The sequence below is a fragment of the Toxorhynchites rutilus genome, chromosome 3 (genome assembly GCF_029784135.1).
Source record: "Toxorhynchites rutilus septentrionalis strain SRP chromosome 3, ASM2978413v1, whole genome shotgun sequence".
Lineage (NCBI taxonomy): Eukaryota > Metazoa > Arthropoda > Insecta > Diptera > Culicidae > Toxorhynchites > Toxorhynchites rutilus.
The window spans coordinates 52,059,724-52,203,902 of record NC_073746.1 but is presented as its reverse complement, the minus strand read 5'-3'; the positions used below and the strand labels follow the sequence as shown (position 1 = coordinate 52,203,902).

Genomic DNA, 144,179 nt, shown 5'->3' with positions numbered 1-144,179 from the left:
CCGATTGAAAAACAATCACCAGAAAGAGGACGCTGTCGGACCAAAACAACGAACGATGCACAAAAGATGGAGAACCTGCTCTCGCAGCTATCTCGTAGAGAGAGATCACGGAGTCTGCATACAGGTAAAGGGAAACGAAATCATACATAGATCGAATTTGTGTGTATTTAAGAAACGAATTGTTATAAACTCATGCCATTTGTTCGTAATCTTGCCACAATCAACTTGAACGCCATCAGCTCTCCTGTAAAAAGGTCGCTTCTCAAGGACTTTATTTGGAAATATGATTTGGACATAATATTTTTGCAAGAATTAGCTTCCGAAAATGTTTCCTTTTTGACCACTCATACTGCGATTGTCAACATAAGTGAAGACGGGAAGGGTACAGGGATAGTTCTGCGCAATAATTTAGTATTTTCTAACGTTATGTTAAACGTGAATGGACGAATCTCTTCCGTTACCATAGATTCGACCAATTATATTAATGTTTATGCCCATTCAGGAAGTGGGTTCAAGAAGGATAGAGAAATTTTATTCACTGAAGATATTCTAATCCACTTGGCTCACGGCAAAGAAAATGTCCTTGTTGGCGACTTTAATTGCGTGCTAACCGCGGATGATATGACTGGTTCAGGAAATAATTTTTCCGCTGGCTTGAAGAATTTAACCGATTCTCTTGAATTAAAAGACGTAGAAAAATTTATTCTGAAGAAACAAACTATTTTCACTTTTGTCAGAGGCGCATCAAAGTCTCGTATTGATCGATTTTATGCTTCGTTGGAATTCATAAAAAATGTTCAAAGTGTTAAAACAATTCCGCTACCGTTCTCCGATCACCACAGTGTGATTTTGAAGGTTTCTATTTGTCAAAATCAAAGTATAGTTTGTTCAGGTCGAGGATATTGGAAACTGAACCCACATTTTTTAAATGATGAAGATGTTATGCAGAGATTTGTGGAAATGATTAATCGGTTGAAAACACGGAACTCGTACAACAATCTGAACCTTTGGTGGAATAAGGATTTTAAATCTGGTGTTAAAAAATTCTTTAAAAACGAGTCGTTTGTGCGAAATTATGAAATAAATAGAGAGAAGAACTTTTACTACAGTTGCTTGAATGAACTGTTTATTGAACAAAAACAAAATAGATCGGTTGACGGCGAAATGAAAATAGTTAATTTAAAACTGATGGAAATAGAACAGAGGAAACTATTGTTTTATAGATATACTATAAACAGTCGCAATATACTGGAGGATGAAAAACTAAGCTTATTTCAAATCTCAGATAGAATAAAAAAATCAACAACTTCGAATGCTTCGACCCTAAAAATAAATGGTGTCCTAACATCGGACCCACGAATTTTGAAAAACGCGATATTTGAATATTATTCTGATATTTACAAAAAACAAATTGATTCAGATTCAAATGCTCAAAACGTTTTAAACTATGTAAATAAGTCTCTATCTGAAGAAGACTGCAACAATTTGGTTAAACCTATAGAGTTGTCAGAACTTAACATTGTTATTAAAAATGCAACGAAAAATTCTGCGCCAGGACCGGATGGACTGACATACGTTTTCTATAAAAAATGTTATGATGTACTTAAAGACGATCTTCTGGTTCTTTTTAACAAATACTTTTCTCAGGGTGAATATCCAGCTCAACCGTTTTCTGAAGGAATCATAACGTTGGTGCCTAAAAAAGGTGATACCCACGATCTGAACAATCGTCGTCCTATAAGTATGATTAATACGGACTGCAAATTGTTCACAAAAATTTTATGGACAAGATTGCAACCTTTATTGAGTAAGCTCATTGGTGCTGGCCAATCGGCATGTATTACAGAGAAATCGTGTATTAATAACCTACGTACCTTGAGAAATGTTGTATTGAAAGCTAAACAATCTAAACACTTCAAAGTAATGCTTCTGAGTATTGATCTAGAAAAAGCATTCGACCGTGTAGATCATGATTTTTTATGGAAGGTTCTTGAGAAATTCAAATTTCCTGAAATGTTTGTAAACTGTCTAAAAAGACTTTACAAAAACGCTACCTCAAAGGTTTTATTTAATGGATTTTTGACAAACTCTTTTAAAATAGAAAGTTCTGTCAGGCAAGGTTGTCCCCTAAGCATGGCTCTATTTTGTTTATACATAGAACCGTTGATACGTATGCTCCACGAAGCTGTTGATGGCTGTCTGATTAGTAACTACTTTGTCAAGGTAGTTGCGTACGCGGATGACATCAACGTTCTAATTAGAAATAATCACGAGTTCGACAAGGTTTTAGAACTAGTCAACTACTTTAGTATTTATGCTAAAATAAAGTTGAACATTGTTAAATCACAATTTTTGAGGTTTAGCAATTGTAGTTCAGGACCACATTTGATTAAGGAGGTTGACGGACTCAAAATTCTTGGAGTTAAGTTTCATAAGAATTTCAATTTGACAGTTGACAGTAATTACAACGATCTCATAGCTAAACTGAATTATTCAATTTCAATGAATTGCAGAAGGAATTTAAACCTCTTCCAAAAAACAGTCATTTTAAACACGTTAATACTGTCAAAACTCTGGTATACAGCACAAATTTATCCACCGAACAACAAGCATATCGCTCAAATCAGACAAATTTGTTTTAGATTCTTATGGAAAGGACAATTCTATAGTGTTGCCAAAAATCAACTCTATCTCCCAGTTTATAAAGGAGGGTTATCCTTAGAAGATGTCGAGTGCAAAGCAAAAAGCCTCTTCATAAAAAATGTACTGTATTCGAAAAAAAATCCAAATCTGAATATCGACGATTTTATACTGAATCAAATGCATAACAGCAATGTCACTAGAAACACAAGAGAATGGCTGAAGATTGCAGACAAATTAAAACAGCAACGAACATTAAACTCAACTAAGTTAATATATTGGGATCTGATCAATGAATTAAACATTGTGCCTAGAATTCAAAGCGATTTGCCAAATGTAGATTGGGAAACGATATTACGAAATATAAGTAAAAATTTTCTGTCAACATCCGCTAAAACATCATTGTTTGTTATCTTGAATGATTTGGTTCCAACTAAAAGTAAAATGTTCAGACATAGAATTGCTGGTATTTCCGATTCAAATTGTGAGGCGTGTGGCGCGTGCGATACAATGCAACATCGAATTGAGACGTGTGGCTTCGCAAGTAATGTCTGGAATTGGGTAGCAATGATTATTCGTACTCGAATGAAAATAAGAATAAATAGTCCTGATGAAATTTTATCCTTACATATTGGCGATAGAGATTGTAAAAGCAAAGCTGCATTGTGGCTTACAGTAGAAGCGATGGCGTTCAATCTAACGAATTTTGAGAACATTGGCATTGAAAGTCTAAAAAATTTTAAAAACTTTATTCGTGAAGAACAATGGAACCGGAGACAAGCATTTGATGTTCATTTTAGAACATATTTAAATATTTGTTAAAAAAACCATTCTGTTAGCAATAAAAAAAGGTTTTGGATGTGAGTGACTGTATAAATGGATGCATGTGTGGGTAAGTGTGAATGAGAGTGTACTTGGTTTTATGTTATTGTAAATAATCCTGAGGTTGCCGCAGGTAAACGGCATTTGCTAACCTTAGGTTTAAGTTAGGATAGTACTTTAGTTAATTAGTAAGATCTTTGATTCACGGATATTATTGTTAAACTGACAACTGTAAAAGATAATATCAATAAAGGAAAAAGAAGTTCATTGTAAAAAAAAAAAAAAAGATCAGATCTGCCGTCTGAAGCGGCGATCTCTCGCAAGCAAAACTGTGTTTCACCGATTGCACGAAACGATTTGAGAGCATAGCAGAGGATCTGATTTAAAGTTTGAAAGACATTGTATTTTATTCAGTGGCGGTGGATGAGAACGTACAATTCGATACAACGCACAATTTTGAAAGTGAAATGTACGTTATATCGAAGTTTACCTGTAATTGCCTCTAAAATTGGGTGAAATGAAACGAAACTTCCTTAATTATCTTCCATCTGACAAAAAGGTGCCACTTTTCGTGAGTTTTTTTTTATTCTTAGTGTTTTGAGGTTTTTTATTTGCTGCGCAGCGTGTTAATGATAACTCGTTTGTTCCGTTGGGAGGATGTAATTGTTGCGCTAGTTTCTGTGACTGTGACTAATGGTAGTTGCTTTAGAATCAGAAAGAGATGAAAACTGTTCTGGTGACTCCCATAGCCAAAAGGATAGCGTTAGTCAAGTCGTGATGGATCTATTGGGTTCGATGCCCGTCCCGCAGATTCTTCGCTAAGTTTTTTTCTGAATTATATTTTGTATATTATCGAGACGTAATATTGGACATATAAATATCAACCAAATTAAAATTAAAAATGACGCTAGTAATACTACATTATGACGGCGTGGATTCTCCAGCAACATTAATGCTATTAAATTTTTTTTTAGAATTTTAAGATTTTGTAGTAATCAATGTAAAAGCAAATATCATAATAGTTAATAATGTAAAAAATTACTGTCAGACAAAGCAGTTGATGATATGATAATGAGCAATCTGCGGATGCCATTAAATACAGTTTGAACCTTCAACAAGTTCGTCACGTTTAATTTGGAATCGTTTCATCCCAATTTAAAGTCATATCCGATGGATGTGATGTTAACTCGAAACGGATACAAAAAATGTTATTTTTCTGACCCACTATTTTATTCAAAAATGTAAGGAATGTAAGGAATGTAATATTTGAGAAACGATAGAACTGGTACCTTGCTAGTACTTTATGCTGGGACATCTCCATTCATGATGATCATTCACACAACTTGTCTCAAAATACAGTCTCAAGCCATGAATCGAACGAAATTTTTCTCAAATTCCTTGTTAGAATGAATAATAAATTACGAAAAGTCCCCGTAATCGCCATCAATTGGCTGATGGAGCTTTGTCACATTAAATACGATTCACAAGCCGATTTATCGTGAAGAAGCGGAGAGGACATTTTCTCGGTTAGCTTACGCTCTCAGAGTGGCTTTTTATTCATTAATAAATTCATCAGATGATTCTGTCATCTATACCTCCGCTGTGAGACCCATATTTTGTCTAAGAATATTGCACCTATAAAACAGTTGACGTTTTTTCGATGTAATAGAATTTCTCTGTTGTAGCATACTCTAATACCCACGGTTTAGTGTTGCGTATCGGCTTCTCAGCGAAAGCAAAACTGCGGTCATCCCCGCATGGCTTGAATTTTGCAGTCGATCCATTTGTTTCTCTTCTCTTTTTAGAGAACAGGGACGGAACATAAATAAACCTTGCTGGAGGAGAGTTCGTTCATGAATATTTATATGCGGGAAGTACTCTACACCCGTTTTATTAAACCGAAACGTTTTGTTGGTTAACACACCTGCGTTGGCGAGAATGTAGCACAAGGTACTCGTACATAGTGATTTTTTAGGAACAAGTGAACCATATTGGTGCTCTCGGGGCACATATGCCCATCAAACGTGGAACGACCGGTGGGTGTAGCATCTAATTTTGTGTGCCATCAAATTGTGTGGCTTCTACCGCGTCGTTGCGAGTTTACATCCCGTGATGCTAAAACTTCCTTACAGAGGGAGAATTATAGCATTACTCAACAATCCGGCTGACTAGTGATATAACATTTTCTTCCTGTTCATTACCAATTTCGTTGGAACTAGTGGGGAGTATTTATTGCTCGAACGGGAAAACTGCACTTTGGCAGTGGCAGTTCACTCGCATTTTATTCCACTTTCTCAGTCTGTGACTCCAATTACCATACGTTAGGAGTGGTGTCTACTTGCAAGCCTAATATAACGCACCGCTTTTTGTAACTTTACGATTTACCAGCGAGACATCAGTATGAATTCCAGAGAAAGCCATTGTGAATGTAGAACACAACCCAAATTTACTGCCGAAATTAATTTCAGTGCGGAGTGTTAGATGTCAGGGCTGGTAGCTTGGTTGCATTAAATATTAGGTGTCAGAGGGGGGCCGGGTAAAAGTATTGGCCATTTTTGCAACTCTGCATATTTTAAATTTAAAAAAAATGTTTAGACGACTTTTCCAAAAGGCCCCAAGTTTTTTTTCCAAAATTTCCACAAAAAAAATAACGACTATGAGACATTCGAAATGTGTGTTCAATAATGAAATGAAGGAAAATGTTTGATTTATCTTTATATATAAAAGAAGGATTTTCCCACGTACTTGCAAAATATCATCACAGGTGAACGCCTGATCAAATCAGCACGGTCAATATATTTTTTGAGTTTGTCTTCACCCAAATTAGAATGATAGAGTACTTTGGAAAATATTTGAGATGATTAGGAAAATTTGAAAAAATTGACTATGTATATCTTTATATATAAAACAATGATATTCAAAATAAAAAGGGAAAATTCGAAAACAAGAGGTACGCATATGTATGTTTCGCTGTAAAATTCATCATTTAGATCAATTTTACAGATCTGAACGATAACATACAAACTCTCTTGAAAAATGTTCCTTATTTTAACCAATCAAAACATTCTCTAGAAATAAATTATATGGCAGAACAACGTTTGCTTGGTCAGCTAGTATACATATACATTATTTTTTTCTGGTTCCTCACTTTGCTTCGACTTCCAGAAGAATCTGGAGAGTTAGAATTGAACACTCATTAAATCAACTCCCGATGTAAATTGAAAAATATCAAACCAATTAAAAAAAATCACAAATTTATTCATTGTTCTCAATTTTTTTTTAATTTTGAAAACATACAATAAATAACAAGTCATCAATACATCAAAAGATGGGCACATCTACAGTGATTTTTTTTTCTAATAACAACTTTCTTTTGGAAAGTGGAAGCAATCATAATATTATTAGTTTTGATATTGAACTATTGCGTGTTTTTGAGAATAAATATAATTTTAATTTTCCAAATAACTTATATTTTTTCCCAGGGTGTATTTTCTTGACAACTATATCATAAAATCGCCAAAAATTAGAGGAACAGAGTGCAAATTCAACGCATGAAGATAAACGTAATTTTGGAATATTCTACGAACATATTTTTATCTTGTTGGGTGTAGATGTAGTGGGCAAAAATATTGGGAATAAATAAAATAGATTGCGTTTTGATTTTTCAAAGATGTTGTGGTCTAACACAATTTACCGGGTATTCCATTTCAAAGGCTCGAAAGTATTAACACTCCTATACTCGCGCATTGGTCTGTCAGACCGAGAAATCAATAATTCGTACTTTTCTCAGAAAATATCAACACTACGACTTTGCGATTCTCTCTAGCTTCGTTATTCGTCGTTCGTCATCGTTTAGCGTATCGCATGTGTTGGTACAAAGGGGAGGTGTGCCGCTCTTTAAACACTTTCGGTCTGACACACCGATGCGAGTATAGGAGTAACTTTTTTGGACAAGTGCCTTTTTTCATATTCTAGAATATTTTTCAATGAAATGAATAAAATAATGTTAGTGGCGTGGAATATTTATTGAATATAATGCATAAGATCATTACAGGACTATTCTTATTTGATTTCAGTCCCTTTTGTAACTGGACTGAACGGATCCATATATTAACTATTCGTCGATATATTCATCGTTAGATTCATACGTTCAAAAGCAAAATATAAATGTTTGACTTCCGTATAGTTATTCGCTAAATATAATGGTCATACATATACACACTTGTGAAAGGATTTCACTTGTGGAAGAATTGTAAACAGTAAACTATAAACTGATCGGTACATTATGATAATTTTCAACAGTTACAGTTTCGGGAATATTTTTTTAAAAATGGACAACATCGACAAGAAAATAAGAAAAAGAAAAGGAAGTTCCTAGAAATTCTTTTATATCATCTTTTACGCCTCATCTAAAAAAAGGCATTAATTCTTAGTTTACTAAGAAAACAGAGAAAACATATTAGAAATATGCAAATTTTAGAGTCCAGAACCTCTATCATCTGGTAATTATCTAGAAGGTTGTTATAAATTCTTTTCTTCGATAAAAGACCCGAAAAACACGTAACAACTGCATAAAATGTGAAAAAATATGTTTGTTTCGAGCGTTCAGTTATGCTATGTTCTGATTCTTACTCCAATGAAACTACAATCGATTGATACGTTTTTATGTTATTTTATAGCTCTCTATACTTCCATGAATTGTATTCAGTTGCTTACTGTTAATTAATAACAGTGAAAAATTCGAAATTCGTTATTTGTTGTGGAGTATCATAAATTACTCTATTTTGAGGAGGCTGAATTAGATGACTATTAAAACATAACGAAGAAAACATTTTTTTTTTTGAGTTTTTTCATTCAAACATACCCTCTACTTCAAATAAATGGCAATAAAGCCTGAAAATACACAATGTCAACATTACAGAGAAGTTCAATTTTCGGTCTGTGACACCGTGCGCGAGTATACGTGTTATGATTTTGCACGCGAGTACAGGAGGGTTAAAGAAAATTAAATAACTCAAAAATAAAATTTACATCGTTTAGTAGAGCTAAAAAGTTCTATCGAATGAATAATTACCCTTTACCAAACAGCAAACAAATCGTTGTAAAATAAAATAAATATAAGAACACAATGAACTTATTCCCCATCAACAAAAATATACCCAAAACATTGTGGTCGAAGAATGAAATGTAGGAAATTGTATAAATGTTTATAAAACAATACCTAAAAATTAAAGAGAAATAAAACTGGAAAAAAATATTTTGAGAATTGAGATTCATTTTTCTCAAAAAGTTGTTTTTTTTTTTAATTCTAAAAAAACCCTAACCAACAAGTCATCCATACATCGGAAGTAGAAAAAGTAATAAAACTTCAAAATAGTTCAGCAAAAAAAAAGAAAAAAGAACAGGAAAACTCAAAATTTTCTGAAAGTTTTAAAAAACCTAAAAATTATTTCGCTTTTTACTGAATTGTCCCCTGTTTTGAATTTCTTTGAATTTGTTTAATTTTTTTTCTGAGATTGTCTGAACTTTTGTTTATTTTTTGTTTTTGGCAGACTTATCTCACTTCTTAACTAGGCGAACCTAGCCAGAATTTTCACCTGCCCCCGGGCTTCTGAATGCCAAAGGGGGACTAGGCTCTGCGGAATGCACGTATCTGCATGCTCGTGCTGTTTTAGTCCTGACCGAGGAATTGTCGGACAATCGCGCAGGTGCTAAGGATGACCGACTTTTGGATGCCGGCCTATTCCTTCTCGATGTTCAACACCTTTAGCGCTTCCAGAAGTGTCTTCGGGATAATTCCAGTTCCAGAGAGAACGACTGGAACAATTCTTGGGACCTCCCTTAGCCCCCACAGTTCCTTGAGCTCCACGGCCAATGGTCGGTACTTGCAGATTTTGCGACCGTGGGTCTCCTCCAGATTCTGGTTCAGTGGAATAGCGACATCGATGATGGTGACTTTGCGGTCGCTCTTGTCGTAAACCATTATATCTGGGCGGTTGTGGTGGATCGAGAGGTCGGTCAGAACAGTGCGATCCCAGTACAGCTTGAAACGGTCATTTTCCAGCACAGGTGCAGGCAGGTACCGGTAGTTTGGTACGTTGTCTTCCAGTAGAGCACATTGGAGCGCCAGTTGTCGATGAACAATACGGGCCACGTTGTTGTGGCGCTCGGTGTAGGCTGCGTTGGCCAAAACGGGACAGCCTCCCATAATGTGCTCTATGTTTTCACCTGGTTGATGGCACATCCGGCAAATGTCATCAACGTCTTGATGCCAGACGTACCGCCTGCAGTTTCTCGTCGGCATTATCCTGTCCTGGATGGCTATCATGTCGGCTTCTACTACTGAAGAGAGTTCACCACGCGTTAGCCACAGATTAGATGCGGCCTTGTCGACGTGTGGCCGGTCCAGTTGATGGGGGTGGGCACCATGCACTGCCTTCTGCTTCCAAGCTGCAATCTTCTCCTCCACTGTCTGCAGATTGCAGTTGAGTTGGTACTCCGCTTGCGCCAAGTGCAGAGCGCTGTATCCTCTGTCGGCGGCGCAGACAGCCCGGTATAGCGCGTTTTGGTTGGCGCGTTCTGCGAAGTACTCGCGCAGTTGTCGTACCTGGGCAACACACAGTGCAGAAATGTCGACGATTCCAAGTCCCCCTTCTTTGCGTGGTAGTGAAACTCTCTCCAGTGCCGATTGAGGATGGTGCATTCCGGCCTCTTTGAATGCTTTCCTCATCCTCCTCTCAAGGTCCTCTAGGTTAGTTTTGCTCCATTTGACTACACCAAAACTGAAGGTCAGCAGGGGAACCGCGAATGTGTTGATCGCGCGTACCTTGTTCCCCGCGTTGAGGAAAGTCCTCAGGACACAGTTCACTCGACTCAAGAACTTGTCTCGCAGCTCCGTCTTGATGTCGGAGTGGCGAATCCCGGTGAGCTGTCGGAATCCAAGATATTTATAGGATTCGCCACGAACCATGTCTCTTATAAACTCGCCGTCATAGACCTCGTAGCCTCCGGATTCGGTAAGTTGTCCTTTCAGCAGGTGGACACAGCGACACTTGTCGAGGCCGAACTCCATACAGATGTCCCTGCTTATGTCTTCGACAACCCGGATAGCTACACCTAGACGCTGACGTGAATCAGCGTAGACCTTGAGATCGTCCATGTAAAAGGTATGGGTCACTTCTTCGTGGGCGCCGTCGCCATACCTTATTTTATAGCCATGACCGTTTCTATTGAGCGTCCTACTGAGGGGGTTCAGTGCCAGACAAAACCAAAGCGGGCTGAAAGAGTCGCCTTGGAATATCCCCCTCTTTATCTGCAGCGTTCTAGACTGCAACACATTTTCCCCATCACTAAGGTGCAGAGACGTGCTCCACTGCCTCATCGCATGCTGCAGGAACCTAACGACGACGGGATCAATTTTGTAGAGCTCCAATACCCGGACGAGAAACGAGTGAGGTATGGAGTCATAAGCCTTCCTGTAATCGATATAGGCCATGCTTAGGTTCCGCTGATTATAAACCGCCTGGCCGACTATGGTTGCGTCGATGATGGCCTGGTCTTTGCAGCCATGCGTATTTTTTCTGCATCCTTTCTGCTCTTCTGCGATGATATGGTGTTGTTCGCAGTGGGCAGAAACTTTGGCGGTTATGATGCTGCTTAATATCTTGTACAGACTCGATAGGCACGTTATCGGCCTGTACTTTGATGGGTTCAATGTGTTGCTGTCTTTCGGGAGGAGGAATGTGACGCCACGGGTGGCGAATTCAGGGAGGTTGTGTGGGTCACGTAGCACCTTGTTGAAGCACTCAGCTATCTTTTGATGTGCGACGGTCAGCTTCTTGTGCCAGAAGTTCTGAACACCATCGGGGCCCGGTGCTGCCCAGTTCCTCAGGTACCGCGAGGCTTCGCGGACATCGTTCTGACATGATAGCTGGCATCTCTCCAATTTCACCACAACTCTCCTCCTCCCGTCTTAACCACATTTGCCCGTCGCGATGTTGTACTGGGGTCTCCCAAATACCAGCCCAGAAGTTCGTCACATCGCTAATATCTGGCAAACCTTCGCGGTAGTCGGGCTTCTCGTCGCTAATGTGGTCGTAGAACGCTTTTTCGTTATCTCTGAACATCCGATTTTGTTCCTGGCGCTTTGCAGAGTCAGAGTAACGTTTCAGCCGTTTAGTTAGGACGCTCAATTGCTGTACCAGTGTGTCGAGTTTTTCCGTCAGCTGGTGAGCTCCCAGCTGGCGAAGTTCAGTAGGCCGCACGATCACAGCAACTTGGCGACATAATTTCGCCGATCTGCTGCCTCTTTTGTACGCCATCAGTCTTCCAATTGCGGCGCGCTTGTTTAGGATCCGTTGCTCCAATCTCCTTCGCCATGGAGGCTCACGCCTTTCACGGAGATGTTGGAGCAGTCCGCCTCTTGGCCTAATACGGTATCCTAAACTTTTGGTGGTCGCCACAGCAGCACAGTAAACTTTCAGTTGCAGCTCCTCCATGTTCTCAGCATCGACCAAGTGCAGCGGAAGAACGTGCTCGTTCATGAGCTTTACTGCACTTGTCAGCCTGCGGGAATGCTGCAACTTCGGGATCCTGGGGCGCGACAAAGGGTCCGTGTCGCGGAACTGTGAGATCGCCTCGTCGTAATGGAAGACCAGATCGCGTAGTAGTTGTTGATCTGGCTGTGGATCTTCCGGCTCAGGGGGTTGTTGTACTGTGGCCTCCACTGGTGCTGATTCGCGTGCCCCACTCGCGAATGAATTGCTCAGCCGTACTGAACTTCGTCTCGACACATCGCTTGCTCTGCTTGTTCTGGAGCTTAGTTCTCTCTGCACCTGCTGCTTGATCTCGTCGACTTGCGTTTGGGAGAGCATATTGTTGCGTACAATCGCTCTACGCCTCGCGTTCATCGCGTTTTGGTCAAGCCTCCCGACGAACTCTGGATACGCTTCCTCGAACATTGCGAGTATTCGAGGGCGACCGCTCATGTCCGTCTCCAAAGCAGTGCAGATGTAATAGGCGCGGATCACGAATTCATTCATTTCATGTGTCCACATGATCCGTCGCCTAGTAGTACCCACAAGTGTGGACGACTGTCGTCTGACAGTCGCAACACGCCTCGTAGGCGCAGCGTTTCGTTGGTGATGTCGATGGCTGCTGTTTCCGTGTGGCGGTAGCTCTTCGGGTTGAACCCGGCTGGTGGCCCGCTCTTGCACATCGCCCTCCAGCCGCTGGCCGCTCGCTCTTACGCCCGTTCCAGGACCAGCTCCAGTTCGGGGACCCTCCTCGGGTGATCGCATTCGTAGTATTCGTCTTGACCTTAGCTCCATTGTCTGGGTGTATCTCCTTTGCCCGGGAGACAGCGGGTTGGCAAGGCCTCCATGACCCGGGAGGCCTTCCCCGGGAGAGATATAGCGCTCTGACTCGCTCGCACCCCCTCACTTAGCCACTTTCGACACCCGTTCTCGGAGCCAAGACCAGGTGTGTGTTTCCAGTTCACGCCCGATCTAAAAATGTCGTCATATGATCTTCGTGGAGGCGTGAGATAGGAACATTTGAGACCAACAGGTAGGCTCCTACCCTAGTGTTGATCCCCATTTGAGAACCATATTGAATTTGAATTTTTCTGTTTTTTTTTTAACTTTTTCTATATTTTCAAGTTTTTTTGAAATGTTTTGATTTTTTTTTCAGATTTTTTTCTGAATTTATCAGAAAAAAAAATTTCCACAGTATCTCTTTTTCTACTAAATAATAACTCATCATAATTTTGTAGTAGTTTCCGAGTCCATAATAATCAGACAGACAGACAGAAATCCATTTATATATAAAGATATATAGATAGGTCTCATCATTTTTGAAAAAATAAAACTTCTAGATTTTTTTTGAAGAATTCATGCATGAATAGTTGTTTGAATGGCATATGTTTTTACACTTACAAAGTTTCACTGCAATCTGAGATGATGCTGCTAACTTTAAGGACGAACTGGCATCTATATAAACATGACATCTATATAAATTAAACGAATTGGTGTCCGTTCCTTATGATTTAACTTGAGAACGAAGCAACGGATTTGAGAATCAGTATCAGGTTTGATGCGTCTTAGTCTGCGTCAGATTTATAACAGAAATCATGTACCGCGAATATAGATCGCGTACAGAAAAACAATTACTGGGGGAACGTGAGTGATCGAAATTCTTTTAATCAAAATATCCATTATGTGCGCGACGATGTTCCCCGAGTCAGCTAGCTCAGAATAAAATTGTTACAATTTTATAGAATAATTCAACCAAAATCTAAACACTTTAGAAAAATTAGAAACATATAGCTACATACAAAAAAAAAACAATTAAAAAAATAATAAAACCAGAAAAATTAGAAAATATTTTTTTTTTAAATATGAAATAAAACAAAATAATTACAAAATAAATAAATAATTTATTTTTTTAATTTTTCTAACATTTACCAAATTTCTACGCATTTTTATGAAATTCCCCCTTTGTTTTTTTTAAATTTCTTTGATTTTGTGTCATTTTTTTGTTTGACTGAAGTTTTCAGTTTTTTTTCCAATTTTTTCTGTTTGTTCAATTTTTTTCTGAATTGCTTTGAATTTTCTGATTTTTTTCAGAATTCATCCAAATTTTTTATAGTTTGTTTGTTTTTTTCTGTATTCTTTGAATTCCATTACATTAGTTTGTTTGTTCTATATTTTTTTCATTTTTAAAAAAAGTTTTCGATCTTCGAATTTTATTTGAATTTTTCATTTATTTCTCTCGATTTTGCTTTTTTCTGATTTTCTTTTCTGAATTTATTTGAAAAAAAATAGAAAACGTCAAAATAGTTCAGGGAAAAAAAGAAAAATACAAGACGAATCAAAATTTCCTGAAAGTTTGAAAAAATCCAACAATTATTTCGCTTTTTTTTTCAATTTTCTCCTTAATTTTAATTTTCTTTTTAATTTCTCTGATTTCATTTTTTTTATGAGATCGTCTGAACTTTTCTGACTTTTTCTTTTTGAATTTTTCTGGTTTTTTTCAAATTTTTTCTATTTATCTATGAAAAAATATTTTGATTCTGAATTGTTTTGAATTCTTTGATTGTTTTTTGAATTTATCAAAAAAAATTATAAACTATACACTTTTTTGATAAATTCAAAAATTTGTTGTTTTTTGTACTCTCTGAATTCCTTTTTTTATGTTTGTTTGTTTTGGTCTATTTTTTCATTTGTAAGATTTTTTTAAATCTTTCTGTATTTTATTCGTTTTTAACTGATTTTTACCCTTACATTTTTTTCTCCTTTTTTTTTTGAAAAAAATGTAAAACATCAAGATAGTTCAGAGAAAAAAACCGGAAATTCAAAATTACTGAAGATTTTAAAAATTTTGAAAATTCGAATTTTTTTTGAAAAAATCAAGAAAAATTAGAAAAAAAAATGAAAAAAATGGGAAAAATCAGAAATTTTCAGATGAACCAAAAAAAACCTAAAGAAATTTAGAAAAAAGTTCAAAAAAATTTAAACGAACTCATAAAAAAATCATAAAAAATAAAACAAAATCATAGGAATTCAGAAAAATTCAAAATAAACGAAAAAATCAGAAAATTCAAGAAAAAGGTAGTTAAAAATAAAATCTATTAAAAGAAACAGCATTGTTCAATAAAATAATAGATATGTTTAATACGATTAGTACGATGAAATATTAGGCTGTCAAAAAAGTCCTGCGGTATTTCCGCGAGGTGTCGTTGTAAGCGCGTAGTTCTAGTTGTATTCATTGTATCGAGTCATACCATAGCTTGTTGGGAAGGTATTTTTGCGCTATAATATAGTCCTTGACAGTGTTTTGTTTGGTTAAGTCGTTCGTGAGTTATAGTGTCGCAAATATGGAGCAAAATAAAGAGAAAATCCGACATATTTTACAGTACTACTATGACAAAGGCAAAAATGCATCTCAAGCTGCCAATAAAATTTGTGTAGTTTATGGACCCGATACAGTTTCCATTTCCACCGCACAACGATGGTTTCAACGTTTTCGTTCTGGTGTAGAGGTCGTCGAAGATGCGCCACGCTCCGGAAGGCCTGTCGTCGAAAATTGCGACAAAATCGCTGAATTAGCCGAGAAAGACCGGCATAGTAGCAGCCGTAACATCGGCCAAGAGCTGGGGATAAGTCATCAAACCGTTATTAACCATTTGAAGAAGCTTGGATTCACAAAGAAGCTCGATGTATGGGTGCCAAACACGTTGACGCAAAAAAACATCTTTGACCGTATCGACGCATGTGAATCGCTGCTGAATCGCAACAAAATCGACCCGTTTCTGAAGCGGATGATGACTGGCGATGAAAAGTGGGTCACTTACGACAACGTGAAGCGCAAACGGTCGTGGTCGAAGCCCGCTGAAGCGGCTCAGACGGTGGCCAAGCCCTCATTAACGGCCAGGAAGGTTCTGCTGTGTGTTTGGTGGGATTGTCAAGGAATAATCTATTATGAGCTGCTTCCCTATGGCCAAACGCTCAATTCGGACCTGTACTGCCAACAACTAGACCGCTTGAAGGTAGCACTCATGAAGAAGAGGCCATCTTTGATAAACAGAGGCCGCATTGTCTTCCATCAGGACAACGCCAGGCCACACACTTCTTTGGTGACGCGCCAGAGGCTCCGGGAGCTCGGATGGGAGGTTCTTTTGCATCCGCCGTATAGTCCGGACCTTGCACCAAGTGACTACCACCTGTTTTTGTCCATGGCGAACGAGCTAGGTAGTTAGAAGTTAGCCACAAAAGAGGCCTGTGAAAATTGGCTATCCGAGTTTTTTGCCAATAAGGAAGCGAGCTTCTATAACAGGGGTATTATGAAGTTGGCATCTCGTTGGGAACAAGTCATCGAACAAAACGGCGCATATTTGACTTAAAACAGATGATTGTAACTAATTTTATGAACAAATGAAAATTCAAAAAAAAAATACCGCAGGACTTTTTTGACAGCCTAATAAAATCTAAATGTATTGGATTATAATTATAATCTGTCGCTAAGTCTGATTTTTACGACGCGGAGCAAACAAAACAATATAAACAATGAAGTGTGTGTAATGTGTAATGAAGTGCGAATGAAGTATAAAAATGTCGAAAAGATTTTTGAGAACAAGAATTCCGTAGTTGCGAAGACTTAAAGGCAACCAAGAGTACTCGTTCTGCAGCAAAAGAGGAGTTCATTTTTCACAGATACGAGCAATTTTTTTACGTAAAAAGTTTGTTGAAGTGTTACTATATCAATAGGTTTTTTTTAATTTGGAAAAAAGAAAGATATTACATTAACTCATGAAAAACTTTGTAAAATACCCCCTCGTCATAATCGTGCTTGAAACGGCTCGTTCTAAACCACATGAGTTATGAGAAAATAAGCAGGGCCGTGGATGAAAATACTTTCACAATAAGAAAGCATATCTGAACAATCACATAAAGATGGCAGACATTTAAGATAGACATTATAGGGATTGCAGAATCCATCAGAATCAATGCCAAATTCAGTGACACCCTGCTGATTCGGCCGAACAATGCGTGCTACTAGCAGAGATAAGATCTTGTGGGACAATAGAGAAAAAGGGGTTCTGATCGGAAACATCCCATTTATTATAATGACTAGGCAGAAGCATATCCATTTTCACGTGGCGCGGCCCCGGAATGTTCTGAACTAATTTCCCGCTGGTAATGACTTCGTTCGACATCCGGCACCATCATCATTTTTTTTTTTCGTATCCTACTTCTGTTACGTGTGACTAAGAATGCCAGACATACATTTGACCAACCCACACCGATGATAGGCGAAAATGTCTACATTTGCGAATAAAGATCATTCTGGTTGGACGATATGGCATAGAAAAATAAACTGCTGAGATTTTCCGGAAGGGCAAATTGTCTGTTTACTCGTTTGGCGCTCATCGAGCCATGGTTTGTGTACGGAATGTTAAACAATCGTATCCTTTGCACACTATTTGTAAGATTGCAGATATCAAATAAGAATGTTATGACATCTTCTTATCGTTCACCAAACATGTAATACTGCGTGTTATTGAATATCGTTCTCCAAAATAATATTGACAAAAAGCTAGAACTCTAAGCCCGTCGGAACATTTGTGTTTGATCCCTCGATCCAACTAAAGAAGGTATCAAAGGAAGTGCTAGAATCTGTGTCATAGTTTCGTGCTAAAAGCGAATGCTTTTGCTCGTACTGCAACCGTACTAATGCAACACAATGACAGCCATATCTGCACCCTTTCTATCGGGGCAGCACGCTTATGTTCTGTTTGTGACTAACCTCGCAAAGAACACTTTCCGCTCGTTCTTTAATCCGCGGTGTTTATCTGTGCTGGTAAATATTCTCCATTTTCCGACACAAGAGCAAGACGGAAAACTTCTCAGCTGAGATCGCTTTAAACAGCAAAGTTCAAGTGAAACCCAAAGCGAATGGAAAAAAGGCAGTTCAATTCTCACTCCCGACATTCTTCCAAAAATGGAAGGAAAAGTGACGAACCAGCCGAAATGTGTTGAAAGTCACTATAATGAAGGAAAAAAAGGCACTCGCAGAAAAGCAGAAAAAAAACCCTCGAGAAAAAAAACGACACCCCATTATCCCCCGCATCGCTTAGGTGTTAGGTCGCAAATGGGTTTTGTCAACAAGAATTACAACGAGCTTCCGGCATTCGCAACTTTGTCGCGTCTTTGGATTTGCCAGATTACGAATTTCAAGACTGCGGTGCCGCCTGGTGTCGCGAGGCAATGAGACATGAATATTCGAAACGCGTGATTGCAAGTATCTTAATTCGTTAGAATCGAAATTGTGCAGCTTTCCTTAGGATGGAAAGGCGTGTTTGCCAGATTTGAGCCGCGAAGTGTGCACATTGACATATATAAATAAAATACAGTTGAATAGAATATTAAATTTTGAAAGATTACACAATGATGATAAATAGAGAAATGTTGTTTTGTTATTTCTGCTGTATCGAGTTGCTTAATCGGCTTAATCGGATTTCGGCTTAATTGAGATTGAAAGTTTAACTTCTACGTGGAGCCGAAAAAGAATCAAGATATACTTGAATTGAATTGATTACCTTTTGACGTAGGACTACGTATTTCTGTACTGGGGTGTAAGCTCAAATTTTGAAAACGAGAGCGTTTCGTTAGAAGCGAGATGTTTTAAGCGTTAATATCTCAGATGAACACAGTGGTGTGACAATTCGCGGGATAAAAAGTTAACAAACGAAAAATTAACTCTAAATTTCCCTCTTTCGAAGAGTTAAAATCATCTGAAACTGAACACTCACGTATAAACGAATTCCCTCGGAAGATATGTAAAACAACAACCCATTTCAAATCATTTGATTATCTCAAACAAGCCCGCTTCTGTTGCTATCAAACCAGTTCCAGGTTTTTCGAAAAACGATCCTAGAAGGAAAATAAATCCTCTGAAGGGTGGCGAATCAATTCATTATTAATTTTCCAGTTTTTATTTCATCAATTTTTGAATATTCTATCCATGATTCATACTCAAGCCAAACTATGCACTCCACTGTCTCGGGATTCAACACCTAACCGCAAACCGCACCTACGTGAGCCACGGGATCAATGGACAGAATTGAATTAATGTTAGCTGAGTAGAAACATCTCCCACTAACTCTAGCCTTCAGATAAACCAGAACAAAAAACTATAACATTGTGATCATTTTTTTCAAGGTAGCTACAAATGGAAAAACCGCAACAGATCTTTCTTGGTTCTATTTATATATCTCCAACATATAGGAAGGGGGTCTTCGTTACTAAGCAAACGATCATGAGGCCATAACTCAGTGCCCTCAATTGACCCTCTTTGTGTGTTATTATAGCTACGACTTCCACGCAACAATCATCATGTCACGGTAATCTCAGTCCCTTACTGCTCACATTTCGGTCTGCTGCATCGGTAATTGGTACTATTAACAACACAACAAGAAAACCTCATATCAACAGTCCCGCTGTGTCCAGTCCAACTGTGAACGTTCGAACAATAGGGATATTTTTACGCTGAAAAAGGCGACATGTGTATCGATAAGATAGGAATACTCTTTCGCCCAAATGGCTACTGTGAATAGATAAAAGTGTGTATCGTCAAGATTGAAATACTCTTGCGCCGTAAATATGGCTACTGTGTAATATACAACAATATTACGTAAGGATAAAAAAATGTACATGAATAAATTCGGCTCTGTTACAGCTGAATTGCTAAATGACCCTAATAAAATAAACAAATGGGATAGAAAAAACATATAGGAACAAAAGCATCGAAACAGAAATCATTAACAAAATCAAACATTTATCAGATCCACTTGTCATTATGGGTGACGCCTCATATACTTTAGGAGGATGCGCATATGATGGAAGAAACAATACGATCCTAAAATATGCCGAAATTGTGTTATCCTTCACAATCACCTCTGCACCCGATTCGACACCCACCTCGGATCAACATCTGCCATTGACTAAACGTTCTCCTCCTGTGATCGCCCCCAGATTGAGTTGGTTTGTTGACAAAAACCTCAGAGGAAGCTATCATTTATACTTTCATTTCTAGGTCACAGTAAAAGGTCAATAACAGATATCAAGAGGCGCCTTCATTTGATGAAGGCAATTAGCGGACGTTGTCGGTTAGGCTTACGAAAAACTATTTATAACATCGTTAGAAGTCTACTCTACTCGTCTACTCCAAATCACAACACGATATTAAACATTACAGCCGTGCTTCCTGGGAAACACTTGCAAATTAATTCAACAAAAAATTTTCTCCTTACCTAAGTTCCACTCTGCAGAACCTACAACGTATGGCTTAGTGTTAAACATGTCATTTCTAAGACTGAAATTTCAGGTTGGAGACAACATCAGGACTGCATTAGCAAAAGACAGCAGCGAGGAGGAAAAAAAAAGGATACAGGTTTATCTAACCTCTTATACATATCTTTTGTGAAAACACACCTTTTCAGCACTAATCGTACACCTCATATGGGCGTGAGTTTTTTCCCATCTTTTTTTCAGCACTTTCAGCACTCCTACTACCTCAACACACACAATCAGCAGTTTTTCTCGAGGCTCCCCCAACGGCCTTTCCCTAGGCCTTCTGAAAGAGTTTTACACCTACTGAGGTGATCTCCTCCAAGACTAAAGGTGTTAAACTCTCCGAGTTTAAAGTCTCTAGAATTCAACAAAACACAACAACAACAAAATCCACTTAGTTAGCTGTCGACAGGAACCGAAAGTATATAAACATTATAACCTTAATCTAGGACATTGATGAGACTAAAATAAAATCATGGGGCACGTTTGATTTTCGTTATCCATAGTTAATAGTTTATTCATATGCCCCACAATTTTATTTCAGTCTCATGAATGCCCTAGATTTATTTTTATTTTAGTCTCATCAATGCCCTAGATTAAAAAAAGGGTTGTGATAACTACTAACTGCTACTTGGCTAATTATTTTTTAGGTTTTAGCACATTATCTGTATTATTATTATGTTCCATCACAATGAAACCGTTTAACTTAAAAAGTTTTTTTTTTACTTTTTCCTTTTTTACTTTTTTTTATTTTTTAGTTTTTAGTATATTATCTGTATCATTTGTATATTTCTCTATAATAAAAACATTCCAATTTTTTTTAGAATGTCATGATGAGATTTTTTGCAATTCCAATCAACCATTTTGTACCGGCGACCTTTCTGAGATTGTTCATAATGAAGTTCGTTTTTCAAGTCAAGTTCACCCATTTGATACAAATATTCCAATAAACATTTCTTGAACTAATATTAAATCAGCCATTTTATAGCGGCGGTCGTTTAAAACCGTTAAAAAGGTAATTGGCTATTTTGATACTGCGGCCATCTCGGATTTGAATTTTACATAAATATCTGTGATCACATATTACTAACATAGATAATTAGAAAAAACGCCATATGAGCATTGATAAAAATATATATTTTGGAAAAATAAATAAATAAATAGCTGTGATCTACTGGTCAAGCCTATTCATCTGCTGTCTCAACAACATTTGAAGAACAGGTAATTTTGATCAGAAAAAAATGTTTGTTGGTGCGATAAAAATAATTTGCATCATTTTCATGATGTACTCTTTTTTCAATCGTCCGCAAAAAATCATTCAAATCATTCAAAAACCATTATTCTGCACCATATTTCTTTAAAAATTATATTTAATGTTACTTTGAAAATTATGACATCATAATCTTTTTTATTATAAATGTCTGTTCATTTAGATTACAACAAATAAATATTCCCTCGATTAATTGAATACTGAAAGACAATTATTCGAATGAATCGAAAATTTTAAAATGCCCCCACGAATAATCGATAATCGATTAAACGAATAATTGGGACATATCTAGGTGTGCGCCGCAAAGTTCCGCATTCTGATGCCAGATTCATGGAAGAGAGACGAAATGGTTGGAAAGAATTGCCTGACTAATTTCCAACAACAGAATTCCACGCTATCGATTAAAAATCCTAAACCGAGCCACTCTTTTGAAGACTTTTATGTAATTTTCACATTGAACAAAAAATTAGAATTGTAATTTTTTTTAATTTGTTTTTTTTTTACTTGACAATATGATATTTGTTAACGGTTGTTCGAGACGAGACTTGAATAACGCGGACACTCGCTTAAACTCGCGATTCCGCCGACAAGAGAAGTTTGGATAACGAATTGTTCAAAATAATTCACTAAACCGAGATGTATAAATTCACAAATTTTATTTCACCGATAGCAACGAGATAACGTCCAGATCGGTGGCCGGTTGGTACGAAAAAAAAAGATCGAGAACTTTTGGATGCTAGTTTTTATACTTTTTTTGTGAGCTTTTTTTACAAAAATTGTGGTTTGTGTACTGGATATTACTTATCCTCTACTACTGCAATTTATAGTGTTTGGCTGAGGTTTGTTCCTAAGCTACTATACTAAACACACCGGCCACCTTGAATTACATTTCAATATTTTTTTTTAATTCAGTAAAGCAATGTATATTCTAAATTCTTCTAAATAACACAGATATATTAATTCATGGTGATAGGGTCGCCTGTTGACCCAGGGGAAACCTTTCCGATGCGTTGTTTCGTGAGGTCTCCCTCAATCGGGAGTATACACAGCCTGGAGACTGACCGTTTGGTGATGGTGCCGGATGGCAGTCGGACTGACGCTACACGCACTATTCCATCTGCGCCCGGATGAACACTGACAACTCTGGCAATGGACCATTTGGAAACCGGAAGAGATTCTTCCTTCAAAAGAACGATGGCACCGATGACGAGGTTGTGTGTGGATTTGGTCCATTTATAGCGTTGCTGCAACGTTGAAAGGTACTCTCGATGCCATCTCTGCCAGAAGTGTTGCGTGTACCGCTGGAGTCGTTCCCAACGATCGAGACGATTCTCAGGAACTGACTCATACTCCGGTTCGGGAAGAGCTTCTAGTGGTCGACCGATGAGGAAATGTCCAGGCGTAAGAACCTGAAGGTCATTCGGATCATTCGAAAGTGGCGAGATGGGTCGAGAGTTGAGGCAGCCTTCAATCTGTGTGAGCACGGTACAGAAGGCTTCTTGAGTCAGAAACGCATTGCCGATGATTCGTCGCAGATGATGCTTCATTGACTTGACACAGGCCTCCCACAAGCCGCCGAAATTGGGAGATCGAGCTGGAATGAAATGGAACTGTATAAACTGATTTGATGCTTCGGCTGTGACTGCATGACGATGTTGCTCTGACATGAATTGCTTGCATAGCTCGCGAAGCTCTCTGTCGGCGCCTACAAAATTAGTTGCGTTATCGCAATAAATATTTTTCGGGCGGCCACGCCTTGCGATGAATCGGCGAAGACTGGCGATAAATGCCGCCGTAGTCAGTTCGCTAACCAGCTCTAGATGTGCTGCCTTTGTAGCCATGCAAACATAGACAGCAACGTACGATTTAATTGTGGCAGAACGAGGACCTGCACGTCGCAGATGAAAGGGTCCAGCAAAGTCTATGCCAACATTTTCGAAGGCATAGGATTTCGTTACTCGAACTGATGGTAACGATCCTATCAACTGGGAAATAATACTCGGTCGAGCCTTGACGCAAGTTACGCAGGACTGTACCACAGCACGCACAAGATTACGTCCTTTCAATGGCCAAAACCGCTGACGTAGTGTTGCCAAGAGCAATTGTGGACCACAATGCAGCTGCTGGCGGTGCATGGTTTCTGCTATTAGTTTTGTCAAAGGATGTTTTCCGGGTAGAACTAATGGGTTTTTTTCATCTGGAGCGATTTCCGCGTTTTTCAGCCGGCCACCAACACGAATTAATCCTGCGCTCAATATTGGGTTGAGATATCGTAATGGAGATGAATGTGGTAGTTGTTTTCCATTTTGGAGTGAAGATAACTCTGGAGCGAAGTGGTCTAGCTGGATTTCACGAACGACAGCATGGAGAGTTTCATTCAGCTCGTCTACTGTTATGAAACCGGAGCGATGAGGAGTGAACACTTCATTAGAATTTGATTTTGAATGAGTTCGAGCGAGACAATTATTCACAAAGCGTCGGCAAAGTGTGCTAATGCGGAGAAATGTTGTGAACGACGAATAACGAGAAATTATTTCGGTGTTTTGCGACTCGGCAATTGTAAGGACTGTTCCTCTGCGTTTTTCGAGAAATTCCTCATTTATGCGGCGAAAATCTCCTGGTGGATCAGGCCACGGCACATCGAGTTCCACTAAAAAGTTCGGACCGTTCCACCACAGTGAGCTATTCAGAAGATGATCAATCCCTGCTCCCCGAGAAATTAAATCCGCGGGATTCTGTTCGCTCGGAACGTGATTCCAAGTGCAGTTGCTGGTGATCTCCTGAATTTCTGCGACTCTGTTGGCCACAAACGTCTGCCACGTTGATGGACTTGATGCTAGCCAGTGGAGAACTATCATAGAGTCAGTCCACAAGAACACATTTTCATTAATACTAATGCTAGACATGACCGACTGGAGTAATCGGGCAAGAAGTAGAGAAGCACATAACTCCAGACGAGCTATCGATTTATTGCTTAGCGGTGCGATGCGTGATTTGGCTGCGAGAAGTCTGATAGTAACATATCCGTCAGAAGAAATTGAACGTAAATAAAGGCACGTTCCATATGCGTGCTCAGATGCGTCACAGAACCCGTGAATTTCGGTCTTAGAAAGGCGACACAGAGATCTCACATGCCGTGGTAGGCGAAAGCTTTGGAGTGAACTGAAAGCGCCTTGATATTCATTCCATTGATGGGTAAATTTTTCTGGCAACGAATAATCCCAGTCGTACTCCAGTTTCCAAAGGCATTGAATGAGAATTTTACCTTGTACAAGTCCAAGTGGATCGAACAGTTTCGAAAGTTGCGACAAAATTATTCGTTTCGTATACTGTTCATGACGAGAAAATTTCGGTAGTTTGTAGAGGAGGGAATCGGATGAAGGTTCCCAGAGCAATCCGAGAGTCTTAATTGGTGCTTCTGAGTCGAATTCAACCAGATCTTTGGTTTCACGTAACTCTGTCGGAATTGTGTTGAGAACTTCTTGTTGGTTGGAGGAAAATTTTCTGAGCTGCATTCCTGCGCTCTCAAAAATCAATATTAATTCTGAACACAGTTGTTTAAGCTCATTCAAATCATTTCTTCCAGTAAGTAAATCGTCCATGTACATATCCTTGCGGATAACCGGAGCTGCCAGAGGGTAGCGATTTTGTTCATCCTCGGCAAGCTGCTGCAGCACTCGAGTGGCGAGAAAGGGAGCCGAGTTAGTGCCGTATGTCACGGTTTGTAATTGATACGTCTTTAATGGTTCGGTGCATTTCCTTCGCCAGAAGATGCGTTGAAGAGGCTGATCCGCGGAATGTACGGTGATCTGGCGATACATTTTAGCAATGTCCCCAGTGACAACAAATGCGTGCATTCGAAAACGCATTATTATAGACAAAAGTGAGTCTTGTATCGTTGGGCCGGCGAGGAGAACTTCATTTAGTGATAATCCTGAACAGCTCTTGCAAGAGGCGTCAAATACTGTGCGAAGCTGAGTTGTTGAGCTGTCCGGGCGTAAAACTGCGTGGTGTGGTAAATAATATCGCGGAAGATCATTATCTTCTTCTAATAATTCTTCTCGTGTAACCTCACGCATATGGCCCAAGCGAATGTATTCTTCTATGAACTCTTCATATTGTATTCGAAAAGAATGATTGATGTCGAGTTTTCGTTCTAATGCTAGAAATCTTCGTTGAGCATTGAATTGATTGTCCCGCAAACGGGGTAACAACTCCTTTTTCTTTGGAAGACGAACTTCGTATCTGCCTTCTTTATTTCGATGGACATTTTCCACAAAGTGACGTTCACATTCCTTTTCAGTTGGGGACCAGCAAACATTCGATGCACATTGTTCTAAATCCCAAAAACGAGAAACTAACTGTTCGAGTCGTTGATTGTGAGTTAAGTAGCAGCTTTGAAACATCGGCGTGTTCGAAGAACGATCAGAGTATTCGCCAGAGACGATCCAGCCAAGCGTTGTGTTTTGAAGTACCGGAAAATGAGGACCCAAAGTAATGCAACCATAACGTAGAAGTTTAAAAAACGTCCCTGCACCAATGAGCGCGTCAATTGATCCTGGAGAGCAGAATGTCGGATCCGCCAGGGTTATCCAACTGGGAATTTCCCAATCTGTTGTTGATATGGGTTGGGCAGGTTGATCACAAGCGATAGTGGGTAAAATCAGGAATTTCAAATTCTCTGTGAAGCCAGAGACACGAGACGAGATTGTTGATTCAACAGCTTTTTTGACTGATGTCAGCAATTGGCCTACGCCGCCAAGGTTAATATTTTCTTTTGAAGCTGGAAGTTTCAACCGCTGGTAGAATGACTCCATCATCAGGTTGTACTGAGTGCAACTATCCAGAAGAACTCTCGCAACATGTTGTTTACCTCCAATGTCGTTAATGTAGATTAGCGCCGTGGAAAGCAATACCGTTTCGTTGGGAAGCTTCGCCGAGTGGGTCGTGAGCGTCACTGGTGGGTTCGTACTTGTCTGACGTGAAGTATACGAGGATGTGTTAAATAGTGATGCGGTCTGGTCTGCAGACACAGGAGACATATTCGAATTCAATGTATTTGTATTAGTCGACGATAGAGTATGCTGCTGAGCGGAATCAGGAGGATAGGTGGAGATACGCGAAGCTTGATGATGATTAGAATTATTTGATTGTTGTGAATGAGTACTCGATTCTAACGGTGGTAAGTGGAGGAGCGTGTGATGACGATTTTTACATTTACGACAACCATCGGAAGAACAATCCCGGCATCCATGGGAAGTTGTCTTCATGCAATTCAAACATAAATGATGTTGCTTAACGAATGCGAGACGCTGCTGAGGAGTGAGTTTGCGGAACTTGAAGCACTGGTACAAATAATGATCACTACCGCATTGCAAACATTTGCGTACATCCGAGGTAGTTTCAGCGACATGTAAGGTTGAACATTTCGGTTGAGGTTTGGTTTTAGATTCGCGGGAACGTCCCGCAGATGGAGTAATAGCTTGGAGAACACGAGCATGACTTTGAAGAAATGCGACCATATCTGTATATTTCGGCATTTGGACTTCCATTGAATCACCTTTGAGCATTGTGTCACGAGCAATATAATTTTCCCATTCACGAAGGGTGTTCTGTTCTAGCCGCATGCTAATTTGATAAACTAAAATCGTACTCCAACCTTCCGTTGGTTCTCCTAGCTTCTCGAGAATCGCTATATTTCTGTCAAATCTGTCAATGAGATTCAACAATGATTCAGCGTTTTCGAATTTCATTGGTGGAGTGTTGAACAGTTCGGCAAGATGACATTTCACCAACACACGTTTATCGTCATATCTGTTCACTAAACGCTTCCATGCCACATTGTAATTCTCATCACTAATGGGAATCATCGATATTAGACCCGCCACTTCACCCCGCAGGAGACCTTTTAAATACTGAAATTTTTCAGACGAACTCAAGGTTTTCGATAAATGTATTGCGATGTTATATCGATCATGGAAAGCGCGCCATTCGGTGGGATTTCCAGAAAAATAGGGAAGGTTTAATTCTGGATACTGTGTACTTTGTGTACTTTGAGGCAGTTGCGTTTTCGAGGCACTACTGGAGGCGTTTGAGACATTCGACGACATTTTGGTTAATTGAGCTTTCAGCTGATAATACTTCGCTTCAAATCGGGATAAAAGTTTATGTTTATTCTGCATTAACCCAATCTTGTAATAAGAAAAATAAATCAATTCGAGAAATAGTATTTATTAAACTGATTAAATTGATAAAATACTATTTTGCATTCAACTAATTCCAACAAATCCCATACTCTGCATAGATTTGAAGATTTAAACACATCACATTCTGCGGATTGTGCACAAACTGTAAACTCAGATACCACCGGAATACAACAATCGAAACACAAAAATAGCAAGCTGCATCTGAAACAAGAATAGACAACAGAGTTCCATGCACCGATAGTTTCGAATGCTGTTTCCGATAAATACCAAAATAATATACTTTTTGGTCTGTCATCCTGAGGAACTTATCTTTTCAGAGCGGGAAGTTGTTTCTGTGTTCGGTAATGTGCACCCCGAGCACTTCTTATCGCGCTTGACAGGAGCGCGGCGTAACACAACCGGCGCGGAGTTTTTGAAGCCAGTTAAACGCGATAAAGTCTACTCCTTCCGCTGCATCCGGCGATTCAGAACACTCTGCCACTGGCACCGTTGACTCGAAACGAAATGCGACATGACGCTTAGCTGGTTTCGGGTATTCCCCTGAAAAAATGAACAGCTCTTCCAGCCAAACTGTGATAATCACTGGAACGGATGGGTTCATATAGGGTAAGTGTACCAATTATGGAGAAAATATGTCACCAACTTGCAGAAATTGGCGAAACAATACTCTATTTTAGTTCGAAAGTATACAAAAGTATACTTTTTCTAGCAGTTTGAACTCTGTCTGTGGAAATTATCACTGATATTTCGATGATTAATTGACTAAATTATATCAAAAAACAAAAAAAAGTGTCACTTTCATGTACCCATTATGGTAAAAGTATTCCTGGAGTTTCGTAATAAGTGTACCTATTATGGTAATAGTCGGTGTTACATGGAAAAGCTGTTAATAGGATTCAAATAATATTTCAATAATAATTTATGAATAAAACTATGTATCTAAACCTTATTTCTAGTATGCAATACTATATCTACACTCGATAAAAATGAAATCAAGTACCAAAATCAACAAAGAAGAGATTTATGATGTTTTAAAATCATATTATAGCCTTCAAAAAGAAGATATATTTTCTACTCTAATGGAAAACTCACTCGTATTACCATAATAGGTACTATTGATAGGTACTTTTACCCTACTTAAATCTGTAGTCAATCTATATAGTAAAATCATTCCAGAGGTTGTCCGAATCATTATGAGAACACATGCCACATACAAAAATGTAGCTGGAAGTGATGATGCAGCGTATAACAATAATTAACTGAAAAATATCCGTACCCATGACTAGCAAAATATTAAAATCAGTTCGCTATCCACTTGATAGATGTCTGAAAACATATAAAACATAACTAGTAACTGAGCTAGGCCTGCCAATCGCACCTCCTGGTAGCTTGAAAATCTTCGTTGTATTGAATATTTTAATATAACCATTCTATAAAGTTATCGGTGAGGATATCTCAAAGGAGGGGGGAGGGGGCTCAAAACAAAAATAAAAATCCCGAAAAACTGAAAATGTAATTAAAACATTTTTACCGTTAATGTGTGTTTCTATCAGCCGACGAATACCGTCTCAATGAAATTAAATTTATTCAACAGGCAAATTATTTCCCCCTCCCGGATGCGTATTTTCACGGAAGCTAATTTATTCAAATTGGGCTCCAACACGGTGGACTTCCATCACGCGCGGCAACGTAAATCTATCCAATCGCAGACAATTACGACGACGGATCAAGGGAATTCAAACTGGCATACGGACAAGATTCTCTCGTTTCGTTGAATCCCAACAGGCGCGTGTGGGGACCCATGGCAGCAGGGGCTGTCTGTTTTGTTTTATTTTCTGGTATCTTCATAATTCATATTACAGCTTACATTTTGTTGTGGCACGAGAAAAGCTAACTTAAGAAAAAAACAAAACCATTCAAAACGGACGTTTCGTTCATGCCTCATCATCAGCGAATGAGAGCTATTTCTGGCTCATTTTAATTTCCCAGGAAATAAAGCATATCTTGAAATTAGCAGTCCATTCAACCTAGGGCGATATTCGATATTCGAGTGTGGGCTCAAATAGAATTATGCACAATGACAAAAGTTTCAGTATTTTACTGATCCCATGAAGAATGTGTTTCTCCCAAATATGGCATGGATGTGGAACTAGATTAAAAAACGAGAACTCACAAACATCTTAGCGTCCTGTGGAAGAAAACAAACTGACACATGCTAAGCTGTCTATTCGAGAGTATTTCAGCCCAGATATTCGCTGACTACAGACGAAGGCATTTGCTGAATCGTCCAACAATAATCGTCTCAGATTATTATATTCTCCAACAATGTTGTCGATGATGCATTCTCTGACAAGACTTTCATTTATGTAGATGATTATTGTTTTATTCATTTAGCCTAAATTTCAGCCAAGTAATAGATAACAAAACACAGCAGTATTAACTTTACATTATAAAGAACGTATTGTTTGTTCACTACCTAAGATTATTTGAACTTGTAAGTTCGAATTTCACTTCTTTATTTTTCAGTTCAGTCATATTTTCATCCATTAATATGTTTTTGTCGGGAAAAGACAGTACTCAAATCAATTCTTCATTTCATTAAAATTCAGTGAAACATAGGAACAATTATTTTCCCATCAACCCTCCGAACGTGTGGGATGAATTAATCTGCCAGACTTACAACACGAAAATTGGAGTATGATTGAATTCCAATTTTTAAACCCACTCTCGTGGGTCTTTTCTGAGCTTCTGCAGAGTGCTACCGAGACAGCATTACAAATCTGTTTGTGAACCATAAATCATCTTTCGTTCGCCCCCGGTCCTTGGTCAACAACATCCTGCCAGCGTCGTATGTCTTCAGAGTGTTAGCCGGAATGTGTTAGATAATGATTATGATTATATGCCAAAGGTGCCGAGCCGAACTTTGTAATGAATATACATAAGCCTTCGTCAGCACCGACAGTCGTCCGTCCGGGGAGAAGGATGCTGAAGTGATTTATCTGTCATCAGTCATGTTATTCAATCTCATTGTTCTCATTGTACTGTTGTGTGATGTTTGCATCAGAGTTGAATATATGTCAGGCCACTGCTCCAAATGGTAGACGATATTTTCTGAAATTTTTGAATTTTTTCTGAAAATGCTCGGGACTATCATATGGAGAAACGTGTGTGATAGGGCGAAAAATGTGGGGCAAGTATTCTCTTATGGAAGATAGCTTGAATTGCTTGCAATTTTTCCATTTTGATTTTGTAGGATTAATTCCATTATTCATTTTATTAAGTTTGTCGTGAAATGTGGAATTATAGTTCCAGAGAATGTGATTGCTGTTTGTTGAGACGGTATTTGCCCCATAGAATCTGTTAGAATTGAAATTCTCATGTTCATATGCAAACATTTCCACTTTTTTCATTCTGATATTATGTTCAACTTTACATAATGAATTTTTCTTCTGAATGAGTTGATAAAAACGAATTGTGAAACACAGAGAAAAAAAAATAGCATTTTAACTTATGGCTGGAATCTAAACTTTTTTCTATTTCTCTTTTATCTTTTTTTTCTACTTTCTTGATTTACAATACAAAGCTGCATCGTGGAGCGATGAAGGGTGATGTGAAAAATATTTATACAGCTATTCTAGTAAAATGTATGATCCTACCGAGATCCTGCTTTATGTGCGAATCAATCCGATGTGCTTCATCAACAGTGATTGATACAACAGTATTCAAGTAACTTTACGCCAGCATCTCGTATTTTTCCCTCGGTAATCTCCAAAAATTTCACAACAATAAATAACAAAGCTAGGAGCTTAAATTCAGCAAATCCCCACAACACCGATAACTTCGGAACCCATCCATACAACGTAAAGCCTATTCTCGGCAAAGATTTGTCAATTCACAAGCCCTGATAGTGTGGAGATAACCCCTTGGTGGGAGAAGGAAAAGTGGCTCTCTTCCATCTTTTTGACTTACGTAATAAAATGTATGTTTCCTAGCTTTTTTAGAGCAGCTCACCAGGAGGGAATGGGCCCAGGAGAAGTTTTTGTATGTATAATCGGCTATCGTTCGTATTTAGGGAAACATGTAGCAAGGTTTTTCCATACTCATCTTACACATCTTACGTCTTCCATAAATGACGTTTATAATTCAAACTAACTGAATGTTCAGAAGTTTGTGAGCTCGAGCGAATGTTCGAACATCTTATCGGAAGATAGGAACCACGCACAAAAACGTTCAATTCTGGCCTCGATATAAAAATTTTAATCTGAAGGTGTAATGTCTAGTTAGAAAAGTGGTTGGGTTAGCACATCTCAGCCAATCTCCACAAAAAGTTGAGGTGTCGAAGAGACATGAGGCTTAGCGTTACCCTGGTGAAACACGACACCTCTCATATTGGGTAATTCTGTACATTTTTCTCCCACCTGCTACAGAGCGCGATTTTCTTTATGTAAGAACCTTTGGGGCTGGCTAACGGTGGTTTTTTCCACGTACCCCAAAATTTGTTTCATTCAATGTTGCTGTAAATGATCCAGTCACAGACGGAGATGCAATCCATTACATGTTTCCGAAAAAATACGAGGGTCGTTCGAAAAATAAGTTTCAGTGCCTCAGAAATCGCGGGAAAAAAAGTTAGGACAAAAACCAAGGTGATTTTCGTAATCTACGTTTTGTTTTCTATTTTTCTACATAATCGCCGTAACGTTCGAGACATTTTTCATAACGTGGCTCGAGTTTTTCTATTCCGAGCGCGAAGTGCGTAGCGTTCAACTTTTTGAAGTACGATGTAACTGCATCACGAATTTCTTCAGTGTCCAACTTGTGTTTGTGTTTTTGAGAAATATGATCTACTAAACAACTCAACGCAATGTCAAATGAAGACTATCAATCATGAAAAAATAATCATTTTTGTTGTCCATGTTATCTGATCTCGAATCATTAATTACGATTTTAAACTTTCAAACTTCAACTGAAGAACGTAAAAAAAATATTCATAGAACCAACTAACAGCGTGGTTTTTTCCAGATAACAGAAACGCGGGACTGTAATCGAAGGCACTTTCACTAACTGACTTGGGCCCAAACAGACCTATAAAACGATACCCACGCTACTGGATTGTGTCGTTTAAAAATTAAAAAAAAAATACTCAGCTATTTCGATATATGAGTTTGGAAAAGTTGTAACACGTTTGATTGAGGAGCATTTTTAAGGAACAATAGATTTTTTTAAAATTTAATTCTTTATTTGAGAGGTTTTGAACCTCCTGGGCTGGTTTACCTGGAACAATAGAATATTGCTTGTTGAATAATTTCAATCATGCGTCTCTGTGTGTTCAAGTTTAGGGTGTACGAGACCCAGAACTGTATACTTTTCTCATTCATGTCTTAATTATGAAATCATACGAAACTGGTGAACAGAATAAAATTATAGAATTTCGAGTTCAGTCAATACTTGATGGTTAGTGACGGTTTATTCTAGTCTAGAAATTTGAAAAAAAAATCTAAAAAAAAATTTTTTTTCTTCACATTTCTGAGGTTTAGACATTCAAGAATATACTCTAACAATGGATTTTCGATAATCCCATCATTTACCGAGTTACAGCCATTTTAGTGATGCGGTATCTAATCTGGAACGGCCATAACGATTAACTTCAAACGCGTTTTTCTCGAAACTAGCTTTTTCAAACTGGCGTAAACCATAGTTTTACTGTACCGATTTTTATCGAATTCATATGAACACAATCTTTTTAAAATGTTACTATGTTACTATTTAAAATGTTACTATTTAAAAAAATCGGGAAACATGAAAAAAACGTTTTGAACAGCTTCCTTTTCTCAAAACAACTGTCATTTTATAAAAAAAAAGTCTTTTACTTGTACGGGGTCAATGCCATAGCGGCAGTGATTCAGAATGATTTAGTCATTCAGAATCTGTTCGATTTTTTGTTTCAGATAACCAGAAGGGCTGGAATCGTGTACGCCATGGCACAACTTTTTTTGAACCCCTTCACTTCATCAGCGTGTAACTTTTCTAATTATGATTTTTTTTTTCGTTCAATTTTTGTTTCATTGTTAAAATAGAAATAATGCAATGCTATCACATGGACCTCGGACAAGTAAAAGACTTTTTTTTTATAAAATAGCAGATAGTAAAAATACTCTTTGTTTTATTTTATCGGAGCTCGAGAAAACGGTGGAAATTCGTGCCCCTACACTAGACATCCCATTGCGCTAGATCAATAACTTGAAAGCATTCCTGATAATTTATATTAGATTTTTGCTTTTCGTCTCCAAATGATGGAACATAATGTATTTGAAATACGGCTCTTGGTATTTCAAGTACTTTTTGTCTAGATTTTAACATGTTTTCTCGTACTGGAGCGAATCGAAAAGAATAATTCAACTAATTCATATTATTTATTACTCGTTGTATCCTCGATGAGACCTGATGCACACGCTTACTCGGCTAGAATAATCAAAACAAATAACTCATTAGCTATACATTTTATGCTGCTTTCTTGATTGGTCTCAGGAGTCCCACATTCGGTTGGAAATGTGAAATAAACTGCAAATATGCTGATCGATCGCTGCTATTCAATGATAAATGACAATTTTTATTTCATATTCAAATATTTGACAGGTTTCTAGGGCAAAAAGTTACTGATGATAAAAATGTTTTCTCGTTTTATAAATAATAAGAATAAACTATAGTAATGTAAATCGAACGTTTCCGTCGCTTCAGTATAAATAACTAGTGATTATTACAGTATTCGTTTCAAGGATACATATAAAAATTTATCCGCAAGTCAAATACGGACGTCATCATCTAAGCTAACATGCTTTTTTCGGCTGCACAGTTTAAATATTGTATTCCAGCATGTACACATGTTGGAAAAATAGTCCTAAATCGCTCATTAAATAATAATGTATTCTGGTCTATAACCTAAAAAAACAGTTTTTTTCTTCATATTTCTGAAGTTTGGACATTCAAGTCCCCAGATAGGACTTATCGAAAATTAAAAATTATTTATTGTGCTATAGGCATTTCAGTGATGCGGTATCTATCACGGTCATAACAATTAACTTTAAACGCGTTTTTCTCGAAACTATTTTGGAATTTTTGGAAAAAAGTAATTTTTGGGATAAAAATAATTTTTGAACCATCAAACCATTAAAAACAAATACAGTCAACATTAACGGACACAAAATTTATATTTTCTGCAGCTGAAGTATTTTACCTGAAAATTTGACAAAAGTGATTAGCTTTAATTTGGTATGTCGACAATTAGAATCGATCTAGTAGTTCAAAAGTTATAAATTTTTTAAAGAAGTCAAGTGATTTTGCGAGCCACCCTAAAACGGAAATTATCACCCTATCGAAAAAATAAAAATATACGAGTCTAATTGTTTGCGATAAAGAACGAATTTACCACTTGTCAAGAAAATCTGAGAACCACTATACCGGTTTGACATGGAATGGCTGATATGTCATGAAACTAACTATCGAACAATTGAAAAATTTCCTAACGGAAATATACACTGCTGATTGGTCGAAATAGACGACGCATGCGGCGGCTCATATACTTACAGTTAATGGTAAGTTATTTCCTGATAGATTTAGGAGATATTTGCGTCAATCGATCTGAGCACTCTATAACAATTCATCAAAATGAATAAAATAATATATTATATGAAACTAAATATCAAACAATCGAAAAATCTCCAAACGGGAATACCTCTGATTGGTCGAAATTGAAGATACGGAGAAATTGGCATTACAAATACATCAAAGTAGAAGGAACTTTTCTTCCCACCGAAATGTGCTCCCTAACAGAGACATCAAAACCAAGGCGCCCGGAGGAAATGGGCATTGCAAATATATGCAAGTCGGGGGCATTTTATATTGCAATTAAAGTGAGTGATACGAATAATCCTAGCAAATAAAATTTAAGTTTGGAACTGTGAAAAATAAATGATTGTGAAACATTTGGCATAAGTGCAAGTATGAAATTGTATATGGTAGCAGTTGTGTGAAAAATGACATGAAATGTGAAACATATATTTCAATTTTCATAAATAGAAACTCGCTCGAGAACTGTGTGTTCTGCTCGAGAACGGATCGTCCGGTTTAAGCTGTCGGCTTTGTTGTGTTCATTTACATCCAAGGTAAGGTTTATATGGCGAGAAAAATTGGAATGGTGGAGGAATATTCGAAAAAGTGATTTCCCATACTCTACATATCGTATTAGGTGCTGTTAGTCCTATCAAAATTCGAATTGAGGAATATAACATCGTGTTACGTTGGGTTTGCAGCGAAAATGGAAATAGGTAGTACAAATTATAAAAGAAAATCACCTTTTCCATTTCAATGTTTTCAAGTTCATGTTTTCTCTAAAATAAAATAACATGTTTTTTTTCTGATGAGAGAAATTGATAATTGTTGTTCGATAATGATAGTTATCTTAGTGAGTTTTTTATTTTTTTATTTCATCCATACATTACACAGGAGTCATCTCGTATATGGCCACAGAGGGCGTATTTCATTCCCCTTCGGCATCTTCTATCGTAATACGCACCATCCAAAGACTAATGACCATCCTTCTGTCATCATCACTCGATTGTAAACACTGGTAGAGTAGCGAACAATACCCAACAACTAACAAAACGCCCTTTTCAGGGTCACCAAATCATTATCAAAAAATTTAACGATATAATTCTTCAAACAAATCCAAATTCAGCATGCAACAGATAGCCTAACGGAATCCTACATCAACTATGCGTTCGTATCTCGGACACAACCCTACTGTGACTTTCATATTAATTCCCTTACAGAGTTCACTCATATGTTTCCCAACGTCAGAATTCCAAAACTAGTTCAATTACCATCAAAAGCCTTTCCTCAGTGTTTGTTACCCTGTTGTAAACTTCTCCTTTTCAAAATAGGGTATAAAAAACTCTTAATGTTACACTGAAACAAATCACATTGCAACGTGAGTACCGAAGGCTACACGATCCCTTTCATCTCATTCTTCACACCGAAATGCGATAGTCGTAAAAACATTCTTGCTTGAATCTGTGCCAGCAATCATCAGGATCCCGCAGCCAATGTGCCCACGGGGATACCGTGTGGCCGCTGTGGTTTCATGACCAATGCGGTGGAAATGGAACCCTCAAAAGAGAAAATATTTATATTTTAATAATTTTATGCATTCGCATATTTTACCGGTTCAAGGTTTTTTTTCTTCTGTCTCTCGTTGTGAGCTACACTTTCATCGACAGTAAGCAAAAGAAACAATCCCTCGGTGATGATACTCTGCATTGCAAGCTCGCATAAAAAGGAGGGAATGGAAATAGAGTGGAAAAGTTTGAAGATGATGAAATTGCACAGCATCATTCGTTGGAACTACGAAGCGAGTGTTTAATTTTGCCAACTCAAGCCATGATAGTTTTTTTTTTAATTCATATGCTTCTAGGAGTCGGAAATCTGACCAATATAGAGAAATTGAGAACAAACAAGATACTTATTCTTAAACTGTTTAAATGACACAACGAACACGATTTTTTTGTGAGCAGCTCTCATATTTATATTTTTTTTTTTAATTTAATGTTATAGACAATTGAAAACGGTTATTTCCCATCTAAGCTTCCCGTTTTATTTGTACTTATTTTAACATCCTAACATATTTTTTAAAGTTTTAAAGTACATTACATTACAGGTCAGAAACAGAATGTTCACTTGTAACCTATTTAAAACCTATTTGGCCTAAGAATGTCGGTACCTCGTTCATATGGTAAATGGAAGGACAATCTCCAAAAAAGCTTTTATGCGAACATGTTAGTAATGTTTTTTCTCCTTCGAGAATTCCTATTTTAACAAACAGAATTATGAAGATATGTACATGGAAATCAATGCGTAAAATAGCTGTCACTGATGTTTTCACTGTCGTGCACACAAATCGTTGTTGGGCGATTAAAATATTTTCCTTGTACTTGAAATTGTTCGCCACACTTTGCAAAATGGAGCCTGTCATATATGAAATTATAATCGCGACCCATATCGTCTCATCTTTCTGAAGCGCAAACGCAAGTGCTGGAAAGATGAAAAATGACGCACATGATTGATGTTCACTCATTGTGTGCTGCCTGGAGAACGACAGCGGAATGTGCCATATGCCAAAATACAGACGTTACATATGCTGTGTGTCGTCGCCACGGTTTTTGGCAGGATTTTTCCGTGATACCAACGTTGTCGTGTCAATGTCAGGTGCAAAAATACGTAAGTGAAAGTTCTAATTGTGCTCCAAAGCGAACGCTTCACTTTGGGGGAAATGGGGAATGGAAAGGCTGAAAGCATTATGCTGTCGTTCAGATCTGGGGTGCGTGAATGACATTTATCAAATCAGTGTGTATAGTGCTTTTAAATTCAGGGTTAATGAGAATAATCAAATAAACGAAATCCCCAGCTATCGAAACTAACTTTATTTAAAAACAATGTCATAACAAATATTTCATTACATGAGTAATACTTATGCCTAGCTGTGATTTTTTTCTTCTCTTCATTCAAATACAAAGTCTAAATCAAACCGACGTCCCCCTGGTACACGCAAAAAATCCACTAAAAATAACCTTTAGAACGTGAAAAACATCGTTGCACTTCATCCAAAATATAAGTTTGCGCTAAAGGAATATTTTCGTTATTAACATCATGTTCACCGTGTCATTGACTTAAAACTTGGCAGAACCCAAGAATTTACCAACATTCAGAGCCTTTGAAAACAGTTTACTTCGTGAATGAGTTCCGATAAGTATGGAAGGCTGAACTCATGAGCACCCCAACATTATCGTCCTTTTAATTCCACTTTAATTGGAGCCGAGTGAATTCCAAGTCTACTAAAAAAGATTCAAACTTTCCAAACCATTTACCGGCTTACCATTGCTTTCCATAAAATAACCGTGCCTTCAAATAAGTTTAAGTGATAGTTGAAGCTTGTTCGTGCGATGAAGTCAAATATTTTATTCGTAAGAGTATCGCGAAATTCAAACCGACTGTTATGGGAAGTTTTTTTTTTCGCAAGCACCATTAAACACGATCGGGTCCAACGGCAATTACAATTGGCTACTTCATCACGTATACAATTAAATTAGAATTCGTAGAAAAACAGCTTCCTTCCTATCCCCTTCGTGCCGTAATTAAAACAACGCCATTTACTCCAAGCATCTTTAACGAAAAATTGAACGGCGGTGTCTGAGTGGAGAAAAGCGGAGTTCACAATTATATCCTCGAGTGCAATTACCCCCCATCTGACGGGATAAGATGATAATTCGAAGAACATAGCTGTCTCGAGCTTTGTCTATAACTGTCTATAACTTCAGTGTTTTTTCCACTGTAAAGTGGGCGATAACAGTTAACAAGGAGTAATTCTGATAAGGTGAAGTAGTTTATAATATTTTCAAGTTTGGCGAGTGAACTAATGATCTCTGGGATCGATATATATGATGGTTCTAGATTCGTTAAAGTACGGTGTGTTATACTGTTATTATTTTTTATAAGAGCTATATTTACAAAACAAGCAATTTCGTTGCACTCCGTTTACATCCTAGTTTCTATCCATTTTCGCCACTTGTTTAAGTTCATATAATGTTCATGTGAGACGAAACGTTGCTGTTGGAATTGTGAAAATCCAAGAAATGCAGATGTTGGTTCATTTCGAATGTCTATCGCATTGCATTAGAACCGAACTGAGTCTCACCATAGCAAGATAAAAATATGGGTGAAGAATATTTAAAAACTAAATCTGTGCGTAAATATGTGCATTAGATTTGTGTGTAAATATGTGCATTAGACTTCTCACGAAGCTACAGCCTTTCCAAAATCAGGATGTTTCTAGGCGTTTCTCTATTTGTTTCGAAGTGTTTTCACCAAGGTATTTTCAGGAAAAATGAAAATTATGTTTTCGTATGGAAAAAATATATTTTCGAAACAAATGAGATTATGTATTCGAATATCTATAAGAAACAATGTTTGAATGAAAATATTGATAAGGTTGCCCTTAGGGTTGAAAATAGTAGGGAACCGTTTCGTGTAAAGTTTCATCTTTACAAAATCATATTAACTCAACAATTAAATGATTATGCCAGTCGCAAAAGGCATCAGAACTATGAAAGACTGACGTTTAAATAAATTATAAACGGACGGAGTTGATTTGCAATATCTCCTCTCACCACAGTGTCCGTACGAACAAAAGCAGCATTTGCATTTCGAGCGAGCGATTTTTGCATACCTTATTCGCAGTGGCAGACAAAAATTATACCTTATGTCTACACTTGTTCCTCGGTATAGAAAGCACTGGTAGGTAGGCACAGAAATGCACAGAAAAAAACTATGGCAATATGGATATGTTTCCAGTTTTTGTTAATTTAAACCAGGGGTTTCCAAACAGTGCTCCACGGAGAACTTGATACTCCGTAAAGCAAGTGCTCCCAAACGAAAACCCACATTGGAAATAATTTTTATCGTCGTGTAACTGCGATGAGCAACCGAAATAAAGCTTCTTCTTCTTTTTGGCTTTAAGAGGGTTTAAACTATTCAGTTCATTCGCCTCTAATAATAGCTGTAATCAAATTAATAAGCTAATTGATAAAATAAAATAAAGCTGTAATCAAATTGAAGCCAATTAGCTTTGGTTTTCGGAAAAAAAATATTACCTTGCGAAAAAAAGGTTTTTTTTTCGTAATTGTTGATTGTAGTTGTTTTTCATAGTTTACATAGTCTCGGAACCAAGGGCGCTATATTTTTTATATTTTTCTCTTGAAAGCTGAGTTTTTTTTTACATAACATATCCAAAAATCAGAGAGGCGTTATTTTTTGTTCTTGATTTATGATTTTTCAAATTTTACCGATGGTTCGAAAATTCAATCTTTATCCCTTTCTCCACCATAAAAATTCATAACTACTGGACCGATTCAGATAATCGACACATCAAATGGAAAGGCAATGAACTGGTATTGTTTGAAATAATATTACACTTAGAACGTAATTTTTGATTGTATTTATTGTTAATAGTGTACATGGTTTCGGGACCAAGGGCGCTATATTTTTTATATCTTTTCTTGAAAGCTGAGGATTTTTTCACATAACATATGATTTTGAAAGATAACATGTTTTCCAAATGATTTCTGAAAGATAACATGTTTTCAGTTTCCGTTCATTGTTCTTATGTGACTAGACTACATCCATGCGACTAGAATCAAATTTTTACACAAGTGTGGAAAGAAGACCAACTCATTGGCTTGAAAATTATATGTTGATTATCCGAATCGCTTCAGTAGTTCAACAGTTATGAATTTTTCAATAAAGTCGTTTTTGGAAAAAAAAAAAATGGGAAACATGATTTTTCGAACCATCGGTTAATTGTGAAAAATCATAACTCAAGAACAAAGAATAACGCCTCTCTGATGTTTGTATATGGTATTTATAAAAAACCTCAGCTTTCAAGGAAAAATATGAAAAAATTAAAATATGAAAAGCGTCTATTAAAGTAGAAACTTGTAATAGCTATTGCCGCTCGACATAGAAAATTGCCAACCGAAAGGTCGATTTTTATACCCCTTTTATTTCTTTTTTTTTAAGAATTATAATTTCACAAACTCTTAAAAAAACAATTATCCATTCTGGTGAGTCCGACGCGGAAAACGTTACGTCACTCATCGTTAAAAAAAAAATAACGTAATAAAAATATATTTAAAAAAGTATGAATGAAGATGTTTTAATATATGTATAACAGTTGTTCGTATTCGATTAAATTTTTGAGTACGTTTTAAGAGGTGTTCATGAAGGTTTTAGGATGCAATAAATGTTTCTATGGTGATAAGACTCTCCACCCCCCTCTCTAAGGGGGGGCTACCATTCAAATGAAACACAAATTTCTGCATTACTCGAGCATTAATCAAGCCAATTAAACAAAATTTGGCATGAGGAGGTTTTTCGGTACAATAAATATTTTTACAATGGTAAGATACTCCTCCCACCTCTCTAAGGGGGGGCTGCCATACAAATGAAACACAAATTTCTGAATTACTCGATAATTAATCAAGCAAACGAAACTAAATTTGGCATGTGGAGGTTTTAGGATGCAATAAATGTTTCTATGGTTAGACACTCCTTCCACTCTCTAAGGGGGGCTGCCATACAAACGAAACACAAACTTCTGCATAACTCGAGAACTAATCAAGCACAATTTGATATGTGAGGGTTTTAGGGTATGAGAAATGTTTCTATGATGGTATGACACCTCTCCCTCCTCTATAATGGAGAGGGGGTCCCATAAAAATATTATATTACACATATTTGAACAAAAGATATTCCAACCAAACATGACAATTGAAAATTGTCGGAAAACTCTGAAGGAAAAAGGGAAAATTCGGAATATAAAATTCCCATATGTTCTACAATTACATAGTGACAAGTGCTGTTAGTCCATTTGATGTTTGTGCTAACGAAATTGATCTTTGTGCGAAACTGGTATTTTGATGTGATGAAACGCACTTCTATATCTTCTTCTATCTATACCAAAAAAAAAGGATCGCCGGAAGCGTTGATTTCGAGGAAGGAATTGTTCGATTTATCATATTTAGCCTTATTCTATCATATTTTCTGTATCAAACATTTATTCCATGTAATGGAGAAACATGTTATTTGCTAACGGTTAAAAATCTTGAACGAGAATTGTGTCTGAAAATAATCTGATATTATAATGATGAGTTTTGTTAGAAATACTAAGGATTTTATAGTAAAAGGTAAATTCATCGGGGTCGATTAGAAGATCAATCAATGAACAGTTCTGCGATTGGACCAATGGACTTGCTCATAGTAAGAAAATGTAAATGTTTGAAGATATTGATAACAAAAAACCAAATGTTGGGCGGGACGAAGTTTGCCGGGTCAGCTAGTAAAATATAAAGAAAAACATCTAGACTATATTGAGAAATATATCAGAAGACATAGTTAATTGTTTTCTGTAAGCTATAAAAAAATATTTTCACCATCTTCGTGAATTGCTGCTAAATACAATCGTGAAAACATTTCTAGTGAAACAATAAAAAAAATCATTTTATACAAAATCATATGTCAGCCAAACCCAATAAAAACATTTCTATTGTAGAGTTTAACAAAGTCAAAGTAAATTTCAGATTTAGAAATACGTGACTCGGATCCAGTGGATTTAATTATTTACAATATGTCCGCTATGTTCTGAAACAATGCAATATGCTCGTTTTCCAATCTAACCACTAGTAAGCTTAAATAAAAGAGGTAAGTACGTATGAATATTCCCATTCATTTGTTTCTCCAGCTTCATTGTCTAGAAATGTAATAACGATATTCTCTCTCTCATTCGGAACCCATTATAATTATTTCTATGCTTGAAAAACACCTTTCTCGGGTAGATTAACAGACGATTGTTCGTTACCTTCTGCCTTCTCGGTGGAAAAGGGAACTCCTCAGCACTAACGAGAACAGAAAACATGAACAGAATACTTTGCTTCATACTTCTGTGGCCAGACCCACGCGGGGTTCATAAATCTCTGTTCTACCTTTTGGATACAGATAGTGGACGAAACCATAGAAACCAACGATCTCAAATTGAATTGAATTTTTCCAATCATCACGATAGTTGACCGAGGAAATCTCTCCGGTGTGCTGAATTGTGCTTCCAGTCAGCCTCCTTACTCCCACCCATATTGCATCACGTATTGGAATCGAACTGGAGCACCCCCAAAGTGGTCGTTTTCTGTTGCCGGTGAATTGTAAAATTGAATATTTTTCACACTTGTGTAAACATCACTATCCGTAAATCTATAATAAAAAACACACTCCAACCTGGAACAAATGCTGTAAGCGGAATGTACCAGAAGAAGTTCTCCGTTTGAGTGTAGTAACCTGCGCAGCACGAATAAACGATCCCATATGGTGAATGTTCCTGTCTTGATTCTTATACGCACATTTGCCTTCCGCCACGTGGAAATAGAAGAAGACTGATACCGCAATGGCTCTGAGAATGGCCCATTAGACTACCATACCGTACTTGCTTCTGTATGAAATAAGAGGGAGAGCAAGGAACGTGGAAATGCGTTTCCTCCCAGGTATTCCGGAAATTAATTTCGAATTTTGCTGCAGTGTTAACAGCATAAAAATAAATTTCATCCAATGTCGATTCATCCTCACTATTCAAAACATTTACAAAGCATTACAGCTATATAATCGAACATAACTTACCCGCAATGCAGCCTAGTGCCACACAGAAACCCACAAGCTTATTAGTGCCCTCAGCGGGATGTTGTATAAACTTTACCGCTCGGATGTCATAACTACATAATCGCCTAGAGCTTACGAACAACCGTTGCATCAGAAACACTGCAGGCATACAAACACCGGCACTAATGAGTCACAATCTAATGTGGTGCTTTTGCTCCTACGAATCGCATTAAGGCTGTTATTAATAATCCCTTCGCGAATTTTTGAATTTACATCCTTCCCCTGCTGCCACTCAGCTTGTCTAAGCATCATCACGAACAACCCCACCGAATTCCCATCACGTACGGCTGGTTCCCCGCAGTAAATGCCAAACCGGGCGATTACTGATCGACCATTTGAAATATGTGTGCTCGCTTCGTGCAATCGGAAATGGCAGACAAAGTTGAAATCCGTGCCGTGGAATCGTGTCTAGCGGAAACCGTCAGTAAGTTTGCGTGTTGAATAAATGCGTCTAGATCTCAGACATTCATCATCGGGTTGCGGGATAGCTAGATGGGAAGCCCTTTGCGTACGAATTGTGAATTAACAAGTGTGAAGCGTTTGATAGATTCCAACCAAGAGCACTTCGGGAGAACTAGATAGACGATTAAATTAGATCAATCCATTGTAAGTTTATTTACTGATCCATCTGATCCGAATTGTCATCATTGGCGATTGAAGGTTTAGTTCCAATAATACAATTAACAACTGAAGCTGTAGGAAAATAATATAGAAAAAACGACAAATTTCAATCAGGGATTATAATACACACAAAATACAGGCTTTCTATAAAAAAAAAACTAGGGGTCAGTTATATCGGTGACTCAACCGCAAGGTTCACGTTGGCTTAGTAATAATTTGTTTAAAATTGCATCTAAATCCATTCTGAATTCATTGATATACAGTAGAATCCGTTTATTATGACTCCACTATTAACCTACCACCTATTATTACGTAATTACACAACGTACTTTGGTTTTCATATAAAATTCTTTGTAGAAAAAGTCGGATATAATGACTTTTTTACATGCATAAGTACATATTCACATAAAAAAGGTTTTTTTCTTCTTCAAAAAACGCTTTGTATGACGGACGCTTATTATCACCTCCCATCGATGTCATTACAAACGGATTCCACTGTATTTGTTTTTCCTTGGATTCGCTATTTTATGAATATACAACCATTCCATGCCAAGCCGATATAGTGGTTCTCAGATTTTCGTGAAAATTGGTAGTTTAGTTCTTCATCGCAAATTATCAGACACGCATTTTTATTTTTTTTTTTGTTAGGGTGACCATTTCTATTTTAGGGTGGCCCGAAAAATCCATTTTTCCCATTTTTGTCAAAAATGGCTTTTTATCAAAAATTCATAACTTTCGAAGCACTCGACCAATTCAAATGTTCAACATATTAAATTAAAGCCAATTAGCTGGTTCTTTTTGAAAAAATAGTGAAGTTGCAGAAAATTTGAATTATGTTTTCGATATGATTGATTGTATTTGTATTTTTATAGTATTCATGGTTTCGGGACCAAAGGCGCTATATTTTTTTTATATTTCCTACATAACATATCTCTAAACCAGGGAGGTGTATTTTTCGTTTTTGATTTTTCAAAGTTAGTCAGAAAAATCATTTTTTCCCATTTTTTCCACTATATAAAAATCATAACTTTTGATCTACTGGACCTATTCAGATGATCAATATATCAAATTAAAGCCTAGTCTTGTTTGAAAAAATACTACACTCTGAATAAAAAAAAATGGATTTTGTTTTCGTAATTATCTATATTAACAAAAATGTAAGGCAAAATCAGTTGGTAAGCGGAAACCCCGAAGATGGGATGGTCCGATTTTAGCCTTCTTTAGTTTGTTATATTCGTCTCTTTCCGTATATCAATCTAGTGGAGAGAAAAACCGGAAAAATTTCGGAAAACTCTGAAGGAAGGTCGGAAAATTCGGAAAATTGAATTCCCACATGTTCGAAAATTACATCATGATAAGCGTTGTTAGTCCATTCGATGTTTGCGCTATCGAAATTGATCTTTGTTCGTAAGTGGAAATGGATTTTCAGGCGAAATAACGCATTTCCATATCTTATATCTATTGGGTTGGAGAAAAAGAAATGTCGTATTTCTGATCGAAATTTGACGCTATATTTAACATACCTAAAATTATCCAATTTAAGTCAAATATGCGCCGTTTTGTTCGCAAACTTTTTGCCATTTAGAAGGCAACTTCATTATCGTCAACTCGTGTGGCACCCATACATCCAGCTTTTTTTGGAATCCAATCTTCTGCAAATGGATCCAAACGGTTTTATGGTCTATACCCAGTTCCTGGCCAATCGAGCGAGTGATCACATGCTGGTCTGCTTGGATGATTTCAACGATTTTATCGATTTCCACGACGATTGGTCTACCAGTACGGGGTGTATCTTCGACAGCCACTACACCAGAATGAAATCGATCAAACCAACGCTGTGCTGTGCGAATCGTTACAGTATCGGGTCCATAAACTACACGAATTTTTTCGGCCGCCTTCGTTGCAGTTTTACCTCGCAGATAGTGAAAACGTAAAATATGGCGAATTTTTTGCTTGGTGGACTCCATCTTTGACGCGCTATAACTTGAGACTGAAAAGGACAATAGATAGATTGTCGTCTTTAAATAGCCGCATAGTATGACCCGATGCAATAAGTACCACACAATATACGACATTTCTTTTTCCCCAACCCAATATATAAAAAAATATTTAAGGCAAAATCTGTTGGTTGGCGGAAAACCCGGAGAAGGGATGGTCCGATTTTAGCCTTCTTTATTTTGTTTTTTTCGTCTCTTCCCGTAAATCAATATAGTGGAGAGAAAAATTGGAAAATTCGAAAAATGTAATTCCCATATATTCTCCAATTAGCTAAGCGTTGTTAGTCCATTTGATGTTGGCGCTAACGAAATTGATTTTTGTTCGAAAGTGGAAAAGGATTTTCAGACGGAATAACGCGTTCCTATATCTTCTATCTATATGAACAAAAATGGAAGGCCAAATGTGTTGGTGTGCCCTAAGCCCGAGGAAGGAATGGTTCGATTTGAGCTGTCTTTACTTTGTATTATTCTCTGTATCAAACATGTATTCCATGCAACGGAGAAACATGTTATTTCCAAATGCTTGAAGAATCTTGAACGAGAATTGTGTCTGAAAATAATGTTATATTATAAGGACGAATTTTTGTAGAAGTACTAGACAATTTATAGTAAAAGGAAATTGTAAAGGATCAAAGGGTAATCAATCAATGAAGAATTCAGTGAATGGACTCACTAACGATCACTTAGTAAGAAGACGTGGATGTTTGAAAGTATTCAAATCAAAAAATCTATTTTGGACGGGACGAAGTTCGTCGGGTCAGCTAGTTGATTATATTTGTTTTTTATAGCTTCATCGTTTCGGGACCAATGGCGCCATATCTTTTTTATATTTTTTCTGCAGGCTGAGGTTTTTTCAAATAATACAGGGAAACTTCAATATAACGTTCCCTCAACATAACGCCACCCGACATAACGTACATTTTACCTCGATACACATACAAATTTTCGAAGTCCAAAGGAATAATTTTTTGAATATTGTTTTTCTGAAATAACAGTAAATTATTTGTATTTTGATACTAACATGATTTGTACTTTTAACCAATCCCGAAGCTCAACTGTTTTGTGATTCCGGATTCTAAATGAATCAAATTTTAATCAACAGTACAAAGGGAAACATCTTGAGAAAAGTTGGCTTCGTCTTCTAGTTGAATTTATTTGTTAACCTTACTCAAACAGCAACACAATAAAGTATTATAAACTAGGTTTCTGAGTTCTTTATTATGCTTCGATGTAACGTACAATTTTAAAAGTAAAATGTACGTTATATCGAAGTTACCCTGTATATCAGAATACCAGAGAGGTGTTATTTTTCGCTTTTAAGTTATGATTTTTCAAAGTTAACATGTTTTCAGTTTTCGTTCATTATTTCTATGCGACTAGACTGTGTGTATGTGCCTATAATCCAATTAATTGGCAAGTGTGTTATTTTTCCAAAAAGGCTAGCTAGTAGGATTTTATTTGATATGTTGATCATCTGAATCGGTCCAGTAGTTCAAAAGTAATAAATTTTTGAAAAAAAATCATTTTTGGGAAAAAAGAGAAAAATGATTTTTTGGACCATTGGGTAACTTTGAAAAATCATAACATAAAAACAAAAAACGCCTCTCTGGTTTCAAGATATGTTATGAAAAAAATTCTCAGCTTTCCAAGAAAAAAATATAGCGTCTTTGGTCGACAATCAATAATAACGAAATCAAAATTCGAATTTTGTGCAACTCTGGTATTTCCTTAAAAAGATCAGCTAATCGGCTTTAATTTGATATGTCGATCATCTAAATCTGCGCAGTAGTTCAAAAGTAATGAATTTAAAAAAAAATTTTTTTTTGAAAATGTAGAAAAATTTAATTTTTCGGACCACCCTAAAATCGAAATGGTCACCCTAAAAAAAAAAAGTCCGAAAAAATCGATTTTCGGCGAAAAATTTATTTCCGAGATAACATCGAATCTCGACTTTTATGCATTTTTAAGACATTTGGCATCGAAAAAAAATTTCGATTTTCCAAATTTCCTCTACTACCCAAGGATCAAAAAATCAAAACTTTAAGCGGTTTGAGGCACCCCTAAATCATGTCCGATTGAGCTGAAACTTTGCACAGGTCATTTTTTTGGGCCAATAAACAAATTGTACATGGTCGGTTTTTGAAATTTGACATGACCATTTTCGCTGCCACCCTAGGCTGTATATATAAACAGTACTTGGCTGTTCCTTTAGACGGTGCAATTTTGAGTGCACAATTTGGAACAATCACAGCTTGGAATTTGACACCTTTAGAAAATGCTATACATTTTAAAATAATTCAATGGTGTATTTCAAAAAATCAATTTCTATGGAAAATCCAATTAGGGCAGTATTCTAGTCTAAAAATTTGAAAAAAAATCAAAATATTTTTCCTTTATATTTCTGTACTTTAGGTATTCAAGAATATACCCTAGATAGAACTCGTCGAAAATCCTATTATTCACCGAGTTAGAGCCATTTTAGTGATGCGGTATCTAACCTGGTACGATCATAATAATGAACTTCACCCGCGTTTTTCTCGAAACTAGTATTTTCAAACTGGCGTACACGATATCTCAAGTTCTACTTAACCGATGCGTGTCGAATTTTTATGGATACAATCTGCAGGCATCTCTCTATCGCATAAACCTCTAAGAAAATTATATTTTTTCAAATTTTACTATTTTAAAAAAATCAAAAACATGAGAAAAAACATTTTAAAACGCATTTTGTTTTTCAAAATGCCTCAATTTTGTTAAAAAAGATGTTTTTGACTTGTCCGAGGTTCATGCGATAGCGACATCGTTACTGATTCAGAATCGGTTCGTTTTTTTTTGTTTCAGATATTCAGAAGGGCTGGAATCGTTTACGCCATGGCACAACTTTTTTTTTAAACCTATCACTTCATCAGCTCTTAATTATTTTGGATATTATTATTATTTCTCCGTTAAATTTTTGTTTTATTGTTAAAAGATAGATGAACAAATAATGATGTGATGGATGGTAAAAATATTCTTTGTTTTACTTCTACGGAACTCGAAAAAACATCCGACATTCGTGTCTCTACACTAGAATACCCCCTTAAGGGGTAAAAGTAGATCATACATGTTACTACACAAATCGGAAACACACAAAAATTCCTCTTGTGGAAGTTTTGGATTAGAAACGTCCGACCAAACAACTTTTCAGAAGCGAAATCAAATGAAGAAAAATTGCGACAAAAAATTACTCCTCTATGAAAGGAGCATAGTTACGCTGAAAGTGGTTGATTTTCGTGTTAATTGGAAATCGAAATTTAATACGTTCGCCACTGGTTCGAAGAGCTAGCTTGGTGTCCTCGAACAAGATTGTAACAAGCTTAGGATGATGTATTCAAACTGGCTACCAAGTATGGAAAAGTTCATTTGCTCATTTCTCCACACCTGATTATAAATCACTCTTGTATCTGCTTGGAATAATCATGGCGAAAAGAATGCAGCAACCAATCGTGAGATTGCCCGATGAAACATTTTACACTACCCGACCATCTTCATTCGGGACTGATAGAAAACATAACAAAACAAAGAGTGGAAAACAACATTCAATGAATGAATATTCCTTTGGAAGGATCGCACGAAACAAAATAACAAGTGAGTCAAAATAGATTGAATCTGCGTGTATGTATGAGTATGTATGTATAGACTGCCATACAAATGAAACACAAGTTTCTGCATTACTCGAGAATTATTCAAGCAGATGGTACCAAATTAGACATATTGAGGTTTTAGGGTGCAATAAATGTTTCTATGGTAGTTAGACTCTCCCCCCTCTCTAAGGGGGTCTGCCATTCAAATGAAGCACAAATTTATGCATTACTCGCGAATTAATCAAGCAAATGAAACCAAATTTGGCATGTGGAGGTTTTAGGGTGCAATAAATGTTTCTATGATGGTTAGACAGTCCTTCCCCCGCTCAAAGGGGGGGCTGCCAAACAAATGAAACACAAATTTCTGAATTACTCGAGAATTAATCAAGCAAACGAAACCAAATTTGGCATGTGGGGGTTTAAGGATGCAATAATTATTTCTAAGGTGGTTAGACACTCCTCCCACTCTCTGAGGGTGAGGTGTCATACAAATGAAACACAAATTTCTGCATAACTCGAAAGCTAATCAAGCACAATTTGGGATGTGAGGGTTTTTGAGTATGAGAAATGTTTCTAATATGGTATGACACCCCTCCCTCCTCTGGAATGGAGAGGGGGTCCCATAAAAATATTACACATAGTTCAATTGAAAATTTTCGGAAAACTCTGAAGGAAAAAGGGAAAATTCGGAAAATTTAATTGACATATGTTCTACAAGTACATAGTGACAAGGGCTGTTAGTCCATTTGATGTTTGTGCTAACGAAATTGATCTTTGTGCGAAACTGGTATTTTGATGTGATGAAACGCACTTCTATATCTTCTTCTATCTATACCTAAAAAAAAGGATCGCCAGATGTGTTGATGAGAGCAGAACTCGAGGAAGGAATTGTCCGCTTTAGGGCTGTCTTTATTCTATCATATTTTCTGTATAAAACATTTATTCCATGTAACGGAGAAACATGTTATTTACAAGTGTCGCAAATATGGAGCAAAATAAAGAGAAAATCCGACATATTTTACAGTACTACTATGACAAAGGCAAAAATGCATCTCAAGCTGCCAATAAAATTTGTGCAGTTTATGGACCCGATACAGTTTCCATTTCCACCGCACAACGATGGTTTCAACGTTTTCGTTCTGGTGTAGAGGTCGTCGAAGATGCGCCACGCTCCGGAAGGCCTGTCGTCGAAAATTGCGACAAAATCGTTGAATTAGCCGAGAAAGACCGGCATAGTAGCAGCCGTAGCATCGGCCAAGAGCTGGGGATAAGTCATCAAACCGTTATTAACCATTTGAAGAAGCTTGGATTCACAAAGAAGCTCGATGTATGGGTGCCACACACGTTGACGCAAAAAAAAACATCTTTGACCGTATCGACGCATGTGAATCGCTGCTGAATCGCAACAAAATCGACCCGTTTCTGAATCGAATGGTGACTGGCGATGAAAAGTGGGTCACTTACGACAACGTGAAGGGCAAACGGTCGTGGTCGAAGCCCGCTGAAACGGCTCAGACGGCGGCCAAGCCCTCATTAACGGCCAAGAAGGTTCTGCTGTGTGTTTGGTGGGATTGTCAAAGAATAATCTATTATGAGCTGCTTCCCTATGGCCAAACGCTCAATTCGGACCTGTACTGCCAACAACTGGACCGCTTGAAGGTAGCACTCATGAAGAAGAGGCCATCTTTGATAAACAGAGGCCGCATTGTCTTCCATCAGGACAACGCCAGGCCACACACTTCTTTGGTGACGCGGCAGAAGCTCCGGGAGCTCGGATGGGAGGTTCTTTTGCATCTGCCGTCCGGACCTTGCACCAAGTGACTACCACCTGTTTTTGTCCATGGCGAACGAGCTAGGCAGTCAGAAGTTAGCCACAAAAGAGGCCTGTGAAAATTGGCTATCCGAGTTTTTTGCCAATAAGGAAGCGAGCTTCTATAACAGGGGTATTATGAAGTTGGCATCTCGTTGGGAACAAGTCATCGAACAAAACGGCGCATATTTGACTTAAAACAGATGATTGTAACTAATTTTATGAACAAATGAAAATTAAAAAAAAATACCGCAGGGCTTTTTTGACAGCCTAATATATATGTTTGTATCGCACAACGCTGTTAAAATTCTCAGAAAAAGCACACTTATCTATAAAACACGTAGAAACACATTTAAATACGTATTAGAGTAGTAGAGAATCTCTATATCTTCAATAAAAATTTTCAATATTTAAAGTTTTTTTTTAGTATTAAATTTTTTGATGAAATTTGTTTTAATAATATTTCTTGATACATCATAGTGAGAGGCACTTTCAGTATTTTCTTAACATTTTTAACTCGAAGCTATCGAAAATGGCGTAAAAAAATTGAAATGTATGTTTTTACCATAAATCCTATGTTGAGCCTCATAGAGGTTCAAAAATAGTCTAAATTTCTTTTTTAATACAATATTTTCCATAGATCGGGTGACTTGGTTTGGGGACACTTTTTACTGCCATACCCGGTCAGTCCCTTTAAGAATAAATTATTTAGTACCGTCATCCGGGGGCAAATTGATCACCGGGGTGAAATTGATCAAACGTACTCCTGAAAACAAACCTAAATTTTCAGAAGTATTATGCAATTTAGTTTTGAACTTTGTTTTAATCTGACATGTTCACATCATCTGAATTGCATGGAAATTAACATTTTTCTAAATAGCATATTCGATTCTATTTTTAACTATGGTAAAAAACACATCAAAACAATGTTTATAGACGCTAAACATATTAATTCACTTCAAGCCGATACTTGATGAGTTGGAAAAGTAATAAAATACTTATTGTTACTATCCAAACAATTGAGAAAAAACTATTTTACAAAAAAGCACCACGAATGACCGGAACCGAAGCCCATCATGCGACATATCGAACATCTTGGCTTGTCAAAACTAGCTCATTGGTGACCATTTTAAGGGTTTTTGGCCACATTAGGATAACCCGAATGGTCTCCGGATGACCTGCAGATCAGTGTTTAAATCGAGTTATGGAAAGGCATGACTACACTTTTATGTGGATGAAATCGGGCTTTTGCAACCTCAAACCCTTGAATTATCATCCAAATGACCGTAGGTGAGAAAATAATTGATTTTTTATACATTTTTGTGCACACGATACTAGCAAATCCTGAAAAATATAGATTGATCAATTTCACCCCGAAGCAAATTACGCTTCAGGATCTTTTAACAAAACTTACCATAAAGTTTTGTAGCCTTAGCACCAGTACTGAATTAAAAAATAATTGGGTATAAATCTATCAAAAAAAATATCGGAAATATTCAAATTTTTCTGAAATTAGTGATCAATTCGCCCCCGGTTTACGGTACTAATATTTGGTACCACATACAAGAGTCGATGAATACTCATTCTTGCACTGAGGGGCGCGATTGATTCGCAAGGCAATGAAAAGCCAACACTTACCGTTGATTAGACGCTGCCTAGATCGAAACTGAAACACTGAACTTGTGCGGTCTGTAATACACATAAAACACAAACTTCTGCATAACTCGAGAGCTAATCGAGCAAATGGAGCCAAATTTGGGATGTGAGGGTTTTTGGGTACGAGAAATGTTTTATGATGGTATGACACCCTACTCTCTTCAGAAATGTGAAGGGGGTCCCATAAAAATATTACACATATTTCAACCAAACATGACAATGTTCGTAAAACTCTAAAGAAAAATGGGAAAATTCGGAAAATTCAATTCCCATATATTCTACAATTACATATTGACAAGCGTTGTTAGTGCATTTGATGTTTGCGCTAACGAAATTGATCTTTGTTCGAAAGTGGAAATAGATTTTAATGCGATAAAACGCACTCCTATATCTTCTTCTATTTATATAAATAAAAATGGAATGGATAAGAACAAAACTCGAGGAAGGAATTGCCCGATACAGGGCTGTCTTTATTGTATCATATTCTCTGCAAGTGATTCAAGAATCTTGAACGAGAATTGTGTCTGAATTTATAATAATTTTATATTATAATGACGAGTTTTTGTAGTAGTACTAGGAAATTCATAGTAAAAGGAAGTTGTAAAGAGTAGATGAGTAATCAATCAACGAGGAGTACTGCGATTGAACCCACGAACATTGGGTTAGTAAGAAAACGTGAATGTTGAAAGTACTCATAACTCAAAATCAATTTTGAGCGGGGCTAAGTTCGCCAGGTCAACTATATAAAACAAAATTTTTCCCAATTTTTCCTACAAACTCATTATGACAAGAGAATGGCTGATCAGATTTGAGTCTATATATCGTTGTGTTTTTTCCACCCAAATTAGAATGATAGAATACTTTGGAGAATAATGAAGGTTGATAGAAAATTCGAAAAAAATTACTACGTGCGTATTCTGCAGTAAAAAAATAGATCGAAGAAATCTATTGCGCATTTGTTCTGCGATGACTAGTTTGTCCGATCGAAGTTAATTTCTTCGAAAAGATATTAATAAGAAAAAAATGGATAAGCTACAGTCACTCATCCATGCATTGTATCGTAATGCAGCGAAATATGTACACTTAGGCGCTTACGATGATAACTTCAAAAGCTAAAAAATATTGACATACCGCTCTGAATCATATTTCGGACGCTTAAGGCATCTGATGCAGAAGGCAGATCTTAACTTTATACACAAGTATTACTTTGTTGAAATTTTCAATAAATTACTTCAATATGCTTTTAAGCTTTCTACTTTGGTACCTATTTGATTGAAAACATAAAAAAATCATCGAATAAAATGCTTTTCAAATGAAGCGAATAAGAATCAAACTTCGGACACTAAACCAAATTTCGGACAGATTGAATTCAAATTTCGGACACTTTATTTTGTATTTTTTTGGACGAAAATTACATTACACTTGATTATGCGAAACATTTACCAAGCAATCACAGTAAACTGTTAACGATTATGAGAACTGATGAAACACGGGAGAAATTTAAATATTTATGAACGGGTAGATTCTACGTGCTCACGATAAGCAAACGTCAAACACAAACGATAATGAGTAGTGTGGTCAGATTTTTGCCGATTATGATATAATTTAAATGTAGTTCTCATATGAAACGATAGTGAAACCAAGATTACTCCAAAGAAGCAATTGTGATATTAATTTTATAGTTATATCATCAGTGCATTAAGCAGTTCAATATTTTAGAACAAAGTGTCCGAAATATGATTCAGAACGGTGTCATAGCATAAAAAAATCTGATCCTACGTAATTATAAATCACAGCACTCCACAAAACCATATTTAATCTGTTCAAAATTTGAAAATTTCTTCATTGTGCAATGATTTGGAATCCTAACACATTTAGTCAGCAGCATTTCTTTGAGAGGAGTTAGTTATTTATTTTTGTAGAGATTATTATTTCATTGTTATTCTATTATAATCTTAAATCAAACATCAAAAATGAACAAAAGTTATGGAATTTCTTTTATGACTATTATTTTATGATCATACTTCTGTAAACTCCATCAATGAGAAATTTCATCGTTAACTTTCGATCCGAACGGATTGAAATTCATCGTCTGAATGTGCTTCATATTCCGGACATGGGTGTGTGAAACACAACTACTTGTTTTGATTTTTTACATTTTTTGTCAACAGCTAGGTACAATGCTTGACACTACACTAAGTTGATATAATAGTAACTTCAAACACATTAATTCTACTTGCAAAAAATATCAAGATTCTGGAATGATATTGAATATAATCAAAAGAATCCGGATTCAAAAGCATTACGGTATAATCAAAAGTTTTTACCGTTCTCTTCTTTTTCAGTTGAATACAGTGCCTCTATATGATATCCGTCACACTGGAACGTTTTATTTTCAGCTACATTAGACGGTTACGTTGTACAGGGTGTAACCTCTAACTGAAATTTATCATTTGAATACATGGTTCTTCGTTTGAAACTGCAAATATATTTCCCTGATTGAAATTCAACCACTTCATCGTTGGTAAACCTTCAAAGCAAGAACATATAAACGCAATAACATAAATCCATTCACCGGTCTTAAACCCGACTACAGAATCATAAAGTACCTCGCTTTTCGTTTTATAGCGTCAAATTACCATGGCGATAAGACGATGGAATCGTATCCGTTACCCTCATGACGTTATCGCATTCGTCGTTCATTGCCTGGTGGACGGAACATGTCTTATGTTTCTTCCTAATACTAACTCACAAAGAATTGCTTCCTGGTTCCTGTAATTTATTTCCCAATGGCAAATATTACAGTTCGTTACACTTGAGCTGATTGTCGCGTTGAACAAAGGACGAAACATGATAAAACAGTAATAAACGTTTATTTTTATTGTATTCAAGCGAGTATAAAACTCGCTAGAGATGTGCATCGCTGTGTGAAAAGAAGCAATCCAACAGGACGCACAGCAACTTTGTTGCACTCGGTAGGATGTCTACGACGGACTGGTCATTTCTGGCATCATCGTTCTAGCTGCCATAGTTCCTGTTGCTTGGTGAGTATTTATTGTGCTATTTGATAGTGGACTTTGATTCCATCTCTTCTTGTTTTCCTTTTCACCGTATGGCATTTCGATGTGGACAGAAGTTATAGGAGCAATAACAAAATCAATGAGTTGAATTACAAATAATTTTGTTACTGAATTTGGGCATTATATGTTGTAAAAAAAAATCTAAGATGTGGGTGATATTCTGCCACAGTTTCTTCATATCAAAGTAGAGTCAAAGAACATGTCCTTCGTGTTCATTTTTTGACAAGGGGAAATAATTTTTCTCACCCAAAAAATTATGTATGCTGACTGAACAGTATAATAGAATGTCCATCAATGGATTAATTTATCGTTTACGAGCGAGAACTAAATTTAGGTACTAAAAATTCGTAACAAATAGCCACAATAATGTACCCAACAAACATAATTTTCAATTTCAATCATAATTGTACTTCGCATTATGACCTGTATTTACAACAGCATAAAACAATTTGATTATATCCAAACCACTAATGGTTTATGTTTATTCCCCTGATACCACAAGTTAGAATAGGGACAATCCCCAGACCAAACCCCAGTTAGAGAGAGAAGAATTTTTAATTGAAAATCTTCATTACGACCCCACATTTTCCATCACACTGAACCGAAAAACCGCTCAGCATCTTAAGGCATAATCTTCCTGTCTGCTCGTGATTATCCAGCCGAACGGAAGCCCCCTCCCCTTAACCTCGTCCCATACTGCTATAGTTCATTAGGGGATACGTCGATGCGGCTGTGTGCTGTTGTGGACACTGAAAGCTGCTCTGCCATAGATTGAAAATGATTCATAAACTAAACGCTATCGAATCCATTGTCGAGGCTGTAAATCCCATCCGACCAATCCCTAAAGCTTTTCCTACAAGGACTTGAGTTTTGTGTATCTGCGACGAACGAGTGTTGGGAGGAAATTGGACTTTATCGTTAGGAAACCGCATGCTGACTGATGGTAGCCACATTCGCGCAGACAAACAATGGATGATAGCGTTGAGGCCAGGGCGAGGTTTTATCCGAGTTGTACAGTCAACTGATAGGGATAGGATTACTCTCGCTTCCTCTGATGTTGTTGACTAGTGCACGGAAGCGATTGTTTTGGGTAAACAGGGATCATAACCTTATGTAGAAAGCTGTGCTCGAAAGAGATTCATTTTTGATTCGCTTCGGGACAGAACAGAGGGTGCTTACTTACTACGATTGAAAATGCAAGTGTTAATATTGATGATTAGTTTGCTCTGGATACAGAATGTAGAGATATAGCTAGTAATTGAATTGAATGAACACATACACTAAAATTATCAGATTTCAACGTGATGCAGTGTGTACCTGATAATGCCTTGAGTAAGGTTTGCGTTGTGGCTGTTGTCAATAAGCAAAGAGACTTGGGGCTCAATGTTTCCAACTCATCATTTGTGACAACACATTTGATTTTGAGCTTTCCTGGGTTTTTTTTGTTGATACTTGGTTGAGATTTATATGCGAAATAATACCCCTTGATTCTGTCCTGAATGATGAGTTGAAGAAGCACCAATGCAAGACGGAAGTAATTTTCTCAACTAAAAATCTCCCGGTGGAAATCTACCCAGAAGCTCTCGGCATGGCGGGAATCACACGTTTTTAACATTTATCTCAACAAATTTATGTCATAATCATAATTCTCCAGATCTAATTAATATCACTTCATGTCATTAGCACACTCGAACGTGTCCTTTTCGGCAGTGTGGATTGTTCCGTTCATACTTTTAGCTTCCCGCCATCATCGACATCGCTCTGACAAATGAAGTAGCATAGCTCAACGGAATGAAGGTAATGTTATCTACACTAAAACAATCATGGTCTTTTCGGCATCGACATTCACTAACTCATTCCATTTCAAAATATATCAACAAAGTGAATCACATTCCGAGCTGTTCGCAGCCATCGCTCATTCCAAAAATTCAATTTAGCATAAATGCAGCATTGCTTTGCCGGCTGGAAAATTGCTCGCCCGTTCCGTTGCCTCGGAAATACGCCACACGGTCGATTTTGTTCCCATCGGAAGTCACATACTCTCACATGTTTTGTGGGTGATGGGGGAGAGGCTGTTGTTCGCCCTTTTGAAGGCTCCCAGAGACACGCTCCATTTGGTACAGGATTGGCGTGCTCCGCATTGAGCCACAGCATTATTTACATTCTTCAAACCGTACAACATACGTACTCACAAACGTCGGATGGTTGGCTGCAAGAGACAGGAACATATTTTTCATATCCGAAATTATTTCGGCGTGACAAATGAGCAGCGTGAAATTATGCGTTATATGCAACGTACGAACATTAAAGGGGAACATTCAATTCAAACTGAACCGAGAGGAGAATGAAACGAGCATTATCATTCAATAAAGTTTCCACGTAACAATAGGAAAGTTGTGTGCACCGAGCAACTTCGGACTCAGCAATTTTAGATACGGTGTTCAGACAGGCTATCAACTTTCTGTGCAGCTGGACGAATCAATTGATAATATATAGGATCCGGATGTTGTGCTGCACTGACAGCAGCAGACAGCTAGACAGCAGTATATCAAATGTAAAAACTTTTTGCTTCCTTATTTATTTATTTCGTGTCCTGCTCTGCTTGTTTGATTGCTGAGATGAAATTAAAATTGAATGTGATGATGTTAACACATTGTTTTATGGAGCTGATATATTTGTCGTGCAAAAAAAAAGTTCTACGACAACGCAAAAAACCTAATAAATATTAATTTTGGCGAAAGAGAATCGATCTATTACAGGACAACCACAAATCATTTTATTAAGCTCACTAAGCACAATCCGAATAAAAGATTTATGTAAGATATTTCTTCGCACCTCGACTTTTATACTTCCTTCTTCGGCAGGCTTACCAACCATTGGACGAACACTTCCTTCCATACTAACAGTCCATTGTTCCGGCTTCGGTATCCCGAAAAACTTCTCTTTCATCTTTCGATGCGAGCTCGTGAACCACATCGAGTGATTGCCTTGACGTAACGCCCTGTGAGAATCAAGATAAATGAACGATAAAATTTATCTTAATTATTTCGACCTTCAATCAGGAAGTGTTCTTTCTCTGGCCTACGGAATCGGATTAATGCCACTTTTCTGACTTGATCTTACCCCTCCAGAGCGAACACATGATTTTGTCGCCGATTGGCCATTAGGAAAGTCGGGGTTGTTTGGGGAATAATTTTAATCTGATCTGCTCGCGTTGGTTATGGCAAAAGTTTATTGTTTTGTTGTTGCTCACGTTTTCTCGATGTGTCTCACATTTGCTGTGCTGTCGGAACGGTTTATTACTGGCATAATTAGGCTTTCCATTCGGGACATCGACTGTTAAAGACAACAGAGAAAATATTCGTTCAAGTTACAAATGGCTCCATTAATATTCGAATGGTATCCGTGTAACAGCGAGAAGCCAAACATTTTCTCTTGTGAATATAATATTGGAAGGGTCAAAATATTTAGAGATTGAAAAAAAATCAAATTTCACCTTCTGTTCAAAATTATCAATATTTAACGTATTTTTCATACTGACAAATACGACCAAATAACTGAAAATTTCAACACCAATGAAAACAGTTACAATACGAGCACATTAGAGCAAATCCCGTGGAGATAATTAAAAATTTATTACAGTCTAAATAATTAGAGCAGATTTCAATCTTTTCAATAAAAGCCAAACATTTCCTCAAGAAACTATTCTAATCGGGAAATATTTTCAAAAAAAAAATTCATCAAAGATTCGAATACTAAAAATTTTATGAAGTTTTGAATTTTTTATTCGATTTCTAGATTCAGTATTGTTTTAATTTGTATTTAAATTCGTTCCTACATATTTTTAGGTAGGGGAAAAGGGGGGAATTTGGACCACCTAAGCAAATCGCCTAATATTTCCAAACCAAAGAAAAGCCTCAAACCTGTAGGACCAAGTCACCCCACAAAAACGTGTCCATGTCACCCCACACAACATGCAAAAATTGTAATGCAATTAATTTCATTTATTGTTATCAAACTTACAGATTCGCTGCATCAAATTGTTCCTTTTCTGTAGGCGAACAGAACTTTACTGCACAATAAACGAAAAGTTGGTTTAATCTGCGGGAAAACCCTTAAAACCTGGATCGGAAAAATTCACATTTTTTGGCAATCAATGTGCTTGCTGTGTTCATGCTACCATTTCCTTCCACCTGTCGAATTTTACCAAAGTTTTTTTACGTTAGATACATACGGTTCAACAATAAAATGTACAATAAATCAGTACAGGGTGCATCTTCGACAGCCACTACACCAGAACAAAATCGATCAAATCAACGCTGTGCTGTGCGGATCGTTACATTAGCGGTTCCATAAACTACACGATTTTTTTCGGCCGCCTTCGTTGCAGTTTTACCTCGCAGGAATTAAAAACGTAAAATATGGCGAATTTCTTGCTTGGTTGACTCCATCTTTGACGCACTATAACTTGAGACTTAAAAGGACAATCACAACACTGTCAAAACGACACTTGCATAGATTGTCGTCTTTAAATAGCCGTATAGTATGACCCGATGCGATAAGTACAACACAAGATATGTTTAAGTGTTGCCATATATTGACAATATACGACATTTCTTTTTCCCCAACCCAATATTATGAAATACACTTGTTTACCACTGCGAATATTATTTCAGAGTGCATCGATATTTTTTTAATAGATTATGTTCTTCGTTACAAATAAATTTGATGAACGTCCTTTTACGTTTGATATGATGCCTAGGACTACCACAATATGTGAACGGAAGAATTGTCAAACGATCATTGTATTTGACATTTCCCTCTGAAATTATTGCGCATCTCATGTTTACGTAGTTCTCAAACCGCGAAAGTTTATTCGCCTCTAGTATCTGAAATGTCGATTTTTCCAGGCTTCTCAGTTTAAAAGTACTTTTTAGGGAAACATATTCCGGTCTGCACAACGACCAGCGAGTACAAAAGTAATCAACATCAAAAAATACCCCCGACTTGCATGTATTTGCAAAGCGGATTCCCCCAGGCACATTAATTTTGAAGTCGGTCCAAACAAAACTTGCCAGTTATGGCGTTTAAATAACACACGAAAAATTATATTTTATTAATTGAAATATTTCCTATCAATTGATGCAAACATCTTTCCGATATGTTAAGAAATGTTCGAGTTATAAGCATTCGAAATACGAGTATGGTTAGCACACAAATCGACAAAACAAATGTATGGGAAAAAAGGAAATTCTTCCAATTTTCATGAATTTAAACCGTTTAGAGATTAGCGAATTGTAACGTATAGAATATCAAACAAATCTTGGAGAATTTCCAATTCGATTGGTATGTAAGTCATGAGAATTCGTTCATAGTGAAAATAGTTATTAACGTTAACTTTATTTCATAAAAACGTGACCTGTTTTCTGATTTGGCATCCTTCCTGAAAGACGTAGTTCTACGTGAAAAACTCATTACCGTAATATTTGAACATTAAATATTGTATCTAGATGGTCAATTTATCAATTTATAAATTTTCCACAGTCATACAACATATTAATACTTAATTAATTCGAAAAACAGGACCTCTTTGGAGGTAGCAACATTATTCGTGGCGGTCATCGGGAAAGATCAAACAATAAAAGAAGAAAATGAAGACGTCAGATCAGCAAATATCATGCACAAAGTGTTGCAGTTGGGGATATTTTATTCAATTTATGCCGCAGAATGGCATATAGGGGTAGTGGGGGCAAATTGGTCATGGGGGGCAAAGTGGTCACCTGCTTGTTTGGTAGTATAACTATTGACTATAAATGCCGTATTGATAGTCACCTTATGTTTGACGAATTTAATGACTTTTGAGTCATCCTGTATTTCAGTAGAGCTGTCGCATGTCAAAATACAAACAAAAACAGAAATTACTCCCTCGATAGCCATTCGGCCGTAGTTCTGTGCGCATGGCATCTAAGGAATTTCTCGTGAAATTTAGTTTATTTAATCTGATATATTGGACAAATCATCAACTTGGACGACTGTTCACCACATTCTGCTCTTGAAGATCCTTTTGTGGCTTTGATCCTGGATAAATACGCCACTCCAACTAAAACAAGCCTCATTATGCGGAAGGTTATGTGTTTCTTACTACATTTTTGTATGCAAGAGAAAATTTAAATTGAGACTCTAGGTGAATAGGCCAAGCCTATTTCATACACGTACCTACTATATCAAATATGATTTGAACGAATTTGGACGAAGAAACGCATAAATCTATCTCATTTAGCTTGATATGTGCGGGTGACCCCCCACAGGTGATCCCTTTACCTCCAAACAAAAAAAAAAGTTCGATTTTTCACCTTTTTCACCTTTTCTAATGATGAAAAGTGTACTATTTTGATTCTTCGGGACTGACACTGAACTTTTCGTTAAAAAAACGTCGAAATCGTTAAAAAATAAGAAAATATCTAGTGCAGCTGTACAGCTAGTTTCTGATATCCGTCACGCAGTAATGAACTCTTTTGAATTGGATGTCTTACCTAAATACTTTAGTTCTGGAGCAGTTCCACGGACTGAACGTATCGAAAGTGAAGCTTCGAATGTTGCTCGCAAATTTTATAATATCACTACTCAGTTGAGAAATCCACCATAAAAAAAAGTCGAACAACGAGTTTCAAATAAAGTATTATTCAGGCCAAAAGAAGAAGCCACTTTGCAAACCATTCATCGTTACAACTTCTGGTTATATTGTTGAAACCCTGGGGCCATTTTGTGAATGGCGAAAATCCTCCAAAAGGTACTTAAAGATTCATTTGGACTCAAACGAAAAAGAAAGTAAAAGAGGAAGATATAGGTTCGAAAGGTTTTCGAGACGTGAAAGACCATCTGATAAATCATGGTGAGTTGAAATACCATAATTAACCAAGTTAATCAATTTTTATGTTCGAATTTGATAGAGGGTGAAAAAAGAATGTGCATGTATTATTTATTTGTTCATTTTTCCCAATTGTAGAGGAAGAAGTGGTTCAAAATGTGCTTATAATGGTTAAAACTAAAACTTTATGACATAACGCAATTTTCTTTACTCTACAGTCTCCAATACTGAAAAGTCGACTCATATTTTCGTTCAATTTCTTTTCCTGAGCTTTTCGTCAATACATCAATAATTATGTATTTTTCTAGGTTTGAAAGTGTAACATTATTAGTCACTTTGCCTTCGATATTGATAATCACAATACAAAAATGCCAACACGCATCGCAACATCACACTCTCTTGCAACATTCGCACTATAAGTCTACAACGGGAGACACCGTATAAAAGTATTGGCGACGGACCATGCTCACCAACACAACAACTCGGGAGCAGAATCAAGCGTCCAACATGATGGAAGAGGGAGAATCGAATTAACCACGGCAGAAAATAGTCGTATTTATTGTTCATTGCGCTTCTGGTGCCGAAGCACATTTTTTAGAAAACTTTTTTAGAAAACTTTTTCTGGTGCGGCCATTGGTGTAAATTTTTGGTGTAAAGTTTTGGGGCGCAAAGGTTGTGGTTTCGCGGCGGTAAAGGATTTTCTCCTAATGTAGAGGAAAGAATCGTATTGGCCATTGCGGCGCTTCATTGTGCCGAAGCACGTTTTTCTAGAATATTTGGTGGTGCAAAAAGTTGTGGATCCGCTGTTTGTATGATGAATTGGAAAAAAAAACATCTGGAAAAGCTGCTCTAATATACGCTGGTGGATACGCGAATATGATAACGCGAAATAAAACCAATATGGAAAGTCGAATCAATGTGGCAGAAGTGAAGCCAAAAGTTGTAGCAGCTTACAATTGGATTCTTTGTAAGCATCCACCAGTGTTGTTAAACAAAATGAGGAGAAGAAAAGTCGCAGACGCGGTGATGGTTTCCGGCATCGAAGGAGAAGGAAGACAACAACGAAGAAGGAAGAGGAGATTGGAAAAGGGAAAGAGAGGAGATTGAGAAAATGACCGACCGTAGGAGAGAAGGAGACAGCAACCGGAAAGGGCAGGACTACGCTCTCAACCAGATGAACCGGATTGCATTGGATAGCTTCGCAATCTTCGGTAAAAGTGAGTGCGAATGTTAAAGATAAAGAGAAAGAGAGTATAAAAATTTTAGGTGTGGTGTGCGTGTCGCTAAAAAGTTCTTATGCCAGCCCTCAAAGGCAATATAAAGCGGTTAACTTACTTACAACTACTGAAACGGCAGATTCCCGATTACTGACGAAAATACGATATGTAATCGATGCTGTGCATGTGATCCTTGGAGGAAAATGCCATCTACTACCATCTTCCTACTTTGAAATCATACATTCGTGTTCGGTTGTTTTCTACACCACAAATTTGATAAACGACTGGACTCAGATGCTGATCTTTGCGATGAGGTATTGGAGCGAATTTCCAAACAAAAGTCCATTGGAAATAAGTTAGCTGCTGATGTTGAAAGCAAGCGCTGGAATAGACGAAAGGTTCCATTTAGGCCAGTTATTTCATCTGATTACTTGGATTTCTCAGAATAGAATTAGTTCAATTAAGCTGTAACATACATGGATGAAATGATGATGCTGATGAGCTTCGTTATAGTCTATCCTAATATTTTGAAGGGTAAGTTAAATCCCGTCACATTAACACTAAGACGTATAAATGTTTAAATGAATAGGTTTCAAAATCAATTAACGTTGCTGGTGTGAAGAGGCACTGTTGCGACTGTGGCAATGGGAACAGGATCATCGGGTGTTGCTCTCATGTTGCATTCATTATTTTGCTGGTTTATCATTTCGGATATTATTTACGAATACGTCGAAATTTCATAAATAACTCTTTAGTAAAATGCTCAGGGGTCTTCGAAAAGGTTTAATGGCTTGCATGGTTTTGTAGAATCATTTCGAGAAGCAACGATTCTTTCTTGCCTTTGCGAGAACAATACACTAATTGGTCATATGTCGCAATTTGTTTTTTTTTATATCAATGCACGCGTTGCACTGAGTATTTAACGAAAGGCATCTTCCGTGCATCGCCATTCACAAAGCATCAAACACGCGTCTAACAGATGCACATAGTTGCAGCGATAAAAATGAAACATCGCGTTTATGAGAAATCGTTTTTCGACTCTCGGTCAAAACCGTCAACAAAGCTAGGAGCTTGTTGCATCAGTACAGAGCCGATATGCAAGAGAGCAAATTCAAATGGCAACTAAAAGTATCGAAGGTGTGCTATTCACATGTACAAGAAATGAACAAGTTCTAAATTTTGCACAACGAAAACAAGCAACATACATAAAGGATGGTTGTGTTAATTGCAATGCCAGATGCACTTCAAGTGAAATATTTGCTAGCGTTCACAGCTCGAGGGGAAACACAGAACACAAAACGAGCAGAATAATCTTTGTTGTTTCGGGCACAGAAATATTCTGAGAATTTTCCTCAGAGGAGATGCAATACTTCTAGGCGACAGCTTACTTACTATGCAAGGATAGAGTTTACTTCGCAAATATTCTCGTTTCGCTATCCCCCTTCGTTGTTTCTATTCTAGCGGCTGCATAAGTTGCCCGTTATTGACAGCTCTGTTCGGAAAAGCACACAAATAAACAGAACAAATGTATGAGGAAATGGAGAGGCTTCCAATTTTCATCAATTTAAACCATATACAGACTATGGGATTGTAATGTATGGCATATCAAACAAATCTTAGAATCCGATTCGATTGGTATGCAAATCGTTAAAATCCGTTCGCAGCAAAAATAGTTATTAACGTTAACTTTATTTCATAAAAACGTGATCTGTTTTCTGATTTGTCACCCTTAATGGAAGGCGTAGTCCTACGTCAAAAAAATAATGTGTTTAGGTGTGCTTCTAATATATATGCGAAAATGCAACAAAAATATTTTCTAAATTTCAAAATTACTTTAGTGTATGATTTTTTGATGAAAATTTTTGACGGTATTTCACGATACACCATAGTAAGGTGCCTTTTCAGTTTTTTTTTTTTCAATTTTTTTCTCGAAGCTTTTGAGTATTCTATATAATATTTTCCATAATGCTGGTGTTTTGGTTTGGGGGCTCTTCATACTTCCTTACCCAGCCAGGCCCATTAAATCTTCTTTATATATAATATGTTAAAATCTCGTATCACGAGATTTTCCGAAACGGCTAAACCGATGTTGATGAAATTATGCACAAAAAACTTGATAGGTATGAGAATAGGTTGTAAACTATGTGCGATACCGCTAGGATCCCGATTACTATATATTTAATACTGCAAGTGTGGCACTATGCAGAAAAAAATCTGGTTTTTTTTCTTAAATTTAAATAACTGATACAACCACAGAACAGAACGAATTTATTAATTTTGCAAAAGGAGGCGATCTGGCGTAGTGGTAACATCCATACCTCTCACGCAGAGATCACGAGTTCAATTCTCACTCCCGACATTCTTCCAAAAATGGAAGTAAAAGTGACGAACCCGCCGAAATGTGTTGAAAATCACTATAATAAAGAAAAAAAAATAATAATAATATTGCAAAATGTGGAAATGTGCCAACCTTGCCATACAGTTCGACATAGGCGACATTGAGCTTCGTGTTCCATTTATGTGAACCAAAAATGCTTATGGATTTTCGGGAGGAATATACACACTTTGAACGAAAATTTTAAATGAAAAATTAGTCCTACATATCAAATGTGTTCTATGAAAAAAGAAATTACATTCTCTGCAAATGGGGGAAATCTTGATCGAAAATCGTGTCTGGTGATGACTTTATATTATAGATAAAGTTTTGGTGGAAAAGCAAGAAAATTCATAGAAAAAAAAGTTAAGTTACGGTCAGGACTGTGTCTTCTATGTATTCAAACGACATTGAGTAATTATTTTCAATTAATCATGGTTAAAATCAATTTGAGTTTGTTCCCAGGTCTGATAATCTGATAGAGAGTAAATTGCTCCACAAATACAGATGAATCATTCCGACTTTTTGTTTTTTGCGACAAGTCAAGGTTGCCACATTTACATGAAAGGGTTGAATTTGAGAGGAACGGATTTTAGAATGCAAAAGATGATTTCGGTCGAATCGTGAAGTCGAGTTTCAAACCCATCAGATATTGTAATATTGTTCGATATTGTTACTATAAATATGGTTCATGCGTGGATCTGAAACTTTGTATGGCTTTGTATGGCATGGCGGATGTAATAAGTACAAGGCGTTAACCTAAAGATTGCACAAGCGACACGATCACAAGCGTACCCTGATGTCCAATATATCAACGAAGAAATATTGACAGTGGCAAACATTCATTCACAGAAATCAACAGTGCAGACATTGAATCAGGAAATCGTTGGGCATTACTGGGCTGCCATACAAATGAAAAACAAATTTTCACATTTGCGAGAATTAATCAAGCAAATGAAACGAAATTTGGCATGTGGAGGTTTTAGGGTGCAATAAATGTTTTTACGGTGGTTAGACCCTCCACCCCCCCTCTCTAAGGGGGAGCTGCCATAAAAATGAAACACAAATTTCTGCATTACTCGAGAATTAATCAAGCAAATGAAACGAAATTTGGCATATGGAGGTTTTAGGGTGCAATAAATGATTCTATAGTAGTTAGACACTCCGCCCCCCTCTCTAAGGGTTCATGGTTTAGTTTATAACTTTTCTCTGACCAAATCAGAGTTGATGAAATTTATGCCCAAAATAGATGAAACAATTCTCTACCGAAACTACCACCCGTACCACGAGTCTTACGCATCAGGGCCGGGTGCATCAGAAATCGTAAATATTATATCTTCCAATCTTTCAACGCACAGTTATGAATCGGATACCATTGAGTTACGCACCTTGTTGTGCGCTGTATTGGTCGGGTTTACTGTTGCTCTGGTCTATCACCACAAACATCCTTCGGTTGTACACTATCCGGAGCACAATTCCAAACGCCCTTTGCGCGTACCATTCTACTGTAACTCAGGCACTGTGAGCTAGAGGTAATTCTGTTTGTTAACGAACGACAGCAGTTGTTGGGGATACGGTAACAAACGAAGGTTGCATCGAATAGTTCCTGCAACAAATGCTTCATAATCATATGAACAGATTGGAATTTGCCTAGAATTGTACGCGATTCCACTGCCTAAAAATCGCCTACAAACAGATTTTCAACAAGTCCGGTCAATATTGACAATGTCGAAAACTGCGCCATGTTCGTATGAAAAACTACACACTCTGGGCAGAAGCGCGCGTTGCTGCTTACCTCTGGCAAAATGTACTATGTTTTAGCAGAAGGGAGGCTATCAAATCGAACATGAACGGGTTGGACAACAAATAGAATGCGAACGCCAAACGCTGCTCCAGCGATGAAGCTGTTTGCTACATAATGAAAGTATGATGTTTGATAACCACAAAACGTGATGAGGCAACGTATCGGTGAATAGGACGTAGGAAGCGGATGTGATGGATGAGTTGAAATTTTGCTATTGGCAGAGTGCGAAGTGATCATGATGCATTCCGATTATTGTCATCAATAATGTGACGGTGTAAACTAGTTCTAATTCTCCTTGTTGGTTTTTGGTAGAACTTTGAACAATATATTTGACACTCAAAAAACAAAGTTCTATTTTACTTATTGATTTTAAGATACCGTGTAAAATATAAACGCTCGAAAGGGTCATACTTGGTATATTAAACGTTGTGCCATATCGAATTGATATGAATGTAAAATTAATGTGCAACATTTTGCCACTGTAATTTCGATACTGAATATGCTTTCTGGAGTAGTTGTTTGGGTTGAATAATTGAAATGAAATTGGAATTGGAATGTTTGGAGAATCTTCTTCTTGGATGGCACTAACATTCCAAGTGGAACTTTGGCCTTCTCAACGTAGGTATTACTTACGTCATTTTTATTAGTATTACTTAGTTGAGACTTCTATGCCGGAAAACACGCCTTGAATGTATTCTGGAGTGGCAAGCTCTAGAATACGCGTGACCACAGTGCAAGTCGGACGAAATTTTCTTTGTCGAAAAATAGGTGAACGGGGATCGAACCCGAACCCCCGACATGATAATGTGGGACGCTAACCACTCGGCCACGGGAGCATGTTTGAAGAATATTATGCATTTGAAAAGATCGCTTCTAACTATATCACGATTAAGCGATCGCGGAACACTTCATAATATTTGCTAAAGTCTAGATTCAAATGAAAGATCCCAAGGGTTCATAAATAGAAATTCCCCTTATCACTCTCAAATTAGTTACGCTATTGAATACCACGAATAGCGCATTCCTTCTAAATTAATAACATGTCTTATTCTACCCGGTCGTAACATGCTGCTATCGTAGAAACGATAAAATCGATTGAATACTCATCCGACTGAATATATCTATATATATATATATATATATATATATATATATATATATATATATATATATATATATATATATGTGTGTATGTGTGTGAAAGTGCGTCCCGGTGTTCGGTGTGATAACAAAATTAGTGTTAAGCCTTTCGGCGAGACGTGTGCATCGAAGTATTATGCGACACTACTGGTGGCTCCCCGTTCAAACATGCGGGATATTCAACAGCGCAGTGTCAGTAATAGGAGTTCATCCCTTGCATCCCCCTTGCAAGGATCGGAAATACAGTTCATGTCTGTTCGATAAGCTATAGTTTTCCTAGCGCAGTGATCTACGCTTCGCTCGTCACAATCTAAACTCATTAAAAATCATGTCGTCCCGGCTTATGGGGTTATGGGGATGGTTGGTAGATTCATCGCCGGAACGCTATCCATCGAGAAGAGTGAGCCGTTCCCATCGTGAGATCCCGATAATTTCGTTCTATAATACTATCGTCAATGCGGAAGTTCGGACTATTGAATTTGCTATCCATAATTCTGTCTCAAATTACATTGTGTAAATTGTGGTTTGGATGATAGCAAGGAGCGTGAATACGAAATCAGAATGTAGTGCATTTTACTGACGCATTTGTATGTTGGAAACAGAAGATGTACAGTTGTGAGTGGCAATTGTGACACTTTCTACTTAATATAGTGTAGCTACGTTCACTGGAGGTGTGCTCATCCATTAACATCAATGGTGGAACAACTGCCGACCAATATTGTACAATCACCTCGAACGCGGTGATTCGCGTTGTATGAATAATTTATTGGTCCGTGGACTCAATTCCTCGAAGAGCAATGTTTGCAGGATTAATTTATGCCGTTTGAAATCTGAAGTGAAGATAGCAAAGCTGGTAGTGAGTGCATCTGCGAATAGAAACATCGCTATTAATAAATCAATGGTTGTACAGTAAATGTACAGTTAATACTCAACATTGAAAGATAATCCAATGTTTGATTATCTTTCAGGTTATACAAGAATATGCAGAAAATACCCTACCCGGTCTCGTTAAGTTTCATTGCTTCGTTGTCAGAAACGATAACAAAAATTCAATTGCATAGAAGCGATTTCACTACTCTTCTGAACGGCATAGCGCCATTTTTCTGATAATCGCAATCATTTATTCGGCAAACGTGCCTTATTGAATACACGGTTGTGAGGGGCTAAATTCAGTTCAAACTATCATGGAGGATTTCTGAAAGTAACTACTGAAGTACAGGCAAAAATATCCTGACGAAACAAGTTAATCAATTAGCTCAGTTGATTCCAAAGACTGTGTCTCAAAAACCAGCTGAAAGAATGTGTTAAACCAATTTTCAGATTTCCTCGGAATTCAATAAAGAGTTCTAGTGGCTTGTAAATAGAAGTTCATATTCCTCCAGCTTTTGTCACGTGAACGGAAGCTAAAAGTGAGACGTTGAATACAATCGGATTATTTTATAACAGAGCTGAAGGAATTGATACCAAACGAAAGCCCCGATCCACGTCGGATAATTAAAATCTCTTCCGAGAAAACCATATTGGGTATTGGAATGTAAAAGCGCATAAGTCTCACTGATCGGAAGCCAACCCAAATCTGACAATCCTCTCAGTGATATACAAAAATGATTGAGGACTTTCCATCGAAAATGTTGTAAATAATCTTAACATATGTGCCGGCCAATTGTCAAAAGAAGCCTTAAGGCTGATTTAGACGATGCCAGTCAGCGCTCTAGTTGAAGTATCCAGTGAACAGAGAACAGACACTCTGTTCAAGTTACTTTTACCAGTATCGAACAAGTAATTGGCCTCTAACTTGAACAGAGTGTCTGTTCTCTATTCACTGGATACTTCAACTAGAGCGCTGACTGGCATCGTCTAAATCAACCTTTAGGATGCTTGTTCGGTGGTTTTGTGAGTAACAGGAAATAGTAAAGAAGGATAAAGGCCAATCGAACTTTTTTTAAAAAAACGAAGCAGGGTATTAAACATGTAATCAAAAATAAAACAAATAAAATTTTTGAGGTGACAGTGTTGGGTGCATTCAGTTTCAAAATAATAACATACGAAAGAAAAATGATTGTCATAAATAAATGCTACAGTGTGGTTTATGTTTGGCACAATGAAATAAAATTTGTGTATTCCCCATCCACCTGAAATTTGGCTTAAAATCGGCTCAAAATATCCCTGATTCCCAAACAACAACTATTAAAAAATTATACATTCTTGTGCAATAATTTTGAAAAACTTCAGGCGCCCTTCAGGCTGTTTGGGAAGCGTGAGCGGCAATCTACAGATCAAACTGAGAAATCATCTTTTGTGAGTTTGCGAACAGCAGTGCTTGAATGAAACGTTATGGTAGATACCCCTCGGGCAAAATTAAAACTTTCTGGGAGATGGTTAAATTCGCCTCCCCAAACGAAACAGCTATTCTGGGCTTAGAATTCCGGTCTTTAGTTTAGAGTCGGCAGACGAGCCTGTCGAGAAACGCGTTGAATATAATCGCGTCTTAATTGCTGGAAAATTTACATTTGTTTTGTACCGGCCATAAATTGTGAGCAATGCAGTAGAAAGTATTCCAGAAATATATTTGAATGTTCAAACATTGTTTTAGTGACGAGTGATTGATGCTTGCCAGGAAACAGTTATGAGGCTAAAATTCGATTTTTTTTTTCTACTTCTGTGGAGCTGAAATTGTTTTATAATGGCTTTTATTGTAGTTTCCATTGGTTACCTTTAGTTTTCTAATGTTCCCCATTAGTTATGGTTTTTGAACTGGTATTGAATGATCTTGACGTAAGACTACATCTTTGACTTCTACATAGGGGCGCCACCCCACAAAAATGTGACGATAAATTAAAAAACTTCAACTACATATTACGCAGAATTACGCTTACGATATATGCTATGATATATACCATTAGACGGAAAATTTATTTAGCAATTTTTCCACCTGAGACATCAACAATGGAAGTAGTAAAACAAGTGAGGAATTTAACGATTAAAAGAGTTATGCTTTGCGAGCAAATGCAAAGGTAAATCATGTATTATACATTTTTTTTTCAGCTTGGTTCCCGTGAATGTTGTATGCAACACAAGATCGTGCGCAATAATTCGTTCCATCAAAAAAATTAGACATCCAGTCAATGTGGGGAATAAGGGTGATGTTGATGGTGGAGTGGGTTAGTATGATGGCTGCAGTTCCATGGAAAATCATTACTTCTGAAAATTATTATGGCAAGCGATACCAAGGTGATTTTGTCATGGCCCTAAGTGTCAGTCTATGTTACGTGAAATATGGTCTGCAAACGAACATGATTCCACCGGAAAAGCTACTATTCCCGATGTGCTAGAATAAGACTAATAATAAGAATAAGATTATGGAAAAAACGCACAATACCCCAGCTATCCATTAAAAATAACACAGCTGTATGATTCCATGTACAGTGAAACCTGTTTTTGTGGGGTTCACAAAAAAACATCAAAAAATCTCGTGCAATTTTTTTTGTGCAACTTTTTTTAACCATATTTGAAAAAAATAAGTAAAAAACCTTTTTAAGTTAAACGGTTTAATTGTGATTAAACATAATAATGTACTAAAAGCTAGAAAATAATGAGACAAGTAGCAGATAGCAGTTATCACACCTCTCCTTCATTAGTCTAGGGCATTGATAAGACAAAAATAAAATCGTGGGGTTGTGGAAAACCCATATCGATGAGGTTTTGAGAAAATATGTGATCCGCCATTTTGTAGCGGCCGCCATCTTGGATTTTCAAGATCATGAAATACGCAGTTTTATAATGACTACAGAGATAAAGGTGTGTTCCAAATTCCGGATCAATCGGTCAACAGAAAGGGGGTCAAATTTCTATTAATGTGGATCAGCGCTACAGACAAATACGTTACAAACATACAAACATACAAACATACAAACATACAAACATACAAACATACAAACATACAAACATACAAACATACAAACATACAAACATACAAACATACAAACATACAAACATACAAACATACAAACATACAAACATACAAACATACAAACATACAAACATACAAACATACAAACATACAAACATACAAACATACAAACATACAAACATACAAACATACAAACATACAAACATACAAACATACAAACATACAAACATACAAACATACAAACATACAAACATACAAACATACAAACATACAAACATACAAACATACAAACATACAAACATACAAACATACAAACATACAAACATACAAACATACAAACATACAAACATACAAACATACAAACATACAAACATACAAACATACAAACATACAAACATACAAACATACAAACATACAAACATACAAACATACAAACATACAACATTTGTGGAAACATTTGAGCATTGAAATTAAATGTTAAACTATAACATGGCTTAACCTAATCCATTTAAGGCGAGATATGAATGGTAATATTGACTTTACTAATTTACATACTTTAATAATCATACTTCTATTTTGAGTCAACATGTCACTTCATTCAGAGCAGAGCATTAAAAGTGGAACCTACTCTATAACTCTTCGGGGGGCTTATACCTTCAAAAATATTGGGCCGAAGTATTTATCGATATTTCAGCTCCTTGAAAAGTTACAGCAAAACCTATGGGGCTACCTAAAGGGAAGTAGCATTGCTGTATGAATCTTTCATCGCTTTTCTCTCGAAGCCATGTTTTTTTCAGCTAGTGGCAGCTAGCTAGTTTATTATAGAATCTAGTAGACCAATTTGGTTGAAACATTTTTTCAGCATGTGAAAATGAATTATTTAAATTGTTACATAGCCGTTTTTATATCTAAATGTGTTATTTTTTAAGATTTTTTTAAACTGTGATTTTTGTTGAAAGAATAAATAATTTTCATTCAAGTGGTCACCAGTTTCGGATTTTTCAGTGTTTCCAAAAACTGCAACCTAACAGTTTAGGACGGCAGTAGAAGTGTATTACTTCTACTGCCGTCCTTCGCATACTTATCCCATATTCCAAAATCAGTAACTGAGAAAAACTCAATTAAAGCATATTTGTTAACCAGAAGCTTTAAGCATTTCAGTTTGGCAATACACCTGGTTTTTAATAAGAAGTAAACTATTGTATAATGAATTGTGAAAAGCTTCCTCATTCGAATCAATCAAGCTTGATTGCGGTTTGAAAATACATGATGGGACAGTTATGCCTAGAGTAACAACATAGTGCAATTTCGAATGAAATCGAACTAAAAATACTTGTGTTTTTGATTCGAACAAAAGTTTGTATTCCGTTTGGGTTGGAGGAAATCTGAGTTTTCCACAGCATTTGGGATTTTTTTTACTCAAATGTAACTTTTGAAAAGGGCGTATTCTACAAATTCCTAAAAATATAGTTTAATCATAATGATGTATTTGGAAAAGTTGTTGAAAGTTATAAGCAAATTCATAATAATTCATGAACATGGCGATATAACACGACAAACACACTAAAAGAGCCTATTTACTATAAAAAAAAACAATAAATTAGAAATATTTTTTTAAATATCTCGAGAAAGGCTGCATTTTGAAGGAGAATGAGAATGAGAATGAGAATGAGGGGAATTTTTTGTTTTAAATCACATCATGATTTATAATTTGTGGCTAAACATGATTGTTAACATAAAAAAAATCCAAGTTTCGAAAATTCATAAAAATTCGATGTTCCACAAAGTTCGTCGAAATTAGTTCTACCATCTTGGACTAATTTTTTAAATTTTCTACATACAGAAGTCATACGAAAAAATAAAAAAAATACATATATAAATTTAAAACAAAAATTAAATTGAAAATGTTTTTTTTTTTCAAATATCTCGAGAATGGCTGCATTTAGAAGGAGATCGATAATGAGCTTTTTTATTTTGAATGACATTATGATTTATAATTTGTGGCTTAAAATGATTGTTAACATACAAAAATTCTAAGTTCCAAAAATTCATAGAAATTCGATGTTCCACAAAGTTTGTCAAAAATAGATTTTTTTTTTAAATTTTTTGAATTTTTACATGACTTCTATCTTATATGAAAAAATAAATTTAAAAAAAATTTTTTTTTTTTTGCAAAAAAAAGTTTTTTTTTGTAAATAAAAAAGTACTATTTTTTTCACAGTGTATACTTTTTCACGTTTGGCCATCAATAACTCTTTCTAAGACACTATTTCGGTATGACTCATAGCTTTTGTGATATAAATTATCAAAGGTTTCTCTTACTAAAATCGATACGCTCTTCTCAAAAGTTACTCTTGAGTCATTTGACAGTGACTTTCCCAGTTTCCAATTCCCAAATTCTCAAAAAAAAAACTCATATTTCCTCCAACCCAAACGGAACACAAATTTCCATTCGGAATTGCTTTGAATTGCTCCATAGGACAATTGAATTTGTTGTTTTTTGAATTACTGGAAACAAAAAATTGTTATTTTTTTGCTGTTTTTCCGAAAGATTATGCAAGAGAACATCGTTTTATGAAGAAGGAAGTGATCTGCAACACCTTTGTAAAATATAAATCTCATTGGTATTGGGCATTCGCTAACAAGATGTACACGTGTTTTGTTAAACTATTTTTTATTTGCTTGAGAATTAGTTCGTTCTTCCAAACTAGAAATGAGTACATTAGTCCTACTGAAAGTGTGACATAAAATTATTATACTTGAACCAATTCATTTATTATGGATCTACAGAAATTACATGGCGGGACAGTTGTATCAGAATATCAACATGGGACAATTGAGCTTGATGTTGGTTTTTGAATCGCTGGGAACAAACAATAAGCTTTTTTGTGGCTTTCTGGAAGATTTGGCATAAAAACATCGTTTTATGAAGAAAAGTGAAAATTGTGAAATAGTTAAATAGGACAACTAGGCGTAGAAAGGCAGTTTACATGCTGAAAAAAAAATCATATAAAATTCACACGCATTTCTGTGTCTGAAATTAAAAAAATATATTAAAAAAATCATCCCGAAAATCACCTTTGCAAATATGTTTGAAAAAAAAACCAGTGCTGATTTGGATATTCGCATGAAATTTAATTTACTTCATTTGATGCATACCTCTAACAAAAGCTGATAGTTTGCTGAAGTCATAAATTGTTATGAAAATAATTAAACAAAGTGCTGCGGCAGAAACCAGGTTCCCTCACAATCGAATATAAACGTTCGAGTGTTATTCAAATTCAGGTCAAACTCGAACAACCATGCTCGGCGTGGGCGAAAGAATTACCATATTTCCCATTATCTGTAAGTTCGCACGAGTTACTTCCAGTAGGGGAAGACGGGGTAAGACCATTCCCCTAAGAAAACCAATTTCCATTTAAACGTCTTTTAGGATTTCCCCTATTTGTTGTACTACATATCATTGAGTATCTAATAATCAACTATTAAAAAATGTGTAACTGTTGATTTTACAACTTATTTGCGTTTTTTTCAATAATTTTTGAACTGATAAAAAATTACTTTCAATTTCGCTGGCGGGGTATGAAGGGCCACCCGCAGATAAAACGGACCATGAGTGGGTAAGACGGAACGATGCTATTTTCAAACAGTTTAGTCTAGTAAAAACAACAGGAAAAGTGTTGTCTGAGGAACTAAATGTTTAGGGTTGTTCATAAACTACACACAAACTTCTGAAAAGTCCATCAATATTCCACGTGCAGAATTTGGCAAATATTCGTGAGAAATTTACCAAATAATTGGAACCTATAAGGACGATTATTCGACGACTTCCGAGAATGTACTTTCGTGGCATTTATGTGTAAATAGACGAGCAATTTTTGACGTAGGACTACGTCTTTCATTTCTATACCGGGGTGTAAAATCAAAGTTTCGAAAACGAAAGCGTTACGCCGGAGACCGACATTTTGAGTGTTAATAGCTCCTAAACAACTGAACGAAATGGTATGATAAACACTTCATTCGAAAGATAAAATGTCTACGCGTTCTATACTTGTTACTTTCTGATCCAAAAACTTGTTTCAATAGTCTTAAATTTGCTTTCAAAATAGGCTATTGAAATCACCAATCGGTATATAAGCGAGCGCCGCTCGGAAATCCACTCAGTTCTAATTGAACAGCGATTGGAGCATGTTGTCGCTGTTGTAGTGAAGCTCTTCATTTATCATGAAAGCGCGGATGAACGGTGTCACCAAGAGCCTGTTTGTGCACCTTAGGCCAGAAGGGAACCCATCAGGAGGAGAGTGATGCTACAAACGGTTCCCCGGGAAGATCTCGAAGCAGCCGCTACACACACACACATACACGCACGGAATTCTTTCCGTTTGGATCGAGAAAGATCCGGAAAATAATCTGCCAGTTCCTCTAGGAATTTAAAAATACATTCATGTGAAAGAGTTTATTTGAATGTTTTCTATCCATGTAACACTGTGAACAAATATGTTTCAATCAAGTGCTATTAACAGATGGTTATCGAGTTAGCATTAACCACTGGTGGGCTTCCAGTATCGAGGAAAATGTGGAAATATCTAATCGTTACTGAAAATAATCTGCCAGTTCCTCTGGGAATTTAAAATTACATTCATATGAAAGAGTTTATTTTAATGTTTTCTATCCATGTAACACTATGACCAAATATATTAGGTTTTGTGATTTTTCAATCAATCGCAATCAACAGGATAGCTTCTGAAGATTATTCTTCCCCATCAGTAGGATATTTCCGTATCCAATATTGGATGCATAAAACCTTGTGCCTCCAACGTAACGCTCTCGTTTTCGAAGTTCTCCAAATATTCATTCATTCAGAATGAACTCAGATTCAACTTCATACAAATGATCTCTAAATCAACGATAGTCCTACGTCACCCTTGCGGTTATACCATAGATATAACCCACTTCCTGTTTTTTTATTTGATATGAAAATCATTCAATATCACAACGTATGGCGCTTTTACCCCGTCGAAAGTGGACCGTCTTCCCTCCAGAGCACCCTTTGCATTATTTTGCACTTTTCACACATTTTATATTACATTTTACATTCCTTTTAACGCAGAAAGAGCCGGAACAATCTACTGAAGGATTGGGACACTGACAATTAACTGAATACACAGTTTCTGCTGAAAAAATCTTTATTTTGGTTGCCTTGAAAATTAGATCGCTTGCAATCGCAATGGACGAAAACTTTGTTTTGTTTACAATTCTGATATTTCGTGTGCTCAAGTGTTGCCAAGTATTTCGAAACGACAAAAATAGGCTAATCATGCTTCTTGCGTAACACATTTGCCAAACAACTGAGGATTTCTTATAAAACTAGAAATGGCCCGTCTTAACCCATCTTCCCCTACAATATGATGAACCCAGACACGTTGCCAATGCCGGGCCCTAGCGCGCCACCTGGCAAAGGTTTTTCGCAAGAGAACGACCTCATTATAATCTGTTCCAAGCGCCTTTCGAGTGGTTATGGAAATGGCCTAGCTTCGATAAGTGACTGTTTGCTGTCGTACACGATCCCTATTTTCCGCTGCGATCCCCGAGACTAATAGCACCGGTTAAAATGGTAGATGAGGACGATAAATTATTAATCCAGCCTTCAGGAACTGTAGGTACTGTACAAGGTGACAAGAAGGACGTGTTCGAGTGCTTACTGAACGATTCCTTTGTGTATTTTTTCATTCATATTACGCACTGTCTGATTGATTGTGCCAATGAAATTTATGAAATGTGTTTTGCACTCAAATCTTCTTCCGGGTAGACGAGCTCATTGATAAAACAGTTCGGTTTGAAGGATGGATGAGATTTATGAGAGCCCATCTTTGAACAAACGGTTGTATAATGTTACATGTAGATCGTATGGCTAAGATAGAGCCAAAACTCCAATCATTCTTGAATGGATCATATTTGAACTTGTGGCTTGTTGAAGTTTCGTAATAAAGGCTATTGGCATATCGGAGTTGAGTAATGGAAATTTAATGAACAACAAAAGAAAAACGAACCGCACGAATAGCAAATACCTAATAAAGAACAATTTTGACGTGGACGAAGGAGGAGATTTTATAGGATTAATCTGATTTTTTAATTTATTTTCAAAGCTTTTTATGAAGGAGTAGAGTGGATAATAAATAGATAAATAGAATGTCGATTTAATACTCCAGACGAGAGTAATAATCGAGGCAGATTCGATATAATCCCTCGAAAAGTATATGATAATTAAATCACAAATAATTGGGTATTATTTATTTATTGCGATTGTTTCCAATTTTATTGCAGCTTTTAGCCAACCACATCGATTTTAATTTTCGGGGACATCCGAATGAACAATATTTCATAGTTTTCCCAAACGGCCTTTGTTACCTGTTTTCTGAATTTCCGCCATTGTCCAGTTAATTGCATCTATTGATGCAGGCAACCACTTTTAAATGGTCTCAATTAACGATGAAAGCCAGTGGAAAATGTGTTTTACTAGTGTTTGCTCCTTCCATGGTTTCAATACACAAACGAAACCGACTCAACCCACATGATGCTGTTCGCAGCGAATTTGGGGAATTACCACACTTGTACGTGGGATACAATGTGGCATGAAATTGAATAAATTGAGCCGTATATTCGCGTTTGCGTGTTGCATTTTGCACGTGCGTTGTGTTGGTTGATTTATTTACACCCACCCATTTTTGGCACCCGTGAATTCTAACTACCATGGTAATTGATATTGCGTAGGTACATTTGACTGAGAAATACTCGCTTATTGTTGCTTTAGGTTGTTAGTTATACTAACAGAATGAATAAACATCAAACAAGCGCCCTAATTAGGTGATGAAGTCACTTGTCTATGACCATTGCGAAATCATCCTCATAGGTACATTGAATGCTGTCGTTTGAACACAATCAAATCAAAAACAGAGCATTTCCAAATTGCGTTATCTAATTCACACTTGAAAATAACATTCTGCTGCGTTGATTCGATAAACTGCTCTGGAGATGGAACGAAATGGTTCCATGATTTTTTTTTTCTGATTTTATCGTCTACGCTAGGAAACGCCCACGTCGCTTGGCTGCCGAAAACGAGAGGCATTTGCAATGTTCACTCGATCTATCTAACGGAGCAGGAAATAAATGGTTCCTGATTGCTCGATTTTCGTATTATCTACCGTCCTTCAGAATACCCAATCAGGACATAATGCTAGCGCCTTGGCAATAGGTACTGATCTCACGAGTCTAAAATGGCAATCCCGTACAAGGCATGAGCAAATCGAATTGGTATTCGAGTGGTTCATTTTTGGTACACCATAGATGAATTTAGTTTCTCATCAGAGCACAGAATGAAACGGTACTAAAATCTGGTTTTTATGAATATAAATAAGCCACCGTAAGACGGCGTGCCATTTACATCATTGCATTTAATCGAACCATTATCGAACCAGTGGAGAAAATCTTAATATTTATCTTGAATCAATTTAAATAATTCACTTAACCAGCATATTATCCTATTTCAAGCATTCCACGCTAATGGTGTGAGCGTCGAATGAAATTCTTACCAAAGTTGGTTTTCTGTCCACAAATGCTATAATCCAACTCATAACCATTCCGAAGCAGCTTGTCGCTCTCCTTTCGGATCATTTGTTCGGCTGATTCCCTGCGGAATTGCTGCGAAAATGAAACGGAATCGTGCGGTTTATGAACAGAGAATAGAGTCATTTGGAAATAATAAACGTATTGTTAGAAAACATTCAATTTGAAGGGAGTTTGAACCTGCGTTTTGTGCGAGACCCTCACTATATTTAGCTAGCTGTATGCCCTCGACGGGACACGAGCCATTGGTCCTAATTCCTACGATATTCACTATTTGTGAAGACAGCAACTGAATTGGAATTGATGCGGATTATATCAAAAATTGCTATCAGCAGATGCTCTACATGGAGCTGCAAGCTTGGAGCATGTGAAATGCAGTTTGCGATAAATTTTGTGTTTCCAGCAAGTATGATGCAGTATGCGCAAAGCAGCTGATCCGATCCCTACGGATCCCTAAAACATTCAATATTCAACCTCATTATAAAAGCCCACAACGCTGGAACCAGACAGCAGTGCATGAATAATGAACTTTGTAGGCTGCATTCTCTCCCTGCTGATGTTTCCACTTGAAATTCACCACATCTTAAATATATTCAACGATTTGTCCCGCTGGTGAACACATAAGCAATGTTCTCTCGTAGCGGGGGAAACGCAACATATGTGTCACTAAGCAATGGAGAGAACCATGTTTATGACATGCCGTTTCTCGGGATGAATTGCAAAGAGAAAAAAAGAATTCCAGGAAACAAGAGTACACGATGAACGAATGCGAAACATATCCCATGTATGTTGCAAGCGCTGTGTTTTTTTTTATTTGGGTCAGAAGTTTCTACATTTCGTACCCTCATTGTGTATAAATATTTAATCTAGTTGCTTATTGTAAGTTGGAATTGTGTCATATACTGTTGAAAATGAGCACATGGTGAACGTCAAATAAAGATCAAAGTATTACAGGATGGACTCGATTATATATAGCTTTTGATTTCTATTCACTGTATATAATCGAATCCTGTATATAATCGAGTCAAAAAAAAAATTATTCCATTCGTGTTTTTGCATGTGTTTTTCGTTTTTTTTTTAATATAAAAGATGAATTTGATTTTCGATTCACCCCCATAAAGTCAGAAAACACCTTTCTCACATGAAAAAAATAAATTTATCTACATTCTCTCAGTAAGTGATAGATGTTCATATTTGATGAAAAAAAATCCTTCTACGCATCTGTTTGAATTTCAACAATGACAGAGTTATAGAACTTTTTTTTGTTGCGGACTCTGTTGCCTCAAACTGGCTCTTTATTAAAAAGTACGCTACGGAAGACTTGCTTTTGTTTGAAAGATGAGAAAATTTAGTACTGGATATAGTAGTGGAACTACTAATTTAGTGGATTTTAGTAACATTTTGGAAGTGAAAAACTTAAAAGTAAATAATTTTTAATGTGTTATTGTTAATTTTATCCTAAAAATTTATATTAAACTGGATTGTCTCCATCAATTAAATTGAGGCTCTCTAACCGCTCTACGATTTTTATCTTTTACACCCAACTTCTATCCTTTTTAATTTCGCTGCAATATCGAAATAAACAATTCCTGGTGGAAATTCAAGCAAAATCTTCAAAAATCAAGATTTCTACCCCACTGTACATGTAATTGCCACTTAAATTTCACCTTAACGTTGAAATGTTACATTTTGTCTTGAAATAAGTCATATTTGAAATATAAAAAAGGTACTTTTTTCCAAACTGTATATAGTCGAGTCCAAAATTGTATATAATCGAATCACACATAATCGAGTCCAACCTGTATTCAGGCTCAAACATAGATGAAGGACTTTGTGTTCCGTTATTGCATTTAAAATCTCGCACGCGTGTATTCAAAGAAACGTTCAAAATCTGTAGCATAACAAAGTTGCGTCTTTGTTTTATTTTTCAATTATTTCCATTGATTCTAGATTCTAGTTCAGAAAACAAAGTACCGTTCTGAGTCATATTTCGGACAACATCATATTTCGAACACTTTGTTCTAATATCTTGAAATTCTCAATGCACTGATGACATAACTATAAAATTAATATCACAATTGCCTCTTTAGAGTAATCCCTTGGTTTCACTATAATTTCATATGAGAAGTACATTTGAATTTTAACATAATCGGCGAAAATCTAACAACACTACTCATTATCGTTTGTGTTTGACGTTTGCTTAGCGTGAGAACGTAGAATTCACCCGTTCATAAATATTTAAATTTCTCCCGTGTTTCATCAGTTTTCATCATAGTTAACAGTTTACTGTGATTGCTTGGTAAGTGTTTCGCAGTTAATTATAAAATATAATCAAGTTTAATGTAATTTTCGTCCATAAAATTGCAAAATAAAGTGTCCGAAATTTGAATTCAATCTGTCCGAAATTTGATTGAGTGTCCGAAGTTTGATTTTTATTCGCTTCATTTGAAAAGCATTTTATTCGATAATTTTTTTATGTTTTCAATCAAATAGGTGCCAAAGAAGAAAGCTAAAAAGCATATTGAAGTAATTCATTGAAAATATCAACCAGATAATACCTGTGCATAATGATTAAATCTATTTTCTGCATCATATGCTTTAAGCGTCCGAAATATGATTCAGAACGGTACACTGTTGGACATATTGATCACAGAAAATTATGTTCACGATAACTGGGATAGAATAAACAAAGCATAATTATAATTGAAGATTGAAAAGCAAATTAAGTCGTGTTGAACAATGTTATTTGTTATGCACGAGATTATTGGAGAACATTTTAACAACCTGTCGAGTCGTGCAATTGTGGCAATTTCAGTTTGAACTAAACGAACATTTGCCTGTTTGCTGGCAGCAGCTTGTAAAACTTTGTAGCATTGGATCAGCAAAGCACTTCAGACGAGCAGAACGGCACTCAATTATTTAACAACCTGTCTTAACCGGTACTCCCTGTGGTACTTAAACTACTTGGCACCGGGGTAACCAATTCAGCGTCTTTTCTTGGCAGAGAATAGTTCTCTCATCAATGATAGGACTTAAGGGTAGCACACTGGCAGCTCTAAACAAGAAACTTCCGCAATTGCAAGAGTTTTAATTACTTTCCACCAGTGGTAGTATTTCAATGCGATTGCTACACTGCTGCAGCGTTAATCTCAAAGCATGGCAATCGGTGGTTTGGGAAAAGAAACTTGAAATCTCAATCAATGTAGTTGAAATTTAGTTCATTCGAGAATATGGTGGATTGAAACGATGAGCTCCTTCACCATTGCTCCTTTGACAATGCAAATTCGAATGTAAGCTGGATAGAATGAGAAAATAATCAAAATCATTACTAACGTTTGGCTATTTTTTCAATATTAAGGGAAAAGGTATCATGAACGCCCAGTCCTAAATAGTGAGATGCTATAAAGATTGCCCATAAAAATTTTATTTACATACGTGCTGGTTCCCTGGAAATTCAAGTGGAACATCTGGCACTACAGGGATATAGTATACATTTCTCTTATGCGAACATATCGTGTTCGTAATCCAATGATATTAGTCAAATATTCGTAATAAAACAGTTTTCCCGAGAATTCCAGCAAATCTTGGAAACACACTATGCATCCGAAATACGCAAAATGCGCAAAAAACACTGAGCCTCGGTTCATTAGAAGAAGAACTAAAATTATGGTTCTTCATGAAATAAATAGATGTGAAATTGCCAAATTGCAAGTCTTCTGTGGCAAATTAAATGTACACGTGTACTAACACATTGCTGGAGACAGAAGAAGATTGATTTTATAATTGAAAATCACTCGGCTTGAACGGAAATTATACGGAAATTGAAACCAAACCTTTTTGGAGATTTATGTGCTGAGCACTGACAACACTAACTAATTGGTCACGGGAATTGTATTGATAACTATCTGACCCGGCAAAGTTCGTCCCGCCAAAAATTTGTTTTTTGTTATCAATACCTTCACACATTCACGTTTTCTTACTATGAGCAAGTTCATGGGTCCAATCGCAAAACTGTTAATTGATTGATCCTCTATTCGGCCCCGTTGATTTTACCTTTCTAATTTCTAGTATTTCTAACAAAACTCATCATTATAGCATCAGATTATTTTCAGACACAATTCTCGTTCAAGATTTTTCAACCACCTGCAAATAACATGTTTCTCCGTTACATGGAATAGATGTTTTCTACAGAAAATATGACAGCAGTCAGGGACAGCTATTTCATCACATTAAAATCCATTTCCAGTTTCGAATAAAGAACAATTTCGCTAGCGTAAACATCAAATGCACTAACAGCACTTGTCACTATGTAATTGTAGAACATATGGGAATTTAATTTTTCGAATTTTCTCTTTTTCCTTCAGAGTTTTCCGAAAATTTTCAATTGTTATGTTTGGTTGGAATATTTTTGGTTGAAATATGTGTAATATTTTTTGGGACCCCCTTTTCATTCCAGAGGAGGGAGGGGTGTCATACCATTATAGAAACATTTCTCATACCAAAAACCGTCACATATCAAATTGTGCTTGATTAGTTCTCGAGTTATGCCGAAGTTTGTGTTTCGTTTGTATGGCAGCTCCCCTTAGAGAGTGGAGGGGAGTATCTAACCACCATAGAATCCTTTATTGCACCCTAAGACCTCCACATGCAAAATTTTGTTCCATTTGCTTGATTTATTCTCGAGTAATGCAGAATATTGAGTTTCATTTGTATGGCAGCCCCCCTTAGTGAGGGGGGGTAGAGACTAACCACCATAGAAACATTTATTGCACCCTAACACCTCCATATGCCAAATTTGGTTTCATTTGCTTGATTAATACTCGAGCAATGTAGAAATTTGTGTTTCATTCGTATGGCAGCCCCCCTTAGAGAGGGGGTGGAGAGTCTATCCACCATAGAAACATTTATTGCATCCTAAAATCTTCACATGCCAAATTTGGTTTCATTTGCTTGATTAATTCTTGAGAAATGCAGAAATTTGTGTTTCAATTGTATGGCAGCCCCCCTTAGAGAAGGGGGTGGAGAGTCTATCCACCATAGAAACATTTAATGTACTCTAAAACCTCAATATGCCTAATTTTATTTCATTTGCTTGATTAATTCCTGAGTAATGTAGAAATTTGTGTTTCATTTGTATGGCAGCAACCCCTTAGAGAGGGGGGAGGGGTCTCAAACTATCACGAAAACCTTCTCCGGCCCCAAAAACCACTACATACCAATTTTCATGTGGATCGGTTCAGTAGTTTCCGAGTCCATAAGAATCAGACAGACAGGCAGACAGAAATCCATTTATATATATAGATATAGTACATATTGATAATATAGTACAAGTTCGATAGAAAATCTTGCATTTTTTTTTCAAATTTAAAATTTTTATATAACGTTCGATCGCAATTAAGTATTGGTTGAATGACAAAGCTGACCATACATGAGAAACCATTGAATTTTCAACGGCCAGCACTACAATTCGAGAGCTTACGCAATTCCTGAGATACATAGAGGGATTGTCTCGAATAATGTAGAATTTTGTGTTTCATTTGTAGTAGTGTTGTGATCGATGGCGACGAGCTCGAGGTGGTAGAGGAATTTGTCTACCTTGGCTCGTTGATAACAACTGACAACAACAACAGCCGTGAAATTCGAAGACGCATAGTCAATGGAAGTCGCAAATCCTTGAGGCCCAACAAACTCCGACCCCGTGCAAAGCTTACCGTGTACAAAACCCTAATTCGACCGGTTGTTCTCTATGGGCACGAAGCAAGGACGATACTTGAAGAGGACTCACAAGCGCTTGGTGTTTTCGAACGAGTGCTCAGAACAATATTCGGTGATGTACAGGAAAACGGAGTATGGAGAAGGAAAATTAACCACGAACTAGCGCAACTCTACGGCGAACCCAGCATCCAGAAAGTCGCCAAGACTGGTCAAGTGCGATGGGCAGGGCATGTTGCAAGACTGCCGGACAGCAGCCCTGCAAAGATGGTGTTCGCATCGAATCCGGCAGTAACAAGAAAGAAAGGGGACCAGCGAGCGAGGTAGTTGGACCAGGTGAAGCAGAACTTGCCAAAAATAGGTGCAGCCGAGAGTTGAAGAACTGCAGCCATGGATCGTGTTTCTTGGCGAAAAATTGTGAATCAGATATAATCTGTCAATGGGATGTTGATTCATTGTAAATAAAACATAAATATATGCAACGGTAGGTTCTTTCACTTTATATTTAACTCTTAAGAGATCAAACATGTCAGTTAAGTCAAGCATAATTTTTTTTATTTAACTTTTTCGCTCCATTCCTCAGTATGTCAAGCACAGCTATGAACATCTGAGTCACAAACATTTCACTTTGTTTATCGAAAGACGATGCGCACCGTTACTTCCGGCTGCATGAACATAAAAAAAATGTCCGTTCAAATCGATTCATTCGTTCTATTCTTTCAATCACATTCGATCGATATTATAGATCGTTTAAACATTTAAAAACACTATCAATATATTCCTAACTTTTTAAATTAACAATCAACAGATCCTCTAGCAATAATTTATATGGAAGAATAACGTTTGCCGGGTCAGTTAGTACATTATGGCTATGATTTTATGTTTTTTTTTTCATTTCCTATAATTGGACTTAGTTCCATAATCCATCAAATTCCTTCTAAGAATCCTATTCAATTTGAATGAGGAAAGAGGTAATAATATGTGGATGACGAGGCAACGAACGTTTTAAGAGAAAATGGTTAGTAATAGTAGGTAATTTTACTAACACGAACTGAGAAGAAACATTGGATTCCATTTAATAAGCCTTGAACACAAGTTTTAAGTTTTAAGTTTTTATAGGAAAAAAAGATGACGCCGTCTTGTTAACATTACGAAATTATTTCATTCAATTCGTTTGTTTATAACTTCGGATGGAAATTTGAAAATAAACTCTCTAGAAGAACATTTTCTTCCTGATATTTCCCACCATCACCTTAGACTTTGTTTTGCATTTCAAACAATTCTTGGACTTTTTTACGAATTGATAGACATAAAAATCATCAAAATCATGACACTGAGTTATTAATGTTTGACTCAAATGTGTCCTCAAAACGTAACATTTTTTTGAACTGGCACCCTTCCAGAGAGACATAATCCTACGTCAAAAAGTAACGTATTATAGCTCAATTATTGCAAACAAAATTTAGAAATAGAAGTTACATCCCAAGAAACTTAGTGAAATGAACAATTTGTTATTCTGTAGGGTTAACTTCGAATATGTGATAGGTTTTGTATGCATTGAATTGTTATTCCAATGAACATTTCACACCACATTTATTATTTTGTATATTGGTTTACGAGTTGTATTGCTTCAAAACTTTGATATTCTATCTGAGGCAATCCTTTCAAAAGCAGCAATAATTTCAGTTAAAACTAATACTAAGCCAAGCCCCACAATAACGAGAAGCAACCAGTCAAGAGCACACCATAAATAGAAAACTCTTCGAAACGTGCGCGCATAAAATGGAAGTTGAATATTCGAATAAAGCGCAAAATAATTACCTCCATCCAGTGGATGAAACCTGTTCTTTTCAGAGGTGTGTTCCGGAATTATAAACGAAACGCGAAAACAAAACAAGCACAGAAGCGGCAAGATTGTGAAATTGTGAATTTTCAGTGCGAACCATCCGAGGCAGCGTTTACGAAACAAAAGCTACACTCTCTCATTCCGCTTTGAAAAATCTATTTGTACTCTTGTTTTACATGAAAAAGCATGTTTATGGGCGTTTCGTGTTTGGGCTACCGAAACGAAGATGAAAGTATGATCACTTACTTAATGCTTACATAAAGCGGGGACAAGCGTTGTCAAATGAATAAGTAGATTTAAACGTTGTTTCCTGGCTTACATCTGGTCCAATTTCAAGCAGTTGCCGTTAACGTGTATTTTCGTCCGGTAGCGCTCGTTTAGCGGAATAGAGCCGTAAAGAAACACAATTTAATTAGAAGATTAGCTGGAGTCGCCCTGTCATTAGTGTACGATGGGGGAATGATTAAATTTCCACGATTTAGAAAGGGAATTAGACTATTTTTGGTGAAGCATATTGTACCTTTCTGACTCCCAAAGGAAACAATTTTCTACTCTGATGTTACAGAAAAAAAAACCAAACAAAATCTTCCAGCATTGGCAATCATTTTAAGAATTCGACGACATGGAATGTCAATGAAAATCGTACTAATTAGGTGGAGTACGGTCGACAGAGTCTCAAAAATGATTTTGTATGATTCAGATAATTTTTCTTTTCTTCAGTACACGCGAACCTTATGACAAATAATTTGTTTAACATTGTTTTGAATTTTCATTCATCAAATTGTCAGTACTCAAATGATGTTTTGAAAAAAAAAACAGGCGACAGTTTTCTCCAATTTTATTTTATTGTCCTGACAAGGGGTCTCAATACAGTAAAAGTTAAACACGAAAAAAATCGGACACGAAATTTCGAGAACTTACTGTTAACATACCTTTTCTTCGGGTAGCGCTCATTCAGCAGAATGAGGCCACAATTTAGTTATAATATTACCGAGGGTTACCCTATCATTTATGTGGGAATAAAGAAGAAACAAAAGAAGAAAGAATGACATAAAACAAAACGAGGAGCTTAATAATCACTATCTTGGACAATCATGGAAATCATCAACTATAATTTATTGACCACACATACACTTACAATTTAAATTATATTGCATTGTGACAAATCCCCGATAGTCCATAAATATATTCGCTTAATTACAGTGCGGAGAAAATTAATTACCAGAAAAACGATTTTTGGTATCCTTTATATTCTCATGGGTTCGTTGAATACATATCTAATTTAAAGGCAACTACCGGTTAACACGTTCGGTGCTCCGCTATCCATATACGGGTGACACATTCCTTGCTTTCCATTATATAAATACAAGACATGTAGTGAAATCATAAAATTAAAACCGTAAAAGTATAATGTTTACACTATACAATTTATTATTTTTTATTACGGATAGTTTGCACTGCTGTTTCTTGCGAAACCCATATACCCATACCAAACCCATTTGACTACAGCATAGAAAACTTAAACTTCGAGATTCCATGCCGGCCAAACAAAAACAAACATTGAAGTAAAAACATTGAGTTCAAATTATCATGCTGTCCGCCGCTCTTGAGTACCGCAAGCAAAAAAAAAACTCCCAGGAAACTCAGAGAATGTGCATTTTCCGCTCAGCCTGGTTGGTGGTAAAACTCCGAACCACTCAACACTCACCGTTATCAGGTGTTGACCTTCCCATGCTCGTTTGGCACTCACGAGTTCCAGCGAGTTCGTTGATCTCAATTCCGCGTGCTCATGGTGGGGAAAAAATGAAAAGTCATCTCAGTGATTCAGTGATGCTCGCTCGGTATGGATCTGGCCCTGTGCAGTTTTAGCGCGACATTTGGGTGCGATGAAATCGTGTCCTCGTCAGGGACACGTAATTCTGACGGGCAGCGTTTGATAAAAGGTGGGAAACGTAATTGAATAAAAACGCTCGTGGCCGTAAGGGTGGGTGAATAATTAAGGACGACGTGCAATTGAGTGCACGTGAGGCTGGAAGCTGGTGCGTGGCATTTCTCACTGAGGAGGTGTTGTGTTAGAAGAATTTTTTTCACGATTTGGTGACTCTTTTCATCTGAAACATAGTGGTTTCCAACTATGGTCAATAGGTTCAACCACATATTGCCTGTGACAGGAAGGTATCGATGAATGTGATGCAACTAGGGTTGACACTTTGAGAGCAGCTGGAGCCTGAGAATGTATGATGTGGAATGAAGTTGCCATGAATAAAATGAATGTAGATTTATGTGCAATACGGCGACAACAACTATAACAATGTGATATATTGGATCAAAAAAATACTTTGACGGATGACATGAAGCCGTTTGTCCGGCTCGTTGTGTACCGGAACAGATGCTAATGATGTGTGCGCCCAGCGATACAGAAATGTTGTGAAAATTGTTGTATGAATAGCGACATTCCAAAACACTGGATTGACATGGACTGGGATTGCGAATGATTGATGTGACTCGGCATATTAGTGAATATGGAAACGAATGAAATAACACACAAATACCAAAGGGTTTATTATGGATCATTGTCCACTTTCATTGCCGGTTTATGGTAATTTCTTTTCAGACATTATAAAATCGAATGGAAAGCAATCATCTAGTGAGTGAAAACTGGTGAGGTTAGGTATTTTTCATTTGATCTTCAATGTTTATGAAACTGAAAAATTCAGATAATTTCCACATGTAGGGGAAGACGGGGTAAGATCGTCCCCCTAAGAAAACCAATTTTCAGTTCAACGTCCTTTAGGATTTCCCCTATTCGTTGTGCTACATATCATTGAGCATATGATAATCTACTACTAAAAATGTGTAACTGTTGATTGTATAACTTTTTCGGAGTTTTTTCATTAATTTTTGAAATGATAAAAAAACACTTCTTATTTTGCTGGCGGAGTAAAAGGGCCACCCGCGGGTAGACGGAGCGATACTATTTTCAAACAGTTAAGTCTAGTGATAATAACAGGAACAGTGTTGTTTAAGGTACTAAATGTTTAAGGTTGTTCATAAACTACACACAAACAACTGAAAAGGCTATCTATATTCCATGTGCAGAGTTTTCAAAAAATTCGTGAAAATCTTGCCCTATTATCGGACGATTATCTACGTACTTTCTAAAAATCTGTTCACGTGAAGTCTTAATGACCCCGAAGTAGGTATTTCTGGTTCCGATTCGATATGTTGATATCACAACCTGGGGCATTTTTACCCCGTCGAAAATGGTCCGCACTTTACACGCATTTTATATTATATTTTACATACCTTTTCATGCAAGCACAATCGGAACAATCTACTGAAGGACTGGAATACTGGCAATTAACGGAATATACAGTTTTTGTTGGAGAAATTCTTATTTAGGTTACCTTGAAAATTAAATCGCTTGCAACTGCAATAGACGAAAACTTTGTTTTGTTTACAATTTTGATATTTCGTGCGCTAGTTAACGATTGAACCCTAGACACAACCAGCCCATCGTCAGCATAATCGCGTATCGCATGAGAAGCGATATGAGCCGCCGCAGATAAACAAACATCATTTCTGCTGAGTGGACAACCACCGCGGGACTGTCATCAGTTAGTTTACATATAGCCTGGAGAGATGAAATAAAATAGTCTTAACTTCATCACCGACGAGTGCAGTCGAATTTTTATTTTTAAAAAGAAAACCCTAGAAAATATTTAACTGGCGCCCGAGTAGGGACCTCGCCAGTGTGGGAAGAGTATAAGGTTTTGTGTTGTGAATTCGTAAAAAAGTGAAGAAATCAAATTCAACAATTAGGTTCAACGAGCCTTCATCACGAAACCGAAGCGGAACCAGGACACCGAGTTTGTTAAACTCAATCGCTATTGGGACCCCGAGTAGCAGCCCATCAAGGACGGCAAAAGGATTTACCCCGACATAGCTGCCTGGTTTTCCCCCCACCAAGCGAGGTTAGCGAGGAATCAACACAAAAAGTCCAACTCTTGTTTCGACAATGTTGGCATTTATGTAAGTCGTTTTTATTTTTATTTTTATTGTTAACAGTGAATAAATAACCGTGAAAATAACCGAATAAAAAGAACTAATATAGTGTTTTTAAATTTATCTTGTAAATGATTCAGTGAAAGATTTGATTGTTTTTAAAGTGTTTAAAGTGTATTTTATTTTTCCTCAATTTAAATTTAGTGAATGATTTGATAATTTTAAAGTGTTTGAATTGTGATCAAGAAATAATTTCGAAGATAATTTCTTCATAATTTCCTCAAATTAAATTTCATAAATAATCTTACACAATTTATTCAAAAAAGCCTCGAGTTGGTATTTATTTTAGAAATATCATGGCTCTCAACGAAAATCCGCAGCCAATGACGGCAGAAGATTTTGTAGGGATTGGGAAAATCCCAGATTTTGTGCGAGACGTAAAACAGTTTAGCGGAAAACCGACTGAATTAGTGGACTGGATAGCTGACGTTGACTCGATATTCCGGACATATCGTGAAAAACATGCGACAGCCGACCAAATTAATATACTTGAAAGAGTTATACGTCGAAAAATCTGTGGAGAAGCAGCGGATATTTTAAATTCAAACAACATTACTAGCAATTGGGAGCTAATTAAAAACACACTTGTTCTCTACTATAGAGACAAGCGCGACGTCAAAACTTTAGACTTTGAGCTAACAACAATTAAAAAGTTAGCGACTGAAAGTATCAGTACATATTACAGCAGGGTCAACGAAATTTTATCACACGTAATTGCCCAAACACACACAGATGATAAATTGAAAATTAATGCAGCTGTACACATCAGCTATTTTCGCGAAAAAGCTCTTGATGCCTTTATCAGAGGACTCGAAAAACCTTTGAACATACTTTTGAAGAGTACTAATCCTGGATCTCTAGGTCAGGCCTACCAATTTTGCATGGACTACTATAATATGGATCTTCGAAGTGCCCCGTATAGGAATGAGTTTGGTAATCAGCTAATACCCAAACCCAAAGAACCACCAAAAATGATTCCTAGAATGCAAAATCCTAATTTCCGCCCAGTTCCACCTCCGCTTCCGCCAAGATTCCAAAATACATTCCCATTCAGACCAAATCCATTCAATCCGAATATATCACGACCAAACAATTTTAGACCATTTAATTCACCGCAGAGAACATTTCCTCCACCGGAACCGATGGATGTCGACCCGAGTTTGCGAACACGAAATGTGAACTATGGTAATCGACCACCAATCAACATAAAACGCCCACACCCTCCTTCCCAACAACATCCGAATATAAAACGGCAAGCATATCCACTTGAGAATACATATCAATCCTATGAAGAAGACTATGACTATTACAATCACTACGACTTTGAATCTCAACCTAACTTTGGTACTGACTATGACCCTTACTACAATTACGAAACACAACCAGAAACAGAAAATCAAGATAGACCTGACACTAACGACCGACCAAACGACGGAAACAGTCCACCACAAAATAATGAAACCATTGCATCTTCCAATTTTTTAGAATGGACCCCCGAGTGGTAAGTATACCGTACATAATGCTCAAAACCTCCATTGGAAATTTTCCCTTTTTAGTTGACACAGGCGCTAATATTAATATTATTAGTCCGAAACTGGCTTATAGTTTTAAACACTCGAAACCATATCATTTAAAAGCAGAAAATATCTCTAGTGCGAATGGTAGCTTCAACGCTTCTTCAGCAATAGACATTAATTTCTTTTCACCGAAAATTGATTACACCGCACAGTTTATATTGCACAAATTTCATAACTTTTTCGAAGGGATCATCGGAACCAACATATTAAATGCACTAGGTGCAATTGTTGATTTAAGGAACAAAAACTTGACACTACAATTAGACGAACAGAAACTGGCTATACCCCTTGAGTCCTACATTCCTCAACGTACAGCTTCGAACAGCTTAACTGTGACGACACCTGACACCACTAACAATGACCTAATCGAATCAGAATGCTCCGATCATGAAATTGAAAGCAAAAACGTTTCAGATCCATCTTTATTTAGAACAAATCACCTTTCAGACGATCAAAACAAAAAATTATTGAATATACTTCAAAACCACGACTCAGCTTTTCATAAGCCTGATTCTAAGTTAACATGTAGCACAGTTGTAGAGTGTAGTATCCATACCACTGATGATATTCCAGTTCATCAGAAGGTGTATCCTTACCCTGCAGCTTATGTTGACGAAGTGAGCAAACAAATTAACAAACTTTTGAATGATGGAATTATACGACCCTCTCGGACAGCCTGGACGTCACCTGTTTGGATTGTCCCGAAAAAAACAGATGCGTCAGGAGAAAAAAAATTCCGCATGGTCATTGATTATCGGAAAATCAATGAAAAAACTATTTCAGACCGATATCCTATGCCGGAAATTAACTATGTATTGGATCAATTGAAAGGTCAAAAATTTTTCACCACTCTTGATTTGGCATCTGGTTTCTATCAGATTAGAATGAAGGAAACTGACATTGAGAAAACAGCGTTTTCTATTAACAATGGCAAATATGAATTTACAAGAATGCCATTTGGTTTGAAAAACGCTCCGGCAATTTTTCAACGAGCTATCGATGATGTGCTCCGTCAATATATTGGAAAAATTTGCTACGTTTACATAGATGATGTAATCGTATTTGGCAAAACATTTGAAGAAGCTTTAGAAAATCTGGAGACCATAATCAAGGCATTGAACGATGCGAATCTCAAGATTCAGTTAGACAAATCTGAATTTTTGCATCATGAAATTGAATTTTTAGGATACGTGATCGAATCTGAAGGAATAAAACCGAATCCACAAAAAATTGTAGCAATTAAGAAATATCCACCTCCAAAAACAATAAAAGAATTGAGATCTTTCCTCGGAATGATGAGTTATTATAGAAGATTCGTGAAAGATTTCGCGAAAATTGCTAAACCCCTCACGAACCTTCTTAGGGGGGAGAAGAACATAAGTTCATCTAAGAAAATTAACCTCAACGAAACCGAAATAAATTGCATTGAAATCGTTACTATCGTCAACAGACGTGTTAGCATATCCAGATCACACAAAACCCTACATACTGACAACGGACGCTTCAGATTTCGCGATTGGTGCTGTGCTATCGCAAGGTGAAATAGGAAAGGACAGACCAATTCATTTTGCATCACGGTCATTAACAAGAGCAGAAGAAAAGCATTCTGTGCCCGAGAAAGAAATGTTGGCAATATATTGGGCTCTAAAAACGTTTCGAAACTATCTATATGGATCCAAATTCAAAATATTTACAGACCACCAACCACTCACATTTGCCTTATCGCCAAAAAATACAAACGCTAAACTCAAAAATATGAAAGCCTACCTCGAAGAACACGACTACGAAATTATCTATAAAACAGGAAAATCAAATGTTGTTGCTGATGCCCTTAGTCGCATCGCATGTTCGATGACAGCAACCCAACATTCAGCCAATGACAGCGATGACATGTTCATTATATCCACAGAAGCACCTTTAAATGCATTCAGGCATCAGATAATAATAAAAAAGGGACCTGACAAAGTAGAGACTACCAACCCTTTTCCTAATAATATTAGAATCACTATATATTTGAATGATATTAACAAAAATTCTATTTTTCAGATACTGAGAGAACATGTAGATGCATCTAAGCTAAACGGATTATTAACTACAGAAAGTATCATGGGTAAAATTCAAGAAGTGTATAAAAAACATTTCGCTAGACAAAACATGTTAAAAATCCGTTTCACTCAGAAAATGCTCATCGACATACCAGAGGAACACGATCAATGGGAAATCATCAAAAAAGATAGAAATCCTATTCACTATCCTCTCCAAAAAACACCCATTCCTAACGCACCATTTCAAATTGTCCACATTGACATCATGTTTCTAGAAAAATTAATATTTCTTACATACGTTGATAAATTTTCTAAATTTGCTCAAGTCCGTTTAGTACAATCAAGAGCAGCTATAGATCTTGTACCTGCTATAAAAGAAGTTTTAACTAAATACAAACTACCGGAGATTGTCGTGATGGATAACGAGAAATCCTTCACTACAGGTGACCTGGTAAATTTCTTCAACGAAAATAAAATTACTCCTTATATAGTAGCTACAGGTCGAAGCGAGATGAATGGAGTGGTTGAAAGATTTCACTCCACCTTACAGGAAATTTTTCGGATTACTAAAGCTGAAAATCCAAATAAGAAACCAGAAACACTTGTTGAGATGTCAGTAATAAAATACAACTTCACTGTTCATTCCTGCACAAAATATACTCCTTATGAAGTAATTATCCCAAGTTCCCAAAGCTCAAATATTATTGAAGCAGTTCCCAAAAAGCTACAGAAAAAACAAGACCAGGACTTAAAACACCACAATAAAAAACTGACTCTACGGACTATAGACCCAAATAAAGAAGCTTTTGAAAAGACACGACGACGAGTAAAAGCTGTACCCCGCTACAAAAAAATTAAAATCAAAAATGTCCATAATAGTACAATAACTACTTCAGATAACAGACGTGTTCATAAAAATGACTTAAAGATTCGACACAATTAATTTCTTTACAGACTGTTACTGACGCAAATCTCTGGACCTGTCATGCCACAAACGATTTCGGTACATAAGGCAGACAACCTACCTCTTTTCATATACGACAAAGGATACGGCCGAATACAAATCAACTATCATTACTACATCCATCATTTTAAATTAGAGCCGTTCAAAGTTCACGTAAAAGATCTAAAGTCGAAATTCAATGAAATAGAAGCAAATCAGTTTACTAATCTTATACTAGATAAATTCAATGAGTTAGATACAAACATAAAAAATCTTTTGCCAATAAAGAGAAGAAAACGATGGAATCAATTAGGAACAGCATGGAAATACCTAGCAGGAAGCCCCGATGCTAACGATCTCAAGATTATCAATAGTTCTATCAACGGCCTTATCAACAATAACAATGAGCAGGTCAGAATCAACAGAGAAATTTCACTACAAATGAAAGAAGCCGTGTTTAAAACAAAAGAATCTATTCAACTGCTTAATCTTGAGTCATCTGAATTGTATTCTGTAAACATACTCTTGAACTTAAAATTCCTGAATGACAAATTAAATCAAATTATACAAACAATAACGCTAGCAAAAGTAGGGATGCTTAATGAACAAGTACTGAGCCAGAATGAAATAGAGTTAATTATTGAAGATCTAAGTAAAGAAAATGTAACTGTTTGGAACACTGCTGAAGCATTAACTTATGTCACTACATCTATTGTAACCAACGAACATGAAATAGCACTTTTACTCAAACTACCAAAGCTAGACCCGAGAATCTTCAGAAAAATCTTCATTCTACCAACATGGTTCAATCGTCAACAAATCCACATCTCCAACCATAATTATCTTAATCATGAAGACCAGTACTATATTGTGAGCAGCCTGCAGCCAAGAATTTTCGATGCCAAAGACATTACACCTGACTCGCTCAAGTGTTGCAAAGTATTTCGAAAAGACAAAAATATGCTATTAATGCTTCTTGCGTAGCATATTTGCCACAATACTGAGGATTTCTTATAAAACTAGAAGTGGTCCGTCTTACCCCGTGTTCCCCTAGCTTATTAACACGAACTATCATATTCTTTTTTATTTGAATTTTTTCAAAATCTCAAACTTGGCTCTCATGCTTTTTGTTCCTCGCTGTAACAAATATTGTGTAGCCGGTCCACTGCCACATCAAGCGCCTTTAGTTTGATTTGATTCCTTTTTTGAACGTGAAACAATGAACGATGAAAGCTACATTTTCAAATATTATATATTATTATATTTCTAATTCAATACAAATTTACGAATAAAAGTATGAACAGAAAAATGTTTTTAAACAGAGCCAAAAAAAAGTAAGAGTACTGACATACAGAGAAACGAGCCAATAATCGACACATTCTCATTCGAAGTATTTTTTTGAACTTTGGCATTTTTAATAATGAGAGGATGATAAATCTATATATATATAAGTAATTTCATAATAGTTTTCGCCAAGCCAACTGAGCGTTGTCTGAGGCGGCCCCAAGCCACCGAGGTGATGCGATCCCACCGTCGACCCGCCGTCGGAAGCGGTGGTCTCTCGCAAGTAAAACTGTGTTCCACTGATTGCCCGCTTAGTTTGAAAAATAGGAAAAATTCTTTAGTGAGATTCGACCGAGCTTTAGCGAGCGCTGCGCTTTTGAAACAAACCATTCATTGTAATTGAAAGCTATTGTACCTTGATCTGAAGGAATTTCCATACTTCTAAGTATTTTTGTTTGGACATTTTGTTATATTTGGAAATAATAAAAACATTGCGTTTTTTCGGTGTGGCATTTATACCCGCGTTTTATTCCGCGTCATAATATCTCTAGTAGACTGTTGTGCCATTACGACTTTTTTCTCTACGGTTATTTCTGTTGATTAATGGTGCCATGAATGGTGAATCAATCAATCTATCCTTCGAGAATTGGGTTCATGCCCTGCTGTTTAGTTCCTCTTTTGCAATCACTTATGAAACTAAATTATTTAAAAAAAACTTCGTTGAGTGAAAACGAATAAACAAAACATTCTATTTAATCACAACCAGTATTGTAAATTAACAACTATTTACAATATACTCCAATTGTATTGCAATGAGATCATTAGTAAGAGTAACTGAATTAGTAACTGAAAATCAATGTAATTGTATTCCGAATTACTCTATTATAATAATATTAGATTGGTAATCCATTATTTTTGCGTGAAGTTTTTAAACTTTATTTAGGATATTTAGGATTGTGTTAGGATAAGATTGTATAATTTGTTGTCATTTTTAAGATAGCTTCATGATGCCTCTCTCATAGACATCTTGGTTCTTATTGGCGAAAAACTCTAGTAATCTATTTTTTACCATCATTTAATACTTTCGGACATACTTTATATTAAAAAATATTTTCTACTTTTGGAGTGAAGCTCCTTCTTTATTCACTGATTGAAATATAACATAGAACTGTCTTCACAATGATTATCCCAACCTTTTTATACTGAACGAAATGGTTTACAATATTTAATCTTATTCTAATACAGCATATTCGGTGAGAACGATCTGGGTGGCATGATGTTTATGTTTATGCTCTTTGCTGTTTGAAATGTTGTTGGTATGCTGATAAAAGTTTCCATTTCCTTTTTTGCTGGTTCATCAGGTTCAGACCGTATTGTAAGTGGGATATCTTCCTGTTGCTTGTCTGGTATTTTGATGTTTATTTTTGTGAGTGAGTTTCTCGAAAGATACCAAAAAATTCCAAGTGCAGCTAGAATTGATATAATTGATATTCCGCTTAATGACACGAATAAGTTTATTTTCCAGGATAAATAATTGTTTTGCAAGTTAAATTTTGAAGGTACTTCACAGGAGGGTCATCGACTATTTCCGTTTCCCAAGCTATTAATCCAATGGTAGGACGGTATGGTGTTCCTGGTATGGTTGATTTTAGATTTGAGAATACTTCTCCATTAATGTATATGTCACAATCCTCAAATTGGACAAAAAAATGATCCATTTATGATTTGATTGGAATTACTACAGTTTGATGATATTTCTGCTGTGGCGTCGTTAATTAATATTGTTGCTTCAATAATGCGTTTTATTAAGCCTTTTGAATAAACTTTCTCATAAATATATGCAGTTTGAGTGTTTTTTTCTGGATTAGCTGTTGTACACATTCGGATTGTATTTGTAGGAATGTATTTTCGCATGTACAATTGTTAACTTGCTTATCACATGGTTGATTGACTTCAAATATGTGTGTTTGGTTATGTGAGAAGTAATTTCCAGATAATAGTATCCTTTTGTTGCGTTTTATAATTGAGTCAATGTAATTGTATTCATAAACACTTTTAGATAATTGTGGAATTTTTAGTATGTAAGCGATGTGAGAATTGTGAAGCGTTACTTGGGCACTTGATTGAGACAGAAGTGCCTCGAATGATTACATGTCAATATCATGTTTATTTAGGAATGTGGCTATATTGGTGAAATCTTTGATTGATATAAGCTCGCTGCTTGGTATGCCATGTTTGGCAATTATAATTGCTTCTTCTATTACTTCTATCTGATCCTGAATGAAGTCCCATCGTTTCTGTTTTCTCGTGAATGGTTTAATTTTAAGAAATGTTTCATACAATTTGTGGTTTTTAATTTGTATTAATTCGTACAATGGATTGGTACATGGATTGTTTTGTATTCCTTCATTAATTTTGACTACTGCGTTTCCAAGTTGATATAAATTTATTGGATGAATTATTCTGACATACCCTATTTTTATTTGGGCTTTTCTCAAAGGAAAGATGTTTTAGAGTGTACAATGTACGCACAAATGATGAGTATGAAAATCTTATACATTCTAACTTCCGACTTCTTTCAGTGGAAGTGCGAGTTTTCGATCCTCTTCCGGTGAAAGTCCTTGTCTGTCCTCGTTTATAGTCCGGATGGCGTGATCGTTGATGTGGCGTGTTTATGTTTATTTATCGATCGCTCGCTTGGCTTGATCGGTATCATGATGACTTGCATTTTGTTTATCGCGAGTGGCTGACTGGTGTTGCACTAACTCATCTTCTCTTGATCTCAATCTCTTATTACTCACGATGTTTTGCAATGCGAGAAAAAGGTGGTGCTCAGTTGGTGCCAGGTTCGAACTATATGGTGGATACATTAAAACTTCCCAACCAAACTCCCGGAGTTTCTAGCGAATCATTACAGACGTGTGTGGCCTTGCGTTTTTCTTGGTGGAGCACAATACCTCTTTTGTTGGCCAATTCTGACTGTTTCTTGTCAATCACTAGCATCAAACGGTTCAATTATTGACAGCAGAGATCTGAATTTCGTATTTGGCCATAAGGAAGCAACTTATAATAAATTATTCCTTTGAAGTCCCACCAAATACACAGTAAAACTTTCCATTAGTCCTGGTTTGACCAACGTTTGAGCTGCTTCACCACGCTTTGACAACGATCGTTCTGAATGGACACTAGTTAAAAAGTTTTGAATTTTTGAAAACAGTCAACAGACCACCCTAAAATGCTAATGAAAAAAAACTGCTCTATTATTTTGCCAAGAACCACTATATCGGTTTGGCTTGGAATGGCTGTATAACTATAATTATCCTTTCAATGAACCATTTAAAAAAAAAACAGCCGTGTATAGTGATAAACATGTTGCGCCCCCAAATCAAACCATTTATGATGGAGACGCGCAATGTTTTACAAAGTACATGGTCAATTCGGTGAGGCAAACACATGCTTTCTCATAAGAATTCTGGTACCAATTCCCAATAACGAGTATTATTGTGACTGAATAATCTACAGACCAAAATATACTTATTTATTGAAACCAGTTAGAGAATTGTTCGTAGTGTAAATTAATGTCGTTTTTTCAAATACAAGAATTAAAAATTCAGGAATTGAAATTTATAAAAAAAAAAACTTAGATTTGAAATATATATTAAAGTTAAAGTTTAAGATTGAAAATTTTGGATTAGAAATTTCTAATTTGAATTTCGGAATTCGAGGTTTGTAGTTATAAATTGTAATTTGAATTAATGAAAGTTGAGGTTTTTAATTTGGAGTTTGAGGTTTGAGACTGGAATTTCCACGACAAATAAAGATATGTATTTCTGGTCGTATTGATTTTGATGGAGTTCTCAGGTTTCTCGAAGATAACTCTCCGTCGTTGTTGACATTTTATTGTCGAGAAAAAGTACGTGTGGTTAATAATAGAATATTAGTCCCGCTATCAGTTTTATAGGTTTTCCTAACGATAATCTCGGTCGCGTGTGATTTTCGGATTTTCGTTTCACCGAGTGGTCGATAGTTTACATAGTCACATCACTTACCTCAGTGGATCCTGATTTTAACCTCTTCCCACTAACGACTATCCTGTCCATGATATTCGCTAGAGATCCACGCTGCAGTGATTATCATTCCTATTCTAACATTCCTTCCCTTCCCTTGGTGATTCTAAGGACGTGGCCGGCGTCGTTATTGACTATTTAATGTTCGTATCACCGGACATTGTACAATGAGAATGGTTTGCTGCTTCCAAGCGCCGTTCTGTGTGTTCTTTGTGCGATTCTGCTGGTTCAGGTCAATCACGAAGATCAACTATGAAGGAAATATATACACTACAAGCTGTTACATCTGAGGAATTTGATGGATATAAAGGTATTTCCTGATTTTGATTGAGCACCCAGTTGCGAAAGTTACCTTTTTAATGGTCGGGATTGCATTTTTAAAAGGTGGAGTGTAAATTTATGTCTATGTATGAAGTGTATGAAGACAAAACACACGTTCAACGGTTTTTCTTAACGATTCTTAACAATTTTGTTCTTCTTGTTTGAGTGGATCGTTGAATTTATTTTATATATAACAGGAAAACAATAAGAGAAAACCCGTCCGACAAGTGTCATTGTTTTTTTTATTTCACCAACGTACGGCTAACGTGAATCATGCAATTTAACACTGTTATAAGCTATAACAAAATCTTCTTGGGCTTAAGCATATTTCAAACTAGAACATCGGTGGGTTGATTCTGCAGTAGAATTTCTTATTTGTACCGATGGTTGAAGCAAGATGAGTTTTGCACTGAAATTTTCTCCATCGTAACCTGATGCTAACAGCAAGAGGGTAATGATTGGAATGTTTTCTGCACAAGATGCAATGTTGTACCGAAGGATTGTATGATGTCAGCCCTGGGGTTAGAGTAGTTTGCATCGAAGAGCGAGCAGTTTTTGGTACATTATTCGGTTTGTCCATTGGCAGATGGTCGTAACAAGGTGCTAACAGGGGATGGATTGTGATTGGAATGTTAATTGCACTGGGTCCAATTTCATACCTACACAGCTACACGATGGGCACAACATCGACGATCATAGCTGATTACGTTGTCGAACTAATTTTAACGCTCCTTTTTCAGTCTGTCACCAACACTAGAAGCAGTCCATAGTTTCACAACTGCTACAAAAATGGACAAAAAAATCTGTTCATAAAAACAGAGTGAATGGTACATGCTATGTGTGAGGCTCGATTGTAGTCAAATGTAATAACGCATAACATTAAAAATATTAAATCAAAGGAAATTTCAGCCATTCGCATGCGTATTCGCAAAAGCATGGAAAGGTGGAATTACGAAGCGTCTTTGTGAGCACATTATATGTTATGAAGACAAATGAATTCTATTTACCACTATTATTTCCTAATTAAGGTCAGAAACTGAATGCTAGTATTTTGAATCGGACAAATGTTCTCTGACTAACGCAAATTGTGATTATCCAGTTGAACAGTTGAAAATTGCATCAAGTGTAGATGCTGTTCATGACTAGTGTAGTTGTTTTTAATACAAACTGAAGACCTGATTGCACTTGTTCCTGTTTATATAAAAGTTAGCTTGAATGAAAAATCTATCGTCGACATTCAAACCTCACGTAGTTGATTTGATGGATAGCTCTCTATTATCCCATCCAACAGCCTTTTGAAAGCGGGCGACGTGTAATGGCTGTTATGACTCCACATTCTACGAACTACCGAAGGTCGTGTTTTTTTTCATGATATGCATTCAAGTGGTGTACTGATCGATGTGAACAGAGATAATATAATGAGATCAAAAAGCTGTATTTTCATATGATATCATCGCTGACTTGCCTTACTTAAATACCCATAAATCATCTTCCACTCATAGCATAGGAAACGCAGATGATTAATGAGTTAATGCGAAACCCGTAAAGTATTCATCAATAGATATATGATTAATAATAATATTGCCATCTATGAAACACATCCTTTAAAAGGGTTAAGTTTTCGGAAAGCACTGGCCCCTAATGAACATAAGTTTAATTTATAGATCATATCACAAGATAATTAATCATTCATGCAAAAATGGAGGTTTTTTTAAACGATTTTCCTCACATCACTTGAAAACGAGAGTTGTTGTTCAGAACCTTTCTTGCTTTAATACCTCACCCAGATCTAATCATTCGCACACCCAGAAGAGGGGCAAGTAAAAAAAATAGTCTGAGCTTATTTCCTCGATTCTCGGTTCGGGAAAACAATCATGAAGGCCTCAATCAGCCAATCGTTCTCTCACTTACCTTAGCAAGTTATCTATTGAAACGGCACACAACTTTCCGGCTCATAATTATTCATTTTCACAGACTCCACTCCTCGACGGTCACTACTAGCTTACCTATAGATTGAGTGCTATGATACGTGAGAGCCTAATTGATTCCCAGATTTAAATGGAACATTGCTGTCGGAGGTAATATTCTGTTTTAGATTGTATTTTTTTTTTGTTCGGAAGAGTTCAAGTAGCTTTCTGGACGCTCCAATACGAGGTGTTGGAATTCGCTTCAAAAAGTGTTGGAATTTTATAATTTCCGGGAATTACGTATTGTTCCTTATGTTCGAACTCATGTCTCTCACTTATGCCGATATGTTCGGCCATTTTGAATGTCCATTCAATATTTGACGGCTGCTTTACTTGCACATGTTTTGGCTCGTCTTTATTATTCCAATTCCAATTTAGCAGTTTACTTTGCATTGGGATGATTGAGCTTTGGTTTGCACGTCGAAACCGTAAGCAAAATCGAAATCAAAATCATAAGGGTCGTCACGGACAGAGTCCAACAGCTCCAAAGCAATGTTCATGTGATGCTGTTCCTGGTCGAAATTGAATAATTTTGGTACTATTTTCGCGTCAACCCAACTCTTGTCCAAATCATTGTCAATAATCGGATGACATGAACCAATCGATAACCAACTCGAATCCTGAGAACATTTGAAACCATCGATAAACGTTGCTTTGGTCCAAGGTAACTTCACTGTATACCACATTCAATATTCGAAACGGATTTGGCATCTGCACATTACGTTAAGCCAGTATTACAGTGGCTCTCAGACAATAATATCCAATTCGTCGAGAAAAATATCCATCCACCAAATCGTCCAGAGCTCCGGCCAATTGAACGTTACTGGGCGATTGTGAAAAGGATCATAAAGAAGGAGGGAACAGTTTTCCAAACCATGGAAGAATTCAGAAAAAATGGACAGTACCATCCAGGAAATGCACAACAGCTACTGCGCAAAATTTGATGAAAGGTCTTTCGTCAAAAGTGCGTTCGTTCTATAGAGCATCATATTTTGATTTATGTTAGCCACATTATTGTTTCACATTGTACTGATCTTCAGTAAACCAAAAACAATAGTTGAAATATTAATCGTGTTTTATTTTTATTCACGAATAGATGTTGCTAAAGACTTTTCGATACAGTCCATATTCAATGTATTTCGATGAACACAATGCACCTCCTCAGAAATCCATTTGGGATGGAGACGCGCTTTGTTTTACTCTTGTTAAAGTGCATTATAAAAACGGGAATTACTGTAAAAATGGTGTTAATTTTTTGCTCAAATATCATATATTTATTTCACAATTAAAAATTAGGGTATATAATCCACAAATAAAAAAACTTGTTGGCAAAATAACATGCTTAAGTTTTTTTTTGTTAATTTACAACTTGTCATCCGCTCAATCACAATTAATGAATTCTTAAGTTCAAATAAAAATTATTTTAACGGATTTTTCAGAAAAGATGTCATGTAGCATCTAAAATACGAAAACTTCAATATGTTTGTTTTATTGTGGTTTTTAAAATGTTGGACGAAAAGAGACTCTAACTTTTGACGTAGAACTACGTCTTTCATTAAGGGTGACAAATCAGAAAACAGGTCACGTTTTTATGAAATAAAGTTAACGTTAATAACAAATCGCAAAACCCAAATTTGGTCACATAACAAAGTTGTCCAATTTTCAATAATTGAATTTACGACATTTTTACACTAACACGTTAAGCTCCGAATTGTTCTTGCTACGCATTTCATTCAGTTCGCATCAAGAGCATTTGCGCAATATCAGTAAAAGCTAATAGTAATAAATTCGATTAAAAAGTAGTCACATATCATTGTTCAATAATCTTTTATTTAAACATTTTTGAAACTCCAAATAGTGGCTCTGGAAAGGGCTGTTTGTTATATGTACGGATATCCCTCAAACGGGTTGTAACAATTGGTGTGGTAAGATAAATCATCCGCAACTTTATTGTCCAGCATGTTCGAATTTCCCACATAAGCATCCAAGTGCAGCACGGTGAATGATGGGCCAGTAGCTTCAGACGTCTGTTCTGTGCCGTCTAACACCACTTTCGCACTTGCGTTTATTGTGATCATAAATCCGGTTGTAAATAGGAGTCAAATGTTGTGACATTTCGAGATTTCGTGATATTTGTGGCAAGATACAGATGAAATCATAAAGCTGCTTGATTTTTTATGGATACCTATGGTATTGTGATTTTTGTCCATTGTCTTATTATTAGTCTTATTCTAAGACATGGGGAGCAGGTTTTTCGGTGAAATTTGTTCGTTTGCGGACTATATTTCATGCCACACACACTGACACTGTGAGCCATGACAATATAACCTTGGTATCGTTGAAAAAATGTAGTCACATATCGTCAAACATCCGAAAACAATTTTTTTTAAATTTCTTTATTTTAAACTGTCAGTCCCTATCGACCGACATGGGGTTCAACGTGTTAAACGATTTGAACACTCCCTAACAATATATTGCAATATAGAAAACTACAAATTCCATAGTTGATTGTTGGACTTTTTAACTGCTATATTTTTTCGTGTATTTCTAAATCAACAACTCCTCTGGCCCTCCCTGCAGCTCCTCATATTCTAGCTCTAAAGGCTTATCATGAGTTTCATAACTCCTTTATCATCTCCGCAACACTCTTTCTTTCATTGATGATCAATTCTGGTCTACCTATTTGAGTGAATCGTAATGGAAACATGACAGAAAAACGTAATAGGTTACAAAAATCCGTTCGACTTACACGTCCTGTCAATTTTTCAAAAATACAAATAACTCGCTACTGAGAGTTAGTTAACAAGCGGTTTTCAAATTGGTTCGAAAGTTAGGAAAGATTCTGAAAATCGCCAAAAGAGAGTTGAATGAGGAGCAAATAAAGAGGGAACATATATTTAAAATTTTGCTCAAAAGATATCAAGAAAGCATTTCTTTCATCGTATAGTTGCTTAGGTTGAGTAGTGGATTTATAATAACAATCTCAAGCACAAATAAATATGAGTGGACTGTCGAGCCTATAACTACAAAATCAATTATAATAGCCATTGTTAAATTGTCTCATTAATGTGGCCCATCAAATGCCGTAGGCTCACTCCGCTCAAACGCTCCACTTATCATTACTTCAATTGAAAAGCATACGTTCCTCAACTATGCGCACAAGCGCGCAAATCCCTTTTTTGCTGACAGATAGTGCGATACAGATGGTATTGCGCGGCTCGGTCTAGAACTCTCCCATGAATCACGTAAAGTGTTCTCGACACCGTTCGTATTTACGCAATGGAAACAACAACGAGAAAAAAAAACAAAATCATGCCAAAGGTGCTGTGCCTGTTTCACGCCAGAAGATAGGTAAATTGTTGCGAAACCATGACCCAAACCAACATAGAACACATCCAAGCTGCTACCACAGCATAGTCTGACGGAGGCAAAAAGCTAAGCAAGATGAATGTAACAAATTATTTATTCATCTGTTTTTGTTTTGCAATAACGTGTTTGCTAAAACAGGGCGTGACAGAACTAGGTGCATCACAATGATACTGAAAAAGTTGTTTCCTCGCATTGAAACTTATTCTTTTGTAAGGTGGATAGTTGAATTGTTGTTTTTTCCTGTGTTCGAGGCGTTCATGATTGTATTGTTCTATTCAAGCTCACAGGACCAACGATTCAGTTAACAAAAAAACAGAAATTTCGCAACATTGCAAACTTCATGAATGTATGGTTTTGGAAGGAAGAGTATTAGTAGTCATCAATATACTGATGCCAAAAACAAAAACAAGATCTGATGCGTTTTTTGACGATAAACATTTTTCACTAGTACTTCTAGTTCCAATTTTCTATGCTGCTAACGAGAACTAAATTTTTACGAGACAACATTATTGTTTTCAACGAATTTATATGCTCTCGCTTTCAATATCTTTGAACTTGTTCGGTAATATGACTTGCGTCGCATATGTGAAAGTTTCTATGGGAGAATAGAGCTGTGGAATTTTGGCAAAATAATTAAGACGAGGTGTCATTCTGTAGTTATCCAATACGCCACACTACATTTCGTTGCGAACACAACGCGAAAGATGTTAATCCATTTAAAACGATAGAGCAATGATTTAGTTTTGTTGGTTTAAAGTATCGAAAAATAGTACAATAGTATTCTATTTGATAAACGATCTTTTCAATTCTCAATATTGTTTTCAGTAAAATAAAAATCGACCTCGCTTGATTGGTTTGCATTGCACTACATTGATATCGAATGAATTGTTCCAATTTTTATCCCATGATCGTTCTGTGTAGACTTTCAATTTAGTAAAACTCATACTGATGCATTTATAAATTTTTCACCAAGTACATAACGTGCATCTGTCGACCTCGTTTGCCCTGCTTTATTGAGGCTACAAGGATAGTATCTATTGTGCCGCTGCCGAGTCCTGTTTTGAGACGAAACGACACCGCCAGTAAACACCACCAAACTGGAACGGAGGGAATGCAGTGTGAAGCCCGCTTCCAGAGGAAAGATAACAAATGACTTATTTGTGATGGCGACATTTACCACCGAATGCGCTCGCTGTTACCAGCAGAAACAGCAATGCCCTCTATTTGTCTCTGGAATGATGCGGATGGGCTTTTTTTTATATATCTGTATTATAGTGACTTTCAACACTTTTGGCTGGTTCGTCACTTTTTACTTCCAATTTTGGAAGAATGTTGGGAGTGAGAATTGAACTCGTGATCTTCAGCGTGAGAGGTATGGATGTTACCACTACGCCAGATCGGCTCCATGCGGATGGGCTATGACAGTAATATGCCGAGTCGATGATTTGTTTGTTCGCTGCAGGGCGAATCTCGGAACCATGAGGTTGTTTGTTTACAAAACTGTTGCACCTAAAGCGCCAAATTAGGAGAGTTTTTCAATTATTTCTCCGAAGGAATTCATTCGTTGCATTTTATGCTCTTGTGGCCTTTCACGACAATATACAAAAAAAGATGATTTCTTGTATTACATAAGAATTTTTTTTTTTCAATTATATTTTTTTACCCGTAGCAATAAAAAATACGTGTCTAAATTTTTATAAGAACGGAAAGAAAATAATGTGCGAGATTTGAGAAAAATATATTTATATTTTCATATATTTGCTGTATATTCTGTGTCACGCCACCTTCCACATCGATCAGATTTCATATGTCCGATAAACATCTCAAAACGAAATGAAGAACAAAACAACCTAGACTAAATTTTGGTCAAAATATCCCTCAGAGACGCTGCCCTTTCAAAACAAAGCCAAATAAAAAATAGAAAACAGACTATTAATTCTGCAGGCAATGTTCCATTGAATTCTGGAAATCAATTAGGCACTCGGGCACACCAGAGCACGCATTCTATAAGCAAGCTAATGGTGGCCTTCGCGAAGCGGAGCCTGTAAAAATGAATATTAATGAGCCAGAAAGTTGTGCGCCGTTACAATAGATCAATTACTAGGTTAAGTGATTGAACGCCAGACTAACTCAAAGTTTTGCGAATGTTTTTTTTCCCGTTGTGAGAATGCCAATGAAAAAATCCGTTAATATTTTTTCTGGTCTTTATTCTGGATGTGCGATTGATGATAGAAAATCTCTAAACAATGGGATTTGTTTTCTCCGTCACTCTCAAATTTGATGGAAACCATTTTGCATTATTCTGAAACAAAGCCAGTTTTTGCTGGAATGATTAATCGCCCTATGATATAATAGATATATTGAGCTTATGTTAATTACGCGTTGGAACTATTCGAGAACCTACCCTTCAATCCTTTCAGATGACGTCTCTCATTGATGATAATTTTGATATTTTTCTCTATTAATAAGTACCTTACACTGAAATCATTAATCATTGGAACATCGATGTTTCTTATTGCTATGGGTAAAATATAGAAGATAAATTATGGGTGGAAACGATCGTATCGTACGAAGAAATCACTTTTTATCTCATCTTTTATCTTACTTCTGTGAAGATCGAACATAACTTCGCTTCAATGTATATCTTTACGCAACAAAAATCAAGCTATGGTCATTTCTAGTGTCATAAATCATTACGCTCAACTCGTTTCTATAGGTTGTTGGATGAGATGATGAAGAGTTATTTATTACCAACAGGTCAACTTAATAAGGGCTAATCTAGATAGAAACTGGAAAAAAATACAATCCGTTCCCCAGTTTATGTGAAATAACTGGAAGTGGAATTGTGAACAGCCACTGAACTTGATGCAATTTTCCTAATGTGTTCGAACTAAACGGTCTGAAGAAACCCATCCAAATGGATTTATACGTAAATGCAGACAGATTCTTGTTGTGTTCATCAAGGTAGGTTTATTTGATGTTTCGTTATTCCTGAATCATGATGAAACTACAGAGTCTTTCAGATTAAACGCTCACGCAACAAATTTTAATAACTCCTACAAAAGTGAACCGATTTTTATTTTTAAAAAACGAAATTAAAGCTGTTCGTAGGACATTTTCGATGTGACCACTCCTTTTTTTGATAACGCGTTTTAAACGGTGAACAAAATTCTTCATTCACAACTCTAACATTACGACTTCGATGCTGTTGAAAATCCGTGTTATTTCTTCTTTAAGTTCCTCCAAATTTTGTGGCTTATTTACATAGCAACGGTCCTTTACGTACCCCCAGAGGAAGTAATCGACGACGAGAAATGTTGAAATTCTTACCATAATAAGACAAAGTTTCATTAAGTCTTCGGTTGCTCAAGTAATACGATTCCACTAAAAATACTCGTTCTTGTAAATTGTACATCTTGACACTAAAAACTAGATCAGACTGAACGAGTATCCGAATAATATCGTCCCGAAGTGGGGAATGCAGTGTTACCATCGACGGAGCGAAAAAAAATATAAAGAGCTATTCGATTTTTTTGCGTGAGCGTTTAATCTGAAAGGCCCTGTATAAAAACACCCTGTTTAGCATATTTGATTATTCAATGAGAAACTATGCTAGAATTACAATTGCTTTCCAAATTGATCTGTTTTTGCAATACAATATTATAACCAGGGCTCGGCATAGTCATATACAACTGAGGATAGTCGGCGGACTATGAAGAAATTCCTCGTCGTATTCAATCGGAAAAGATTTTTGGCTTCTTCACGCAGTTTCTCCGTCACCATAACTCAAAAGTTAGTCAGGAGTTTAGTCGCTATCTCCCTCTAAGACTCGACTATCTCATTTCATTCTTCCCCGTCATGGACTTCATTGCATTTTGAAGTGACTTCCTTTTTCTCTATCTGATGTATCACGTATGTACACTCTTAGGAAAAATTAATGTATATGATGAATGTTTTGGTGAATATTACCAGTGATTTGTCAATTTTTGCACTATGAATTATTCGTACATATTACGCAATAATATTGGTAAACAAATGTCAAACCTGCCAGTATAACCCAGTATAAGCCGTCAGTCCAACGTTGGTTCAACATATACTCTAAACATGTTAACCCAACCTTTATATATGTATTGTAATTGATTTATTTAGTAAATATTGAATTATTGTATGCAGTTTTAGTCATTTATTAAACTAAAATGTGATGTTAACAACTTTACATTGCTTATTAACTTGTCGCATATTTATTGCAGTGCCCGACATCTGATCCTGCATCGAATGAGTCTGATTCATGGCTGCAAATTAGGGAAAAAAATATAACCACTATAAACAGTTAGACAATAGACAATTCTCACCAATATTATCTCCCAGAACCAGCGAGCAAATATCGTGGTTTTCAATAGAAGCGCTACAAAAGTTTTTTTTAATAAAACAAAAACCGTTTGGGATATCAAGGAAATTCTTTATTCATGTGAAAGTACATTTGATACCATTATGTATGGAACTCGGTTCTTTTGCATGGCCACCACGGGCTCGCTTGCAGAAGTCCAGACGTTGAACCCAATTTTCGACGGTTTTCAAGTATAAATCGGCCGATACTGCTGCAATTTCACGTTCGATATTCGTACGAAGTTCATCAATAGTCGCTGACTTGTTCGCAAAGACCATAGACTTGGGGTAACCCCACAGAAAATAGTCTAAAGGCGTCAAACCGCACGACCGAGGCGGCCAATTGACTGGGTCATTTCGTGAGATAACACGCTCACCAAACTAGGTTTTCAGTGAATCGATTGTTAAATTCGCTATGTGGTTTGTGGCGCCGTCTTGTTGAAATCACATATTGTCCAAGTCTATATCATCCAATTCGGGCCAAAAATATTCAAATATAATTTAGTGAAGGCGATCTGGCGTAGTGGTAACATCCATGCCTCTCACGCTAAAGGTCACGAGTTCAATTCTCACTCCCGACATTCTTCCAAAAATGGAAGTAAAAAGTGACGAACCAGCCAAATGAGTTAAAAATCACTATAATACAGATAAAAAAAAAAAAAAAAGATATAATTCAGCGGTAGCGATTCCTATTATTAAAGTGCCGGTCTTGATCATCACGGAAGAAGTACGGCCCAATGACGCCGCCGGACCGTAAACCGCACCAAACCGTAATTTTTTTGGGATGCCATGGTGACTTATAGATTACGTGTGGATTGCTGCCTTACCAATAACGCATATTTTGCTCATTGACGAAGCCATGATGAGCCTCATCGCTGAAGATGATTTTTCGATGAAAATCCGGATCATTTTCAAGTTGTTGCTCAGCCCAATTCACGAACATACGACGCTTCTGGTGGTCAAGCGGCTTCAGTTTTTGCGTCATTTTGATCTTGTAAGGATGTAGGCTAAGATCTTTTCGCAAAATTCGCCACAACGACGTCACAGAGATGCCCAACACTTGAGAACGACATGTGAGAGACTGATTTGGGTACTCCTCAATTGATGCACTAGCGGCAGCAATATTCTCGACACTACGGGCACCTCATAGTCTTGTGGAGCTGATCTGGCGTGGAGGTAACATCCATACTTCTCACCATCAAGATCTTGAGTTCAATTCTCACTCCCGACATTCTTCCAAAATGGATGGTAAAATTGACGAACCAGCCAAAAGCGTGGAAAGTCACTATAATACAGAAAAAAACTTCATTATCTCACTGGCATTATGTACTGCGCCTGTGGTTTCGAATTTTTCCACTAGACGCTCAATTGTTGATCTGGCAGGACGATTCCGAAATCATCCAATTGATCGAATCACCGATTACAATCGTCGGCAATAGCGGGGGAATTAGGACTCAGCGGTGCTCGTTTTTGTGCCTCGAAGTATCCAGATTCCTCATTATTGAAGTAATGTCTTCACATTCTCTCGTATCAGACGGGCACGGATCATTGTTTGGATGTCCAATATGTATCAATGTTGATTGAATAACATAAATTGAATTAACTTTCGGAAACGTCGCTCACTTGTCCTGAGTATGGGTTAATTCGACCTTTTTCTGTGGAGAAATAAATATCTAAAAGTAGTTCCGCTCAACTCAGTCATCAGCTCGGCAATTAGGTTTATAATGTTATGTTTACATTTTCTTCACGGTTTTATCACTAATGACAATCGTCAAAGCTACCGATACCGCGTAGTAAAGGGTGTGTCACATCAAATTGCATCACGGAAAAAACGCTGTAGAAATTTAATTTTTAGGAATTATATCTTCAGCTTTCGCTTATAATCAGATAAGAGTGTATAGATCACGTTGGCCATGCTTCACTGTCAATTTTTCGTAAATTTGGAAAAATGTCGTCGAACGAAAAAGAGCGTCGTGAATTAATCCTGTGCACTCATTTCGAGAATCCAGAGTTGTCACATCGGGACATCGGGAAGATGCTGGAAATCGTCCAATCCACGGTCAGTAGAGTACTAAAACGATACTTCGATAACCTAACCATCGACCGGAAGGTGAAGAACGGCAAAAATGGATGCGCCGTCAGTGAAAAAGATCACAAGCGCGTAGTTAAGCAGTTTAGACGTGATCCGAGAAGTTCGGTCCGGGATGTCGCCAATAAGCTGAATTTGTCAAGTTCATTCGTCCAGCGGACCAAGCAGCGGGAGGGCCTGCGTACATAAAAGGTTCAGAAGGCTCCTAACCGCGACTAAAGGCAAAACATGGTGGGGAAGACGCGAGCCCGGAAGCTGTACACCGAAATGCTGACGAAGCCGCATTGGCTGGTAATGGACGACGAAACCTACGTCAAAGCGGACTTTCGTCAACTTCCGGGTCTGTTGTTCTTCTCCGCATAGGACAAATTCAGCGTTCCGGAGGAGATTCGCAAGCAGAAACTATCCAAGTTTGCCAAAAAGTACATGGTGTGGCAAGCGATCTGCTCTTGCGGAAAGCGGAGCGCCCCCTTCGTGATGACCGGCACGGTAAACGGGCAGGTTTACCTTAAGGAGTGCCTACAGAAGCGCTTACTACCACTATTGAAGCAGCACGAGGACCCGACCATCTTCTGGCCGGATCTCGCTTCGTGCCACTATTCAAAGGACGTGTTGGAGTGGTACGAAGCCAACGGGGTCACCTTCGTGCCAAAGGAAATGAACCCGCCCAACGCGCCGGAGCTTCGCCCAATAGAAAAATATTGGGCGATTATGAAGTAGGCCCTCCGGAAGAACCCAAAAGTTGTCAAATCGGAGAAAATGTCAAATGTCAAAAATTCAAGAGAAAATGGATTTCTGTTCAAAAAAAAACTACAACCTGACGTTGTACAGAACCTTATGGACGGGGTAAAGAGGAAGGTGCGAGCATACGGGCTTGGGCTCGAAATATGAATAAAAAGAAAATGCCAAAAGTTGTTTAATAGTTTTTATTTTACGCGAATGCGTTATTATTTTGAGCGAATTTCTACAGCGTTTTTTCCGTGATGCAATTTGATGTGACACACCCTTTAAAATGTACCAATCGTTGGTAGGGATGTGTATTGCATCAGACATTCATTTTACATACAGTTGGTAATATTAACAGAAAATATGTGCATTCTATTAATATTTACATCCTCAAAGATTTGGTAGTTTTTTTAGTAACTCATTTTCTTGGTGCATGTATCGATGTTTGATTTAAACGGATATATACTACAGGTGATCTAGATTTTTTTGTATCGTACGCGAAAATTGCTCACACGTATAAAATAGCGTGCAATGCTGTGTTCAAAACCACAGACAAACTTATGAATTTTGTTGATATAAACACGTTTTTCTGTATGTTTTTTTCACAAAATTAAATTCGGAGACAAAGTAAGTTAAAATTTTGTTTAGAATTCCTCCCAAAATGCACTCTATTTACTAATCCTTACGCGAAGACATTTATAGCATACCTAATAACTGTCCAAGTTCGTTGGTTTGAGTTCACGGTGGTTACACAATAAACCGTCCATTAATGGTGTAACAACTTTTTTGCATCAGAAATCAAGTTTTTGTTTCACTTTATATGGACGTCAAAATAAGATGGTGTACGCGGGTAAATGATTCGTGTCAGGGGGAAGTAGAAATGTGGATTAAAGTCAGTTGAATGAAGAGGCAGATTTGTATTCGTTAGTCACGTCAATTGGTCCGTGTAAAGTCAGACCGGACCATGTGACATTTTTATGATTTCGAGAAAAACGAACATAAAGTTTAATGCTCTGCAATTTTCGAAGCATTTAATTTTTTCGTTCAATATTGTTCTCAGAAATGTTAGCTACTCTCTGGCAATACTTTGACGTATTATAGTTGCAAAAAAAACATCAAGTATCATGCCAAAAAATGCAGTTATTTGGCTGCCTACACGTACATGGTCTATTCTGACTGAACCAAATGAAGAATTTTTTAAGAGTTGGTTCACTATGACTGAACAATTTAGAAATACTTCTCAATCAATTAACAGTTGTGCGTCAAAGTGTACCATTCTGCTATGAAAATTAGAGCGAGAAAGTTTGTGAGTTTGGGACTGCATAAACATTTGTTTGCGCTCAGCATAATAGTCTCTGCCATCTACTGTGGGCATGAATATGATGGCACAGCAAACATGTTAAGCATAAACTTCCCACTTTCAATCATCTTAGACAGTATTCGTCAATAGAATCGTCAAATTTGAATTCATTGTCATCGCTACAGCCTAAATCGCACTCTGAAATAGTACATTTTGCAATCATTCACACTGAAGACCAGCATTTTTCACTGATCCGTTCAGTCAGGGGGACAAAGTTTATTTTTTAATATACTCAGAATTTGCACATTTTACACTAACGGGTTCAAGCACATTTCAACAAGGAACCTATTAGCTTCAAGAAAATATTTTGTTGGTTTGAATTCGGCGCTTGGATATTGTTTAAATTCTATATACAAATGATTGTCACAAGGTCCACTCTGTCTGCACATGATATAGAGCCATCTCGCCATGGTAAATGGTACATGGTTCGCTCTGACTGCATACTATGAGGGATATTCGTTGATCAATCATAACAATTTCGATCCGTTATTCCTGCTGTATATGTGATTTTCCAAATCTGATAAATGTGGTATGTGGCTTACATAAGGCTTAACCAAATGTAATCAATAACTCGAAATTTTCAATTTTGCGACTTGGTCCCCTCTGACTTAACACCGACCAATTAGAATAAGTATTGACTAGAATAGTTTATCAGCCATCCTCGCTCTCAACGCTCGTCAATTCATTGTCTAGTCAATTCACTTTCTGTTGACGGTGAATGCCGAAGTAGCCCTAGTCGAAGCGAAGCTACAGAGAGGAGAGTCGATCTTCATTTTTCACCTGCGAAGATTTCGGGCCCTGATTGTAACATTCACATAAATTAATACAACCTATCATACTATTATACAACGTGAAGCTAACATTATCATCGTATATCCCTGAAGGTAGAATATGACTTAAGCATTGTGCCATACACAATGTCTCCTACCGCCTACTCCCCACGATATACCAAATGCTTACGAACGTAATCACCGTCACGCTGTAAGCTATAGGGAAACAAATTACCGATTTCGTCTCATTGTATTACGCTGCACAAAAGCGCCGCTCATATACTTGTCTTTTTCCATGGAGGATCTCGCATCCTATGGAGCGCAGATGGGATCAACTTTTCCTAGCGCGAGTATTATCAGCCTAGCAGCGTGTTGTTTATGGAGGTGTATTGTTTTCGGAATTATACACCTCGTCTGATCGTAACATATCGCGGCGGGAGCGTAATCTGAATCACCGTTGTAAAAAAAATTGACGCTGGTCGATCTCTGGCGTTCAATAAAGCGCACAATTCTGTGGATAGGTGTGTCGTACCCTCATAGATCAACAAATGACAGCTATAGGTTATCGCGAGTTCAATTGGTAATGGTCATTGGTCATTGGCCTCACTCCACTTCATATTGTATAAAGTAACGATCAAAAATGAAATAAAACTTGACCTGTAAACTTGTCATCATTGCCACGAACCGCAATGCCACCCCACGCTCTCCACCAATCATTCTCTGAAACTTCACGAATAAGCCAACACTCAGCACATATCACATTCAAAAGCGGAAGAAAATCCCCGCTCTGCAGGCCACCACACAGTTGGCCTCCACTGTGCGCAGTGACGAAACGAATGCCGGTCCCCCCACAGACGGGTTTAATTTATCGTGGCAAAAATTTTTACTGCTCGTTTCACGTACTTTTCCGCCCATGGATCAACCTGTTATGTGACTTCCTCGGCGAAGTTTGAGTGGAATTTAAAATTCTCACCGGGCGGTGGTGTGCTTCTCCTAGTAGGTGTATTTGTACGTAAATAAAATAATGTAAATTTCGGCAGGTGCGCCATCTAGAATGGACTCATTTCCCTCCGGATACTGTTGAGCCCACACGTTCGCTGGAGAAAAGGAAATCGTACACGACTAATTCCAGATTATGGAACGAAAGTCATTAAATTCAGACACTTAGAATTGTGTGTGGATGGTGTCTAATGAAGCTTCGCTAGTAAAATTTGTGAAAAGCCTACGCCGTTATAGTGACATAAAAAAAAATTTTTGACTCGATTATATACAGGATTCGATTATATTCAGTGAAAAAAAATCGCAGACTGTATATAATCGAGTTCATCCTGTAATAAATAAGACAAAAGTTCGATGGACTATAAATCACACAACAGTGTATTGTAATACAATCGATTTTCGGGAGATTCCGCAGCGTCGTATAGTTAAGAGTCCGCGTTTACATAATCATATTACTTGCCCCATTATAATCGCAGAGGAACCACTTAATAGAAGCACCACCTCTGGCTGCGTACATCATACTTACATTTCTTCCTTTCTCCTGAGAATGCTACTCCCAAGCACACTTCAGTGTATTCTTTTTGTATTTTCGAATAGCAACTACCAAAAATCAACATCGTATAGAAAAGTCTCGGCTCATCGCAGGTAAACACGGTAATCCGACTTAAACTACTCCAGCTTATTGTAGTTTAAATAGCGAGAAGGTCAGATATAAAAAATGCTAAACGACTGTTTTGCATTCCCGTCGTCCTGGGTAAAGGCCACGGCATTTCATCTCGGTAATAAAGCCATCAATCAATCCACACTCGCTTCCAATTTGCTTCAGCAGCCAAAGTTATAAACGATCACGTCAGTTTAGCAATTGACGCGAACAAAATCTCATCCAAACCGTTGCGTTCAATGGAAGAACAATAAAATGTTGATTAAAATCCAATTCATCCGAAAATCATTTCAATCCATCAAACTCAACTCAATCCTCGAAATCCATCCATAATACATTCCAAACAGCCATCCAAGTTCCATCCTCCCCAACCGACCCTTCAGTAATCCACAAACGGGAAGCCAGCTGCCACAAATATCAAATCCTTCTTCGCATCCATAACGGAGACCAAGCGACCTCCAGTAACGACTTTGTAGCCTTAGGGCATAATTTATAATCCATCTCGGCAATCCGTTCTCATCACTTCCTAGACGAATTCTCACGCCGGCTCCTGCCTACACCATCGCCACTCGAGGAGAGTGGATTTGTGGCGGGACGATACTTTCGTTTGACAATTTGCCATCCCAAATTCAGTATTCACGGGAAACTTTTCCCATTCATCCCGTCTCTTGTTTCACAATGATGCGGCTCACCCTGTCCTCGAGGGGGGAGGGGAGGGATGGATGGAGACGCTTATCTAAATTTACTTTACGCAAATAGGTAGGCTTTTCTGGAGAAGGATGACGAACTTTGGTTCCTTTTCCTTTTTTTCTACGACTAAATTGACAGAAATTATGCATACTGATCGGATAGGCGTTTAATTTTACGCGCTGATTTATTCCCCCGGGGAGATTGAGGTGAGAACTATGAAAGTTCGAAATTCATTGTTAACATACATATTTCATATTATATTGCAGATGGTGTCATATTAGAAGTATTGAATGACAGCCTAAAACATTCATGATCAACACAAGACAAAAAATTTCAGATCCTCTAAGTTCATAAGGTAGTACGTAGTAGATATCTAAATTTCTATTTTTTTGCAACTATGAAAACAAAATATATTAGTACTGCATTCTAGTTTGCTGTGACAAAAAGATCTCAATATTAATTTAAATTCATGAAAATTTTCACACCGAGAATTCCAGTCCAAAAACTAATTACCGTGTCTGATGCACTGACATTCGCTTATACATAATACTCGCCTGTTTTGAACACAACATACCTACAGGACGTAAACTCTTTTGTTAATTAGGTTTTAGCGAACCACAAATTTGATTTTTATATGAAATGACTGCAATGAATACGATTATGATGACATCTCATCGTTCAAGCAGAACGAATGACCTGTTGAATAGTATATTATAGCGTTGTAATTTTCGGAAGCATAGTAAATGCAACATACAAAAATGATAGAACACTCAGTTTCCTCAAAAAAAGTATAATGGAAAAAATGTACTAAAGTTATTCAAAATTCACTGTTAATTTGAATTTTTTTTGAAACTTAGTTTTACTAAATGTTTACAAGCTACATTTTTTTTAAATTAAAGCTCACTCTAAACTGCATATTTCTAAAAGAGTAACTCGGCAAATATTGAACGCCTAAGCTAGGTATGTTCACATTTCTTAATTTTTTCGTGATAACTTTTTCGACCTTTTTTGATTGTCCCGCCTTTTTATCAACTTGTTCAAACATTTCAACTTTTCTTCTGCCATAAGATCCATCTATGGTTTTTCATGAGCATAGGTACGAACCTGGTTGTCCCAGATTTTGAGCCTTTTTCATCCTAATGGAAAGCGATACATCATTTTCAATTCATGTGAAATCTGGGCTTTTGGCTACCATTTTTTTAGAAACAAGATATCAAAAGATTAAAATGGGTACCATATGTTTTACCAATGCACAACGATGCACAACGATTTCAGGAGATGCATTTAAGTGGAAATTAGCATTTAGAGCTCGACAGTTATTCTCTAGACAAAACTGTCTTCGACAAAGTTGTTCCATATAATAGAGCGCTGATTTTCATGTTATCAAAAATAGGGTGACCAAAATTTTCGATTTTCCAAACTATGTTATTTTTCTTGTTTGAGTAAATTAAAATTGGAACCATGAGTATTTGGGTAAAAAACCATCAATAACTTTGAGTAGGATTAAGATATTGACAAGTTCTGCATCGCAAAATGTTGGTCTTGATAAGCTCTAAAAGTTGTATGAAGACAGTTTTGATGTATAATTTGAAATATAAAAGTTATAGCAAAAAACCCAGCTTTTTCATGGTCATCCTAATGCAACTTAGGAGAAAAGCGCTAAATCGATAATAGAAAAGCTTTGTTCTACAAAGTTGTTAAAAATAACTGGGGCTACAACATTATCTAACTATATTTACTTCTATCTATAAAGATAAGAAAGTTAGATTTTTTATTTCCTCGACAATACTGGTCACCCTATTTTTGATAACATAAAAATGAGCGTTCTATCATATGTAACAATTTAGTCAAAAACAGTTTTTGTCGAAAGATTAAATATCTTCCACAAAGTTGTGTTTTAACTAAGTTGCATTAGGGTAACCATTAAAAAAAAACGTTTTTTTCACTCTAACTTTTATATTTGAAATTCTGCATCAAAATTGTCTTCGTACTCATGATTTCAGTTTTAATTTACTCAAATACAAAAAATAATATACCTTTGAAAATCGCATATTATAGAGAGTGAAATTTTTTCTTACGAATTCCGCCGATAAATATTTTTTATGTTTACCCCAGAAAGAATGGTGAGCAATTGAAGAAAACGTGTTTTTTGGGAAGAAATATCAATAACTTTGAGAGAAGTTGAGATACTGACAAGTACTGCGTCGCAAAATGTTTATATTAGTATGTTCTAAAAGCCTTTGGAATACAGTTTGTATGTAGAATCTGAAATATAAAAGTTAGAGTAGAAAAATATTTTAATATATTTTGATAAAATATATGACTACATTGCGACGTCCAGTTTCAAGCTAACCATAAATAGAAATCCATTAAAAACAAATCCAGGAAAAAAAAATTGTTGCACTGTGTTATTTCTTTCGAATTTGAATTTAGATTGAAATTGTAATTATTGTATTCGCACAAATTTTACACAGGTTTCATCGACATAAAATCGATTATTTGGAAATCGGTATTAAATGCTTCGCTGTGGAGGTTTACAAAAATTTTCATATCTACACGTGTAGAAGAATTGAAGGCTTGAATAGTAAATAGTATGCTGAGTTGCTTGAGCATGGTTACACATGATTTCTTTCTCTTGGATCTTTCATAGAGAGGAGTATTTTTGACATATTGCGCTACTATTTGCTTCCAAAGGAGAAATGTCCTGCGCGATCAATTTGAAACCCCCTCCCCCTTAAACTATAGTTGTCTTTTACCAGAGATTAGTTGGTAACCTTTCAAACATTTATCGCCTTGTTGAAAAATACGATGCATTTGCCACTGAATTTTCTGTTATTTCTGATAATTTAATTCGTATTCATAATAGTCCAGTTGATTCAAATTAAATACAGGAGGCTAAATTTCTTGAAGCCTATGAAAAATTTATATGATACTGTGTTAGGCTATATTGAAAAATTGAAGGTAGCATCTATAAAAAACCCCAATTGAGAAGAATAAAACATATTGTATAATTAGTGGACAATGATCAGAGGAATTATAATTAATGAGATAAGAAGTTGGATCAAAGAATATGTGCTAGTTGCAAATTATTAGCTGCAAATATTTTCAGAAATGGAAAACAATTTTCTAGTGTGGAATTCGTGAAGCTTACTAATCAGCCATTCCATGCGAAACCAACATAGTGGTTATCAGATTTTAGTGAAAAGTGGTAGCTTTGTTCCTGATCGCAAAATATTAGACCTGTGTTTTTCAATTTTTTTCATTAGGGTGCCCATTTCCATTTAGGGTGATCAGAAAAATCAATTTTATCCACTTTTTGCGCAGATGAGATATTTTTTAAAAAAGGAATAGCTCGCTTCAATTTTATATGCCGATCATCTAAATCGGTCCAGTAATTTAAAAGTTGTGATTTTTTAGAAAAGGCAATTTTGGAATACAGATGAAAAACATGGCTATACGAACCATTAGATAAATTTGAGTTTGAATCAAAAACGAAAAAATATTACATCTCTGATTGTTGGATATGTTATGTAAAAAAACCTCAGCTTCCAAGGAAAAAATATTTCGAAAAATATAGCGCCCTCTAGTCCAAAGCCATGAAAACAAAAAAAAATAAAATTATAAGGATATAAAATCCAAATTCATGACAAGTGTAATATGTTCACAAACAAAAGACTAGTTTATTGCCTTTGATTTGATATGTCGATTATCCCAATCGGTCTAGCAGTTGAAATAGGGGGAAAATTGATTTTTCGGACCACCCTAAAATGGGAATGGGCACCCTAATGAAACAATAAAAAACGGGTCTAATATTTTGCAATAAGGAACAAAAGTACCACATTTCACGAAAATCTTAGAACTATCATATCGATTTAGCATGGAATGAATCAATTGAGGGGCTTAGAATGCAAGGGGTGTAAGTGACTTGATCGATTTCTCTTCATCAACTTTTTCTTTAGTTAATAACTCAATTGCAAAAACGTTCCAATTTAAGTTTGCTATAAAATCTGATAGGTAAGGTTCTGACCTATCTTCCACATTGTCAAATACAGCTGAGAATGTATTTGAGGCTAAACTATGACCAAAAGAGAGAGTCGACGTAGAGAAATCGATCAAATCACTTACACCCCTTTCATTCTAAGCCCCTCAATTATTTTTTGTGTCTGCCTGGTAACACCGGACCAGCTGAAAAGATTTTTGTACGGTTAACATTATATAGGCAACAAAAAAGTCACGACTCAATGTTGGATCCCTGATAGCAAAGATATCTGTCAAACAAAACTTCGATGTGGAATGTGACAATTTCTATAATAAAATTTCTTAAAGTCCTGCGCAAAGTCTCTCCATCATAATGAAATTTGTTGTAGAGAACAAAGTTGGTATATCTAAGAATGTTGATTTGTTTGGCTTTATTTTGTTTATATTTTACTAACTTATTCATAAAATTTTTAAAAATTGGTTTGTGTTTTTTACTTGCTTTTTACTTATATAACATTTTAGTCTATCAGCGCCTCGGATGATTGAAGAATTGTTAAAACATTTTATCAGGCGTTGTGAACAAATAGTGGCAGTAAAACAGTTCGCAGCTGTTTCTATTATAAAGCTTATTTGGGGTATACACTTTCTTAATTTTATTTTTAATTTAACAATGCCAAATGATCATCGATTACACAATATTTTTAGGCGTATTTTTCAAAGGTAAGGATTATTTAATTGTTATCAATTCGGCAGCATAACATGTATGACTATCAATAGCAGATTTTGAGTTGAAGATAGTGTTTGGGAAACAACAACTGAAACAGACTTCTAGCTAGAATTCCTAAGACTGTTCAACATTTGGAAAGTTTCCAACAATTAACGAGGTATCCTAGTGGAAAATATTATATAAATATCTCCCAAGCCAAATGCATAGGTAAAGTATTCATATATTTACTCAGGCTAGAAATTCCCTACGAAAAAAAGAGATTCTTAAGTTTCCACACAACATCTGGTCTAATACTTATGGCTATTCGAAACAAAATTGCCACCAATATTCCTAGACAAACAACATCCCATTAAAAAGTGTGTAAACGGTGTTCAGCAAAGATCAATTTCAATAGAATATTTATGAACATCCTTCGGCATAGGAACCCGCCGAGGAGCTGCCAAAGCTTGTTTGGCGGTGAATGATGAGTGTTGTCAAGTGTGTCCCCTACTTAGTTAATCTATGTAAATGGACACTCCTTTCTTGCTCTAAATAACATAGGATAGCACGAAAGGTCCGAGGAATGGCTGCATATTTTATCATAAGTGAGACAAGATAGCTGACTGCTGAGATAGATTTTGTTGCATAGGTTGTTCCGAATATTATAGCTAGGCGTGATCTTAAATGTTGGCCATCATCAATCACATCTCTTTCAAAACGAATCCTTGCTTACTCCAGCACCCATTTAAAACCCGTCCATGGTAACGAAACAAGACAACACACCATAATAAGAAATTCGAAAGTTCATCAATCTGACATCGTACTTTCGTAATGGAATAACTTTCATTTCCTACACGATATCAACCGGACATACCGTTTTGTCTCATATTCTGAATACTTCATTTTTATTTTTTAAATAGGAGTTAATCCCAATTTTCCTTTAATTTTATATATCGATCATATGAATCGGTTCAGTAGTTCAAAAGTTATGATTTTTGTTGAAAAATTGCATTTTCGCTATTCGGTATTTAAGACAAAAGTGTTGGGAACATGAGTCAGTGACCAAAATTGTGTTCGGAAGTTGAGACAAGTGATTACCATGAATATGTATTTGTAAATCTATTTAATAGTAGTCAAATGAAAAAGAAGGCTCTATTGTATCCAAAAATCAAATTAATTTCGCGGAAAAGTGCCATTTTGAATAATGAGACACTGTTTAATGGCCATGAAAGCTTAAGTGTTCGGAATTTGAGGCAAAACGGTAAAATCAACTTAAAAAATATTTACGGATGTGTTCCGTTTCGCATGCGAAAGCGAAATTCTCATCATGTTGTTAATTTTAGAGCTATCGTAATCAAATCAATGAATATAAATTTGCCACTGTCCGTTTCCGTGTATCCTTTCTGTTAGTTTTTTCCGGATGAAATAGCTGCTGCGATGAGCATATGGTAATCTTCTTCCAAAATTAGTCTCCTGAGGTTTGTTAAAATACCTTCTCTCTGAATGCGGGTCGAATAAGATAATATGTACAATGTAACCCGCCACACTGTTGAGTAAGCAATTGGGTTGTTTTGGTCCACTGCGGAAATCGAAAGAATGCTCATTTCCCGGATTGAACCGGATTGAAATTTGAAAAGAGGAGGAAGTGTTCACGCTGCCAAAAGATTCAATCTAACCTATTCGATAGGGTAACCTCAACACCCTTGATCCATTGGGTGATTGACCGATTAGAAGAAGCCATTCTGAATCACCGGCAATCTGTATTCACCTTAACATTCAAGATTCTCATGCTAAGAAAATTCATGAAAGGAACGAAAGAAGGAAAATCAATCCTTTTTAGTTCAAACACAACCACAATCACAATATTCCATGTGGAATTGAAAGGAGCCAACATGAAACGCAGACTGCCAAAGTTGCTCGGCTTTACAAGTTTTAATATGCGGAAACGAATTTTCAATGATATCACTTTTCTCGAAGAAATGGGCCCAGCTTTTGATTCATTGATTTTTCAAATAAAACGACCCTTCCAATTTAGAGAGGTAGACTCTCCATTGTTCTTGAAACCTAATATAACTCGGCAAACGGCTCGATGAACTCTTTCTAAGAATCCTTCCAGATTATTGTTAGATGTGTGCGAAACACCGAACCTACTTTTCAGGTGGGGAACAAATTGGGCAGATAAAAGTTTAGGCAGAGGAGACACACTTCTACGCACCATTCGTAGAAACATTGTCAGTTGTCGAATTCATTTCACTGCAGCTTGATTTAAACAATAGGCAAGACCCCGCTTTCACATTATCCAATCAGTGGAGTAAACATTGATAAACCATAGTTTTCGTAATGAAATATCTTTTCGTGTATTTGCACCTCCTATTTAGTCTTTTTTGCACTATCCGTGATTTCCATTACACACGGGACCTTGCCACCCAATTCGGATAAAACCTTATGTTAAGACCAAAAGTCGATTTGGAAATAATGCTGCTGTGCCGATTGCTCGCATCGCTCAGTTGAAGCACTATGTGCATTGAAATATCACCCATTTCAGCATGATGTAACAACGTTTTGACTTGTTTTTAAGTTTTTTTTCTCGTTTTCATGTATAAATCTCACGTTTCCAAAAAGTAAACGATGTCAAACTAAAATTGAAAAAAATTGCTACAAGAATAACCGGTTTGAAAATATTTTAATTCGCTAGTTGCCAATCAAACACTTTTGTAACGTGACAATACCTGACTTTTGAGGTTTTTAATTAATTTCGGATGTTTTACGATATGTAACTACTTTCTAGGCGAATTTATGATTATTTTCTTTTGTATACAAAAAATATCTTTGGAAGCGAGAATCGGCCCTGATGTTGTACAAATGCATTTGATGCATTTGAGCTGAACGGAAAGCGCGACAAGAAAAAATCGGGGCTCAACGTATTTTTTTGTATTTTCAATTCCGTTTCAAAACATACAGATGAACTTTGTTCCATGATTTGTCAACAATAGATGAACATATTTTCCAGTATATGAAACGTATATGTGTACTACACAGGCTGAAAAGTCCCGGAATTTTTAATGAAAATAACCGTTTTTGGACAAAGATGTGTTTATTCCTCAACCAGTGTTGCCACACATACAGATTTATCTGGAAAGGTGCAGATTTTTTCGTTACTTTTGGTACATATTCTGTACGGTACAGAGTACAGATTTTCGTCGAAAAGTACAGATTGGTACAGATTTTTTCCGCGTGCGCAATTTCTTTTATTCGAACAAAGCAATATTAAGGTACATAACGACTTTTGCGCCGCAGTATCGCTTGGACGGATTTTTAAAAATTTTAATTCATGATAGCACGCAATCTACATTCGAAAAAACTGTTTGTAAGCATCATAAAACACACGAAGGAATTGCAAATGTAAATGTAGTATTTGTAGTGAATGAATGAGTATTTTTCATGCTAAACTTCTACAACAAATATTTTCGATGGTACTGATTTTTGGATAAAAGGTACAGATGAGAAAGATTTTTGACCCCTCTGGTCCAGATTTAAATGTGGCAACACTGTCCTCAACATAGTTTCTTTCGAGGAAAATGCATTTGGTATCGCGAGTTTCCAACATTTCGATTCCCTTTATGTAGTACAAAACGTCTAAGTCTTCGAAATATGCCTCAGTGCCACTTTGCAGGCTGCCTATTGGACTTAGGAGTGTGGTAATGTATCCCCGTTTCATCCATTGTCACAGAACGTCGAAAAAAGTCCACTTGATTACGCTTAAACAACGCCAAACCGGCTGTTGAATCATCAACGCGCCGCTGTTTTTTGGTCGACGGTCAGCAAACGCGGTACCAATCGCGCGGATAGCTTTTTCATGACCAAAATGCCGTGCAAAATGTATCCCACTCGTTCTTTTGAAATGCCTATGGCCTCAGCTGACTCGCGTAACTTCACTTTACTATCGTTCAAAACGAGTCGATGCACTTGTTTTAGGATTTCTGGATTCGTAGCCTATTTTGGCCTTCCAGAGCGAGGTGCATCTGCAGTGCTTGTACGACCCATTTTAAATTCAATAAATCACCGATAAACTCTTGTTCTCGAAGGAGCAGAAGTGGAATAACATTTCGTCAACCATTGCATAGATTGTTCAGGAGTTTTCCCATCAAAAAACAATATTTGATCAATGGTTCCTCTTTTTACATTTTCTATACGACTGCTCAGTTATTGACACTTAAATAACTGTAATTTGTGAACAAATAAACGAAATATCATGGAATTTCACAAATAAGCTGATGCCAGCTGAACCCATCGGAACGGTTTCATTTCAGTGACAAATGACAAGTGACAAATGCTGATTTCGCACATCTTATTTAAATTTTAGCTTTTTTTTATTTCAAATGTAGTTTTTTCTTAAAAAAAGTGCTGCTGATAGTTATCTTTCGTTTGTCGAAGCTAATAAAGAATACGCTCCAACGGTTATCATGTGTGAAAAGTGGATTAAAAGATTCAGAAGCAGTGGTTTTGATTTGGATGATCAAGAACATAGAAAGCAACCGAAAAAAAAATAAGACATACAGTTCGAAGCACCTATCGTCTGAAACCATCACTGGTGAACAATACCTATTACGAGCGATGTGTTTGAACCGGTTGCTTGGTTTTGATGTCTCTGTTAGGGAATACATTTCGGTAGGAACAAAAGTTCCCCCTACTTTTGGGTATTTCCGTAGGATAGGGGTTGAGATTTTTCAATTGTTCGATTGTTAGTTTTATGACATATATTATTTTCTTCAATATAAAACATTGTTATGGAGTTCCGAAATCGATTGACGCAAACATTTCATCAATCCATCATGAAATGGCTGAGCAACAAGCGTTTGAAATTGGACAATTTTCTAGATGTACTCTATTTTCGATTTTCAATTTTTACCTCAATATGTTCCCGAAAGACGTAATCCTACGTCAAAAAGACGGGTAGGCAATGTCTACGTCGTAGCCGTAGAGACGTAGAACTACACTAAGGGCTGTCAATTCGAATACTTCGAATGTTTTTTTTTGTATCTCTTAGCCAAATTACATCTCCAACGCTCCCAAAAACATCATTTCCAAAGAAATATTATAATCACAAATTATATCATGCAGCACCTTTCATAGAACGGCAACAGAAAATCCAAAATTGATTGTGTTGGTGGCAACGCTAGCAATCGCAGTGCAACGAATTTTCACCTTCTGTTTTCAACCGAACAACACAGCTCTTTCCCAACCTTATTCCCAACCGGCTTGCGAAGCGTTGTACTATGTCGCCGCTCATAACCCGGAAACAATGCACGAATTCGCTAAAATTTGATGATAGTGTGATTGAATGATTCAGAAAGCATCAAACTGTTGCATTGAATTGTATTGAAATAACTCTTTACTAAATGTTCGATAACCCTCTGAAGCACCATGTTTTTATGGAATGAATTCATTCTTGTACTCGCGAGAACAAGCCAAAACATAAAACAAGTCAAACTTCAAAATTTGTGTTGCTATTGCCACTGAACCCAACCACAGGCGATTCTGCATCTATATCATCACCACCATTACATCAGTGTGTGCTGGATCGGGTTACGGTTTACCTGTAGATGCCAGGAAAATTTACGGTTCAGCTCCGAATGCCAGGAAAACTGAAGCTCGTTTACTACTACTGCTGCTGATGATGGTGACAGCTGTTGAGATTGTTCACTCCAACTCTTCCTGCTTAACTGCTTCTCGGTTAGACACCGAATGATCGACTCGCAGCGCTGCAACGAATTAAAAGCGTACTGACTGGCGGGAGAATCACACAGGGGTGGGACTTATGACGCAATGTTTCGCTTCTCTGTTTTTCGTATTTCCCTTCAATAGAATGATATGCACGATGGATGGCTACGATTATTTTGGTAATCGTATTGATGTGTTCAAATTGTAATCCGCTGTTGCTCTCTATGTCTTTTAGAATGGTACAATTTAAGATGAACAAACTCAGAAAGTGGAATTGAGCGGTTTTAGATAATGCTAATATTTGACAATTGTTCAATTATTTATCTCAGAAAAAAAATATTTCATTTATTGAGATATCTGCATGGAAATATAGTTAATAAATTGGTCCAAAAATAGTTACATTTCATTAAGAAATGCCCAAGTTCTAAGCGTACAAAATCTTTCATGTAGGAAACATGTTAAATGTTTATTTATTTCATTTCACTCCCATATCTTTCTGTTAGCCGTAGTCCTACATCAAAACGACCGGGATGGGAAAATAGACACGACAAAATAATTTCACAACATTACAACGCCAGACCACAAGTTCATGAGTCTGTCAATAATTATTTAGATAGAGTGAACTGGGAAGTTCCAACTCATCCGCAATGTTCTCCAAAAATTGCTCAAATCACTACTTGTTTCGAAGCATTCCATCGGCCTTTTCTGGAGAGCGGCTCCGATCTAATCAATTTAATTTCCGTTTTCAGTTCTAAATACTGACAAAGATTCCCACAAGTTCCGCCGCCGGGAGTTAAAATATGTTAAATAATCGAGGATTAGAAAAACGACGAGTTACATGTCATGTCTATGTTGTCAACGGGAGGTTGCGCACTGCTGGAAAACTTATTTTCGCTATATTCAACGTATTCATCAGTGCAAAAACAGTCCGTTCAATCGAGCCCGGGGCAAAAATCGTTGCAAACAACAATCGTTCAGTTTGTGTGAAGAGAGCACATCAGGGATCACTAATTACCGCACGTGTTTCCTTTACAATGCGGTATTCAGGGGAACTTGTACTATTACGATTTCGGAATGTAAATTGGTTCAATAAAACCCTTCCGACGTGGGATACCGGTTCCGCTCCAGCAATATCTCAAACGAAATAGTTTTACACAAACGACTGCCCACCTTTCACCGTCCGTACCGAACGGAACGGAACATGCAACCGTACAGTACCCACGATTGGGGAACAACCATTAAATCTACCCGTTGGCATTTTGTGCAGGTATCACTATTTTCACCTTCCAAGTCCCCCTGGCACCGCTTCCACTTTTGGCGTGTAATCGGACATTAACATGACCATCATTATGAGGGGTATTAAAGCCCGCGCAAAGCTGTGTTTGACAGGGCTGCAAAATATTGCCACCATATGTTTCGGCGCTCGGCTTTGTTTCATTTTCATTCGATTCGCTGATGTTCGCCGGGGTTGGAATTATTTGAAATTACTCCATTGCGTGCCAAATGGGTTTCCTGAAATTGGTTCGGCAGGCTCACGGCTGATTAATTCCGATAACGCTGGTACGTTATTGGAATGCTAATGGTATCCTTTTTCCGATGCGGAGGGATTTTAATTCCATTGGGAAAGAATGTATGCGCAATAATTCTTCGATCCGGATATAATTATTACGTTAAATATTGCGAAAACCACAATTCATTTTCTACTGATTAATCGACCTCGTATTGAGGTAATAATGATAAGATTGTTTAGTGGGTCCGAGAGGTTTCCAAAATATAATGGTAGAAAGAGAATTTCATTTATTGAATTAAAGTGAGATTCAATTTTAGTTAACTCTATTTATGTTCATCATTTCACAAGAACCGATTGATGTTGAGATTCGTAGAAATTTTAGTTCACAATACTTTCTCAGCTTGAAGTTGTAGCATAATTTGTGTGGTTCAATAGCATGTTGAATTATGCATTCTAGTATTCTACACAAATATTCCTCTAGGCGGTGTTCAAGAAGTGCTGGAACGTCGGCGTATGGCGCACAATTCCTCGAAAAGCTAAGCAAATCAAAGCGAACGGATTCCATTTTCTCCATCTCTTCGATTGAACATTAGGAGAATATCGCCAATACAGTCAATCTGTCAGTCGAGCTCATCTTTTTTGATGTTATGATAATGGGAATACCGACAATATGTCTACAGCTGATAACGTATGAATTCCTCGCAATTGATACATATCAGAATAGCGCTCTATTCACACGAATTGGCAGTGGAATATGTGGTTAACATGAGTGCCCTCCGAATCTTTTTTGTGTGCTCTGTTTCGCTATCCACATTTTGCGCAACAATGTGTTCAACGTTACAGGCTGGGGATCATTTTTCGCGAGGACTGTTGATAAGCCTTCACCGTGGTTTGGATTGAACGATTTCGATAACTTCAGCCAACCCCGTGAATTCGACTGCCGCCAATCAGTGAAACAGTCAAAGTGCTTCTGTTTTTCGGACAGAATGCCATACGAAAATTGAAGTTCATTATCATGATTTTGTGTAGTTCCTGCAAACAGATATTATATTTACAAGCGCATCGCATCTTCCTCCGAAATGGTAGCCTTTTAGTTTTCGGTCTTCCATAAGACATTCGAACCCTGTAAAAATTGAACTCTGCTTCGTCCTAAATCCGATTGTATTTGGGCACATTCTGTGCACTCCTTCGGCTGTTATATCCTGAAAACCTTCATTTAGCTTCCAATGCTACTTTCATCTTACATCAGATCCGAGCGGCCAAAGTCTCAAGCATGCCTTAAAGATACCCGGTTTTATGGTTCCTGGTGATTGCAACTTTTCGAGTGTTTGAGAGGGTGGTAAAAAAGCTAACACCTGCGCAATCAGTTATCATTAGCTTGTTTGTGTGCGAAAAGGGATGAAGCCCCAAATTGCTGGAAAGTAGATTAAGAAAGATTCTGCAGGTGTAATTATTTTCTCTGCTTTTGGGTTCAAGAAAAAGGTGATTACTGCTGCCTCAAAAAGACTAAATTGGACAGATGAAATAGTAGTCGAGATAAAAAAAATGAGCATGTGGTGAAGTGGAAGCGAAGCGGAACAAATGAAGTTTCGCTTTAGGAATGAAATATTCAGGGGAACGAGGGGATAGGTCATACACGGGACACATACGTATATTGGGGCAGAGCGAACGTTCTTCTTCTTCTTCTTCAATGGCACTAACGTTCCTAGAGGAACTTCGCCGTCTCAACGTAGTATTACTTGCGTCATTTTTATTAGTACTTAGTTGAGATTTCTATGCCAAATAACACGCCTTGAATGCATTTTGAGTGGCAAGCTCTAGAATACGCGTGATCACAGTGCAAGTCGGAGGAAATTTCTTTGACGAAAAATTCCCCCGACCAGAACGGGAATCGAACCCGAACACCCGGCATGTTAGTTATGACGCTAACCACTCGGCCAAGGGAGCACCAAGCGAGCGAACGTTAGTCTAACTGAATCAACACAGCTCAATGAGTTTGCTCTGTTCCATAATTGAAACTCGTCTATTTTTTTCGTCATTTTTGTTTGATACTCGAATATTTAACGTAAATATTTTTGTTAGTTATTTACAATGTGTTTTGACAATTTTTGACCAAACAATTTTTTTCGAGATAACAGTAAATCTCGACGTTTAATGCCATTCTAAGACATTTGGCACGAAAACAAATTTCTTGAAAACCCCGATTTCCTTTACTTTCCTACCTTGGGTGATTTTTCGATTTTCAGGAAACTTAAATTTTGACATCTGCGAGAATAGTAAATGGAATCCGATTGAGCTTATTTTTTGCATAGAGTAATTTTTCGTGGGAATCAGCATTAAAAAGAAAATTCAGAAAAAGCAAATTTGGAAATTCTAAGGTCACTTTTTTCCCACATACCCATTGGCACTCTAAGGTATATACGAGAAGCCGCAAAGCTATCGATAAGTGTAATATTAGTCCAAAGAAATTTTTTGAATTTGAAGTCAATATACTAAGACTGATATTTGCTTGTCAAATTCAAGCAAGAATCAACTTTAATGGTGAAACTATAGTAAACATATCTATAATCGAATCAAATAACAGAAACAAATATTCAACAATTCATTCACTAGTGACATGTTTTCCTCATTCAATGAGTTTCATTCCAAAGTGTGGACGATGAGCTCAAAGAAATTTTGAATATGGATTTCTCTGCAATTCAATGTAGTGATGCTGTAAATAAGAATCATAAGCATAAAAAGCATAAAAATACGATAAAACAAACATGTTCTGGGAGGATAAAATTGATGGAAGATGGCGAAAGATTGTAGAATAAAATTGAACATGTGTAAGTATTCCTATTAAAATGATCCTTTGGTTTTACCAAAAATCGGCACGAATTTTCCGAACAACCCAATATGAGCTACCGTGATTTTTTCCTGATTTTTATTTTCATCCTTCTTGATTTTTGAAAATATTAGTTGGCATCTTTGGCTATGATTGGAACTTTATCGCTCATTAGTACGCATGTACCGAAAATTACAATGTGTAGTAGTAGTAGTACAGGTCGGACTCGATTATATACAGACTCGATTATATGTGATTCGATTATATACAATTTTGGACTCGATTATATACAGTTTGAAAAAAATAATTTTTTTTTTTACATTTCGAATATGACTTGTTTCAAGAAAAAATGTAACCTTTGAACATTAAGGTGGAATTTAAGTGGCTATTTTATGTACGGTGGGGTAAAAATCGTGAATTTTGAAGATTTTGCTTGAATTTTCTCCAGGAATTATTTATATCAATATTGCAGTGAAATTAAGAGAGATAGAAGTTAGGTGTCAAAGAACAAATTGTAAAGTGGCTTGAGAACTTCAATTTGATTGATAGAAACTTTCAAGTTCAATGTGAATTTTTGGGATAAAATTAATAATTACACATTAAAAATGACTAACTTTGGAATTTTCACTTTCAAAAAGTTATTTAAATCAATTAATTTAGATGTTTCACTACATGTACTAAATTCTCTCATCTTTCAAATGAAGGCAACAGAATTGGTTTACGCAGCGTACTTTTTAGTGTAGAACCAGTTTGAGGTACCAGAGTCCGAAACAAAAAAAAAGTTCTATAACTCTGTCATTGTTGAAATTCGAACATAAGCGTAGAACGATTTTTTTCATCAAATATGATCGATCATCTATCACATTCAGAGAGATTCTGGAAAAAAATATGTTTTATCATGTGAGAAAGGTATTTTCTGACTTCAAGGGATGAATCAGAAATTAAATTCTTCTTTTATTTTCAATAAACGAAAAAAATATGCATAAAAAACGAATAAGAAAAAAAAATTTTTTTGACTCGATTATATACATGATTTGATTATATCCAGTGAAAAGAAATCGGAGACCGTATATAATCGAGTCCGCGCTGTAGTGTTTACTTCGCACATTTCTAGCTCCTTCGGTCTCTGAAAAAGACCAACTAAGAAAACTGAAACTAACTATCGGCCTTGACAAAAACCACTCGGAAAGCCTCGAATAACGATACCGTCTGGACGCAAGCCAGGCGACTGATGTACCGTTATTGGATTTGTTTTCTTCTCCTTTTTCTTTCTTGTTGACGAAGACTTGTAATCTTTCGATTCATTCGTCTACGTTGAAATTGTTTATTGATTGATTCTTCTATTGTAAAGGATTTAATCTACAAAGCTCATTCGCCTTGAAAAAGGCCAATCTATCAATGAAGGGTTCGGGAATGAACCCACGATCGTTTGCCTGGTAAGCGGACGCCCAGCCATTTAGGTGGCGGAGACCCCGTTTAATTTATGTTTTCAGTATTATAGTGATTTTTAATCTATTGGTTAGTTCGTCACTCGAACTACTCGCTTTACATTCATTTCGAATAAAAAAAGTCGGGAATGAAAATTGAGCTCGTGGCGTTTAGCGTGAGAGGTACTGATGTTGGCCATATCGTCTCTAGGGGATTTATTTCAATTCTACTTCTTTTTTCTTGTCGAAATTGTTATAAAGTTCACTTTTTTTTCTATGTTGTTAAAATTAATTGTTAACAAAGGAAGTTTGAGCAATTCCGTTCCGTTAACAACCACTAGTTTTCAATTTTTGAATCTCCAGGCTACATATTTTCGCTTCGATGCCTGTATGTGTAATGGATAAAGATGTTGGTGAAGAAACAAAACTCTATTGTTTATAACTTTTGTAGACAAAGCCAATTTCTTTGTAATCGAGCTACGATAAGGAACCCAATTAGCTCCATCAGGGTAATTTTTCATTCAATTAACGATATCTCTGTTATATGGATCAAATAAATATATGTTTTGGGCTAATTGGATTCTTCATTAGCTTAGTTACAAACATATTGTTTTTGTCTACACATTATTTGATAAATGAAATATTTCTTTCTCCACCATTATTAATGTGCATTTCACATACACCAAAACGAAAATAATTTCATAGACAATTCCAATACTTGAACCTTAAAAAAATCTTTAAAATCTCCAATGTTGCACCTTGCTCTTCTTTCACCAGTACCTTTAATCAATCATTTTCGATTTCATTCTTTCGAGTTGAATTTACATGAATAATGTTTTTAGGTATACCACAAGGACAGAAATCAGCGCAGGCATATTGCGTTGAGGAGGTAATTGGAGTAACAAGTTGAGCTAGGGAGATTATTCTTACCATAAAAACAACTTGATTTTAATGTTGACCATTATTTTAAGTAGAATTTAAGAAGAAAACTAACAAACGATTTCCCGTTTTTGTATTATTTCCCTTCCTTCAATTTACATCCACTCAAAATTTTTTCCACCTGAGGTGAAAGGCTAATATGTGTTTGCTGTTCGTGTTTCTGTTCCTTTTATTCCTCATAAACTAGAAAACAAAACTCATTGCACCCCACTGCACAGGCGATCGGCTTCATCATCGAAATTGCAGCAGTTCGATAGACCGGACCTGAGCGAGCACAAAATTTACGACTCGGATGAGAGCGATCTGCACCGGATATCGCTTGCCCGGGGGCCATATTTAGATTTATCTGAGTCGAAGACCCTTGTAGGAAAGACCGCCCATCTCAAATGCCGGATGTGGAATATGGCAATGAAACGGTGAGCTACATTCAACTGAATATTCAGACGAAAAAAAAAAAAAAAAAAAGACGGAAAACTTATACATTTTATTATTTTGATTCTTGTTGCAGGAGGGTTCGACTTCGTAATATACACAGATGAACGATGAGTGGATTCACATACTCATCGGATCATGAATCCGAAGTGTGAACAACCTCCTTCCAGATGATTGGTCGTTACAGGTAAGCTTGATTCCAGTTTATCGCTATTTCCGGATAGATAATCTTTTTTTTTAATGAGCTTAATTCTGATCATCAGCTCTCGTTGTCAACACAGATCGAAACGATATGTCGCAATTATCGTAGTAAACAGAACGATTAAAATAAAAACCCAGTTAAATTGAATTACGTATACAACTGGTTTTAATCTGCATATAATTCTTGAACAAACAGTTTTTATACCATCGGCTATTAACGATGTTTCCAATCAGGAATTCACAGACACAGATTTCCAACTGTATGAATGCCAAATATTCACCAGGCCGCCCACTAGACACTCATTGCACTCTCCGGTGGTAAGCATGTGGATCGCATGAAACTGGTTGAAAAAATAAATTCAACAAACATAATGTAATGAAAATAAAATACACAGGTTTGACTGCAAAATGTGTTCCCACTTTCACGCGTTTGTTCTGCACAGTCAGATGGAATGAGACATTTCAGTCATTGTTTCTTCCTTCCCAACCGAATGCGACAGCACACCATGGGTTGTACGGATGTTTACATCAACACCGAATTAACCCATTTTAGGCCAAGCGTTCGAAAAATCGAACAGCAACTTTGATGATTTTTCATGTCTTTGGACAGGAACCATATGGTAATGTTCTTGCACCAAAAGATAGCTCAATTTATTAGCAACCACTTATATCGATTTCATTCAATTTTGAGTAACTTTATTGGATAATAAATTCGATTTAAAGCAAGTATGAAAGGTGTTTTCAATTTCATTAAAAAAAACCCAATAAAATACAAAAAAAATGTGAAGTTTTCTACAGTATTGCTTTGATAAAAGAACATACATTGTGATATAGAGCGAAAATCATTCGATTGAGCCGCATACAGGAAAATAACAGCCGGGGAAATTTAGTGTTCGAAAAATCGAACGTTGGCCATAACGAACATTTTTTTCAGCTGAATCAACACCAACACATCTAACCTCCGCTGCGCATTTTGATTTGTTTACTTTAGAAGACGGAAGGTTTTTCATTTATTCTTGCATTTTCAGTTGTGAATGTTTGCAAATATCGATTCATTTAGCAAATATTATTGAAAATCTGTGTGATTTTTTGTCCGTAATAACCTTAGGTGATGGCGGCACGTAGAATTTCTTTTGTGGGGGAGCTGGAAGAAATAATCAGTACGTGTAACGAGGATTCTAATGAGATTGTTTGTGTGAATATTCTTCCGCCGGACCGAATAATAACCTCCCAACCCTCTATGCCATCGTTTTTTAGCAGTACTCTGGTACTTTGCAGGTTTTGGAAAATGTTCGATTTTTTTCAGGAAATGGATAATTGTTTTAAAGCATTGACATTTCTCCACAGTTAACAATAAAAATAACAGCATATGCTTTCGTTTGAAAGAAAAAGCCTGTCAGTAATAAGTTAAAATTACATGAAATAAGAAATGCCACATCTCACCTTAGGTGGATTAATTTGGATTTATACTTACCTCCATTCTCCTATTCTTGTTCTTCCGGGAATCCAAAATTGATGCATTTATGAATACCGTATATTTGCTAATTGAAGTCACTTTTAGTTCGCAGTATGCTTGTACTTGCAAAAAAAAAGTGCGGGTTGCGGCCAATGTTCGATTTTTCGAACAGTCATTTCCCGGAAAATGGAAGATGGGGAAAAAATAATTCTTGAACATTGGAGTTCCTATAGCGTTAATAATCGAAAATACAACAATGGCTTTCGTCAAAAAAATAATTATTACAGCTTCGTCGTTAATGAGTTAAAGGAAAACTTGACGTGTGTTGTTCGAAAAATTATCCGATCAGGTGAATCCTTTATTCCATCATGAAAAAAAAACAAACTATATCGATACAAACCGATTATGCGTGGACAAGCAAAAAAAGGTTAAAACTGCATCGCCATTTCCACTAATTGATTCCAATGGGAAGGGAGTGTAATGACGAGTGATTCTTTCTGGGGATTCTTTGTTCGTAGGATCATCAGAATGGAGCACCCATTAATGGGTGCATTCTGGTCAATGGTTTTTTTTTATCCTGATACGATCGAAAGAAGTTTTGACTATCCAATGCTCTATGGATGTTGAAGTTGCAGTGCATATCGAGTGATGAGGGAAAAAAGCGAAATAACACTCTGTCGCTTCTCCCAGGGTGTCCTTCTCTGGTGATGATATATTGGTTTGAAATTCTCTTTCATCTTGGTCAATCAAGTAAGGGAAAAAATGAGATTCAATTGTGTACTCCCGCTGGTGCTTTTCAATTGACCAGAAATTGGAACGAGTTCTACCCATGCAATTCGATGAAATAGGACCATGTTTTGTCTTCGTTTTAATTGAAGTTCAACGGAAACGACTGTTGAGGTTTTTTTTGCTCAATAATAATAATATTCTTTTATCGACATTCAAAAAAAAAAATTGTAAGGGGTTATATCTAGGACACAACCGCACATTTTCGACATAGAACTACGATATTATGCAATCTACTTGTTTACCACTTCGAATATTATTTTAGAATGCATCGAAATTTTTGTAATAGAATATGTTCTTCGTTACAAATAAATTTGATGAACGTCCTTTTACGTTTGATATGATGCTTAGGACTACCAAAATATGTAAACGGAAGAAATGTCAAACAATCATTGTAAGTGTTTTACATTTCCCTCTGAAATTATTGGACATCTCATGTTTACGTTCTCGAACCGCGAAAGTTCATTCACCTCTAGTATCTGAATTGACGATTTTCCCAGGCTTCTCAGTTTAATGTTTTAGGGAAACATTAGGGTGCCAAAGAATGTATGGGGAAAAATCGACCCTAAATGCCAAATTTCAGCTCAATCGGACTTAAGGGAGAGTGGCGCAAAGCGGTCAAAGTTTGAATTTTTGAACCAAGGGGAGAGTAAAGGAAATCGGGGTTTTCGAAAAAAAAATTTATGCCAAATGTCTTAAATTAACATGAAACGTTGAGATCTAGTGTCATCTCGAAAAAAAATTTATCAAAAATCGACACTCTGGGACTTACTTTTTTTTTCGGAATACGAAACGAAAAGTTTGGTTTAGGGTGCCAATAAAAATAGTTATCTCTATTTTTTTATTCAGAACTTGCTACGAAATGTTGATTTGCATTATAATATACCCTATGCAAAATATTAGCTCATTCGGACCTCATTTACTGGTGTCGTAGACGTTAAAATTTAAGTTTTTTGAAAACCGAAACATCACCGGAAATCGGGGTTTTTGAAACAAATGTTCGGTACCAAATGTCTTAAAATTGCATGACGCATCAAGATTCACAGTTATCTGAAGATTTTTTTTTTGTCAAAATTCAATTTTTCAAGCAGGGTCCAAGGGCCAAAAATACATTTTTTGATAAAAAAAAATTCGAGATAACCGTAAATCTCGACGAGTAATGCAATTCTAAAACATTTGGCATCAATTTTTTTTTAAAAACCTCGACTTTCGGCGATTTTTCGTTTTTCAAAAAAAACTCAAATTTTAACGTTTGTGACCCCAGTAAATGAAGTCCGAATGAGCCGTTGACCACAATTAGGTATACCAATGACTACTTGCAATCAGTTTACATAAATTTTATGAACCCAATTCTTAGAATTGAGTGAAAATCGAAAAAAAATTAACTGTCAAACTGTTTTACGATTTTCAAATCTTCCAGAAGAAGCATCATCATTCCCATAAATGGAATCTGACTTCTACAGCTACCCCAGGAACGTCATAAATATTTCGCTGCAAAGTGCATGCAGCATGTACGATGAGTTTGGTTGGATGTGCCTCCTCATATGGATGGTTCGATATGTTGCTATCGTTCTCTGTATGTGCATGGTGGATAACCGAGGGCTTCGTTGGGGAATCATTCCATTCGATATCATCTGAATGCACCGAGCAATGCAATGAGCACCGATGTTGCCTGAGAAGAATTCGTCATAGTTTGCACAAATACTCCTCGCATAATTGGTAATTACGAACAACAATGATAGTAATTTGATAAATCAACAAACATTCCCGTTTGCGATGTTATCTAATCATATTGAATCTGTGTCGTAACCTGCGGGGAACAGTTCCAGATAAAATCATACCATCACCAGCAAATGTACCAAATGTATCCAATGTCAGGAAATCAATTATGACGGCAGCATGATGCCGTAAACGAAGAAGAACGACACGAGACGACCAACTCATAGCTGCTATTTCAACGGGCCAATAGATGTGATCGTTATCGAACTACAACTTAAGTTCTATCAATGTCCGAATAATGAACTTCAGTTTAGGAACTAATTTATTCTGAAACAACGGTGCGTTGAGCGGTTCGAATGAGCGTTGTTTTGCTATATGATGAGGAAGAAATAACTAAAATCAACAGATTTCAGATAAATATCTTTAAATCGGTAAGGTAAATTAAGTAGTCATTCGTCTCCGACTTTTTTAGTATGTTAAAATGTTTTAACATGTGGAATATCACTACACGTACTGCTCATAGTTGTCCAAAATCTTATCAGTGTGTATGTTTCATATTTTTCTTACAGTTAGAACTGACCTTGACCATCGGTTTACCATCTGACATACGTACTGATGCTTTTCCTAGGATCTAGGATTGAGAAGGTAATAAACATACCAATGTTTCTATATTCCTGGTCCTCTAATATGCGACTTTTAAATTACAGATAACATCAGCGAAATCAAATTGATTTCTGCAAAACTCGATTCTAGAGATTTTATCTATCGAGACTCTTATCGCTGGTCTTTGTCACGGTTAAAACGAAAAGGAGGAGACTGCGAAAATGGAAAGAAAATAACAACCATCGAAATATGGACTGAGAGCGGAAGATTTTGTTGCTAGATTTGATACCCAAAATGTAGCAGGATAAGCTCAAAACAAATGTCGATTGTTAAACAGCTTAGTGCCACTCGTGACGCAAAAAAAATCTGATACAGATTTTTGTTTTTCATTTTTGTCATCAGTATCCATACGAATCGAAGTCTATCCTATAAAATCTGTGATTTAAACTACGCATTGGTAATTTGGTGAAGCATAAGAGTAATAAGCTTATTTATAGACGAACTATTTCTTTCTCTTTCTTTTTCAGACAAGTTATTACATTCAAACTATTTATTGTAAAATTAAGGTGTGAAATTAGGGAATAAAAATGATGTACAGAAGTATATTTTTAAATAAAAAAAGTCATCAATTGAGTCGGTGTTTGCGATAAGTCAAAGTAGTAGTACATGATTATCTGTTGCATACAAATCTACGGACATCTGATGATGCGATGAAGTATAGTTCCATTAGTGGCACTTTCCCAACACTATTTTGACACCGAATGGAAAAAAGAATTTCAATACACCAGTAATTAATTGGTAATTAGTACAAACCAACCATAAACCGTCAACCTGTCTCAATTACCTGTTCAGAATAGATATTCCATGGTAAGTATTCCATTGAGGTGTAGATTTCCATTGGTGATCTTCCCTACCATTTAAATCTACGAACTGAATAATTCCTCTCATCCATATTCTTCAAAATTCAGTGGATCGACTTCAGGAAAAAATGAAAGCATGATTTATATTTTTCAATTTATTATGGAATTGCACGAAATCCCTCATAATGCTGATTTATAGTGTTTTGACGTAGGACTACGTCTTTCATTTCTGTACCGGGGTGTAAGTTCAAAGTTTCGAAAACGAGAGAGTGACGCTGGAGTGCAAGGTTTTGCACGTTAATACCTCTTTACAAGCTGAAT

At 36.7% G+C, this 144,179-nt stretch overlaps 2 protein-coding genes across 5 annotated transcripts; one reads left to right on the top strand and one right to left on the bottom strand.

Annotated features, from left to right (window-relative positions):
• Positions 1 to 22,538: 22,538 nt before the first annotated feature.
• LOC129773111 (uncharacterized) lies at positions 22,539 to 25,403 on the bottom strand. Its single transcript, XM_055776665.1, has 2 exons — positions 24,848 to 25,403; positions 22,539 to 24,418 (listed from the first exon to the last, which is right to left on the bottom strand). Exons 1-2 carry the CDS (start codon positions 25,401 to 25,403, stop codon positions 22,539 to 22,541), a joined length of 2,436 nt encoding a protein of 811 aa, XP_055632640.1.
• A 65,789-nt stretch (positions 25,404 to 91,192) lies between these two features.
• LOC129775828 (uncharacterized) lies at positions 91,193 to 143,637 on the top strand. 4 transcript variants are annotated; one of them, XR_008743015.1, is made up of 6 exons: positions 91,206 to 91,317; positions 137,989 to 138,217; positions 138,310 to 138,420; positions 142,965 to 143,040; positions 143,103 to 143,455; positions 143,526 to 143,637. XR_008743015.1 is itself a non-coding variant. In XM_055780963.1 (3 exons), exons 2-3 carry the CDS (start codon positions 93,393 to 93,395, stop codon positions 98,986 to 98,988), a joined length of 987 nt encoding a protein of 328 aa, XP_055636938.1. In that variant the 5' UTR covers positions 91,229 to 91,317; positions 92,694 to 93,392; the 3' UTR covers positions 98,989 to 99,794. The 4 variants fall into 4 exon arrangements, 2 of the variants coding, with proteins under 2 accessions (XP_055636939.1, XP_055636938.1); XR_008743014.1 differs by having other exon boundaries at positions 91,208 to 93,406; XM_055780963.1 differs by lacking the exons at positions 137,989 to 138,217; positions 138,310 to 138,420; positions 142,965 to 143,040; positions 143,103 to 143,455; positions 143,526 to 143,637 and adding exons at positions 92,694 to 93,406; positions 98,016 to 99,794 and having other exon boundaries at positions 91,229 to 91,317.
• Positions 143,638 to 144,179: the final 542 nt, after the last annotated feature.

Excerpts from the sequence above, each read along its gene's own strand:
- LOC129773111 (XM_055776665.1), bottom strand. The coding sequence starts at position 25,403 with ATGTATCGCCAGATCACCGTACATTCCGCGGATCAGCCTCTTCAACGC. Across the intron at positions 24,419-24,847 it reads TCCACTTGGACTTGTACAAG|CATCAAGTCCATCAACGTGG; the intron begins GTAAAATTCTCA and ends TCCACTGGCTAG.